The 144179-nt window shown below is 39.1% G+C and overlaps 8 protein-coding genes and 1 long non-coding RNA gene across 19 annotated transcripts in view; 7 read left to right on the top strand and 2 right to left on the bottom strand.

Annotated features, from left to right (window-relative positions):
• The window catches only part of hs3st1l2 (heparan sulfate (glucosamine) 3-O-sulfotransferase 1-like 2), a 17168-nt gene extending 16615 nt beyond the window's left edge, over nucleotides 1–553 (top strand). The window contains exon 2 of the mRNA XM_082168720.1: nucleotides 1–553. This exon is cut by the window's left edge and continues 1390 nt beyond it. The gene's annotated coding sequence lies outside the window, so the exon portion shown is untranslated.
• Nucleotides 554–5141: 4588 nt separating this feature from the next.
• cds2 (CDP-diacylglycerol synthase (phosphatidate cytidylyltransferase) 2) lies at nucleotides 5142–21236 on the top strand. Its single transcript, XM_082170351.1, has 13 exons — nucleotides 5142–5305; nucleotides 9608–9747; nucleotides 9988–10084; nucleotides 11572–11669; nucleotides 12905–13044; nucleotides 13971–14029; nucleotides 15113–15195; nucleotides 15365–15452; nucleotides 15801–15869; nucleotides 16827–16979; nucleotides 17322–17441; nucleotides 17650–17753; nucleotides 19924–21236. The coding sequence occupies exons 1-13, from the start codon at nucleotides 5240–5242 to the stop codon at nucleotides 20054–20056; spliced, it is 1350 nt and encodes a 449-aa protein (XP_082026477.1). The 5' UTR covers nucleotides 5142–5239; the 3' UTR covers nucleotides 20057–21236.
• A 2229-nt stretch (nucleotides 21237–23465) lies between these two features.
• Nucleotides 23466–37653, top strand: arhgap25 (Rho GTPase activating protein 25). Its single transcript, XM_082170303.1, has 11 exons — nucleotides 23466–23849; nucleotides 27910–28109; nucleotides 28592–28673; nucleotides 28826–28939; nucleotides 30971–31175; nucleotides 33283–33415; nucleotides 33493–33566; nucleotides 33665–33786; nucleotides 34355–34515; nucleotides 35345–35946; nucleotides 36695–37653. The coding sequence occupies exons 1-11, from the start codon at nucleotides 23786–23788 to the stop codon at nucleotides 36894–36896; spliced, it is 1959 nt and encodes a 652-aa protein (XP_082026429.1). The 5' UTR covers nucleotides 23466–23785; the 3' UTR covers nucleotides 36897–37653.
• Nucleotides 37654–38087: 434 nt separating this feature from the next.
• Nucleotides 38088–39379, bottom strand: LOC309499240. Its single transcript, XR_014206161.1, has 2 exons — nucleotides 38315–39379; nucleotides 38088–38187 (listed from the first exon to the last, which is right to left on the bottom strand). It is a non-coding gene; the product is annotated as an uncharacterized lncRNA (long non-coding RNA).
• Nucleotides 39380–42543: 3164 nt separating this feature from the next.
• bmp10 (bone morphogenetic protein 10) lies at nucleotides 42544–46063 on the top strand. The gene is made up of 2 exons (XM_082169242.1): nucleotides 42544–43324; nucleotides 43887–46063. The coding sequence occupies exons 1-2, from the start codon at nucleotides 42925–42927 to the stop codon at nucleotides 44966–44968; spliced, it is 1482 nt and encodes a 493-aa protein (XP_082025368.1). The 5' UTR covers nucleotides 42544–42924; the 3' UTR covers nucleotides 44969–46063.
• An 11610-nt stretch (nucleotides 46064–57673) lies between these two features.
• Nucleotides 57674–96627, top strand: LOC309499126 (NLR family CARD domain-containing protein 3). 6 transcript variants are annotated; one of them, XM_082170167.1, is made up of 13 exons: nucleotides 57677–58002; nucleotides 58150–58293; nucleotides 69636–69782; nucleotides 77648–79648; nucleotides 79799–79972; nucleotides 80324–80497; nucleotides 90968–91135; nucleotides 91334–91507; nucleotides 91983–92156; nucleotides 92423–92596; nucleotides 94999–95076; nucleotides 95515–95561; nucleotides 95705–96627. In XM_082170167.1, the coding sequence occupies exons 1-13, from the start codon at nucleotides 57773–57775 to the stop codon at nucleotides 96286–96288; spliced, it is 4269 nt and encodes a 1422-aa protein (XP_082026293.1). In that variant the 5' UTR covers nucleotides 57677–57772; the 3' UTR covers nucleotides 96289–96627. The 6 variants fall into 6 exon arrangements, with proteins under 6 accessions (XP_082026298.1, XP_082026297.1, XP_082026293.1 ...); XM_082170168.1 differs by lacking the exon at nucleotides 94999–95076 and having other exon boundaries at nucleotides 57678–58002; XM_082170169.1 differs by lacking the exons at nucleotides 57677–58002; nucleotides 58150–58293; nucleotides 69636–69782 and adding exons at nucleotides 70662–71149; nucleotides 71854–71950.
• Nucleotides 96628–97881: 1254 nt separating this feature from the next.
• Nucleotides 97882–117407, top strand: LOC309499164 (butyrophilin-like protein 2). 2 transcript variants are annotated; one of them, XM_082170305.1, is made up of 21 exons: nucleotides 97882–98029; nucleotides 103061–103399; nucleotides 103524–103555; nucleotides 105004–105028; nucleotides 108072–108103; nucleotides 108458–108485; nucleotides 108618–108667; nucleotides 109089–109113; nucleotides 109300–109358; nucleotides 109447–109474; nucleotides 109794–109846; nucleotides 109979–109997; nucleotides 110091–110420; nucleotides 110974–111050; nucleotides 112071–112098; nucleotides 112318–112370; nucleotides 112635–112662; nucleotides 112766–113092; nucleotides 113315–113394; nucleotides 115358–115418; nucleotides 116443–117407. In XM_082170305.1, the coding sequence occupies exons 1-21, from the start codon at nucleotides 98011–98013 to the stop codon at nucleotides 116622–116624; spliced, it is 1875 nt and encodes a 624-aa protein (XP_082026431.1). In that variant the 5' UTR covers nucleotides 97882–98010; the 3' UTR covers nucleotides 116625–117407. The 2 variants fall into 2 exon arrangements, with proteins under 2 accessions (XP_082026431.1, XP_082026430.1); XM_082170304.1 differs by lacking the exon at nucleotides 112635–112662 and having other exon boundaries at nucleotides 112738–113092.
• A 1571-nt stretch (nucleotides 117408–118978) lies between these two features.
• Nucleotides 118979–124007, top strand: sh2d1aa (SH2 domain containing 1A duplicate a). Its single transcript, XM_082170419.1, has 3 exons — nucleotides 118979–119233; nucleotides 122614–122677; nucleotides 123451–124007. The coding sequence occupies exons 1-3, from the start codon at nucleotides 119097–119099 to the stop codon at nucleotides 123571–123573; spliced, it is 324 nt and encodes a 107-aa protein (XP_082026545.1). The 5' UTR covers nucleotides 118979–119096; the 3' UTR covers nucleotides 123574–124007.
• A 121-nt stretch (nucleotides 124008–124128) lies between these two features.
• Nucleotides 124129–144179, bottom strand: part of tenm1 (teneurin transmembrane protein 1) — a 213050-nt gene continuing 192999 nt past the window's right edge. For all 5 annotated transcript variants that reach the window (XM_082170138.1, XM_082170137.1, XM_082170140.1 and 2 more), the window contains 5 exons: nucleotides 134296–134586; nucleotides 133308–133698; nucleotides 131009–132229; nucleotides 127841–127983; nucleotides 124129–127366 (listed from right to left, as the gene is read on the bottom strand). In XM_082170138.1, coding sequence (XP_082026264.1) covers nucleotides 126605–127366; nucleotides 127841–127983; nucleotides 131009–132229; nucleotides 133308–133698; nucleotides 134296–134586 — 2808 coding nt within the window. In that variant the 3' untranslated portion in view covers nucleotides 124129–126604. The remainder of the gene's footprint in view (nucleotides 127367–127840; nucleotides 127984–131008; nucleotides 132230–133307; nucleotides 133699–134295; nucleotides 134587–144179) is intronic.

The raw sequence follows: 144179 nt of genomic DNA, 5'->3' as shown, positions 1-144179 counted from the left end.
GACATCAAGACTTCATAAAAATAAAAAATAAAATGTTACTGCAGTGGTACTTGAAGCATTTATCGAAAATACTGCTTTGTCATCTGTATAATTGTAGTCTAATCATTTAATTCTCATGTTTAATATACTAATTTGTACTTGAATATTTTATTTACTTTTTTTTAAATAGAAATGTATATTTTTTAAAACAATTGGTTCTTTAAATTGAGATATTTCATAATGTCATAAGTTAATGCACTGCAAAATTCTGTTTTCTTTTCAATAAATACATGTACATAAAACATCTCACATCTATTCATCTAAAACGCTGACATTATTTTGCACACTTCAGTCAACAACATTGTCACATTGTCAAATGTCTGCATTAACTTATTCTGTTTTCTTTAAAAATGTCTAAACCTTAATTTCAGGGGGCCTTTTGACAATAAGACATCTTAAGTGGAATGAAATGAAGGTGCGCTCAGCTATTTTCGTTTATGTTTTGTTTATGTTAGTCTCATCACAATTGAGTGTATGTAAGGCCTGCTCAATCGGTCCAATGACAGTTTCCAATAAGCAGGTGAAGGTTTCTGTGCGTTACTGTCTTTTCAGCGTGGTAAAGTAATTTACCGGTAATTACCTCTTTGTTTCATCTGACTCCAAAAATGAAAAAGGTTTAATTGAAGGTTTGTTAAAGGTGCAATGCGCAACATTTCATGTTAAAAATACCCATTTTTCTAACCCATACATGCTTAAACAATTGCCTGAGTGAGCCCTTCTCTGATCACTGCGATTGCCTCTATAATCCTGTACAGTAAAATAAATAAGAGGGATTCGGGAAGGAATGAGCGTGCACACCTCTGGTTGCAGTTTCGCTTGTCGCCAGAGGGGGCATAGTTCTGCAAAAACTCAGAGACTTGCGCATTGCACCTTTAAAGGGGAACTCCGGGCAATTTTTACAGGGCCCTTACATGACAACAAGATGCGTTTAGCAACTTATCCATTGTTTAAATTCACCTAAATAGTGTTTTAGACGGCTAGCTGTAGTCTCACGCTGAAGTCCCGTGGGAACTCAGTTGTAGCCGGAAAAAGGTAAATAGCAGTTTGCAGGTGGGAGGAGCGTAGTGTGTGAAGAGTGAAAATCATAGTTGCTCACAAGTGAAGAAGAAATGGTTCGCGTTTGTGCCGTTCTGAATTGTGGCAACAGAATGCGAAAATACAAGAACTTCAATTTTCATCATCTTCCTTTTCATGACCTCAAGATTCTGCAGTTGTGGCTAGTTGTACTTCAACTTGATGTGCAAACTCCCATACAAGTACTACGCGCTAAAGATTGCATTTGCAGCGAACACTTTGACAAGGATGACTACACAGACACAACACAGCGGGGTCATGGAAAGGAAGATGATGACAATTTAAGTTCTTGTATTTTCGCATTCTGATGCCACAATTTGGAACAAACAACTGAGTTCCCACGGGACTTCAGCGCGAGACTACAGCTAGCCGTCTAAAACACTATTTAGGTGAATTTAAACAATGGCTAAGTAGCTAAACGCATCTTGTTGTCATGTAAGGGCCCTGTTCATGTTGGACAGACATTTTAATTGCATTTTGTGTCTGTTAAGAGGCACAAAGACACTCTTTATGTATATGCCCCCATAACTACCGTTTTAGCTGAGTGGGAGCTCTGGGCATTAGCTGTAGCAGCTCCATGTTGCAAGCACCAATCTGGTTTTTTTTTTTTTCTATAGACAGTACTCACAAAGGTATAACGATCAAGATTAACTTAAAAATTGCCCGGAATTCTCCTTTAATCATTAAATTTAGGTGAATGTTTGATTATTCTATTTAACTCTTTATTGAAATTACACTGGTTCATCTGGATTCCAAAAACACTTTGAGTCTCACACTGGCCAGGTATACGATCTCATAACCACAAGCTCGTCAGTCTCGGTCATTAGACAGAGGCGATTGACTAATATCCTAGATGGCCGTACTCCACTTTGCTCATTCTATAATATATGATTTAGTCCCCATAGATCCGAACACACTTAATTAAGGTAAGATTATATCTAACCAGAGGCCACAACCATTACCATAGAACCAAGCTGACCAACTTAACTTCTAAAGGTAACTTTGTATTAGCGTGCCGTAGTTTCCCACGTACACTAAGTTAGAATAATGCTATACAATAATTAGAGGTTGAGGCTCACCCCTATTTAGATTGGTCTAACAACACTCTGTTGTTCTAAACGGAAAAACCATTATTAGCCTCTACAGTTCTAAGTATACATTGACTATGCCGATGTGTTAGTCGGATCTCTGAAATTTCAGTCGGTGTGCTCTGCTCCACCTAAGCTGAATTTCAATCCGTTAACTAACCTGATCGTAGAATTGTGGCGTTATGGACTTACCGTAATAGAGTTAATCATTTCAGAGTAAATCAGAATAAATCCAAATGTAACAATTTATTATTAGTCAGGTAAATGTATCAAGCCAATTACATAATCAAATTCAAAGATAATCAATACAATAACATCAAAGATAAAGAGAACATATTAATAAGTTACCTGACACTAGAAAAATCACGGGCAGGTTTGGACTACAAATGGCCCCGAGCCTCTGGAGATATTTCTTTATATATTCAGACCAAGACAAAACATCCCCCAATGGGGAATGAACTTACAATAGGAATTTGCATTGCACTGTAAAAAAAGTTCTGTTAAATTTACGGAAAAAAACTGGCAGCTGTGGTTGCCAGAAATCTACCGTAAAAAATACGGTAGCAACATTTTAGGTTTTACGAACTTAAATTTACAGTAAAAAAACGTATGTCATTATCTGATATAATGTTAATTTACCGACCTATTGAAGTACTAATGTCTGTTTTGTACCATTGTAATTCAATGACAACCACCAATGACAGTGATGATGAGAGTCACATGATGAATCAAAGCTCATCACAAGTAGCCTACCTTTTCCACAAGAAAGTTATTAGTAATTTATAGAAGCTGCACAATGCAATAAACATTAATTTAACAACATTAAATGTAACATAAAACCCTAATGTACATAACTGATTAGAAAAAACTAAGAAAAACTATAAAGAAACATAGGCTAGTAATTTCAATAAAAATGTGTCACGCAGGGAATTGTGGGAATGTCAATTTACAGGTTTTTGCTGTAAATAATACAATGATACAATGGTATATTACTGTAAAATTACATTAAATGTATGGTTAAATCTATCACAGTTATTTACCGCATATAGTATGGAAACTTTCTGTTTAATTAACAGTTTTTCAGTGTAGCATTTTTACAGCCTTTTACCGTTAAAATCCCGATAGTTTTTAGTTATAGACACAGGGAGTTCACACCTTGTCGATAAACAGGAGGTAGTTTGGAGGAAGGACCCTGGGAAAAAGTGCACACCTAATAAACAAAGTATTTCTAGTCTAAACCCTTATTACCATTTGGTTTACTTCTGTGGAGATGAGACCATTGTACCAGTCGCACTGAGACATTTTAAATGATACCAAACATGACTGTTAATCCACTTATATTGACATAGAACATTATAATTTTTATATAATCTTTCTAAGTGAAGAGAAGAATGTGTAAAGAGAAGGAACAAATGTTATGGAAGGACAGGAGGGAAAGAAGCTTTCCCGCAACTTCACTCTGTGGGGTGTGGAGACAAATGTCGTATGTGTTTGTGGTGTCCATATCTCAGGAGATCAAAGTATCTGAGGTTCTGTTTGTCTTACAATATTACAATATTTTTTAAGCACTCACTTCTTCAGGGGTAAAACATTCCAGAGAAAAAACAATTGAGTGCATGCAGCTTTAAATGGATAGTTCACCCAAAAATGAAAATTCTGTCATTACTTACTCACTCACCCTCAAGTTGTTCCAAACCTGTAGGCTATGAGGTAATTTCTTCTGTTGAACACAAAAGAAGATATTTTAAAGAATGTTGGTATTGGTAACGGTAGCCAAAACAATACTAAGAATGTCAATGCGTGCCGCGTCAACTGTTTGATAACAACATTCTTTAAAATATCTTCTTTTGTGCTCAACAGAAGAAATAAACTTACTGAAACTTACTGACAGCTATCATATGTTAGAAATAGAAGATGCTCTTGGCATGATACTTACATTAGTACTAGTAGTACATCATGAAAGAAGTGTGACTTGAATCCCTCGCCACTTGAACAAGCAGGTAAGGATCCTGTAGATGTCGTTTACACACACGTCCGGTAGATGGCAGTGTCTCTGATAATCAGAACTGAGGAGGACAGTGAAAAAAGCAGAGAAATACTTGATTCTTGTGATGTGAGTCGAAACTTTAATGAAAACTAAAGGTAAATTAAGTCGTTTCCCTCTTAAAACAGCTTCATCTACAGCAATTAAACAGCAATTGTAACTTAAATTACAAGCTGTGCATTTAGCTGGTTGAGTATTAGATATATTTTACATGTACAATATTAGATAAATAAATGGAAACAATACCTAATGTTTTTGCAATAAATAAATAAACAAACAAACAAATAAATAATGAAAAGGAGACATCTTGCCCAACTACTTGGGTAAAAAATAGAAATACTGTATACACAATACCCCAGATCTCATATTTATAAATAAATTATTTCTTTAAAAAAGCTTCAATTAATGTAAAATACTACATCAAACAGTATATATAAATGAATGCATTTTGACAGTTTAGTTGAATAACTGAATAATGACAGACACATCAGTTAACGTAAGAAGAGATTAATCTGAAAGGCCAGCTTATTAGGCTATATAAAAATCGGTCTATATTTATAATTGAAGTAAGGTATAGTAGACTATTAATTCTGCTGAGTTAACCTGTAGGTTATGATGACTAATAAAGATGTCTGAAATGTATATTCGAATTAAATAATAACTCCTTGAATTATTATAATTATTACTTTGCATAATAACTTTTCACTTCGAAATAAAAATAAATATTTTACTCTACAAATCTAAATTAATTCATTACTATCCAAAAATCTGCAAAAAAGAATATCCATAAATGTGCATCGTCCATCCATCCTATTCATTTATCTGTATGTTTTCCCAACACTGGCCACTAGAGGGCGATCCTCCACACTCTCCCTTTGGCTCACGCATGCGCAGTCGCGCCTTCTCCAGTCCCAATAACAATCATTGAAAACGAACATCAACCCCGAAGATTGCTACTTCATCGGGCCTTTATTTTCAACAAACCGAGCCCACCATGACAGACTTACGACACCGAGGAGCGACGGAAAAAGAGCTACAGCATCAACACTCGGAGGATAAGGTACCAAATAAAGAGACTGATGTGGAGAGATGTGTGTTGTAATGGCTATCATATGAGCTACATGCTGTCATACATGGAAAAAGAGGAGAAAAAAACGATTTCTCGTTATGTTTCTGGATCCCCCGTGCAAGTGTCATGTCACAGCACGAAAACAACCTTTAATGTGCTGGTTTGATAAATAATTGTTTTGTTTTTTCTTCTAGCCTTGACGAGGCTGTGTGTAATATAGCAGGTTAGAGCTCGTGTAGATAATCTAAGCATCTTCAGGGGTCTCGAGGTTTCCTGCTTGTGTCCCAAAACAAAACACATCACCTATCAGGCCCCAGTGTGTGTCTTGCAGTGCAATGTTGCTGAAATGAAGTTAAGTGGCATGAACAATCCCTGCACTGTTCAGTTTAGGACAGAGAGGTTAAACTCTTCTGGATAAGCTTTTCTTTCAGCAGAGATAGAGGATATCTGGAGTGCATGGACTGATCTTCATACTGTGTGGACATTTTAAGGTAGAAAACATGGACAATGAGAGAGACATGGGCAGATGGGTGAGTCAACATTCATGTGTCAAAAGTCCTTGACCTGTAGGCATGGGCTCAACCCTTACAGCAAGATCACAGTTCATAAAGAAGACTCACTTGAGTGACTAATCCTAAGTTAATAGTAAATATTTGTGGATACTTTGCTAATTTGTGCTCCTGTGTATTTGTATTTATTTTTTGTATTGAGTATTGAAGGTCAGGTTTTGTCTGTAGGATGTGATAATGTTATTGAAAGAACTACAATCTAAGGAATTCTAGGGTAAACTTAACTGGCTTGTACTGGCTTTATCTGTATCATTGGTCAATAGTTTCTTTAGTCATTGGGTTTGTGTGGTTCACCACATAACTTCCTCCTGTTGTATTTCTGTAATACTTTTATTTCAAAAGATGAAATGAGCACAACAGCCCATTCTATCTTTAGGGCTGGCAACATGGTGGTTGTTGGAGTTGAAAGAAAAACCTAAGCGTGCGTAATTATAACTTTGCTTGCTAGGTTAGTGACCGGGTCTCTATCATGCTAAAATTAATAGATTAATTTTGGAGCGCTGAGAATACTGGATCATGCAAATTAAACCTTGTGCTGCCTGCATTTGTATATCAGCAGTCAGGCAAATCTATAACCATATATTTTTTTCTGTCTAGTAGCATCTGTGTATTTGTTTTTGAAGACAGCATGAAAGTTTGCAACCTATTTTGCTTCCATAATCTAACATTACATATTTTTGGGGGATAATTTTCCTGCTTCTCAGATTTGCATTTCATTTCAAAAGGATATCTTCCCTAGATATGAAAATGATTTAATCATTTACTCACCCACCTTGTTCCAAACCTCTATGACTTTCTTTCTTCTGTCGAACACAAAAGAAAGATATTTTAAAGAATGTTGGTGATGACCAAACAGTTGTATGGATAAAAAAACTATCCCTTTGTATAAAGTAGGCCTATTATGATTAATCAATCGTAATTGACCATATCATGATTTGATATTGGTCATATCAAAAATAATTATGATGTGGTCGGTCACACACACTTGTGCATCCAATCAAAAGGTTTTTTTTTTTTATGTTTTTTTTTTATTTTATTTTTTTACCCATTTCCCAGGATATTACACAGATATGTATTTGTGTTGCTGTGAGAGTTCAAGAATTTTAAGAATGCATTTGAGAGGTGAAAGAGGCCTGCTGAATTTATTACATTAGACTAAACTATGCCATTGTAATGAAATAGAGAAAGCCACTGTGTCCCTGTTGAGTTCAGGATGAAGTATACTACATGGTCAAACATGGGGACACTTCACCCATGTGTGCTTGTCTTGATTAATATTTCATTTCAAAACCATGCCTGTTAATAGTTAATTTGCTGCTGCAGCAGCTTCTCTTTTGTCAGTTGCCATTCCAATTCATCTGTTTGGTTCAGATTTGGTATTTGTGCACAGTAGTCAAATTCTTCCACAACAGACCGAATAATTTTACTAGTGGTGGTTTACTATGACAGTGTCATGTTAAAAATCACTGAGCTCTTTAGTACGGCCCATTCTAATGTAAATTGTTTGCTTAGGGAATGTTCTGTGGCTGTGCACCTGTTAAACAAGAATGTCGCTGGAATTAGAAGAAGGATGTCCTGGTGTTATATTGTACAAGGAAGTTAAGCTGCCTTTTTACTAGGGCTGCACTACATATCAAAATATCACAAATAAACATATCACGATTATATGCATATCTCAATGGCTTGCGATATCTGAATGATTTTAACAGGCTACTTCAAAACGTTGCTTGATGTTAAAAAGAGATATTAAGCGCAATAAGCTGCAGAAAACCGGGATTCGCGCTGTCTTATACTCACCCGTAGTGTGCGCACAGAAAGGCGCCTCTCAGATACTGTGCGATCCCAAATTCAGTTCTCTTCTGTGGCTTACTGCACTCGAACGGTCACAGTTATGTCAAAATGCATGACTTGTCGAGTATTCATGTTCATGTAATGTTAAGACAGTTGGTTATGTCGTAAGTGAACATACAGTTGGGAAAGAACTTTCGTGGCTAGACAAGCTCTAAAAACAATAAATATTGTTGGATTTATGACGTCACATGGGCAAATACATTTGCATATGTCTGTGAGCTGTGTACTGTATCTGACAACAGCTACAATCCCAAACTGTAAGTAAATGTGTGGTTTTTATAAATAATTACTTTATATTTGTTAATTATTTATGTTGATTATGCGGCATTTGTTTTGTCTGGATGTATTCATACATTAATTTTACCGCTGCGAATATGCAGGGGTTATCGGCTGCTTTGCGGCCGATTAAAAAAGTTCAGTGCAGCTGCCACTAGGGGCAAAATGCAACAATCATATCCAATGTCGGAGATAGTGAAAAGCCGGTTTGATACCGTCACACATTATGTTTTGAATGTGACTCGTTTAACACACGCTTACATCAGTCATCTCTTTTAAAGATTGTCATTTATGTTGTGTTTGTCAGGGAATTCCACATTTCCAGATGGCTAAGACTGCTGTCCGCCAATTTCTTAGAAGTGTTGCTCATACTCTGAGATGGGCCAGGGCCCGATCTGGCAGGAAGACTGAAAATGTCTCTCTTAGGAAGAGTGGGATGTCCTCAGTTCCTGATGAGTTATTTGCAGACGGTGGGAGAGTTTAAGAGGAGGAGGTGGGTGGAAAGAGGGAGGGTATTTTTAACTCTGGCATCCTGAATATCAGGATGTAGCCCATCTCCATGGAAACCCTGGATCCTTCTGTAGCTCTTGCTGTCAGTTGAGTGTCAGCCGTATATGTATGTGTCTGTTAGCTTTAGGGTGCTCTTTGCAACCAGATCCAAATTACTTATGTCAGGCAGAGAAAAAGAGGTTTCTGGAACAATCGTAACAGCTCGAGCAACTGGTGCGGCCCCATCTGATGATGACACCCTGTCTCTATGGTGATGAAGGGAGGTAATTTGTCATTGTGCACGCAGGCCTGTTAGATACAGATGCTGCCTTATATAGCCTAAACATTAAGTGTGGTCTGTGTTTATCTTTAATTCATGCTTTCAAACAACTTTTGTAATGGCCTCAGTTTTATTGGGTGAATGGCCCAATAAAACTGAGGACATTACAAAAGTTGTTTGCACATCATGATCCTGAAAAAAAAAAAAACACAGCAAGATCCATCAATGAGAGTATGAGCGCATCCTGTGTGCTTCATAAACTACAGTTCAAACGTTTGGGGTCGGTCAATACGTTTTTTTAAATGATTTTGAAATAAGTATTTTATGTTCACTGAGGCTGCGTTTATTTTAACAAAATATAGTAAAAACAGTAATATTGTGAAAATGTTTATATAACATATTTTAAATTTATTCTTGTGATGCAAAGCTGAATTTTCAGCATCATTACTCCAGTCTTCAGTGTCACATGATCCTTCAGAAATCATTCAAATGAGGATTTGCTGCTCAAGAAACATTTCTTAGTATTAAAATGTTCTTATTGTTGGAAACGGACGTGCTGCATAATATTTTTTGTGAAGACAGTGATAGATTTTGATTCTTTGATGAATACTAGAAAGTTCAGAAGAATATTTATTTGAAATGGAGATTTTAACAGTGTAACATTCTTTACTGTCACTTTTGACCAGTTGCATCCTTGCAAAATAAAAGTATTAAAAATCTTACTGACCACAAATTTTTTGAATGGTACTGCGAGATTCTTTGCTAATGAACAAATTATGAATTCATCTGTTCTTTATTTGTTTTTGTTTTCTCTCCAACCATTTCCAGGGTTCTGAGACTGAGGGCAAGGAGAGAGATGGAGCCTCAGATAATGAGACCAAATCAGATTCTGGGGTTCCTGAGGTTCCTGTTTCTGCCGATGACACACCAGAAGTTCTCAACAAAGCCCTCTCAGGCCTTTCCTCACGGTAAACGTCTCTAAATCAACAACTGAAATAAAATGAACATGACTCTTAAGTAAATTACAATGCATTTGCATGTCATGTAATATAAAAAGTGTCTTACTCCAGAGCGGATTATTGGTATGTTGTTGTGAACACCAGATGATTCATTCAACCAAAAGGCCACCAGAGCTTTTAGTCCTTGCATTAGGATGATTATATTTCCACCCAATATGCTTTGCGCTAATGTGTTTGTCTCGCTTGCAGATGGAGGAACTGGTGGGTGAGGGGCATCCTAACTCTGGCTATGATCTCCTTCTTCTTTTTCATCATTTATTTGGGTCCGATAGTGCTGATGATGATTGTGAGTATCTTCTCTACCTGTTGTTGTAGATACCAAGGGACATGGCCACTTAAGACTTAAGAAAAACAAGCTGCTCAAATGCCATATTTTTAGAGAAAAAACAGCTAGTTTTGAATCTTTCAAAAATGCAACATCAAAGTTTGGTGTTTATTTTCACATGGCTAATTTGTGTCTATTCTCAACTGCCTCCTGTCTACAGTCAAATCTCTTTTGTGTATTGGTTGCATTCACACTTTCATTAGTCTGATAACAAACCTGATAAGCATGACACAGACAAATTGCTAAGAATAAATTAAGTCTATGGTGCATATGCAAACAGAGAGACATTTATAATAGGGAATATCTTAAGAAAATTGTGCTGGTAATTTCTAAAATCACCAATCAGTTTTCTCGAGTCATGGTCTTCTAGAGTTGATGACACTTATGGGAAATAATGGAGACTGCTAGATTCCAGGTTATGGAAAAATCTAGTTACAACCGCTGATAATGTTTCATAGGAGAGTCATAAACCAATTAATGTTGAGATATTGTCTCTTTGGTGTTTTTTTTGCACATGACAGATGAGCATTGATGTTGATTATTTGGTTAACATTATTAAACATTATTACTCTTCTGAGCTGTTGAATCAGGCCTGCAGATGTGCTTATGAGGCCTCTCTGAATAATAAGTGTCCACTTTGATTCACGATCTGGCTGTTACAGATATTATAGCCGATATGATTTTTTTATGTTATAGCTGCTACCTATTAAAATCTATAGCCTACTATCATGTACAGACTCAAATCAGTAGTTCTTTTTCCAATGTCAAATCAATGTTGTGATGCATTTTGGCTTCACAACATTTTAATCAATAATATAAAATATGAATAATTATTCCTTTTTAGGTGAGTACTTTACAAAGCCAAATAGTTGGGACCTCTGTTTTAAGCAAGCAAGTACTCTTGAATAAATCTTTTCTTACCATTTAAATATATATTTATTGTTATTATCATTATTATTAAATACTATTTTTATATATATTTATAAAATATAATACATATTAGATGAAAAACTTTAAAACATAAGCAAGTGAAAATATAAAAATGTTAAATATTATAAACTAAATAAATAAATATTATAAATACCACTATACTAGCTCTAGTTAGTGCAACATAATCAAAAATCCCAAAATAGGTGGAAAAGATTATGCACATTAATTATCCAAATTTAATAGACAGTGCATATGCATGATGATGTTTAATTTTTAATAATGGCTAATAAATGATATGGGCCTGTATATCATATTTACAATAAGCTTTATTTACTGCCAATTAAAGCCTTATATACACACACACAGGATGCATTCTTGCTTTCAAAAACAGCTAGACAGTAGACACTACTGTCTTAAACAGTAGACACTACTGTCAGTAGACACTAATGTCTTAAAGGGATAGTTCTCTCTCTAGACACTCGAGTATTTTTTATTCTTGTCCTCTGTGTCTTCCACAGGTGATGTGCGTTCAGATTAAGTGCTTCCAGGAGATCATCACAATTGGTTACAGTGTGTATCACTCTTACCACCTGCCCTGGTTCAGAACACTAAGCTGGTGAGACCTGCGACACACACCTGCGACACACACCTGCCACCTTCATTTTCACACTTCATTGTCTCTCCCTCTCTCCCTGTTCTCATTATCTGTCACTATATAGATCTCTCTCTCTCTCTCTCTCTCTCTCTCTCTCTCTCTCTCTCTCTCTCTCTATCTCTCTCTCTCTCTGTCTCTCCCACTGCGCACGGCCTGTAATTAGAGGGCATCATCATCACTTTCTTCTTATCATATTATGGCTCTGTCTTGATGTCTTACAACTTCTTTCATTTTTTTGTGTTGAATTAGTAACCACTGCGCTTGTTTATTCATCCAGCTATACATGCTATCAGCAGCTGTATAGAGGTATGAGAAATTCACTCTGATGTAGGCCGCATTTAAACTGTAGACTAGCTTGTTTCAAATGTTGCAGGAAAGATTCACCATGTTTTATTAATGTGAAAATCCCACCGAATGCCTTTAAAAGTTGCAAAATGCAGCAACCCAACTACCATCGTGTTGGGTTGAAACATTTTTTTTTTATCTGGCAAAACTGTCATTCACTTGATGCAAAATGTCTTAAAGGGATAGTTCACCCAAAAATGAAAATTCTGTCATCATTTACTCATCCTCAAGTTGTTCCAAACCTGTATGAATTTCTTTATTCTGTTGTTCAGCAGAAGAAAGAAATTCATACAGGTTTGGAACAACTTGAGGTTTAAACCAAGGATTTACTTTTACAGTTTAAATAGCTTTATAATTAATTTTATTTAATTGGATTACTGAAATTGTAAGAAGGGATGCAATGCTATGCAAAAAACAAACAAACAAAAGAACACCTAAACCTAGTCTTTAATTCCTTTATGCAAAATATCTTTCTTATTTCTGTTTTGGGGTGAAGTATGACATTTGTGTGATTCTTCCTGTTTCAAAGACTGGTGAACTTTTCTTTGAACTTGAACTTTGAACTTCGTTGTAAATTAGTTATCTGGCATATCAGATATGAGTAGAACCATTTCTCTACATTAGTCCTGCTGTGTGTAGCCTAACACACCGTTCTTCAATGTGGTCACAATCCTAGTCAGCTGATGATCAGCTAAACTCTGACCATTTCCTTCATCTTCTATTGCTATCAAATGGGCACATTATAATTGCTTTCACAAGCATTAGAAACACTTTGATTTATGATTGCATGTGAAAGGCATTTGTCATAATGATAATGATGCCTAACTGCAGATTGTAACGGTTTTTGTCAGGTACTTCCTGTTGTGTGTGAACTACTTCTTCTATGGGGAAACGGTGACAGATTATTTCTTCAGTCTGGTGCAGAGGGAGGAGCCTCTACGCATCCTCAGCAAATACCATCGCTTCATTTCATTCGCCCTGTACCTCACAGGTTAGAACCTTCTCTGTTACACAAGCACGGTACTTCATTTCATCATTGGTGTTTCTGGAGGCTTAAAGGCCTTTGGAAACTTTTAGAACTAATAGTTATCACAGTTACTTCTCAACCTTTCCACACAGAGTGCTGAAGGCAAAGTCAGATGCAGACATGCTTTATATTACCAGTTCGAATTTTTTTTTTTTATAGTTAGGAAGTTCATGTCATCCAGGATGTGGTTAGGCTCTCTGCCTCTCTGTGTACCCCTCGCTCATTTTCTCTTACAAGACACCAGATTTCCTCCTGAGCTAAAAGCAACATAATGCTATTTTTGTATTTTAAATACAAAAACGTTTTGTTAAAAAGAACAATTTAAACAGACAATCAAACAATGCTTATTGCAGCAGGAAAAAAAGTACAAATTGTGAATGATTAAATTAAATTAAATTCAGGCTAGAAAGATATGGATGGAAAATCACCTTCTAAAACAGCTTATTCATAAATAGACCTGATCTCCTTGTGGAACATCACTTCAGTTACTTTTATGTATTGCTTGTTTTTTATTTGATTGCATAATGCCCAGTACAAATTAATTCATAATGTGCTGTATTCATTTGTAATAGCTGAACTGTGCTCACTCTTGCTTGAGACAAAACATGTCTTAGCTTGCCATAAATGGTCCAAAAGTAAGCCAAATAATCAAGTTCCTTTTATCAATTTGTACAGAGTGTTAAACAATTTATAAACCTTCCATGTACATCAGATTCTTAATTTATGTAGTTTCAGATTGCCTTTTTAGCGTGGTCGGTTTTATACTAGCTGCATCCTTTCAAACAGGGCATAATTAGTAACAGTGTGACTGGCTAAAAATAGTTGCTTAGACATGTGGTGATGGCATTGGTGGAACTGTCTGTTTTAACAGATGTCTGTTTCTTGTCCAGGGTTCTGCATGTTTGTTCTGAGCCTTGTGAAAAAACACTATCGGCTGCAGTTCTACATGGTGAGTGACTGTTTTGATGTGGCATTAAGTCTGTTCTACAGGTTCGACTCCTTAGACTTCCTTAGGGCGTTTTCACACCTAGATCGTTTGTTTTGTTCCAAAACGGACTTAATTTGTTGCAATGTTGCATTTTCTTCTTGGTTGTGTTCGCTTTCATAAGATAATCTTTCAAAGCAGACCGAAATGTGTTTGTGCAAGTCACATGCAAGTACAACTTTCCTCTTATTAGTCAGAGTTTCCTCTGCTTCATCTGTCAAGATGATTGGCAAGCTCGCTCCATGAGCTTAATGTGGTTTTATCTGTTACTGTCGAGACACACGCAAACACTATACGAATGTAGCCGCCATTCCCGCTGGTAAATTATATACTACATTCGTATTAATACCACAGCAAATTCAAACACGCTCTCTCTGGATCTCCCAGCGCTGTCTAGAGGTTAACAGTGTCAATATGCACGCAAACACTATATGAATGTTATAATGCAGATAGAGCAGGAATCAAGGCTTTATCGGGACAGCATTCTTGCACGGAGAAGCGCAATTACACAACATTTTAAGATGAAGAGGTGCGCTTTTAGTTTTCAACTGTGACAACTAATGTGCTCACTCATAGAATCAGACACTACTGCTATTTATATAGCACATTTCCCGTTATGAATTATAATACCATTTGGTTTGTTGGTCCATTGGGTCGGATTGCTTTCACACCTCAAGCAAACCGCCCCGGAGTTAATTTGCAATCGGTCCGATTGTTTTGGTGCGAATCTGAGCGTGATTGCCGTGTTCACATATGCCTAAACGAACCGAACCAAGGGAGAAAACATACCAGATTCCGAAACAAACGCTCAGGTGTGAAAGCACCCTTAGAGGAAATTCAGTGTACTTTTTTTGCATTCACTTGCTTACATATTTACATAGGCTAGATATGTATTCGTCATGCATGTCAGCCTGCATGATATGTTTGCTGATATTAATCGTGGCCACAGACCCTACACGTTTCCTATCTTTTCCTTGTTATAGAACTGCCTTTTGTCCCAGATTTGAAGTGAATAGAGCTATTCATCCTGTCTTTCTCTCTCCCCAGTTCGGTTGGACTCATGTGACCCTGCTGATTGTGGTGACTCAGTCCCACTTAATCATTCATAACCTGTTTGAGGGGATGATCTGGTAAGATGATGCCTCCTGTTTTACCACTACCACTATCAAACACCATTTTACAAATTTAAACATTTAAACTTTAAAATCCTATGACATCCTAGAATATTGGAAACAGTACAGTTGATTTTCTGGTGGAGGTGATCTGTTTGTATAAAGTAATCTGTTTCTGTGTGCGCAGGTTTATTGTTCCCATCTCCTGTGTTATCTGTAATGACATCATGGCTTATATGTTTGGCTTCTTTTTCGGTCGCACCCCTCTCATCAAGGTTTGTGTTTTTGACATCCCAAATGAATTATCCCATATTATTTAAAAATCAAATATTCATTACGTCTTAATAAAAATAAAATGGCTGTATAATACTTAACCAAATACTTAAGTTTCAACAGCATATGTGCAGTTTTATTATGTAAAAACCAACAAACTTATTTTTCTGGAATGTTTTGCTTAAAGTGTGCTTTTTAAAAAAATACCAGTTGCTTTTATTTATTTGTATTTTTGTCTAATGCAGTAACATTCATGCATTTATGAGTGTGGCTTAAATACTTTCTGTGGCTTCTGTGCAATGTACATTTATTGTTAGTACAGTTCTCTTAATGCTGATGTATCTTTGCAGTTGTCTCCTAAGAAGACGTGGGAGGGGTTTATCGGTGGCTTCTTCTCCACTATTGTTTTTGGAATCCTAGTGAGTAATAACCTTCTTCCTGTTCTTCTTCTGGTTTTTACTGAATGTTTTATGTAGATTTGGAAACTTTGGAGATGTAAGAATGAAAATTGCCTTTATTGATACCTTGGAATAGGCTGATGAAGTTCCTCCTTTACCTTTGTACTTAAAGGTGGGGTAAGCAATATTTGAAAAACACTGTTTGAAAGTTGGTCGGACCGACACAACAACAAACGTGTAGGCAATCAGCATTAGGGGGCGTATGACTGTGGAGGAGAGAGAACGGGCAAGAGGAAGATTTGAAGACTGTAGTAAGAGATGGCTGAGAGACATTACAAAAGAGAAAAGCTCATAAGAATATCACTGGAAAATGAAGGGTTATTATCAGGAAAGAGCTTTAGGACCCATGTTAACATTAGAAAAGCTTTTCAGCACTGAAGAGAGCTAAGCTGGAAGGCTTGAAAACAGACGGTTTCTTTGATTAGCGGAATACGTGAGTAACACTGGGTTTGAGTGTCATTGTTTGTCTGGAGCTGCTGTGCTGTTGGCAACAAACAACAAACCCTTGTTTATATTTACTCTTGTGTATGTATGTAAAAAAATTGTGCTTGTCGTTCGTTCATCATATTCACTTTATTTTTCTTGAAGCATTATTTTGTTGCGCTTCTGCTACGATATATAGACATCCACTCTTGCATTGCGTGTGTAACAGAGGCCTGCTAGTGAGAGTTGTGCAGGCTGATGACTGCTAGAGAATGCAGTGTTTACTGTTTTGCGTCCTTGTCAGTGCACTCGCCTCGAGACAGACTCAGAGCAGGGTGGTTGGGATTGCAGGAGCAGCAATGAAGAGAGTTTGTTTGGGTTGATTTCAAATATTAACAATTTTCAGAAACGACTTTGACAAATAACATACTGCACCTTAAAGATGTTAATGAGATACATCTGAAAAATAACGAATACCTTTCTCTCTTTCTCCAGCTGTCGTATGTGATGGCAGGTTACAGCTACTTTGTGTGCCCGGTTGAGTTTAACAACGACTCCAACAGATTCACAGTGGACTGTGAGCCATCTGAACTCTTCCAGCTTCAGAGCTACGGCCTGCCGACTGTACTTCAGTCCATCACGGGCTGGGTAAAACACACACACTCACAAGTACACAATCTGTTAGACACTTACCCCTCATGTCTCTTATTTGGTCTGTCCTTCCTTCTCTCTCTCTCTCTCTCTCTCTCTCTCTCTCTCTCTCTCTCTCTCTCTGTGCCTGTGTTTACCAGTTGCTCAGACACAGCCATCTACTGACTCTCCACTCACTGTGAATTTGTCACAGCTCTGCTTCACTATTCTTTTGACCACAAAAACACAATGTTTTAAACAAAAGCAACTCAAATCTTTCAAGTGTTACTTATTTTGAAAATGCATACAAGTAAAGTCAGTGTCTAACACATTTCCATCTCTCTCCCATTTTCTTCTTAGACCACAGTAAAGCTGTACCCTTTCCAAATCCACAGCATCGCCCTGTCTAGCTTTGCCTCCATCATGGGACCTTTTGGAGGCTTTTTTGCCAGCGGCTTCAAAAGGGCCTTCAAAATCAAGGTAGGTGTAATTTGTCCACCCACAGATCATACAGATCTGAAACTGGATCAGTCTTAAAATGATTAACTACAGCTTTCTTCACTACATGGCATCTTAAATGGAAAGGCCCATTTAGATGAGATACAGTGTAGATCAGACTACCTGAACCATTTCCTGTCATGTGTTCGACACTCTGGTCTTACCTTCCCTGTGTTGTCCATCTCTGCAGGACTTTGCAAACACCATTCCTGGTCATGGCGGAATCATGGACCGCTTCGACTGTCAGTACCTCATGGCCACATTTGTAAATGTTTACATCGCCAGCTTTATCAGGTAGGACCGTTATTATATATACACTAACGTTCAAAACTTTGGTTTTTTTCTTTTAAACAAGTCTCTTGTGCTCATCAATGCATAAAAACAGTAAAATTGTAAAATATTATTACAATTTCAATAATTACTTTTTATTTTTTATATATTTTAAAATGTAATTTATTCCTGTGATGGCAAAGCTGAATTTCCAGCATCATTATTCAATTACAGTCTTCAGAGTCTCATTCTAATTTGCTGATTTGCTGCTCAAGACACATTTATTATCAGTGTTGTAAGTAGTTGTGCTGCTTAATATTTTTGAGGGAAGTATTACATTTTTAAGATTGTTTCATAAATAGAAAGTTCAAAAGAACAGCATTTATTTAAAATATAAATCTTTTGTAACATTGTTAATCAATGGTATATGCTTTTTAACTTATTTTTTAAAATAATAGTGTTTAACAGCTGAATTCAAGGTGAAAAAACGATATTATCCATGATGCTATACAGAAAATTCCACCAATCAGTCTGAACGAACAAATCTCACCCAAAGAGCTTCCAGGAAACACCCACTCCCATAAAGCACCACTAATGATATAATCAGTCTTGCTATGCTGTCAAAATACGTTTTGTCTGATTTTTTTTAATACTTTTTTGCTTTAAATAAAAATGTTTGTAATGTTGTGATTCACCACATACCTGGCTGGCTTACATGGTTTATAATGCTTTAAAGGGGTCATATAATGGTACATGCACTTTTACAAGTTGATTGTACTGAAATGTGTGTTGGCAGTGCCTGTACACAACCATCATATAATGATAAAAATCCATCCAGTGTTTTTTTTTAAATCTCCTTATATGTTCTCCTGTCTCAAATCGAGCCGTCTGACCGTGTGACGTCACACGGTCGGACGCCCCTCCCACGATTGTTAACTGACAGCAGCGTTTCAACACAGACCCGCCCTGAGCGAGCTGTCATCATAGTCCGCCATTGTTGATACGCTGGAGCAGAATGGCGTCTAAGCGATTGTGGTGTTCTGTTCTTGGGTGCAATAAGGAACACAGCAGTCATTTTGATGTTCCTAAATCCGAACCGCTGAAGACGCAGTGGCTGAGTTTTGTTTTTGAAGGGAATATTCCCCACGATCAACGTCAATGCTTTCATATTTGCGCGAATCATTTCTCACCAGACTGCTTTATAAACGAGAACATTGAAAAAGGTATTAGCTCCTTTCTAAGTATCTGTTGTTTATGTGCCTAATGACTGTCATAGTCTTAGTTATTTTTTAAACAGATCAGTAAAATGTTAGTGCTTCAGCCCTGACAGTTGTACCTAACACTGCATAGATAACGTTACGCATCACTGACAAGCCTACATTTACCGAAAACAAGTTTTTCATGACCATTAGCTGTAACATCAATCTGTCAATGAACTAACGTATACATCAGTAAACACATAGCGTTCGTATCTCACTACTCTACCCTGCCAGTACAAAGATAGATCAAAGTGACATTACGTTAACCAACCATTCAGAAACGTCCTGTTCGAGCCTTAATTGTCGAACTTCTTCTGGGCCGTTATCTTGTTCCGGGTCCGACTCCGGTTCAAATTGATACGGTTGCACAAATGTGTCCTCAGAGACTCCCGCTGCCATTCTTTCTCCAAAATATACCCTAAACTGTTGTCAAGGCAACACTCCACGTGTTGTGTCAAAACGCCCCACAGAACAGAGGGGCGGGGTGAGCAAAGCTCATTATCATTTAAAGACACATGCACTTAAACGGCGTGCTGAAAACAGAGCTGTTTTTGACCAGGTAAAATTTGTGTTTTCTTACAATACTAATGAAAATGTTTAATTAAAGTATATTACAAACTTTTCATTTAGACCCTAAAGAATCATATTAACTTGTACAAAAATGGCATTATATGACCCCTTTAACAAAGTTTTTTTTTTAACCCCTATGGGAAAAAAGAATGGAAAAAATACTTCTGGAACCAAAACTGCTAAAAAAGTGGACAGACATTAATGCACTCTATCATTCTATCAAGCAAGTTACTTGTTAGGTTTAGTGTTTGTTTTTCATAGACTAATATAATCATGCACTGTTATTTATAATCAGAGTAATCTTTAATCATGTCAGTGTTTCCAGAGCATAAAAACAGTTTGCTTTGAAATTTCCTCTCTTTTAGAGGGCCAAACCCCTCTAAGGTCATCCAACAGCTTCTTGCTTTGAGACTAGACCAACAGCTCCACATCTTCAACTCGCTCAAGGCTCATCTGACAGAGAAAGGCTTGCTTCCTGCCCTAGAAGAAGCAGCCTAACTTTTTGGACCACCCTAGGGACATCCCACCGGAGTGAGCCATAGATAGAGGGAGGAGAGTGCAACGGAAACAGATCCAGGCGTGAATGCAAGTGGGAGATGAGACGAGTAACATAGGAAGGGAAACAACGGAAAACTGAACTACAACCTTGGGTCATTCCATTTTCAGTGTGTTTGCGAGAAAGAGTGAGTGAGTGCGTGTACAAATCAGTGTTTTTGCTTGTCATTTAATTTTTTTTGTGAACGTTTTATGTTTATCTTTTATGCCACAAAAGAATATTATATATATATTGAGAAGACGTTGACATTTATTGTTACAGTCGTACAATTCCACTTGTGTACAAATGTTCCGTACCTATAGATTGTCTGAATATTTTATAATGTTTGTTTTATTTGTTTTAATGCACTGCTCATCACACTGTCATTTCAACCTCAGGCTAGCCTTTGTTCATGTTTTTTGTTGTTGTGCTAACGGGTGTTACCATACGCCATCATAAGTTTGAATTTACACTGCAGAGTGCCGTAAATTCATGTTTCTTTCCCTGATCTTGGGTTTTGACATTGTTGTAACATTATATTTAAAAGCAATGTGGTCATTGAAATCAAAGATGTGCTTCAGCCCAATAGGTGGTGACTGTTACAGTTCAAATGTGTGGGAATATATGTATACTGTACTTCCTGAAGGTACAGTACGGAGAAGATTCAGATTTCATTATTCAGTGTTTGACAGAAAGATGTTGACAGACATTTCACACTGAATGTTCAATGTTCAAGAATTAGTTTAGTTTATTTTATTTATATCAGGACAATGTGCATTTACATTAAAAAGATGGCTGCACCAGATTTAGCACTATGCTAATTTCCATCTGTTAATTGTTGTTCATTTCTAGATTCTTTCCCCTAATGTTCAATTGTCGCTGAGCAGTTACTAGCTAATCTTTGTCAAGCCTAAACGAGTTTTCTGGGTGTGTTTGTGTTTGTTTGTTTGTGAACTGTTACATGCTAAAAGTTAAGGATCAGGTTGGGCCATCAAATCTCAATGACTGTTTTGGTTTTAAATTAATTTCATATGAACCATTTTGTACCATTTTCACTGCATGAGACAAAGTCTATTTCTGTTCCATCTGTTTAGATTTTACCTTCACCTACTGTGTAAACTCATGGATAAAGGGTCAGAACTATTCGGTGTCTTTCTTAAGGTATTTTATTCTCCGCTAATAGATGTTGATCATTAACATGTGCCATAAGCAATATTTATTTACTTTTAAAAGGAAACCATGGGTGTCACTGAGCAGCTTTAAAAAAGTAGAGCACAGTAGTGCTACAATAACATATGAGGTTGTAATGGGTTCAGGTTAGTCTGTATGTGCGGTCCATTGATATCATCACTAAAGATAAATGAGCACATACTTTCAGACCTGATAAGATGGATAAGCTATTTAAACTTGGGCAAGTCATACGTGAGGTATTTTAATCTTATTTTTCAGTTTAAAAAACTTTTCTATACCCACACAGGTCTTGAGAGATAAATAGGCAGCTTATTATCTAAGTTTCCAGTGATTGTTACTTTTTCCTCTTTCAATGGAAGACATTCAGAATCAATGTCTTGCCTTTGTTTGATGGACAGCCCAATCCATATACGAGTCTTAAGTAAGAGTCTTTTATAGCAGGTTTGAATTTTATGTTGCTTTTCACTGCTCAACAAGCTTAACAAGCACAGCAGTCAATGTATAAATCAGTGTATACTATTTGCCCCTCCATATCACCATCCACCATAAATGCATGCTTTTTTTTTCAATTCAGTACACAAAAACACTCTAAAGTTGTGATATTCATCTGTTATGTAGTGCAGATTTTTTAAAAAGATTTTTTTCTTTCACGTTGTACTTTATTAGTTCAGCTCGATGTCTTGATTTTATCAAATTATTAGATACTGATTTTGTTAGAATTGCATACATTGTTATTATATAAGATTATATAGTATATATACTGTATATGTTTGACGTAGAGATTATTCTATTCTTATCTTTTACTGTGTTTAAATGGTCCTCTAAGCCAGTCTGTGCTTTGTGTATGTATAGGCCCCTGTGCTGAAACATTAGCGTACAAAGTCCAGACATTAGCAGAGCAATTTCAATGTTTTCTAGTCAACACAACAGAGAGAGTTTACAGACCCGTGATGTTACTGTGCAACCACTGATGTCAGGAGTGCGTTTGTGTGCGATGACCATAAACATTTATAAAGAGACAAAATTATGAAAGTGTTAAATGCATGTTTAAAAAAATCTGGCTCGTTTCGTTTCTGTGATTAGTATTTGACGCGTGTCATTCATAGCCAATAGAGGGCGCTAACCCGTCGTTTTTCATGTGTGGTTAACACTAGGGAAACGAGGCTTGCTTTTTTATTTAATACATTGATTCCGTTTCCGTAAACGCTGCCGTGACATTTTATACTTCTTAGAAATGATGCGAATGTAGCGGTCTCTTGTAGTGTCAAAGAGAAACTGACTGCAGTGCAGTTGTTTTATCTGTATTTCTGGCGATTTATTCATTAGCCTACCATTAAAATTACAATAAGGTTACATTAGTTAACTGGGCCTACACAAGTTAATCTTAGTTCATGTTAATTTCAACATTTACTTATACATTATGAAATCAAAGCTTATATTTGTTAATATTATTTCATGGACCTGAGTGAAGAGTGAACAATTAGATATTTATTAACTAACGTTAACAAACAGTAATCAATACTCTAACAAATGTATTGCTCATTAATGTTCATGTTAGTTAATGCACTAATGAGACCTTATTGTAAAGTGTTAGCCATTAAACTGAAAACAAATGCTAAAACCCATTCTTTCTTTTAGTTTGCCTATATGATAAGCAAAACAAAACTCCTCTCTGTTGAACAAATGAACAACAACAACAGGTCAATATGTTGTTGTTATTATTTGTCATTGAGTATAATGGTCTGTAATTCTGATGTATTTTGTTTTGTAATTTTTGATAAAGCAGATAAATGTGCTTTCCCTGCCGCTTTGTGTACAGTGATTTGCTCATTGTAAATGGTTAATAAAGAGGAAAGCTCAGCATATATATAAATATAAATCTTCTTCCTGCTGTTTGAACTTCCTTTTTTTATGCCAGATGAAGTTTTTTTTTAATGATGACAGTTTTGTGTGTCCGTTTTAGATGTTAACATACTGTCAGAATATCTGCATGTTGCATCTCTTCAAGAGAATAATGAAAAAATTCTGAGATGAAGTTGGCCTCATTGATTGAGGTACATCCTCCTGCACAATTGTAGCCTGCATGTTCGCCTGTGTGAAAATTCATTATTTTTCTGTGGTTTTCTTGCATTTGCCACTCACTTCCTCAGCACAAGAAGATTGTGGGTATGATGACAGTGCTTCTCTTTCATTTCTGTACTGTCTGCAGACATGCTGGATGTAATAACTTAAAAATAACTTGGTTTGGTCACACAAAATCTACAGGCAAGCAGAGGGGCAAGATTCAACGTGTTTGGAAGTAAAAAAAGAAAAAAGAAGAAGCATCAGATCAGCAGAGGAAGGAGGAAGTAAAGAGGAGAAGAGTGGCTGACTGGAAAGAATGTACTCTTAGAATTCACTGTGTGTTTTTTGTTTGTTTGTTTGTGTGTGTGCGTGTGTGAACGAGAGAATGTGTGCGCGTGTGTCTCTGTGTGTGTAACCCTTTGTCTAAAATTGAAGAAATGTCTCTGAGACTACCTCGCAACTGGGACTTCAGCACATTCAGAGCTGAAACCGCCAAGATAGGTGAGTGACACTGCGTTTAGGTGTGTGGTCAAAGGTCAAAGTCTTTTCCGTGTTTAAGGAATTTCACTTGGCCAAGTGGGTAGATTTCTGTGTGATCCTTTGTATTCATTTGACACAGCAGGCCTCCTGTCACTAGGAACTAGAGGTTTGATCTACACTGGCTCATGTGATGTGTGACTTATTTTATGATAAATGTAATTAACTGGGCTGTGATGGCCAGATGTGTTTAGTGTAACTTGGATTTTACAGTATCTGTAAATCACAGAAATAAGTGGCATAGTGATTGTTGAGTGTTCACCCTGAGGCTATATAATTCTCTTGAGCTCTTCTAATCTGCTACACGCATGTGTTTCCTTGTAATTCGGTTGAATCCCATAACCTATTTTTGATTTGTTGGATATTTTGATGTGTTGTTACAAGATTGCTTCTAGTACTTGACTAGCCCACTTTACTAATACTTTACTACAAGTAGGCTACTTTACTGATTTGACCACATGTTCTCATTCATCTCCAGGCTGTTTAAAATCTCGGTTATACTTTATTTTAAGGTGACGTAGTTACATTATACTTACTATAGAGTTAGGGTTAGTGTTTGTTTTAGGGTTAGTTACCTGTAATTTACTGTTATTACTATAGTAAGTACATGTAGTAACATGTAACTACGTCACCTTAAAATGGAGTGTAGCTTAAATGTATTGCTAAGAGTTAAAGCATGTCTTTCACCAGCTTTATGTAGCAATCGAGTATAAAACGAGGCAGTTTTATGGTTGTATGTGATGGTGACTCGTGGTGTTTCTGGTCTCATTCTGCTCTGTCTGGTGGAGATGCAAAGCATTTGTGATTTCCTCTGTGTTTAATCTTCATGCAGGCAGGAAGACACTGCGACACTCACTTTTGTCTGAGAAACATGCTCATTCTCAGCTCAAAATGTCAGCATGTTATTATGCTAGGTAATTATCTATTATGCAGCCCATTACAAGGTATTTGGTTAATGTTCTCTGCAGTATCCTATCTGCAATGGACGACATAGGCGTTGTATGATAATCTAGGCCAGTTTATGAGAGCGAGTGTTACTTGCTGTGTGATAGTTTTCTTTACATTGGTGGCTTCACATTTTTGTTATTACTGTATTATAACTTGATATTTAGCAGACATGTTTTAAGATATCAATTTTAGGCAGGTATTCATTATTATTTTATCATTTTATTTTTGTATCAGTCACTGTTTTATATCAGTTGTAGTTGGATATTTAAATGTGCATTATCGTTTCCCATATAATGTTAAAATATTAACAATATTAATTACACTTATAATTATATTAATACAATTTAACTATAAATAATTTTCTCAGAATGAATATATATCTTTCATAGTAAACATTCTAATGCTGTGATATTCACTTGTTGCATTTGAAATTATTGATTTAAGTTACAAATTTAAATTCTGATTTATTTCAGAATTCTTTTTACTTTTATTTATGTAAACTATTTTGATTTTTTAAATATTTTTTAGAAATTTAATCAGTTATTTACAATTTATCAGTTACCAGCGGTAACATATATATTTTTATCTTTATCTAAACTATTTAGATTTTTAAAACTATTTAGAAATTTTAAATCAGCCTTTTATCAGTTACCAGCCATAACAGAAATATTTTTTACTGTATTAATATATATTTAATTTAGATTTTTTTTAACTATTTAGAAATGTATTATCAACCATTTACCATGTTTACTGTATTAATATTTATTTAAACTGTTTAGATTTTTTGAAAACTATTTAGAAATTTTATATCAGCCATTTATCAGTTACCAGCCATAAAATAAATACCTTCCAACCTTTAATATTTTGTTATTGTGCATCTGAAATTTGCAACCCATTTTACTTCAGTAATATGATGTATAGTGAAACGGTATTTAATGAAAAAAAAAGACAGGTCTTGACTTTATCCATCAGGAATTGGTATAGGGAAATAAAAAAGTGGAGAATAGTGATGTCAAATGATTAGCTGAAAGTTGTTTCAGGAGTTAAGTAAGATCTGAAAGATTAAACTTTTTTTTGTTCTTTTTTTGGGGGGAATAACACGCACTGATGAATTATTATTTTAAAATGTGTATTTTAGTTGAATGTTGATTTTAGCTGCTAGACTATTAAATTGTGCATCTCAGCCAGAGACAATAGAACAGCATCTGAGCTGCTGAATGTGAATGATCAACATTCCCTTTTCACTAATGTCACACACTTAAGCCTGACGCAGAACAGCTCGGCCTGACGCAAACAGCTTCTTGCATCTTTGCTATGATCTCGTTGGTAATTCATAGGGAGTTTCAACCTACTCTCTTCCCTTCCCCACCATAAAAGCTCCCCTGATCCCAGCGTGTGTCATAGACATGGGTGAGGTCAATGTGTGTGGGCCTGTGGTCCAGGAGAGAGAACAGTGGTCCGTGCTCTCCATCAGGCAAGATCTTCTCTAAATAGACCAAAGAAGCTGGCGTTAGGTGGGGATCTTTCAAAAACTATACTTCCTGTTGCTGATGAGCTAGTAACTTCCTGTTTATCTTAGTTCTCTCTCTTCTGCCCTTTCCTCTGTTCTCAATGGGTTATAGTGAATTTGACGACAAAAGCTCCAAGCAGCTTAAATCAACGTGACACCATCTCTTGTCAATTAGATAATGGCTGATTGGTTTCTGTTTAGAGATGAATTTATTGTAGATGCTTTCTTATCAAAGAGACTCACATGAAGTCAAGTGTTTGTGGCTTCACTAAGCAGCTTTCACAATGATGAATGCTGATTGCAATGCTTGTATGATTTTCTTCTTTTCTACCACCCTGAACATCTCAGTTTTTTCTTATCTCTCAATCACAAGGGTCTCTACCTACCCCACCCTCTCTTTACAATGGGCTATCCAGTCAGAAAGCACAATCACAAATTAGATGTCTTTAGTCTCTTAGTTGTCTCTTCCAGACACCAATGAAACACAAATGGAGGTTTTTCTGAGAATTAAAAATATATATATTTTCACACTATTCTCAAGTGTACAAAGATACTTGCAATTAAGTCGGCAATCAAACTCCAGTAACTATTTCAATGAAAAAAACTAAAATATTCTCCTGCTGGAAAAGAAAAAAACATACATTTTTTGCGGGTATTTACTGATTTAAGCTGGTTTTAGCTTTGGCCTGGCAGCCATCTGATCTCTGAGCCTGACCAGTGGAAAAGTGTTCAAAACCACTCTAAAAGCCAACAGACCAGTGGAAAAGTGTTCAAAACCACTCTAAAAGCCAACAGACCAGTTTGACCTGTCTTGGAAACCTATACTAAAACCAGCAAACCATATATTTATTTCAGTAGGGGTATTCTTTTTTTTTTTTTTTTACCAAACTTTCTGAGCTCTGTACTCTTATTGTAGGTCAACCTGTTTGTGTGTGTGTATATGTATGTATATATGTGTGTGTATATATGCATGTATATATGTATGTATATATATATATATATATATGTGTGTGTGTATATATATATATATATATATATATATATATATATATATATATATATATATATATATATATAATTATTTCTCCTAAAAATGTTAGCAGAATGTTTATTCTTGAGTGAAACAACTGACAACTCCATTAGGTTTCTCAAGGTATAAAAGGGCAATCTTTGAACTATGAAATGTTCCACTTTGATGTTTCAGTTCTTAAAACCCCTGTGTGAAAGAGTCAAGATCCAATAATACCCTTTTGACCTGAAATAATCTATTGCACAGTAACATCGAAAGTGCATGGTATTGTATTGTTCCGGGCAGAGCTGTCCTTTTCATTTGTGATGGTCCTAAAGTTACAGCAGGACATTTTCTTCAGTACTTGTTTGTTATGCAGGAAGCTGCTGGGTTCGGAGAGTTACCACTGACATTCACCACACTACATGGTGTTTTCATGATATAAATATAGACTCACTAAATTATTTCAGTCAAAGGTGATTTCACTTTCTGCAAGTCGGACTCCTCTGCGTATTCGTTTCTTATTCTCTGCCTACTTGTTGTCGGTTTCCACTCAGCACGCTCCAAGAGTGTTATACCTGGGGAAGGGAGCCCTGGATCCACTCACACTGGTTTTAAGAAATCAATGGAGAAACCTCTGAAAACAGGCTGGCTGAAGAAGCAGAGATCCATCGTGAAGAACTGGCAGCTGCGCTTCTTTGTGCTGAGAGGAAACGTTCTCACATACCATAAGGACGACAGAGAGAGTGCTCTCCAGGTAGGAGGCATGCAAGCATTAGTGATTGGAACAGTGAGATTTTTTTATTTATTATTATTATTATTTTGTAATGCATATTTTTATTTCTTCATTCCTGAGGTTTTAACTGTAGCCTATGCAATGTTTTTTTTCATGCAATGCCATTCCTGTCCGTCAAATAACTAAACTAAAACTAATTATTTAATCTGCGTTTACATTTTTTTTAAATAAAAAGTTCAATTTAAATATTATGTTCAAATTATATCTTGATTTCCTCGATTTTCAGTGTGGTCTTAAACTTTTGATTCTCGCTATGTCATCAAAATGTTGCCAAACTAATAATGATATTCGAAAACAAATAACAATGAAACTAAAGCTTCCTAGCAAAATATATTTTTTTATTTAAAATTATGTATTTGTATTTATGATATTTATTTACCACTTAAGATTTAATCAGACGTAACTGTCTGTAACTATTCCCTTTTGTCTCATTTTGATCTCAGGGAACCATACCTTTGTTCTCATGCCAAGTTAATGAGCTGCCATCAAATGCAGATGATAAATTCCTGTTTGAGATTATACCAGGTGAGTTTTTTTTATATACTTCTGTAGCACTGTGTGTCACAGGCCTGTTATATATGCTAGTTGTTTACAGTGTATAAGATTATCTCATGGGCTACTATATGTGTTGGAAGGCAATATCATAAAGATTTTTTCTTGTGTCCCTGATGCCACAGGTTGCAGTACAGATCGGGAGCGAGATGCCTATGTTCTCATGGCGACCAGTCAGAGCGAGATGGAAGAGTGGGTGCGCTCCATCCGGAAGGCCATTGGATCACGGTCCAATGGAGGTATCTATTGTTCTTCATAAAAAAATATACCATACATATTTGTCTATAAGGTTAATGATAGATTGAGGAGGTTCTAATATACACTAATTTTCTTCCACACTAAGGAAAGATCTGTGGAAGAACGGAAAAGCTACCTTTTCATTTGCCGCCAGAAGATTATTTGTTACATTTTACAGACATTTCCTTTATCCCTAAAACATAACAATGTGGTTTTGTTTACCGCACGCTTAGGTTGTTTCAGAGGGACTGTCCCTATAGGGTCCCAGTAAAAAATACACATTAGTCACTTTGGATGAAGGAATTAACTAAATAACTGACTAAATCTTGCAAACAGAGACCGTGCAAGGCAGAGACAGTCCACTCTTATTTACAATTTATATGAATGGTATGAATGGCACAACAGCTGGACCAACCTAAACATTTTTAAGGTTTAGTTCACCCAAACATGTAAATTCTGTCATCATTTACTCACCCTCATGTCGTTCCAAACCCGTAAGACTTTCGTTCATCTTCGGAACACAATTGAAGATCTTTTTGATGAAATCTGAGAGCTTTCTTTCTTCAAAATCCATCAAAATCCACGCAAGTACTACTTTGATGCGAACAATTCATAAAGAGATCATAAAACTAATCCATGTGAATTGAGCGGTTTAGTCCAAATTTTCTGAAGAGACTCGATCGCTTTATATGATAGACAGATTGAATTTAGTCTTTTATTCACATATTGATCAGCAAACATAAACAGAAGCTCAACCGAACCTGCTTAACACGAGAATGAAGCGCAAACGTGCTGTGTAACACACTAGAATGAACCTTCACAACAAGTCAAGTCACATTTATTTATATAGCGCTTTGTTCAATACAGATTGTTTCAAAGCAGCTTTACAGAGATAACAGGAAAATAATGCAAAAAAGTTTGTTTCCAGAAGAAAATAGCGTCACAGTCCAGCTTAAGTAAGTTCAGTGATGTTTAATTTTTGTTTTTAAAAAGTTATTAATTTATTTCATTTATATAGCCGCTCTGGAGTAAACCATGATGTCATCGTCCAACTCAGTTCAGTTCTTGTATAATAGTGTCAATGCAGGCAGATCAATATTATTGTTGAATATTAAATTAAATGTAAAATGTTATGTCCCCAACTAAGCAAGGTGGAAAAAGGCGACAGTGGCAAGGAACCAAAACTCCATCAGGTGGCAGAATGGAGAAAAAAACCTTGAGAGAACCCAGGCTCAGTCGGCGGCCAGTTCTGCTCTGGCCAATGAACGAACAGTGTATGATTATGATTCAGGCAGCATTATAGGTCAGAAGTCAGATTGGTTTGGAACAATCAGAATGTTATCCAGTTCCATCTGGTTGAAGATCTGAGTCATCACGCCGGTATGGAGACAAGTTTGTTGAGGATCAGTGCTGATGGCTGTCCTGTCCATGAGGCCTTCACAGGGGAGTCTCTAGTTGACACAATCTAGTTGGGTACATCGGGTGTCGTAGGACAACCGAACATGCTTGGGCTTCTGTTTACCACAACTAATATGCGAGTTGATGAATGTTTATATGTGAATAAAAGCCTAAATTCAATCTGTTCATCATATAAAGCAATCGTGTCTCTTCAAAAAAATTGGACTAAACCGCTCAATTCATATGGATTCGTTTTATGATCTCTTTATGAACTTTTTGAAGCGTCAAAGTGGTAGTTGAATAGCTGTCAATGGAGGGACAGAAAGCTCTTCAGAGATGAATTTGTGTTCCAAAGATGAATCGAAAGTCTTATAGGTTTGGAACGACATGAGGGTTAATGACAGAATTGTTTGGGGTGAACTATCCCTTAAGGAAGCACAATGTCCTATACATTGTGCTTCCTTAAGGGATAGTTCACCCCAAACAATCATTTGCCCTAATCATTTGCCTCTTGTTTACCATAACTTGGCTGTGTGTCTAATGTATAATGTCCAAAGGGTGTTTTATTCATAACAATATGAATCCATGGACTCCCACTGCTATGCAATAAAAGAGTTATGTTTCTTTCTTCAAAGTCTTTGGAAAGAGCCTTTCAGACATCATGGTGTATGAGAAGAAATTTGGGCATCGACTGGTGCCGATCCTGGTGGAGAAGTGTGCTGAATTCATCAGAGAGCATGGTTTGAATGAGGAGGGCATCTTTCGCCTGCCAGGACAGGACAACCAGGTCAAGCAGTTCAGAGAGGCCTTTGATGCTGGAGAAAGACCCTCTTTCCCCAGGTGAGTAAAGCATACGTTTACAAAAAAGTATTATGGTGGTACCATAGGCCAGTAATGGTATGCAATGGTAACACTAATATGTGGGGCACCTTAAGATAACCAGAGACCCCTGGACTACAAAAACGAATGTCACTTAGTCAACACATAGACTTTAAAATTTGTATGCTAATATGAATGAATTCAAATGACATAACTTTAGAAATGTTGTCGTGTCGTATGGTTTGAGTATTTGAGTGTCGAAATATCCTGTTCACACAGCAGCTTACAACACTGTATGTATGAACGTGCAATTGTATCTATCAACTGTAATCATGGTGACAGTGACTAAAGGAATTGCAAAGATGGCGACATAAATAAAAGCGTAAAGTCTTATCACATTTGAAATGCAAAAAGTCGATGCGCACGTTCATCTGTCAAGTTAACTGACAGCGGCTTTAATACCCAGTAGCACCTCACTGCAGTACGCGAGATCCAGGGGGCGGAGTTGGATCCAGATCTAAGGGGTGGAGATTGGTAGGTTTAGGGGTGGTTTTAGGGATCAGGGGGTGGAGATGGGTAAGTTTAGGTATATGTAAGGTGGGAGGAGTTGGATCGGATTTCGTGTTCTGCAGTGAGGACCATCTCTAAATACCTGAGTGAAAGAGGAGCATTTGCGTCATGCTCAGACCACAAAACTGACAAGGATGACTGGATCTAAAACCTTCAGATGACACACAGATTATATCCACAGAAGGGCTCTCTTGCACTGTATAACCTTACAGAAAACTAGTTGTCCAGTCCGGTTTTGTTTACACAGCAGGGCTTCGCCAAGATGAGGTTGTGAGTCCGGAAAATTTACTGGAGCGAGTTCGGTTATAGAATGTCATTGTCACTGCTGTAAACTCCCATATATATAAAAATAATTATTTTAAAAATATTATATTTGTGGGGTTGGGTTAATATTTTTATTGTTTTTGAAAGAAGTCTGTTATGCTCACCAAGGCTGCATTTATTTGATAAAACATGCAGAAATATTATTACAATTTAAAATAACTGTTTTCTATTTTAATATATTTTAAAATGTAATTTATTCTTGTGATGGCAAAACTGAATTTTCAGTATCATTACTCCAGTCTTCAGTGTCACATGATCTTTCAGAAATCATTCTGATATGCTGATTTGCTGCTCAAGAAATATTTCTTATTATTATACATGTTAAAAACAGTTAACAGTTAATTATTTATTTTTTTATTATGAGTTGATGAATAGGAAGTTCAAAAGAGCACCATTTATTTGAAATATGAATCTGTTGTAATGTCTTTACCTAATTTAATGCATCCTTATTGCAACCTCAAAAAAATGTATATTATATATACATTTTGTAACATTATAAATGTCTTTACTGTCGCTTTCGATCAATTATATGGGTCATTGCTGAATAAATGAATTCATTTCTTTGTGAATGATAGTGTTAAAAACTTAATGTAATGTATTTTTATTATTATTTGTTTGTAATAACATCAGGTTACTTTGAAGAGATAATTAAATAAATCAAATGATTAAATAAATGTCCAACAATAAATAACCATCCTCTACTAAAATATTTCATTTTCATATGATTTTTGTACCTGTGTCAGATGACCATTGGTTTCCAGACTTCTATTTTTGCAGTGTTTTTTAGAGTATGCATGCGAATGGGGCTTTTATGTGGATAACCACACTCTGCATGACCATTTATGGTGAAACACAGCACTATAGTCTTCACAGACTTTTTGAGGAAGTAGCATAGGTAAAGGGTTTGACCCAGAAAGTTTAAACTAGATCTGAACGAGAGAGAGAGAGAGAGAGAGAGAGAGAGAGAGAGAGAGATGTGCAAAAGCATGAGAGTTAGAGTGACAGTAGCACAGTATTTCAGAGGAACCTGGCACACATCGATGATCTGCGGCTGAGCCACATCCTGTCCTGACTAACAGAGATCTTGCCATTCAACACACGCACATATACATTCGACAAGTAACTTTTTTCAGTTTCTAAAGCGCACACAAAAAAAAAAATCTGTCTGAAACCAATAATAGTAGACTGTAATAATAACTAAATGTCTAACTTTGTTTATACCTTCTCCCTGCAGTGACACTGATGTCCACACGGTGGGGTCCTTACTCAAGTTGTACCTCAGAGAGCTTCCTGAACCTGTTGTGCCATGGACTCAGTATCAGGACTTCCTTGACAGCACTCTGATGCTGGATGCCACCACTGCAACTGTGAGAATCACATTCACAAAGACAGTTTAGCAGATGAGTAAGGATTCTTTGACTAATTGCAATCTGATCAATTCCAGGGCAAAGAAAAGCTAGAGAAACAAATCAGCCTTTTACCAAAAGTGAACTACAACCTCCTTAGTTACATCTGCAGGTACTGTATGAGTTACTATAAGAGTGTAAAAACAGATCAGACATTGATAACAGCAAAATGTGTGAAATGCTGACATATATCCATATTTGTTAATGCAGATTCCTTTTTGAGGTCCAACAAAACTCAAAGGTGAATAAGATGAGTGTTGAGAATCTGGCCACAGTGATGGGGGTAAACCTGTTCAAACCGCAAGTGGAGGACGCCATCAGTATGATGAAGGGTCAGTTATCATCCTAAGACTCATAAAACATTGTTCTACATTGTTTTTAAAATAACCGATGAGGAAATCAAATATACAATATATATTTACCAGTTACCAATTACAAAATACTAAACAATATATACAGTTTTAATATTGTAAACCTGCTAAAAATATATTTGATTTATTAAAAAAGGTATTTGTTTTTTGGGAAAAATCAACCCAATATTTTGATCATTTCTTGCTCCAATTTGTATGATTGTTGTCCAATAAAAAGCTCTTTTGAATGAAAATGTCCCGGTTCCTAAAACCAAGAAGCACATCATAGGCTGAATTCAGAATGGTATGATAGCACTACTTTTTATGCTATATTTAGTTGTAGTTCAGTAGTTCGGTGATATGTTTTAAACTAAAGGCTATTGCCTAAAAAAAGTCCTTTGTTTCAGCTAGAGATGCATTAACACTGGAAATTCATGGGGTGTTTAACCTGAACTGCAATGAGTAAGAATAAGATAACACGTACGGTGTTATTGGTTAACACATTGCAGTGGTAATGATCCGTGCTCTCACCTCTTGCTCACATACACAGGAACTCCCATGATACAGAAGGTAATGACGGTTATGATCAGACACCATGAGCATCTTTTCCCACCCTCCAAAGATAAGCTGCCGTCTCCTCTTCCCAGCAAGAAAAACAAAAGCAAGAAGACCAGTAACCCTCGCAGTTTTGTGGGCTGGGAGTCTGCAGAGGTACCGATCACATTATCTAACAACTTCCATATACATGGAAAACTAAAAAATATCAGGCAATTTCCGAATTGTGATTTGTAGGCCTGTAAAATTAATAAATCATGGAAAATTTTAAATATACACTACCTTTCAATTTTTTTTGAAAAATAGTAAATAAAAAAATAATTAAAAAAATATTTTCAAATGTAATTTATTCCTGTGATGGCAAAGCTGAATTTTCAGCGTCATTACTCCAGTCTTCCAATCCTTCAGAAATCATTCTAATACGCTGATTTGGTGCTCAAGTTTATTATTATTTTTATTTTTTCTCTCCAGAAGTTCTTGATGAATAGTAAGTTCAAAAGAACAGCATTTATTTGAAATAGAAATCTTTTGTAACATTATACATTTCTTTTAAAGTTCAATTTAATGTCCTTGCTGAGTAAAAATATAAAAAATGTACTCGCTGAACTAGTTTATAAAAGTTCTAAATATAGAATTGGTCTTTATGCTAGGAAATAACAGGCAATTTAAAAATTGTAAAATATTTAATCAGTTCTAAAATATTCAGCAAGAAATTGCTCTTTGTAACAATTATTTTCACATTTTCTTCATAAATTTTAAGCAGTTAGATGTTACATTATTTATAATGTAATTTATTTTAAAAAATAAAACAAAAGCTGGAAAAATGGCTGGAAATGTTTTTTGTTTGTAGGCATGAAATTGACAATTTAGTCATATTTAAGAAAACATCTACTGTTCTTTAAAGGTTAAAAATTTTTTTTGAGCTTTCACAGCATTACTTTCTCACCTGCACCTCTTAACTGATTGTATCACTCTTTTCTCAAAGTGTGAAGTGTCCTCCCTGTCTGAATCTCCGGAGGAAGAGGAAGTAGACACACCTGAGGATGAGAAGAGGGACGAGTGGTCATCTGAAGCAGGGTCAGAAGACACACCTCTTTCTCCTTCCTCAGAATTTTCGCCCACAATGGACCCGTGGCCCGACAGCCCCAGAAAGAGGACGCAAACTCTACCCAGCTTGGGCTGTCCGGCAGCGGGAAGAACAGGCCGTGAGCCCACTTGGGATCGTTGGAGCAGGTTCCAGGAGAGCTTTAACGAGAATGACGAGAAAACATTCTCAGAGGACATCTTTAAGTTACTCGACCTGCAGAAAGTGACACTATTTTCTGGAGAGCAGAAAAGTGAAAAGGAAAAAGTGGAAGGACAAACGGACACAGGCTATAAGACAGGTAGCGATGTTGTTGTCAAGCAGATAGACGCTCCAAAAACACAGGCACAGAGCACAGCCCCCCTGCCAAAACCTCAGCCGAGAAACATGGAGAGTGTGGTGGCTTTGAGCAGAGAGAAACCAGCAGCACCAGTAGACCCTGCTCTACAGAAAAGCAATGCAGCACAGCAAGAAAACACAGACTCAACAAACATCATCAGCAGGTATAGCACAGTACATACCTGTTCATTATTTGCCTCACAGTAATTAGCAGTGTTTGCTAAGGGTCAGGGATTTGAACAAACATCCTTCAGACATAGATTTTTGCACGCCAGACAATAAAACAGACAAAAAAATCCATTATAATGACATTTAAGGGCTAGAATGTCAGAGACTTGGGAATGAGCTCTTTCTATGTGGCCCAGTAAATAACCACTACCTAGCAACCACATAATACACCCTAGAAATATACACCATCTAGCGACCACCCAGAACACCCTTGTTGTGGCAGGGATGAGGTGATTTGGTTGAATTTTTTAATAAATAAAATATTATATATTAAATCAGGGATGTTCAACTTTGGTCCTGGAGGGCCACTGTCCTGCAGAGTTTAGCTCCAACCCTGACAAAAACTCTTTTCTAGTAATCCTGAAAACATTGATTAGCTTGTTCAGGTGTGTTTAATTAGGGTTGGAGCTAAACTCTGCAGGACAGTGGCCCTCCAGGACCGAATTTTTATATTCCCTGTATTAAATACATATAATTATAATATATAAAAGATAAAATAAATAAACTTATTGGAGCGCTAATTTATTCTTGTGAGAGAAAAGCTGAATTTTCAGCAGCCATTACTCCAGTCTTCAGTCACATGATCCTTCAGGAATGATTCTAATATGCTGATTTGGAATTATTATTATTATTAATGTTGATAATATATAAATGTATATTGCGTGTGTGTGTTTGTACCTTTAGTCTCCAGCAGAAGAACAAAGAGCTGAGCGCTACAGTGGTAGAGTTGCAGGCAGAACTAGAGGCAGAGAGACGCCGCAAAGCTGCATTAGAGATCTTACTGCGCAACACGGAGCGCAGCAGGGACGAAGCTCTCACGCGCAATGAGCAGCTCAACAGAGAGATTCAGGAGTTCCTCAACAGACCCACTGGTGGACCATCTTAGTGACACTATCAAACAAACAAAGTTCAAGCTTAGTCCTGTCTAGTTTCTCACAGGAGTACAAGACGAGCTATCTGGACAACTCCATTGTGTTTTACATCTTGAACTGCTATGAATAATGTCTTTGAAATAAGACTAGTGGTAATGTCCATCTCTCAGTTTCTGTCCATGATTTGGCAGATGTAAAACCTCTACAATGTCTGACACCTTATGTACAGAAATTATAGATATGATCTAGTTATTTGGTTTCACATTGGGATTTGTAATTTGCAACATGACAAGATGTGAACTCTGAAATTATGCAGTATTGGACTGAACAGTTTAGAGATTTATAAAGACTATTTAATTATTTCTGTTGAAATGTTCATAGTATTTTCTAATGGATACTTAGTACATAGTATTCATAGTACATATGTACATTTTAGGGTTAGTGATGTCACTAACCCGGGAGAAATGTCGTGTAGTCCTTACCAGCCGTTTGTTGTAGTCCTTAAAAAGATCTCCCTTTGCTTTGAACTTTGAGCATTGTAACTTTGCAGATGTTGTTTATGCTCAAACAGCAGCATTACACACTAACTAAAGTTAGAAAAGGGAAATCATATTCAACCACCCCTTTAATTTGAACATTAGTAAAAAGTTATTAGAACATATTTTAGCTGGGTAAGGCCAGAAAAGCATCTTAGGTTTAAGCCATTTTTTTCAACAGAGAGAAAATTGTTTCCACCTTTAATTATAAATAATAAATGACAGAACTATTGTGTGCAGAGTTTTAAAATAGTTACTATTTATGTGATCGCTAGACTGCATTAGACTCCATTAGAGTCTGTGAACAAGAGCCGGTGAAAAGGACAAAAAATGTGGATTACTGTCAGTAAGTAAACAGTTTTATCTGGCTTTTCTTTCCTACACCTTCACTTCTGTTGTCTGGTTGCAGTCAGAAAGAGATATGAGATAAAATGTGACAGAGTGTGATAGAGCAATGAGAAGAATGCTTTTTTAGAACCGAATTCACACAAACCACATGTGTGTTTTCAAGGAAGGGGTAAAAAGACACTAGGCATTACGTAAGGAAGAGACCAGATAGCATTGTGTCTGTCAGCTGTCATAATTAAATGATAGGGAAGGAATTTCCTATTTCCAACTGGATTATACTGACAATGTGCTGTTCAAAATCAACAAAATGCTGATTATATGAATATATGTTGTTCAGAGTCATTCATGTGGTAGATTCCAGTTTGTTCTGTGAGGGTTTTCAATGGACATTTCTTCAGTTGTTTTTCTTGTACAATTAGGCCTACTGTAAATAATACGTTTATAATAATAATAATAATAATAATAATAAGTTTAATTTATATAGCGCCTTTCCCAAGCTCAAGACCGCTTCACAATGACAGTAAATAACAAGCAGTTTACAAATAAACGGACAATAAATGTATCTCATCATGGCAGAACAATAGTTTCAAAGATAAACAACACTGTGATCAAGTGTGTCTCCTACACAAGAAAGATTATCTTAAGAGGAAGAGAGTAAGGGTGAGCATTACAGCATGTGACAGCAGGTTACTGGGTCAACATTTCATGCACATAAACCTAATTTAGGTACGCTAACTTTTTTTTTTTTCAAAATTAGCGAGTACATCATGAATCCATCCATCACTACGGTTACGGTACGCCTATAATAAGTGTTTATATTCAGACTATTTTAGATGGAGTGAGACACAAACCTCTGCGGAGTAGCCCAGTACCTGCGTGACTCAAGAAAAGTTGCTCCGGCTTCAATGTTCTTCCGCAAGACGCATGCAGTTTTTGTTTATTCACCACAAGAGCACAAAAAGTTACATAGGGCTGCATCCGAAATCGCATGTTCCATAATATATAGTAGGTGAAAAACAGTGACGACAGGATTTTATTTAAAGAGAAATTGCCAAATTACAATTTTAAACTTAAGTATTGGGTTTCAACTTACTCAAATGTCTAATGATAGAAATGTAAAAATAAATAAAAAACGTTAAAGCAGTTCAAATTGTGACTTAGGCTACATCTTACTAAGATGCGATTATATAGTCTACTCTTTTTTTATATGAAGAAATGTACCATGGTGAACATATTAAGACAGTTTGTGAACCCTGTTTTGTTTTCAGACAGTATCAAAAAAGTATAGTAGCTACAAACGTTACTGTCATCAACAGCAGCTGTCAGCTAAACGTTTGCTCACTCTAGCCTGGGTATTTCTGTTGTGCATGAGTTTACACACAAGGAAGCTTAATTTCAACCTTGAATTAAATTGACAAAAAAAGACAAGTAAACAAGAACAAATAAACAAATTACAGGCAGAAGCAAAAATAAATACAATAAAATAAAAAATACAAATGCAGTGCTTTAAGGTTTTCAAGTAGGTCTAACAGTATTCAGGTACAGGGATACTACAGAAATTGAATAAATTGAATGTTTCACTGAATAAATCAAATAAAGATTCAGTCTTCTCGCTCTTTTATCCATCCATCCATCTTCTTCCGCTTATCCGGGGCCGGGTCGCTGGGGCAGCAGTCTAAGCAGAGATGCCCAGACTTCCCTCTCCCTAGACACTTCCTCCAGTTCTTCCGGGGGGACACCGAGGCGTTCCCAGGCCAGCCGGGAGACATAGTCTCCTCCCAGTGGGACGCGCCCGGAACACCTTCCCGGGAAGGCGTCCAGGAGGCATCCGGAACAGATGCCCAAGCCACCTCAGCTGATCCCTCTCAATGTGGAGGAGCAGCGGCTCTACTCTGAGCTCCTCCCGAGTGACCGAGCTTCTCACCCTATCTCTAAGGGATCGCCCAGCCACCCTGCGGAGAAAGCTCATTTCGGCCGCCTGTATCCGGGATCTTGTCCTTTCGGTCATGACCCAAAGCTCATGACCATAGGTGAGAGTAGGAACGTAGATTGACCGGTAAATCGAGAGCTTCGCCTTGCGGCTCAGCTCTTTCTTCACCACAACAGACTGGTACATCGACCGCATTACTGCAGAAGCTGCACCGATCCATCTGTCAATCTCCCGTTCCATCCTTCCCTCACTCGTGAACAAAACCCCAAGATACTTAAACTCCTCCACTTGAGGCAGGAACTCTCCACCAACCTGAAGTGGGCAAGCCACCCTTTTCCGACTGAGGACCATGGCCTCGGATTTGGAGGTGCTGATTCTCATCCCAGCCGCTTCACACTCGGCTGCAAACCGTCCCAGTGCATGCTGAAGGTCCTGGTCTGATGAGGCCAACACGACAACATCATCCGCAAAGAGCAGAGATGAAATCGTGTCGTCACCAAACCTGACACCCTCCGGCCCCTGGCTGCGCCTAGAAATTCTGTCCATAAAAATTATGAACAGAACCGGCGACAAAGGGCAGCCCTGCCGGAGTCCAACATGCACCGGGAACAAGTCTGACTTACTGCCGGCAATGCGAACCAAGCTCCTGCTTCGGTCGTACAGGGACCGGACAGCCCTTAGCAAAGGACCCCGGACCCCATACTCCCGGAGCACCCTCCACAGGTCGCCGCGAGGGACACAGTCGAATGCCTTCTCCAAATCCACAAAGCACATGTGGATTGGTTGGGCAAACTCCCATGAACCCTCCAGCAACCTGTAGAGGGTATAGAGCTGGTCCAGTGTTCTACGGCCCGGACGAAAACCACACTGTTCCTCCTGAATCCGAGGTTCTACAATCGGTCGTATTCTCCTCTCCAGTACCCTGGCATAGACTTTCCCAGGGAGGCTGAGAAGTGTGATCCCCCTGTAGTTGGAACACACCCTCCGGTCCCCCTTCTTAAAAAGAGGGACCACCACCCCGGTCTGCCATCCCAGAGGCACTGTCCCCGACCACCACGCGATGCTGCAGAGGCGTGTCAGCCAAGACAGCCCCACAGCATCCAGAGACTTGAGGTACTCAGGGCGGATCTCATCCACCCCCGGTGCCTTGCCACCGAGGAGTTTCTTGACTACCTCGGTGACACCCGAGTGCGATTGCCACATTCACACCTGCCCAAATATAAATAAAAAAAAATGTTGATAAACATAGCCATAATGTTAAGACAGTGTCTTAAGTTCTAGTATGACCTACTAGCAGTTAGTCAGGGGCAGTCAGCCTTAGTTTTCGGTATCAAAGTAGGCTTATCTACGTTTTTATGTAACTGATTTAAAAAAGCTATGAACCGTCTTAAAGAAAATAAATTGATGTCTAACTTGTAAGACTAGTCTTAGAGGTTATGCAACCGGCCCCTGATGTACGGATTAATATATTGATACACTCAACTGTTTACGCTGATACGTTCACGTCAAGACCTCTGCGACTGTGTTTATGTACTCGCCAAGATGGGCATTTTGACAATTTTGTGCGTTTCTGACCATTTAAGTGCAATAATCCGTGAAAAAGGACTCAGTTTTGGTAAATCATCCTCTCATCTCTTTCCTTCTGAAAAAGCATTGTTCCTAGAATCTAATTTTAATAAGCTAAAACAACAAATTATCAAGATATTTTTTATTTTAATTCAACCTCAATAACTCTTTGGGGGCCTTGGAGTAAAAAAGGGCCAGTTTAGAGGGATTAAAGCTTGGATCAGATAGGCTGAAACTAATCTTTGGGAAGTATTGGAAGTAGTTATTCTGACTGAAGCATTCCTCTGATAATTACCTCGTCAATACAGTTTTGTCGGTAAGGGAAATGCCCCTGTATCAAGTCCCTCTATTGGGTACTTGACATCCTGAGCCTCTGGAGACGTGTTCCAATGGCTACAGAGCTGTGTCAGCCCCAGAGTGATAAGGGCTTCCCTCCACTTCCGAATGAGTGGTTTGTTTTTGCCCGTGAGCGCAGAAGCTCCTCACCAGGCACCCTGCTGCACACCCTACAGATGATAAGATGCTCCAGAAGTCAGTGGAAATACAAACAAAACATATTCACATGCACAGAATCCTAAGTAGTTGTTTTTAGTGTTAGAAAAAGAGTTATAGTCGTCTGTCCACAGTTTGAACACTTTTTTTTTTATTTCCCATAAGGAAATATTTAATTTTCAAGTACTGCAAACTCATTTCATCGTAATTGATGCTTGTCAAGTGCTTAAAAACCTCTCTGAGAGACACCGATTCTCTGATAACAGCACTGTAATGGCAAAAAGTGGTTGCTTTCAGTCTATCCTGCAACCTCTTACACCTCATTTCATTTCAATTTCCGTCACCACAGATATTTATCCTCTCTTGTTCAAAGATACGGAGGCAGTCTTCAGACGTTTGTCAAAAAGAAATGGTCAATGAACATGGGTCCCAACACTCATAGGAAATCATAGGAAAAACAAATAAACACTAGGCCCAAAATCTGGCCTGGCTCACCCACCCAAACAAAGGAAGGGCCTTCTGCACGTATCAGAGGAATGTTTACAAAATCCTCATTAAGGAAACGAAAGCAGATAACGGTTCACACACACACACACACACACACACACACACACACACACACACACACACACACACACACACACACACACACACACACACACACACACACACACACACACACACACACACACACACACACACACACACACTGGGACACTATGAACACTAGAAATGCAGAGCTTCCTAGTTTGTAGATAAGGGACAGAGAGAGAAAGTAGGCAGAGCAAGAGTCAGAGAGAGAGAGAGAGAGGGAGGAAAAAACATTTGAAAAGAGATGCCACAGGGGGACATCCATTTCACGTAGTGAAACCACCCTCAAGCCCAAACTTTTCAGACATCAAAAGGTGAGAAGAAGAATAAATGCTCAGAGTTCAGGAATAGAGGCACTTTAATGCAGTGAACGGTGTGCAGCTACGTATAAAAACCAAAACTGCACAGGACGGCTCTACTTTCCTACATTCTGCAGTGCAGCGACAATTGACCTTCTATCCAGAAGCAAGAGTTGAGCACTTTAAATTAAGGGTATTTGTCTCTGGATCTGTAGATCCAGATTTCACTCCTGTGAAACTCTGCACCTATTTCTGATACACACACCATTTGCCTCACATCATGGCTGGCAGCAGGAATTACTTCTGGATTATGTGTTCATCCACCAAATCTGTTTCATTGGCCCTTTTCCTGCTTTTCTGGGGGCCTTTCAGTGCACAAAGTAACCCTATTGGTTCTCCGGAGAGGCTTCGGATCGCTCCAGGGTTGGATGACGGACATGGAGGGGTTCTGGATCCTTCACTCCTGGAGCAGGACAGTGAGGTGGACATGCAGAGCTTGATGGAAACCCTGAAGGGACAGTTTCTACGTACCTTTAACCTGACACGTCCCGGTTCCCAGGCGCAGCCAGGGGCCACTCGCGTACAGCCTCCTGAGTACATGCTGGAGCTCTACAACCGCTTTGCCAATGACCGAACAGCAATGCCTTCTGCAAACATAGTACGCAGCTTTAAAAATGAAGGTAAATATTTACTTTTCCATTGAAGGCTGTTAAACTGTTTTTATTTTGTATTTTTTTGTTTGTTTTTTTGTAAAAGTTGGTGATAGCAGTAAAAAAAAAATTCTACTGTGGGTACAACTATACAATAATGACACCTAAATATTTTCATAATAGTCTATTATAACAAAAGTATTTGGATAAAGCCATACAATTCTGGGAAAGGGAAATTTTTCTGTAAGTTTTTTTTTTTTTTTTTTTTTGTGTGCACTTTTTAAAATAAATGCACATTGATTCAAATTGAACACTTACAATGCTAATTATGAAGAAATATTAGAGAAATATTGTGTTTTTGATGTGCGCCATTTTATTTGAAAGTTTATTAATCTACATGTTGTTTATAAATGCATGCAAAAAGTGTAAGTTTGACATCAATTTCACCTAGTTACTTTCATATTAGCTAGACGGCCTTTCCCAAATACACACATACTATATATATATATAAGTAGCAATATGTATATATATATTAACTCATTATTGAAAACATGAGAATTTGAATCCCTAATTCTAGTGTGGTTTATTTCAGACTCCTCCCCTTGCAGCATGGGACCTGGTGGAGTGAGACTACACCCACTTCTCTTCAACGTGTCAATTCCACATCACGAGAGAGTCACTACAGCTGAGCTCCGACTGTACACTCTGGTCCAAACGGACCGCAACAAATACGCTGGTGTTGACAGAAAAGTAACCATATATGAGGTCAAACAGCATGAAACGAACAGCAGTCAGCAAATAAGAGGCGACAATATTGAGGAAGGAAATCAAACCAGGCAAGAGGGAGAAACGGAACTAGTGGAGTTGGCGTCTCGGCAGGTTTATGGTACAGATAACGGGTGGGAATCCTTTGACATGACCGCTGCGGTGCACCTTTGGCGGAAATCAGACTATGGCACCACCCACAGGCTGGAGGTTCACATAGCCAGTTTGAACTCTCAGAGTGTGGTGGCATCTGAAGGTGGGAATGAAGGCAATGCCATAGGAGGGGAAATGGACATTGACACAAGCCCTGAGGACAAACACAAACCCTTAATGATCGTGTTCTCTGATGACCAGAGCGTAGACCACCGTGGAGACAAACGAGAGCTGAATGAGCTGATCCAGCATGAGATGGCTGGGCCAGGCATTCAGGACAACTTTGAGCTGGAGTTGACAGGCCTTTGGGATGACCTAGGAATTATGGGACAAAAAAATGGGAATGAGGAAGAGGAGCAGAGCGAGGAAGCTCTACTACAGATGCGCTCCAACCTCATCTATGACACAGCGTCTAGAATTCGGCGCAATGCCAAAGGCAACCAGTGTAAAAAGAGCTCCCTCTATGTAGACTTCAAAGACATTGGCTGGGACAGCTGGATCCTGGCACCCACCGGGTATGAAGCCTTCGAGTGTACAGGGATATGCACGTACCCTTTGACCAAACATGTGACACCTACAAAACATGCCATTGTACAAACTTTGGTCAGTCTGAAAAGTCCACAAAAAGTGTCCAGGGCTTGTTGCGTACCCACTGAACTAGAACCTATCTCCTTACTCTACCTAGATGATGCAGGAGTGGTGACATATCAGTATAAATTTGAAGGTATGGTGGTAGCAAAGTGTGGATGCAGATAGTATTTAATACACGGGGAAGTGGGGTGAAGCTGGGCCAAAAGCTTAGAGATTGGATTGAAAGGAGACTAAAAGACATTCACTGTCTACGGCCTTAATGTCAAGTTTCTTCCAAACAGCAGTGGTTGAGCTCTTACTACCAACCTTAACAATGTTAGCAGGAGTCATGATATCAGTTGTGGAATCAGACAGTTCTGAAGCCATGTGACAAAGGGGCCACAATGCAAGACTTAGTGGGAACGGTGACCATTTCATCCCCACTGAATAAGGATTGGGTGGAACATAAGACAATAATTGAAGCACTGACACGCCTCAAGATGCTCTTATCAGTAAAGACTGAAGTTTAAGTCAGAGATTATATCAACTCCAACTCGTTACATACTTGCCCATATCATTTGCGTCAGCAGAGTCCTCGCTAAGTGGGTGTTTTGTAGAGATGGCAGTGAACTCAAGCACCACAGGGTCAGTCCAGTGACCCTACCAGAGACAAGAAGCCTGTGAAACGGTCTGTTTCCAGTTTCCACAAAGCTTAGTATCGTATCTGTCATGACAACGCCGAGTCAATACACAGTTTCCTGCCTAACAGAATGCATTTGATATGAACTGTCCAAGTTAAAGTGAAATTGTTATCAGAAGAGTCGTAGAGAAGGGGAAGGGGTAAAAAAGACCAGAGCGGACCAGTCTGGACTTCCGAATGTGTCTGAGAACAACTCCTAATCTGGATATTCACAGTTAGCAGTCAGTATTGCAAAAACACAATCAGGACAATGGCTCTTATTCACTAAGCGTGCATGGACTGCGTACCCGCAAATTAATGAGTGAAATCTGCATACAATCTGCATAAACGCACAAATCATGATTTTCCAATAAATTTTGTACTAAAATACATTTTACATTTACAACTGAAACCACACATATGCAAAAATCACATTCCGGGTGGAAGATGAAATTTTATACATTGATATTTCATATTAAATATATTTCATCATATACAGTGAAAGAGTAAGACAAGGTAGTTTCAAGGTAGCAATTTACGTCTATTTGTATAGCGCTTTTCACAATAGACTTTACAGAAAATGCTTGTTTTTTATGTTACAATTTATGATATTATGATGCTATCAGTTAGAGATGAGCGTTTCAAAGTAACGTCCATTAGAATACTTCAATTTCATTAATATTAGAATGGGGTTGAGAGCAAATTAAGAACAAATGTGCATACATGTGGTGAATTAGGCTGAAAATTTTTTGTAAGAAGTTCTCCTGTGAGTATAAATTTGAAATAATCCACACAGTTATAAGTGAATGAGGCCCAATATTTTAGTTCAATTAAGCTGTTATGAAATTACATTTCCTTGGGCCACTTAATCCTGACTTTTTCCTTTCTTCGGTACCATTTTTTTCTACTGAAATCTTGTCTGCATTTGATCATGGAATTACCTCACAAATCAGCATGTCACTGCTGAGATATGAGAATGGGATGGTTGACAAAGGATGCACAGGTTGACAAAGGATGCAAAGGTTGTACAGCTTGGTCCGCCCTCTTTTTCGATTAGCGGCAGACAGCATCATCACCTCCTCCTGCTCCAAATGCCGTGCAAGCTGTGCTCCCACCTCTAAGCATGGCTGTGATAAGAAGGTGTCAGGACTGAATTACTTGTGTGAGGACCAAAGACAATTCCAAGCTTCACGGAGGGTGGGAGACAGCTGTTAGGATTCCTGGGAATGAGAGGACAGTTGGCAGTTTTTATATCATATCAACTTTTTGACCCCAATCTACCCTAAAGTGAAGACACATCATTTACTCCCCATCACTCTTCTTAGTGTCATCCTTCTCCTCCTTTTGGACCCTTATCACCGTTAGGACAGGAGGATGAATGGAAACTGTCTTGTCGCAAGGTCATGCCACCCACAGATATCCTTCACAAGACATTTTAGTCTGATAATATTGGCCAGGATTATTCCCATGACTGACGCATACTTTGCATTTCTGACTTTATATTATTAACTTCATGTTCTTGAAATACAAGTAATGTTCTGCTGCTTCAATTTATTATAAAGCTTATTTATTGATTAATTTATTTGTTTTTATTATTATTTTGGTGACTTTGTATAGCAATACTGTACATGACTGCATACACTATACAGAGTATATGATATGATGTTGTGCAAAGAATATGGGTATACAAGCATATAAATTAATTTAAAATAAAATTATTAGTTGTAATAATTTATCCTTTTCTCATGTATGTGTTAAAATACTCAACGATGTTGTACATGCTTTAATCAATCACTTTTCAAGCACTGACGTCTTGTTAGGATTTGTATATATCTTTAAATAGTTTGTTGATCCTCTTGCCCCTTGCACCCAGATACTCCATAACTTCTTAACAAGATATATTTAGCCACAATCAGTCCAGAGCTCGCTGTTTAGACATTGGGTGTGGGAGCGATTCATAAATCTAACTTTCCATTGAAGACCAGCAGCTCAAAGGCCCATAGTTTACATGTGTCAAACAAATCCACGTCCATGGGAAGCTGACTGGAAACCAATGACCACACAGGCTCATCTGCTCTGCGGCTTGAGACTGTGCAGATATAATTGTTTATTTTCTTTTTTGGGGGGTGGTTAGGGGTGGTTAGGGGTGGGGGGCTTAAGAAGTGTTTAACTTTGTTCACTATGTATTTAAGATGGTATTTAAATTTGGTAATTGCCAGTTGCCATTGTAAAACAATGTATTTTGCCATGTACAAACGCACAGAACGTGTAAATAAAATGATATTTTGAAGAAACTGCCTGTGTGACCCAAATATTTAGTATGTAAACATTTTCAGTGTTTTTTTGTTTTTAAATTTGTGGTAATTGGTAAAAAAGTATTTATTAACAAATTTTACTTTGACCAAACTTAATGTAATCCTTGACCTTTGATGCTCAACAAGCTGTTAATCTCCAATTGAAAACTTGATGGTCATTGTCTCTCATATATCTTGCCACAAAAGCCATGACAGGAAAGTTAGACCAGGATGGGAAACAATGTAGACCCTCCAGTGTGTTTATTGAGCTTGAATGATGACCGTTCAGGACCTTCTGACCAATTACTGAAGCATTTGTGTCTGGATATTGTCATCTAATTCCGGGTATTCATTTGTTGTGTTGACAGAGGAAGTTATTAGCATGTGCTTATGATAACAGGCATGCCAATGTTAATAAAAACAACAAAAAATAAATTCTTCAGACATTCTAAGGGTATGAAAATCTTTTAAGGAATTGTATTGTTTCATGTGATTATAATGTCAGAATTCCGATAGACAAAAATGTATAAAACAATATAAAGATGGCATGAAAACACATTACTAAACAGATTACTACCTATAAGATTTCTAGCTATGTTCTATCTAGATCTACTGGCTGCATCAAAAGCAATGATTTAACTTCGATTGTAAATTGTAAGCAGGCAATTTCACTCTCCACCTGGGTTAGAATCAGACCAAAACATTTGTACAGGTATCAAAATATAATCACATCATCTTTGATATAAAAAAAAAAAAAAGGACATTTGCAAATGTTTATCATTTCATTAGAACAATAATAAAATCATATGTGAGGAAACATGTATATTTTACTACAGCCTTCACCCAAAAACGGAAGCGTATTGCATTCACTTGAGAAAAAAAAATCTACTCTGTTTTTCTGAATTAACGAGTTAATTATCTCAGAATTACTAGTTAATTTTTCATATTTTTTTTTATTCTGTTTTTCTGAATTAACGAGTTAATTATCTCAGATTTACGAGATATTTTTTCATGAATAAAAAGTTTTTGCTCTGTTTTTCTGAATTAATTACTTAATTATCTCAGAATTATGAGATAATTTTTCATAAAAATTTTTTTTGTTTGTTTTTCTGAATTAACGAGTTAATTATCTCAGAATTACGAGATAATTTTTCATGAATAAAAGTTTTTACTCTGTTTTTCTGAATTATTGAGTTAATTATCTCAGAATTATGAGATAATTAAGTCATTAATTCAGAAAAACAGAGCAATTTTTTTAAATGAAAAATTATCTCATAATTCTGAGATAACCAACTCGTTAATTCAGAAAAACAGAACAAAATATTTTTTTATGAAAAATCATCTCATAATTCTGAGATAATTAAGTCATTAATTCAGAAAAACAGAGCAAATATTTTTATTTCAAGAAAAAAATATCTCATAATTTTGAGATAATTAAGTCATTAATTCAGAAAAACAGAGCAAAAACTTTTTATTCATGAAAAATTATCTCGTAATTCTGAGATAATTAACTCGTTAATTCAGATAAACAGAGCAAAAACTTTTTTTTCATGAAAAATGATCTCGTAATTCTGAGATAATTAACTCATTAATTCAGAAAAACAGAGTAGATTTTTTTTCCTCAAGTGAATGCAATATGCTTCCGTACCCAAAGGTATAGTTCATCCAAAAAAATTATTCTGTTATAATTTACTCACCATCATGTCATTCCAAATCTGTATGACTTAATTTCTTCTGCGGAACACAAAATAAATTATTTTGAAGAACACTGTTAACCAAACCCCGCGACCATACAGAAGATAAGATGTTTGAAAATGGATGGTAACTAAACAAATTTGGCTATCATAGTCTTCCATTGTATGGACACACACACACACACACACACACACACACACAAAAAAACATTTCTAACATTTCTCAAAATATCTATTCCAAGTTTTGGAATGACAGAGAAATTTCATGGATGACAGAATAAAAATGTTTGGGTGAAAATCTCGATTAGTGTTGTAACTTTCGTTCCCTGATGGAGACAACGAGACGTGGAGTCGAACACTTGACACTAGGGGTTGCACCAATTGGTGAGTTGAATTTGCATGCGCCACTCCCCCAGCAAGAGTGTGTCCCAGCCATCCAGCGTGTAGTCCAGTGTTGTGGTAGGAGGGACACCAGGGAACAGCAGTAACCAAGACATTCTTTATCGGTCAGTCACTTTGACGTTGTGTCGAGGACTGACACTAGGAGTCCCTATGGAAAGCACAACACACCGCTGAACTGAATTACGAGGTTTTGGCGATGCAGATGTAGGCAAGACACTGTTTGCCGGGTAACAAGTGCACTCACATCATAACCTACAGTACCCAGCGCCCCACCTAAGCCATGTAGTCCTTCGTACTACTCAGGGACCGAAAGGACAGTACATACAATTGCAATAAGTCGCTTCAGCTGGACTTCCTGTTCTTTTTCTTCTTCTTTTTTTGGGAGAAAACAATCCACAACTGTGCAGACCGGAGCAGTGAAGAAGTGTTCTTTCTCCCTCTATTCTCGAGGCAGCACTTGCAAGTTCATCATTTAGGCCTTAAACAGGATAGTGGGAACATTAGGCACATAGCCCAGCCAGGGTCTCAGGATTACGTGAGAGTTTGCCGGACCGAACTCAAGGCATGTTTCGCTGAGAGAGAATGCCTGCAGGTCCTCAACCCTCTTGATGGAAGTGAGCATGGACGGGAATGCCGTCTTCAATGAGAGGGCCCTAAGCTCGACTGACTCCAGGGCATATTTGTGCAGGCTCCGGGGCCAGCTGTGTGCCAGTGTGTCCTTAAAGAGAGGGGCCTTAGTCAGGGAATATCACAGCGGGCATTGTGAGGATTCTTGGGAAATGAACAGGTCTATCTGTCCCTGTGCAGCTGTCCGGACCAACACGTGCTTGCTCTGGATCAACGGCCGGAACCTCCACAGGGCCAACAACACTGCCAGCAACTCTAGGCAATTGGTATGCCAGCACAGTCGATGTCCTGTCCAGGAGCCTAAGACTGCATGCCCTTTGCATACGGCCAGCCTGAAGTGGACGCATATGTTGTGACAACATCGTGCTTGGACACTTGTTCTCGGGACTCAAGTCTGAAGCTGTCTCATATGCATCAACCTGAGCAGTGTTCCAGCTGCTGAAGATGCCCCAAGAGCCTCTGAAATTGTTTTAGTGTGACCACTGTTTTTCCCCTGAATGACTTCAGGTAATTCAGTATCGACTGGGCACGCTTGTTCGTGAGTGAGTCTAACTCCATCCCAAGAAAAGAGATGCTCTGCACTGGTGAGAGCTTGCTCTTTTCTCAGTTGATATGAAGCCCCAATCGGCTGAGGTGTCTGAGCACCAAGTCCCTGTGCACACACAATAGATCTTGAGAGTTAGCTAGAATCAGCCAGTCATTGAGATAATTGAAAATGTAGATGTCCACTTCCCTTAGAGGGGCAAGGGCAGCCTCTGCGACTTTTGTGAAGACGCGAGGAGATAGGGGCAGTCCAAAAGATAGGACCTTGTACTGATATGCCTGACACTCGAAGGCAAACTGAAGAAATGGTCTGTGTCAAGGCAAGATCGAGTCATGAAACTACAGATGTCAGAATGCGTTTTTGTGTCAACATCTTGAACGGGATCCCCAGCAGGGCCCGATTCGGAACTCTCAGATCTAGGATTGGTCGTAACCGACCGCCTTTCTTAGGTACGATGAAGCAAGAGCTGTAGAAACTCTGTAGGTGCCTCTGTCCAGACCACAATTTCTGCACGCAGGACAGGGGCGAACTGAATTGTGTAGCCGAGTCTGACTGTCCTGATACGCCAGTGCGACGAGTTGGGAAGCACTAGCCAGGTTTCCAAACTCCACACGAGTGGCACCAGAGGAGCAATCATATTTAGCAAGACGTATATGACACAGCAGAGAGTTGGCCGATATGCTGGGAAGCTGTGCGTCCCGACCCCATTGCTGTGGTAGGTGAAGAAGCTTTGCATCCTCTGAACACACCACACTGACCTGTGTGGGGGTTTGTGTGTGCTGTGGCCGGACATGAAGAGGCGAGGGGCTTACGTCAATCATGTCCAGGCTGCAGACTGTGTGACCCAGGGAATGGAGACGCAGGAGGACACCCTGGGCAACAAGCAGACAACCTGCGTGACCTTGGCGGCCTGGTGGCATTGCGCTAAGGCAAGATGTTTAATTTCCTTGGTCTGCTTCTTTACTGCTGAGAACTGCTGGACACAGTCCTCGACAGTGTTGCAGAAGAGGCCACCTTGTGTAGCACACTTCCCTTATCTCAGCAAGGATTAAACAGTGATTATTCCTGGACCACTAACATGGACATCGCCTGTCTGAGAGCCTGCGCCGTGACTTTGGTCTCTCTGAGAGCCAAGTCAGTCGCAGAGCACAGTTCCTGCATCAATGGCTGCTCAGATCTACCCTCGTGCAGATCTCGGAGTGCCTGGATAGACCTGCAGGATAGCTATGGCAGGCAGGGCAGAGGAGGCCTGTACAGTGGCACTGTGAGCCTTCATCATCAGAGACAAAGTGAATTTACAGGCCCTGGAGAGGAGTAATCCTCCAAAGGAGCAATCACATGCTCCACCTAGGGAATGTCCTTGTACCACCCGGCCGCCCCTTCGTCGAGGGTAGTGAGGGCTGAAGAGCTTGTGAAGCGGTACTGGGCAGTAAAAGGTGCCATCCACGACTTTGTGAGGTTGTAAGCCCGACTAAAGATCCAATGGCGGTTTTCCAATAATATGGGTGAAGGTTTCTGCGTGTTACTGTTTTTCCTTTTACGCAACAAAACAAGATTAAATGAAATCCATTTTCTCAAATGTATTATCTCGTTATTATATTGTCGCTCAGAGGTCCTCACGTTTTCTGTTTTTAATGCGGGTCTCACGATCACAACCTCGTCAGTTTTGATCATCAAACAGAGGTAATTGCTATATAGCCTACCTGAGATTGGTCACATTCACGTTTACACAATCAAAGATACTTTGGTATAGCCCCCATGGAATTGCATACACTTGAATTTAATTTAAACGTTTATTTCAGTAGAGGTATGGCCACTATTACATATATAAGTTGACTAACATTACTTCTCTCATAATAGCTTTGGATTGACCATGCAGTGGTTTCCCACGTACGTCTAAATTTAGATTGGTCAAGTAGCATTTGCTGTTCTAAACGGAAATTCACTTCTTGTCTTTGCAAACCAAGTACACTTGAATTGATGCCAAATATTAGTCATCACTAATCTGACGCAAAACTTGCGGGAACATACGAATCCGTTTAATCTACTTGGGAAAAAAATTGCGGAGTCAGTCAGAATAAAATCAAATGTAATAATTTATTATGTCAGGTAAATGTATCATGCCAATTTCATAATCAGTTCAAAGATAATAAATACAAAACATCAAATGCTCTGGAATAAAGAGAAAAGATGTGAACCTGACATTAGAAAATACATGATGCTGAGAGTCTCGGCCACTCTCAGCATCACGGGCCAATTTGAGCTACAAATCGCCACGAGCCTTTTTCAGCATCTCCCTAAATACTTAGACCAAGGCAGAAACCTCTTTTCAAATGTAAACATGAGTTCACAGTGGGAATTTGCATTAATCACCGTCCCAGACGAACTGGGGACAGAAGTTGATTAACATGGGGACACACCCACAGCAGTCAACAAGATACCTCTAAACTCTCCACACCTTATTACCTTTCTGGTTTACTTCTGTGGGAATGAGACCTTTGTACCAGTCGCACTGAGAAATTTCAAATGATACCAAACATGTATAATACTGAATGATAATTGTTCATATTAAACCATATAGATTTTTGGGTGAATTCAGGTAGGGATGGGTGAAGAGAATGATGTGTAAATTGGGAGGTGATCAACTCAAGCGTGATCGTGTCTCGAATGGGGATGGTAATATAGCGGTAATATAGCAAGAGAGTTCAAATATTAATTTCCTTTGTTTTCTCAGAGAGTAGCCCTCTCTTCCAGTTCTTCCAGTTCCTCCAGTCTTACAAGGTATACTTAGACTGGTGGGAGTCTTCTGCATCAGAAGGCACTAGAGGCACACCTCCAATGTTACTATCGACAGCTTAGCCTCATTCGAGCCCCTAACGAGCCGCCTTACTTGTCCAAAAACTCCACCAGGTGCAACGTGCGTGATGAGGACTCGGCGGAAACACTCCCGTTGTTGCCCTCATATCACCCTCAGTGCAAGCCGTCGAGGCCTTGTGCATTGTTTGGCTGTGCATGGCTGAGGTGACTCCTTCTTTAACCAGAAAAAAAGAGAGTCGTGACCTCAATGTTACCATGCTCATGCTCTCGCAGTGTGGACATAAGCAATCCACGAAAGCTTTTTCAGTGCGGGTACCACCCAAACACGCAAGGCAGAGATTGTGGCCATCCGAGGATGATAGATTTCGACCACATTCAGAAACAAACAGGCAGAAAGGTTTCTCTGTCTGTCCTTTGCTTTTTTAGAGGGGAAACTGCTATTTTACACTGAAGCGCCCAGTGGAACTTTGCACTTATCAGTCTGCTGTGGGAGAGACTGCTGTGATGCACTGTATATCCAGCAACTAGCTTCTTCTCTTTCTTTTTGAGGTGAATGGCTGAAAAATTAACATACACTACTTGGCTCAGAGAACAAATCCGAATGAGTGGATGCATTCCATTTCCTTTTATACTTGTATGTCCGGGGGTATGCCGCATGCAAATTCCACTCACTCACCAATTTTTATTGACCTTTTCTGAACTATCAGAGGTGTTAGGGGCTCCCAAGTGTGACTCCAAGTGTCAGTTCTCAACACCACGTTAAAGTAACTGACAGATAGGCAACTATCCCTTTAACTGCTGCTAATATCACATTGATCAAATGAGCCAGTGTCACCAAGCAACAAAGATTTGGAGCCACCTTGTGGTCATCAACCCACAATCTTAAAACCATTAAATTGTAGCCACTCCAAAACTGTATTACTGTTTTCTGTGCAACACAAAAGGTGAATTTATGAAGAATATCCTGACCAGTCCTTTCTGTTATGCAAGTGAATAAGGACTGTCAAGCTCTAAAAATACCATAAAAGAATCATAAAAGTAGTCAATATGACTTGTGTGCTATATTCCAAGTATTATGGTGACACGTGATAGCTTTATGTGTGAAACAGACTGAAATTGTAGTTATTTGTTACTAGCTTAAAAGCTAGTGTGCAAAGATTTCTTAAAGGTAAGCACTGTAGCCATCATACTGTATTTTTGTCCGTTGTTCAGTCCTTGCCTAAAAACAAGTGATGCACTATCTGTATCAAGACTCCACTGATGTTCTCTCTCTCTCTCTCTCTCTCTCTCTCTCTCTCTCTCTCTCTCTCTCTCTCTCTCTCTATCTGAAGAAGAAATCTGTCCTTTTTATGGCTACTTTATGTTTTTGTAGTAATGGATTATTAATGAGAACTTAGAACTGAACTTTTATGACAATAATACAGCTATGTGACAGTAAAACCTTTTAACAGGTTTGTACTTGCCATATCCTCCTCAATCCAAAGTCCAATAAACTGGACAACTTTGTTTTAGGTTTTCTTCCCAAATGGTTTTGATAGATTTTTTTCTTTTTGGAAACGCACAGAGAAAAATTATTTTTTTGTAATGTCTCACACACCTGTTTAGTTTTTTCCTTTGATTTGTCTGCTATTTAGTGTCATTCGTTTCTTATCGCCCGGCTTTTGACTACGCTCCCCTGTCTGCCATGTACAGAACCCGGTTTTGTTCATTAAATGGTCTTTGCTTTTTATCTTTTATTTATTATACTTAAAAAATAAATTCAGTTTTTTTCTTTTTTCACAAATTACTTTTGGAAGTGCAATTTGATTAGGCTACCATATGCAGTTTTAATAAAGTTGAATTAACTAACCTTCTATGTCATTTTTACTCTTCAAAATGAAGACTTACAGGCAGGGGCGTCAGTTTGTTTTGAAAAGTGGTGGGGACAAAAGATCAGATGAAAAAACATTACAGCAGGACGGGAAAAATATTGAATAACGGTGCATCAAAAATGGGCATAGCGTAGGCCAGTCAACAACAGGAAAATACTCAGCATAAAACCCTCAACAATGTCGACTGCACATGTAACAGTCCCTGCAACACCAGCTCAACCGAACAGTGCCAAAGCGCCATACTGTAGAAAACAGCAGCGCGTTAAGTCAATGATTATAATGAAATTCATTACATAAAGAAAACACACCATAAGCATACAACGCAACATATCTGCATCAAATAACACCAGATAAAATAAAAAAAATGTGGGATTTGCAACCAACATAGAATGCAGTGCAGTTAGAGAACCAAATCCACAAAATGTGAAATCCTCCTCTGCCATCGCACATCGTAGCATAACCAATATAAAGTGCCGTGATAAATACTGTCATTATGTATGCCACAAAAAAACCCACACTAAAATCCAAACTATTTTAAAACTATAAGATGGCACTCAGGCCCTCTCTCTCTCTCACGCACGCACGCGCGCACGCACGCACGCACGCACACACACACACACACACACACACACACACACACACGCAACACTGCACAGGATAATCAATTGTAGAAAAAAGCAGTAACATAGCTAGCTAAACATTTAACCCTTTCGCACGTACGATCACACCGGTGTGATCAGTCTAGGCTGGTCCCTGGAGCGTACGATCACACCTGTGTGATTAGAATGGTCAGTGCATGACGAAGACCTGAAGACCTGGCTGCGCTCTTCAATGTCACAAACCCGACTCAACAGTGTGGCTGTTTGTCATGTTCACAGAGAGAGAATGTATAACTTGGACAAGAAGAAACTGTGTCAAGAATTTGTTCAAGTTACTGATCGGCGCATGCATGTTTTTGGGTCATTTTAGAATCAGTAATAGTTTATTTTGCTTAAGTTACTTTTTTTGGACAATGTACATTGTTTCTTTCTGTATCTAAACTGCATTGCATGTTTTATTTTGTGCAAATAAACCTTTAACATTTCTTGGTTCGCTTGATTTTTCAGAACATTTTAACCAAATGCTTTCAAAAAGTGGTGGGGACAAAATCAGCCATTTCAAAAAGTGGTGGGGACATGTCCCCAGCATCCCCAGTGTAAATGACACCTATGCTTACAGGTGTTGATTATAATTAATTTACTGTTAGGCCCATACATAATAATAAGGATAAACATTATTTAAAAAGTATATAATTATCTGACTATTTAAAAATGAACAACAAAACATAACATGCTAAATGGGGGGATATCTATATCTATCATAAAAAATGTATTGTCAGAACATCATCTCGCAGTTGCTGAATGTCGCGCAACAACGTTGCTACCGCCCTGTCACGGCTTATTACAATTCTACGTTGTTACACGTAGACAGCGAAGCTGCCATAGTAGAAATGCAACGTGCCACGGACATTGCCACAACGTAAATGTGTTTGCTGGCTAAAGACACGATATCTACAAAATGTCTTCACACACACACACACACACACACACACACACACACACACACACCGATAGGTTCTGTTTCTATAACTGTACGATTCTTGCATTCGAGTTCGTTTTGTGAAGTGTCGGATTACAAACACGTTGTTCGAAAGGTTAAAGGTAATTATTAACAGAGTTTGTCAATACTTTCACTTTGAGGTGAGAAGACTTTGAACCAAAACAAAACCATTTCAAATCAATGGGATATTGCCATATTAAATCCACTATTTTCTGAAGGCTGATTTCGTAGGCCGTCTAATCTGCTGAAGCAGCGTGATTAAAAACTGTATAAAGATATTTAAATATTCCTTCAGTAGTAGGCTACAGTACCGTTAGTCAATATGATTAGCCTACCATTAACCTTTATAAGGAAAATGCGCAGTCAGGACTTTTATTTTGAACGGCTCTGAAGATATTTAGTGGTGTTCAACTGTGCTTTATTTACGTACTTTGTGTTTACACGGAGTTTGACATAGCTTATTATGGAGGAAGAAGAATCCATTCCGCCAAAGCCAAGAGTTTATCTGGAGAGAGAGGAAGGGAGTGCTACCTTTAAAATGGGTTTTTATGATGAGAGAAAAGAAGAGAGTGAAGTTCATCATCCGTTGCAAAGAGCAGCATCTCCAGTTCTAAGCTATGTGTCTTTGAAGAGTAACAGATCCATGGCTGAGCCTCCTAAATTCAGTGATGAAGCAGAACACTTTCAACCCAGGTAAGTCAGCTGAATACACTTGTAAAAATAAAATTGTAATCGTGTGACCAAAAAGTTTTGAAAGATCATGGCCTGGTTTCACAGGGCTTAACATGGTTCACCTTGAGCATGAAATACAGTCTTTTTAATTAATTTCAGCATTTTCAGTCTTTCAGGGAAAAAGGAGGATTGTGCTGTTCACCACCAGTTTCAGGGAGCAGCATCTCTATCAAACTATATGTCTTTGAAGAGTGACAGATCCATGGCTGAACCTCCTAAATTTAGTGATAATGTTGGACACTTGCAGGCCAGGTGAGTTTATACATGAATATAGTCATATTATTCTTGATTCTTCATGGTGATGCACTGATCATGATTTTTCATGGCTGGTTTTTTTTTTACAAGCAAATTGGCCGATTCTGATATCTTTTGACTTTTTTTTTTTCTTTGAGCAAATTTATTTGTTGTGTATTTTAAGCACGATATAAACAAAAATGCTACACACATGTAGCATGAGCAGTTGTTTTTTATTTGAATTAGAAAATTTGTGAAATTATGCTACATAAGTCACCTGCATAAAACAAAAACAGCAGACAGACTTAAAGGGCACCTTTTATGACCCTTTTCACAAGATGTAAAATAAGTCTCTGATGTCCCCAGAGTATGTATGTGAAGTTTTAGCTCAAAATACCCAACAGATATTTTTTTTACAGCATGTTTAAATTGTCATTTTTTGGGGCTCAGAAAAACGCACCGTTCTCTTTCATAGGTTCACTCAACGCTGCGGATAGCGCAGTGGGATATTCTCCGAATGTGCCGATTGTCTGAAGCCCTATAGAATCACGCCAATTCATTGGCTGATGGCGCCCGCGCAGTCTGGCTCCGCCCCGACGCTCTTACGCAGAGGTGGGTAGTAACGAAGTACATTTACTTCGTTACATTTACTTGAGTATTTTTTTGGAAAAATTGTACTTTTAAGAGTAGATTTGAATGTGGGTACTTATTACTTTTACTCGAGTACATTTCTAATGAAAAAACTGTACTTTTACTTCGTTACGTTGGGCGACGTCCTTCTCGTTACTTTATTTTAATGCAATATGTGTTGTTAAATGCGTAGTTTATTCCAAGCGCGCTGTATCTTTTTTTCTGGGCTTGAGCGATGCTCAATTCACAAATGAATCACTCTTTTGAGTCGATTCTGTTCAAAGACTTCATCAAACAAGTTGGCAGATCTGTCTAAATCGGTTCGCGAATCAGTTTGAATGATTCAGTTCCTGATTCTGTTCAGTTCCTGCACGCACTGAATCGTCTGAAGCGATTTCAATTCACACTCGACTCGGAGTCGTAACAGGAAGATTTAAGGACATCAAGAGCGTTGGATGAAGTGGCCGTGGACCTACAGTACAGTCAAGTGAGAGCAAATCTTCAAATGCATCATATATTTGCCAGCGATGAAGATCTTTATTAGTTGAACATCTTCGTAAGCTGTCTGTGAATGAATGATTCCACAGGACGATACATTCGATTTCATTTCACTCAGGTAATACATTTTACAACCAAACAGATTATTATGCCATGATAGCACTACTAGAAAGGATGACATTACCCGTTTTTTGGACATAATACATTCATTTCTACATTAAATAAGCTACCATTGTCCACAGTTTATGAACACCCGCCATCCTGCGGTAGTTTGTGTGTATTGTTGCGCAGCGGCTTACGAACTCGACTTGAAAACGAATGGCTTTGCCTGCCGTACACACAGTTAACCAGTTTAAAGATGCTTGCAGAAATATACATTTGATTATATTTTGGAGAACAGACAGAAAAAGATCCGTCGATGTACTTGTGTTTGTTTTTTTTGTGTTCAGATGTTCAGTAGCAGTCATGAGCGCGAGCACATGTGAAGAGTTTTAACTCTTTCTTCTCTGTGTCAATTACATGCCTTTGAATGTAACACTCTGCAGATTCACTTCATTTCGACATTGTCTAATAATCCAAATGTAGTTGTATAAGTTACTATTATACAAACCAAAGGACAGGCAATGATTTTCGGGCTACAGATGGCAGAAATAATGTTTTTTGTTGCAAAGAGAGCCAATCTACTTATGAAAATAATAGTCATTTAAAAAAATAAATAAATCGAAATAATATAATTTTATATATATATATGACGACTTCAGATGCAAAAGCCTCTAAGTACCATCTGAAATTTTCTTCTAAAAGAGCATTTTTATCAAGTTTGTATGTTTATGTTCAGTTATTTCACTTAAATGGCAATGAAAAGTACCTATTAATTGTCATTAAAAGTGAAATTACTGAACTTAAATATACAAGCTTGATAAAAATGCTTGTTTTAGAAGAAAGTTTCAGATGGCACTCAAGAGGCTTTTGCATCTGAAGTCTTCATATATATATATATATATATATATATATATATATATATATATATATATATATATATATATATATATATATATATTGTATAAATATAAATGAATATATATATATATATATATATATATATATATATATAAAATAGAGGCCTATATGATCCGAAGTAACTAGTTACTCGCTACTTGAGTAGTTTTTTCATTGGATACTTTTTTACTCTTACTCAAGTAACTATTAAGATTATTACTTTTACTTTTACTTTGAGTAAATATTTCTATAAGTACTTGTACTTTTACTTGAGTACAGTTTTTGGGTACTCTACCCACCTCTGCTCTTACGTCGCATCATTACATATTCGCGTGCGCCATCTGCTCCTCAGATTTCTCTGCCTTCAGAACGAAGCGGTCACGTTTGCCCTTCGCTCGTGATTTTTCTGAGCTCAAAATACGACTTCTGGATTATTCTCGGCGCTTCTGCGACTGTTCAAGCGGAACTCTGTTTCTCCTTACGGTGAAGTTGCCATGGAATACCGACGCTGTACTCCGCCATGTGCTCGTTACATCGCTGACGACGACCCACACAGTAAGTGTGTTAAATGTTTGGGTTTTTCACATGCGCGCGAGGCAGTCATAGGATCGTCTAAATGCAAATTCTGTGAAAATGTGTTGCTCAGAACCCTCAAATCGCGGCTCGCGGTTTTTGAGAGGGAATCATTCGTCTCCCCCTGTCGCGCTCCCGAGGCCGCTCGAGGATCCGCGACTTGGGGTTCGGATGTAGAGCTTGAGGATGTGGAGTTCGAGCAGACGAGCCCCGCTCTTTCTCTCCCTCCCTCCCCTCGGCACGCCAGTCGAATTTTCGCACGATTATTTGCGCCCCAGCCCGGAAGCACGCGACTCGGTTTCTTTCGGGCTGGAGGATGTACTTTTTACCGAGGCTTCCGACTCCGAGGATTTCGGGCCTCCTCTCACCGACGAGGTTATCCCGCCGAGCGGCCAGGAAGCGCGGCCTACTGCGGCCTACGCGGAGCTCGTTGACGTACTTTCGCGCGCTACGGAGAAGCTCGCTATTGATTGGCCCGACGAGCCCCGCGAATCTCAGTCGTCGAAACTCGACGAGAGACTTCTCAGTGGCCCTAATTCTAGGCCTCAACGGAGAAAGCTGCCATTTTTCAGTGATCTGCATCACGAGATTTCCAGATCCTGGAAGCAGCCTTTCTCTGCGCGCCTCACTAATGCGGCAGCTGCTGATTTCACCAACCTAGTAGGTTCTGTGGAACAGGGCTATTCCGCCATTCCGGCGATTGAGGAGACTTTAGCCGACCATCTTGCTCCGTCGTCTGCGCCGTCCTGGAAGTCGCGCCCCCTCCTCCCCTCTAAAGCATGTAGGACTACTTCCTCTCTCATTGGGAAATCCTACATGGCGGCTGGGCAGGCAGGCATGACCCTGCACACTATGGCCATTCTTCAGGCCTACCAAGCGGACGTCCTGAAGGAAATGGACGAGGGCGACGGCGTGACCCCCGAAGCGGTCAAGGAGCTTCGTAAGGCTACGGATTTAGCCTTAAGAGCCACCAAACATACTGCACGCGCCATAGGTCGCTCTATGGCTGGTTCCGTTGCGGTGGAACGCCACTTGTGGCTTAATCTCACGGAGATCCGTGACAAGGAGAAGGTTTTCCTCTTGGACGCCCCCATTTCTCAAACGGGGTTGTTTGGTGAGGCGGTCAACACAGTGGTTGAGAAATTCCGCTCCTCCAAATCCCAATCGGCCGCGTTCAGACAGTTCATGCCCAGGAGGGTTAGGGAACCTTCTGCTCCCTCCCCTGTTCGACCCAGAGAACGTCCCTCTTATAGACCGGAGTTCTCTTCCAGGAGGAGCGAACCGGTGCATCCCCCACCTACACAGGTTTGGGGAGCCCGCGGTCGCCCATTTCCCCGTCAACGGCCTCACAAGCGCCTCCAGTTGAAGCGGTCCGACAAACCGACCGCTCCGGCGGCCCAGAGCCGTTCCTGACCCTCCGGTCGGAAAAAGGAGAGCTCCTCTGCTTCCTCAAGGTTGGGACAGACCGCGCAAGCGTTTCTGCCCACCTCCCAGCTCTCCTTTCCTTGCCCTGTCACCTTCGCCACTCAGAGTGTGTCGAAGTGCAGGCCATTTTTCACCATCTCTACTCAGCCCGGCGCGGGAGGAAGGAGACGCTTTTTGCTTTCTCCCCTCACCCCCGACACTCTCTATAACTGCCGGTCGCATCCTCGGAGGCACTTTTTGTTCTCCTCCGGAGCAGGCAGACCTGGTCACCATGACCCCAGCATCGATGCCTCCCATCACGTGCCAGGACGCCAAGGGCTCTCCTGCACAGTCAACTTCTCTACCCCACGAACGTCAACACGGCACCCTCACTCAGGTATGTCGTCTGCATTACAACATCCCTCTTCCTCTTTCACATTTCTTTCAAGAATGGGAGCGCTTACCAGGGGTATCGTCTTGGGTTCTCCGCACAGTTCGGTTCGGCTACACTCTTCAGTTTTGCCGCAATCCCCCCTGTTTCAACGGGGTCTTTCCTACTGTAGTGGACAGCGCCACTCAGGCTTCTGTACTTCAGCAGGAAATTTCATCCCTCCTTCTCAAAGGAGCAATAGAGGAGGTTCCTTCAGGAGAAACCGAACGGGGCTTTTACAGCCGTTATTTCCTGGTCCCGAAGAAGGGCGGCGGTTTGCGTCCCATCCTGGACCTCCGCCGACTGAACTTCGCCCTTTACAAAGGGAAATTCAAGATGTTGACGCTGAAAGCTATCATATCTCAGATTCGGCCAGGGGATTGGTTCGTGACAGTAGACCTAAAGGATGCTTACTTTCACATCCAGGTTGTACGGCGACACAGGCAGTTCCTCAGGTTCGCCTTTGGAGAAAGAGCGTTCCAGTACAGGGTCCTTCCCTTCGGCCTCGCTCTGGCCCCGAGGACATTCACGAAGTGTATGGATGCAGCTCTGGCCCCATTGCGGCTCCAGGGCATCCGTATTCTAAATTACCTGGACGATTGGCTCATTTTAGCCCAGTCCAGGGAACTAGTGACCCACCACAGCGACATCGTCCTGAGTCATATCCAGTCTCTCGGTTTGAGGTTGAACTCGGAGAAGAGTGTTCTTGCTCCGGCTCAAAGCACCATTTTCTTGGGGGTGAACATGGATTCCGTTCTCATGCAGGCCCGCTTGGCTCCTGCACGGATTTCCAGTCTGACGACATGCTTGGCCCGTTTTTCGCTAGGCCATCATGTGTCTGTGGGCACTTGCCGCAGGATGCTGGGCCTAATGGCTGCGGCCTCCTCTGTGCTACCGCTGGGCCTGCTCCACATGAGACCCTTCATGTGGTGGATGAAGCTCTCAGGGGTTCGGCCCTCCGGGCCAACCCTTCGTCTACTGAAGGTATCGCGCAGTTGCTTTCGAGCCCTGTCAGTTTGGCGGGACCCTCTTTTTCTTCGGAAAGGGGTCAGCATGGGTACGGTATTTCGTCGTCAAATGATTACGACGGATGCCTCTCTCACCGGCTGGGGAGCGGTTTTCGAGGGCAGACCAGCGTGTGGGGTCTGGACTGGCGAGACTCTCTCTTGGCACATAAACTGCCTGGAGTTAAGAGCCGTTTTTCTGGCTCTGCATCATTTTCTCCCTCTTCTGGAAGGACACCATGTAATTGTCAGAACAGACAACATGGCAGTGGTGTCTCATGTGAACCGGCAGGGGGGTTCTCGGTCGCGCACCCTAGACAGGCATGCGCGTCACCTTCTCCTGTGGTCTCAGAGCAGATTCCTGTCTCTGAGAGCAGTTCATGTCCCAGGGGTTCTGAACCTCGCAGCAGATTTTCTATCGAGGCAGAAACTCAGATCGGGAGAATGGATGTTGAACCGCCAGACGGTGGCCCTGATATGGGAGGTTTTCGGAGAAGCGGAAGTGGACCTCTTTGCATGTCAAGAGTCGTCCCAATGCCCGCTTTGGTTCTCCCTGAGTCCCCCGGCTCCATTAGGGATAGATGCGTTTGCTCACCCTTGGCCAACGCAGAAACTCTATGCCTTCCCGCCCATCAAACTGATCCAGGCGGTCTTGGCCAGAGTGAGAGAGAGCGGAGTCCGCCTCCTCCTGGTAGCTCCGTTCTGGCCGTCTCAGCCATGGTTTTCAGAGCTAATTCCTCTGCTGGAATCTTCCCCCTGGAAGATCCCGGTCAGGGAAGACCTGCTGTCCCAACTGCAGGGCAGGATATGGCATCCTCGCCCAGACATATGGAAGCTGTATGTTTGGCCGATCAGAGGCCGTTAGCATTAAGTTCTGATCTCCCAACTGACGTTCAGGAGACCATTGCGAGTGCTAGAGCCCCTTCTACAAGGAGGCTATATTCTTCCAAATGGAAGGTTTTTGAGACATGGTGCTTAGCACATGATAGGAGCCCGGTTAACTGCCCTGTTGGTTCAGTACTGGAATTCCTGCAGGAGAAGTTTGCTTCTGGAGCAGCTGCTACCACTCTCAGAGTTTATGTCGCAGCTATTGCAGCACATAGGGAATCGGACGAGATTCCCCTGGGGAAACTAAGGTTAGTTTCGGCCTTCATGCGTGGGGTTAAGCGCCTGAAACCGGCTCGCTCCCCTAGAGTTCCCTCATGGGACCTTTCTATTGTCCTAGAGGGTTTGACGAAGGCCCCCTTTGAGCCCTTGGAGTCAGCTCCGGAGCGGATTCTGACTCTCAAGGTTTCTCTTTTGTTGGCCTTGTCCTCATTAAAGCGGGTAGGAGACTTACAAGCTCTTTCTGTTAGCGAGTCTTGCTTGGACTTTGCTCCTGGCTTGGTCAAGGTTTCCTTGAGGCCGAGACCAGGGTATGTCCCCAAAGTTCTTTCCACAACTTTCCGCTCGCAGGTGGTTAACCTTAACGCTTTCCACCCTCCTCCATTTTCTTCTGAGGAAGATAGGAAGCTTAACTTGCTCTGCCCAGTTCGTTCTCTTAAGATATATGTAGACCGCTCAGGCGGTTGGAGGAAATCTAACCAGCTTCTGGTTTGCTTCGGTGCTGGCCGCCGTGGGCTTGCTGCATCAAAGCAGAGGATTTCTCACTGGGTCACAGAAGCTATCTCGTTGGCTTACGAGGTGCGTGGCTTGCCTTGACCTCTTAGCATTAGAGCACATTCCACCAGAAGTGTGGCATCTTCTCAAGCTCTTTTTAGAGGAGCACTTTTGGAGGACATTTGTGTTGCGGCAGGCTGGTCCTCTCCGCACACTTTTGTAAGGTTCTATAATTTGGATCTTGACATGACCCCGGGTTCCCAGGTTCTTTCTGTTTGAACTCATCTTGGTCGTTGTCTCATTTATGTACCAGTCATGGAAAGCGCTCTAGCTTGGCGAGTTTGGTAGTCCGTTCCCACTGCGCTATCCGCAGCGTTGAGTGAACCTATGAAAGAGAACGTCTCTGGTTACTTACGTAACCTATGTTCTCTGAATAGGGAACGAGACGCTGCGTTAGCTGCCAAGCTCCTCGCGCTGCTGACAGTTTTCTTTTCGGCAGAGAAATCTGAGGAGCAGATGGCGCACGCGAATATGTAATGATGCGACGTAAGAGCGTCGGGGCGGAGCCAGACTGCGCGGGCGCCATCAGCCAATGAATTGGCGTGATTCTATAGGGCTTCAGACAATCGGCACATTCGGAGAATATCCCACTGCGCTATCCGCAGCGTCTCGTTCCCTATTCAGAGAACATAGGTTACGTAAGTAACCAGAGACGTTTTAGTGTGTATGCCTTTAAATGCAAATGAAAAGGCGGAGCCTCACGAGCTCGCGCTCAGAGCCAGGACAATCTCATCTGATAATATCAAAACAGAAACTCTCAGTAGCGGTGTTCATTTCGACTCGGAGTCGGACAATAATGCCTACAGAGCCAGAGAATATATACTGTATGGAGATTGAACAGGTATAGTTTAGCTTAATTATGGTTATAACTTATTTGTCATCTGCTTTTATCCACTATAGAGATCGCTAAGACATGTGACCAAATGGGCGGCAACCGCTTCAGAACGCAAAGAATTATGGGTATGTTTGGCCAGGCTGGCATAGCCATATGTCTATGGGCATAGCAGGCTAGTGTTCTGCCATGAAAATAATGAAAAATTAGCATGAAAAACAGAATATAATCCTACAAAATGCAGCGGGCTAAAGAAAACATTGTCAGAGCATACCGCCTAAAACTAAATCCTAATGCAAAAACGAGATATGACGAGAAAATAAAGGGAATCAAAGGACTGGATCCTTACGAGCAGAGCGAGCGCGATCGCGATCGAACAGTGGCAACATAAAAACATACTTTGTCATTTTGTTCAATTGTGCAAAGTGTTTACTTATATTTGTGTACACTCGCAATAAAACACTACATTGTGCTTTTGTGAAACTGTAATCTGTAAACTCTTGTCAAACTGTAAGGGTGACCAGATGAGATTGGTTGTTGTTGTTGTTGTTTGGGGAGGTTTTGGGGTAGTCCTACTATGATATTAGACTACATAGCCTATAATAAAATTATTTTTCAAACCTGAACCAAACATATTTTTATTCAAAGATCAACAGTCTGTCATTAATCTTTAGTCTGCCACAAAAAACAATAACATTAAAATCATGAACTCAAATTTCATTGTAAAAAAAAAAAAGAAAAGAAAAAAAGACTGTTGTAACAGTGCGTAAATCAGACATTTCAGGCTATATAGCCTTAAGGGGGTCGCACACCGGACGCGCAGCTCGGCGGCGCGCCGCGCAGCGCCACGTCTTTTAAATTCGAACACACTATTCTCTATGAGAGTACACACACCGGCGGCGCCTTTCGGCGTCTGTCCGCGGCGGCTCAGGACCGTGTTCAAAATCCTGCCGCGCCACAGAGCGCCATTTACTTAGTTTTATATAAAATTTACATGTGTGTGTCTCAAATCGTAGTTAATGTATATACGGACTTCACCCTGTGCTGCAATATACATTTAGTTTTATATTTATTTACAGAAATCAGAAAATTGCTGATGTTATCGGATTTTCAGGTGACAGTTGTCCAGACGTGGCGCGGCGCGGCGCTGAGCTGCGCGTCCGGTGTGCGGCCGCCTTTACACTAATAAGCCTTATGCCAAAATTATTATTATGACGAAATTGTCGGTCATTAAATAAGAAAACTAAATAATTGTGTAGATGATTTGCTTTGTGTAACCCAACATCAGACATTAGGCCGAAGAATTTTTTTGCACACAGTGCCGCGACCAATCAATCACTCCTTTATGAGTGGCTGCCTGCACATTCACTGAACTCGCGGCTGCGGCAACTCTCGCTCGCTTATCAATGCATTTAAATTCGCGCCTACAGTCTCTTTGTAGAACTTCAAAAAAAAAGAAAAAAAGAAAAGATGCTTCAGCCAATGAGCAGCCGACGGGGGCTGCCTGCAGGACGACTCAACCTCCATGGACAGTTTTTAAAGTTTTATCAGACAATAACTAGGCTACTCAAGAATTTGCTTTAGTATAATTTTCGGGACAATTAGGGCCGGATTCGGGTTTCGGGACAACAGCTTCGATTTCGGGACTGTCCCGAATTTTTCTGGACGTCTGGTCACCCTAACTGTCACCTACAACTGTCACCCAACCAAAATCTCTCTCTCTCTCTCTCTCTCTCTCTCTCTCTCTCTCTCTCTCTCTCTCTCTCTCTCTCTCTCTCTCTCAAACACACACACACACACTGTTTAAAAGCAAAAAAATATTTATCCAACTTCATTTAAAAACAGTCTGTCAATGCCATCTTTTGGACATTCATCATTGCGTTGGTTTTAATTTCTTGTCCTTAAACAGAGCTCTAATCTTTTTTTTTTTTTTTTTTTTTTGTTACACTTAGATTAAAAAAGAAAATCAAATGTACACTGCGTTCTTCCCTCCATGCAATGAAGTTTGGCGCCTTATGTTTGTGCCGCGGATTCCCAAAATGCTTTGCGTTCACCACTGGGAATACGTCATGATGACGTCATATTAGCAAGCCTTATTAATACAAGCCTGCTGTAGCAGACCTCGTCTGAATGATGACCAAAATATACTGATGAGTTCAAGTTTATTGTACATGACACAAAAGATGAAGCGTTAGTTTTACTCCAGAAAGTCACTGTAAGAGCAGCTAAATAAACACAGTATAAGATGTGAGCATTTAAGTCTTATCCAAAACACTCTCCCTTTCATTAGCATGGAACATACACAGCGAAGTACACAAAACACTCGTTACAACTAACAGTAAACAAATATATACACACCTTTTCAGTGTGTGCTTAATAAACTGGTACACTGTATATCCGTAAAACTACTCGATGAGCTGTCATAAAGTGCGCGCTCTCACTTTCATTTCTGCCGTGATCAGTAACGTTAGGCCTATCGCTCCGGAGACTGTAAGCTGGATCACGAACAGTTGGTACAGATCCATCCTCGAGTAACAATGAGAGTAAATGAAGACTGCTATGTTCATTCTTACATCCAACAACAAAACACCTCAATCGCTTAGGAGACATTCTTGTCTACAGCTGCTCAAGCGTCGAAACAATGGCGGACTGTGTCCCGCTCCCTCACGGCGGGTCTATGCTCAAACTGCAGTGTCAATCAACAGTCGTGGGAGGGGCCTGTGCAAAGTGACGTCACATTGCCCCGAATCTGAGAACAGCTCATTCTTAGACAGTGCTTATGATTTATGGGGATTATAAAAAAAGCACTGGGTGGATTTTTATCATTATAGGGTGGTTGTGTACACACACTGCCAACACACATTTATGTTCAAACACCATGTAAAAGTGAATTTTGCATAATAGGTGCCCTTTAATATAAATATGTAAATTCAGTAGGTGGGGGGCGTGTTATGAAGTCTTATTACAGACTTCGAAATATTTCCCCACAAATTACATTTTTGGAAATGATTGCAATGCTGTTTGTGTGCAAGTCCGGAAAAGTGATCAGCCAAAAAAAAAAAGAAAAAAAAACTGTTGCTGATCATGTGTTTGGAGAAAAAAACATCCGGTTCTGATTTATGGCCTCAGTCATGTAGACGATACAAATTACATGAGTGATCTTTAATGTCTAATGCTACATTTTATGTTAAAAAAACTCAGTTGATACTGTCCTCCAGTGTGACATACATCTAAAAGTTACTACTTTAAACAGCATTTTGTAAGGTATATATTAAGCTTAAATCTCAAGGTGATGCCTTGTATGTATTTTAATTAATTTAAGTATTTGCAGTCTTTCAGAGAAAATGGAGGCCTGTTCTGTTCACCACCAGTTCCAGAAAGAAGCATCTCCACTACCAAGTTGTGTGTCTTTGAAGAGTGACAGATCCATGGCTGAGCCTCCTAAATTCAGTGATAAAGTAGAACACTTCAAACACAGGTGTGTTTACACGTCCATATCTTCAGGAATGGAATCATGTAACAAAGTGGAAATATTATTAAATATACATATTACTGGATATTTTATAGGAAATGAGCTAAGTCCCATTTGTTTTATTAATTTACATCCTTTATTTTATTTAAATACAAGTTTCTGAAACTAATTTTAATTTTAACATTTTGTCTAATTCCAAATGTTTCTAGGTAAATGTGAATGTAAGCACTACAGTGGCTGCATTATGTATCTGTAGATGAGAGCATGCAGTTTATTTATAAGTTTATAAGTCCCTTTCAAGGAAAGTTTGTTCATAGGGAAATTGATTTTTAACAATAAATTATAAACCTATTATGCCTGCATTATATTCAACTTGGTTTTAAAATAATTGTTTAACATCAGAATTCATGGTAAAAAAAATACATTACCCATAATGCTGTACAGAAAATTCCACCAATCAGAAAGTTGAAACAAGCAAAATGCACCAAAAGAGGCTTGTTTGAGATGAGCAAAATTTTGCAGTCAGGCGCAGTTGCTCTCCTCCAACTGCGCTGATCAAAAGCATGATGGGAAACCACATGCTGATGACACAGCTTAAAGGGGTGGTTGATTATGATTTCACTTGTCTAACTTTAGTTAATGTGTAATGTTGCTGTTTGAGCATAAACAACATCTGCAAAGTTACAATGCTCAAAGTTCAAAGCAAAGGAAGATATGGGACATTCTAAAACGCTTAACGTGAAAAACGCTTAACGTGGCTTACTGTACTAAGACAGTGATATTAAATGACCAAACTCAGTACACATCATATTAATATACCATACTATGTATAAAAAATCAGATGAGCCCAGAAATCAAACGCAACGCGTTTAATTACACGTTAAAGGGATAGTTCACTTTGAAATTAAATTTTGGTATGTTTTAGCTTACCTCAAGGGCATCCAAGATGTAGGTGTCTTTTTTTCCGCAGTAGTTTCAATTTTTATATTTTTAGGTCAAACCGTTCTTGTCTGTCAGTCATATAATGCAGGTCTATGGTCACTGTCTCAAAGAGCATGCACAGAGTCCAAATTAAAACAATTCCCCATCGTCCAAATTAAACAATTCCCCATCGTAAGTACACATTGATGGCCCAAGACACGAAACGAGCGGTTTGTGTGAGAAAACGAACAGTATTTATATCGTTTTTACCTCTTGTACACAGCCACGTCCAAGTGATCTGAGAGCGCGGGCGGGTATAGATACAATAGAAGTCTCCTTGGCTACTGCAGCAATGCGACATCTAGTGTATATATCTATAGACGCGCTGTGAGCTTACATTGGATTTACATCAGAAGAAGAAGAACGCGATTTGAAGACAAGAAAGATGTAAGGTAAGAAATTCGTACTTATTAGTTTATGGTATTGTTGCATAAACTTCACATTGCAGTTGAACTGTTGCTAGATATATGGTGAATATTATACTATTTAGACCCGTGTTTACTGTTAAATACTGTTTGTGGATATCTGCTCAAACATAGATATGTATAACCATAATGTTTAATATTTTGGAGCGCGATGGCGTTTGAATGTATCATATTTTGGAGCGCGCTGTGGGTTTGAATGTATCATATTTTGGAGCGCGCTGTGCGTTTGAATGTATCATATTTTGGAGCGCGATTGCGTTTGAAAGGAAAAATGCACCAAACATTAGGCTTTATGTTTTTACTATTATCTCATTTCATATCATCATAACGAATGGAAACATTTGAAGTAACATAAGATAATCAATATATTTTTCTCTAGCATTGTTACTGAAATCTTTTGGAAGATTTATAGGCTGCTTTGTAAAATAAAATTATTTTATGCAGTACTGCACATAGCTTATGCCTACAAGGCACAACATATGGTGTTCATTATATTATATATTGTTGGAAACAGTGTGTGTGTGTGTGTGTGTGTGTGTGTGTGTGTGTGTGTGTATTCTGTGAATTTTAAAAAGCAATTTTAACCAGAAAAATCTCAAATGTATTCCCAAAATCGTGCAGGCCTAGTTTCTCTTGATACCAGTATGTTCACTGTTTTTCTTTTCTTTCAGGGACCAGATGCAACTGAGTCCTGCTGACTTCAACATTCACATGAGTCTCTGTACATGAACATGGTAAAGTGAAAATCAAACACCATGGAAATGAAAGGTATGTACAATGTTTTTAGGAATGGCACAAAGGTCTCTGTCTTTGGATCATTGTTTTCAATGTGCTCTTTTGTCATTTGTTGTGTATTTTTGGATTATGTTGTGTTGTAAATAAATCCAAACAATCTAAAAGCCATTCTTTTTTAAATCTCCTCATTCTTTGTGCAAGGTTGCTCTGAATGACAGGGCCTGATAGCTCCTAATAGGGCCGTTAGGGGAGTGTCTTTGTCTTTCTCAGGTGTGAAAAGCCTTACATATTAATGAGCTCCCGCATAAAGCTTTCTCACACAAAACACGTCGTAAAAATTTTAAATCAATATATTGTCTTATCTGAATGAGCAGTCAGGGTGATTTTCACATAGTTTTGGAGCAAATATTCTAGGCTACGTCATACAATTTTCAAAAGTCTTGTGAAGAAATAATCAGTATGGGTTTCATGGCCTTATTTCAGTGAGATTTTTTTTTTTTTTACAAACCACGCATAAATGTCATTATCTCAAAACTACAAACTTTTACACACATGCTGCTGATATATTATTGTAGCAGAGTTTGTGCTGAATACAGTGTAATTAGACTTTAGCCATGAAAATGTCACTAGTAACAGAAAAAAACACAAATGTCAGAGCATGTCAGAACACCTCCAGGGCCCAGAAAACAGCTCAGACCTCAGAGGGTTAAATGACCAAACTCAGTACACATCATATTAATATACCATACTATGTATAAAAAATCAGATGAGCCCAGAAATCGAACGCAACACGTTTAATTACACGTTAAGCATTTTTCTCCCATAGAAAACCGTTATTTTGTTTTTTAAGGACTACAACAAATGGCTGGTAGGGACTACACAACAATCCTCTCGGGTTAGTGACATCACTAACCCTAAAATTTACATGAACCCTGCTCCCGGGAACACGCAGTCCACGTTGAGAAGAGTAAGAGTTGTTGTAGTCGCGCACACTTGTAAGTCTGCTCAAGCTGTCACTTCCTCTTTTCACATGCAATACAGAATGTAACACAAATGCAGTAGCATGTCACTCCGTAGTAGGGTTAGGTATTGGTTGGGTTTTATCCGATACCAGTACCTACTCTGTATTTTTCAAACAGTTCCGGTGCTTAAACGGTTCTTAAACCGGTACTTAAGAAAACGAAACCGCACACACTTTATCAAAAAAATAATACCTGTGTGTGTTTTCTGAAAAAGATTTTATGATTTCTGATTAAATTAAAACTTGTGCCGATTAAAAGGCTACTGATGTTACTTAAGTTAAGATCAAAATTTTGTCTTCTCATATTATATATATTATATTACATATTATATATTATAGACTTTTACAAAACAGAGAAATATCTGACACTGAGCAGAAATATTTAACACACATAGTATAGCCCATAGACTGTAAAAAAAGATGGACGACGCCCCTTCGCTCTCTTCCATTGATAAGAACTGAAGCCGCCAGAGTCCCGATATGGCGCTGACATATTGGAACTTGAGTCTGCGCAGTAGCGATTTCGGGACCAGACCTGCGCAGAAGTGAGCAGGAAGTAAAGCCGCGAAATCAATGCTCCGCCCTCACTCTCGCAGAATGCACTCAGGGAGAGTGGATTCTGCACACTTTTTAAAAAATTTATTGCAGTACGACAAGAGGCTTGTTAAAATAAAGTAAACACAATCTCCTCAGTCCTCCGAAGATCCCGAAAAAATGTCCGTTGGTGCTTCAGTGACTACTTCGCTCAGAGAACCTGTCAATCACAGCTGTCAATCATGACGTTACACCACCTCATCACGTAACTAACTAAAAACCAACTTATTTTTGAAACAGACACTTGAACTTACATCAGCGTGATAAAAACGACAGAAAATGAAAGAAACCACCTTTGAAAAAAAGATATGTGAAGTGTAATTTAATTGTTTAGTTGGTCTCACGTCCTGTTGAATAACACGGGGAGGCGGGGCTTATGACCTATACTAGGACCAGTCACCGGGGGGCGATCGAGACGTTTTGGCTTCACTTTTCAGGGCTTGTGCGGCACGCTTGGTATAGCCTCATATAAATATACTTGATATACTTCATACTTGATATGCAAGATTTGCTGTAATACTAGACTTACCCGAAGAGGAACACTGTAGCTGAACTTGAACTTTAGTCAAGAGTGTCAGAGGTTTTGGGTTCTAATCCGCATTCGTATTTTTTTTTATTTTTTTTTATTTTTTTTAACCGATTATGCTCATCCATTCTCATCCTAGGGTGTCATATACTGACGCTTTTGACATTTCGTCTACATCCAACCATAGACTGTAAAAAATATGCATCCAACGCACATGGCACCCTTTAGCGTCAATATGACAAGCACAGAGATTTGTTCGGTTATGGGTAGGTTTAGGTCTGGGGTAGGGTTAGGGTTAGACCGCTTGGAGGCGCCTTCTGGCCCATATCTATCTTATATTGACGCTAAAGGGTGCCATGTGCGTTGGATGTAGACGAAATGTCAAAAGCGTCAGTATATGACGCCTTGGGATGAGATCGGAGATCGGGCTGGCTCATCAGTGGTTGTATATCAAGCAGGGACACTTTGTGTGCATTATATTTTGTATAATTTGGTCTAAAGTTATATTTTGGGCCTAAATCGAACTTCATTCACGCACACATAAAACGCGTGCATACACCTATACTAAGTAGTCACACATACATGTATACTGCTGAATGCTCAAACTATATGAAATGCACAACGTCACATCTAAAGTCGCTCACGCACACACGCAAACTCTACACACACGAGACGTGCGGAACTCTCCGCGCACATACTCATCTGAGACGCGAGCACACACACACACAAACTCTCCGCGCACATACTCATCTGAGACGCGAGCGCACATACTCATCTGAGACGCGAGCACACACACACACACACACAAACTCGCGCACATACTCATCTAAGACGCGAGCACACTAGTGTTGTCACGATACCAAAATTATTGTTTCGATACCGATACCAAGTCAAGTATTGCGATTTCGATACTTTTTCGATACTTTTCCTGAAAAGGGAGAAACACTCTCAAATATCACTGCTGTGCTTTATTTTAAAACCGGGACAACATTCTAATCATATTACACACTAATAAATTAACATATGAACAGCAGATATATTAAACATTTGAACAAAATATGAAATATAAAAATATAAAAAATAAATTAGAGCAATGACATTCAAGGTAAAAAAATATATAAATTTAGCAGCATTATCTCATTTATCATAAGAAACATAAGAGCTTTATCTTGATTCTGAACTTTGAATAAAAATATGAACAGCGATTATATTAAACAATGTTTAATATTGGTAACATATGATAAGCCTCATTGGTGATATATTTGACATGTGGGGAGAGAGAGATGTGTGGAAGGCCTATACTTCATGTTAAACATAAATATATAGCAGCAAAGACAACGTCGGCAGTGTTGACGGCAAAATAGGCTACAGAATAATTCGTTCTGTATTGAGAGGTGCAATATTTGAAAATCGATAATATTTTTTTTAAATGACATTTATTGTATTTATGTCAAAACGTTCAAACATCAAAATGTCATTTATTAATATGTATTCGTGTCAAAATGACATAGAAACATCTTTTCCTATTCTATTTTGCCTGGAAACGCTTCCAACACGCTTGCGTGTCGCGTGAAAAATAGGCGTCGGTTCTATTTGTAGCATGCGCGCGTTTTCCGCGCGTCTCGAGCTGCGCCCAGACGCGTGTGTCACTCAGGCAGTTAACATGGGAGCCGAAATAAAAACGGACACGACACGCAGCCAGTGTGTCGCCGGCCTTACAAATCTGGAACGCAGTCATTCTTAGAAGTATCGATACTAATAAATTAAGGAATCGTGACGTTTTTAATTTCAGATTTACTTTTGAAGTATCGGTGCACCGTGCAACAGAGCAAGGTAGGCAACGTACTTCCACATGTCACTCCTCGCGTCATCTTTTTCTATGAGTCGTGGACCACTTGTTCTCGCACATGCAGCCATCTCGCTGTAGTGTTTTGGTTTTGTCACATGACACTGACAGCGGCAGGTTCTTTGCTGCGTGCGTCAGGAAAAAAACACAGACGTCCATAGGGAGGCGTTTTTTTTTTTTTAAGTATCGATACTGAAAAATGTAGGTATCGTGACGTTTTTAATTTCCGAGTATCGCGATACTTTTGAAGTATCGGTACACCGTGCAACACTAGAGCACACACACACACACACAAACTCGCGCACATACTCATCTGAGACGCGAGCACGCACACACAAACTCTCCGCGCACTTACTCATATAGACGGCGCCTCATAAATAGATCGATCTCTGCAACGTATTGAAGCGCGCGTCCGAGTGAAGAAAGTGCGGTGTGCGCGAGCCACAAGAGAAAACACTGTATCCGCGCCACTGATCGCAGCGGCAACGAGCACTTTGATCACTTGATTTAAAAAACACATTTCAGCGCTAGACCGTCTCTTATTTAACAAACGAACTAAATGAATGCTCTGCTATTTAACTGGAGATGTTTTGTTATTGGATCATTCGTGCCGCGAGATGTTTTATAGGGGGCTGTAAAAAAAAGTCAGGCTCCGAAATCAGGCACCGAAAGTTTCGTTCTTATTCGGTCTGGTTACTACCGTTTACGTCGGAACCGGTTCCCTATTGGAACCGGGTTTCGGTACCCAACCCTACTCCGTAGGCATCTTACAACAGTTCCCACACGAGCGATTTTACAGATTATCATGACAGAATATGCTAATCAAAGACTTGAAGATGGTTAACTCCACATCAGCAACATAAATTCATCAACTAACCATTCAGAAACATCTATTTACATTTACATCTATAACATTTATTTTCATATAAAAGTAACAGAACTCAAAATACATCACATTTATTAGCAACACACAACTTGAGTGTGAATCACGCAACATCCACCATTGATTTCGGAGGTGTCTGATCCACTACGAGATGGGAAAACTATCCATCTTGGCTGCGCTTATTTCTCTTCTCCCCTCACTGCAGCCACCTACTCTCATCTAAATTTCAGGCAAGGTGAGGTGCATCTCAAATGAACCCTAATATCTCATTAGCTCCTCCCATGAATAACCCCAAATGACATAATCAAGTCAGTCTCCCTCCACTCTCAAAATATTTAAATATTTGAATATACAGTACATGCATATTTTTGCAATAAACTTAAAATATATTGTTTTTATGTATAATCAACATTTTTTTAAATGAGGAATTTTAAATTTCGCTATTGTTTTTTATTTGATAAAACTTAATGGGATTGTAGTTCTTTCTATCATTAAAGCAGTTAAGTACACAGACTTGTCCGATTTGTCTTTTTTGCTTCAAATCAAAGTTTGTAATGTTGTGCTTCACCTCATAGCTTATAACAGGGACTTATTCTGCCATATTGTGCATTGCACTTTCTTCCTTTCATAGGTAATATTAGTGCACCGTCTTTGTTTCTCTAAAGTCTCTGTTTATAATCCCTTTACATTTAATAGCTAAATTGGGAGTTATATCGAAGATAATGCTGTCTCAGAGTGTTCAATATATCCTATATTATTTACTCAATAGGAAGTCCTACAAATGACACCATGTCTTAATATTTTAATTGATTTCAGTCTACAAAAATGTTTTTGTATTTCTATTGTCTTTGTTTCTGCAGTGGGAAAAAGAAACAGATGGATCAAGATCAGTCTACGTACCTGTCTGGAGATGATGTCTGCTTTCAGTGCAGAAAAGGATCTGAAATTTTTCCTGGTATACACCCACACATGAGAAGGTCCGGTCCTGCTGAAGAGCAGCTGAACTCTTACCAACCAGTAGATGGCATCCTACAGCGTATCAAAAATAGTCACAAAACCAGCATGAAGAACAAGTATGAGAGTTTGTGTGAAGGAATCAATATACAAGAGAATAAAACCCTCCTGAACAATATTTATACACAGCTTTATATAATAGAGGGAGAAAGTGAAGGAGTAAATGAAGAACATGAGGTTGTACAAATAGAGAAAGCCAAGACTGAACGCTTACAAGGTACTCCAATCAACTGCAATGACATTTTCCAGCCCATACCTGATCCAAGTTATCAGAGAAAAGACGAAAAAGAAAACATAAAGATCGTTCTTACCAAAGGCATTGCTGGAATTGGAAAAACAGTCTCTGTCCAAAAGTTCATTCTAGATTGGGCTGAGGGCAAAGCTAATCAGGATATTGATTTTCTCTTTGTTCTTCCATTTCGGGAACTCAACTTGGTTAAAGATGATCAGTACAGCCTTCACAGACTTCTGCTCGACTTCCACCCAGAACTTTCTGGGTTTGATACAAAGATATATGATTTGTGTAAAGTCTTATTCATCTTTGATGGTCTGGATGAAAGTAGAATTATGTTGACATTTTTACACTGTGAGAAAGTTTCTGATGCCTTTACAACATCATCAGTGGGCATGTTGATGTCAAATCTCATTAAAGGAGAGCTGCTGCCCTCTGCTCTCATCTGGATCACATCCAGACCTGCAGCAGGCAGTCAGATCCCCTCTCATTACATCAGCCGTGTGACAGAAGTACAGGGATTCAATGACCTTCAGAAGGAGGAGTATTTCAGGAAGAGGATCAGAGATGAACATCAAGCCAGCAGAATCATCTCACACGTAAAAACAGCAGGAAGCCTTCACATCATGTGTCACATACCGGTCTTCTGCTGGATCTCGGCCACTGTGCTTCAGAACATCCTGAAACAAGATCACAGTGCAGAAATCCCCAAAACACTAACTGAAATGTACATACATTTTCTGATCATTCAGACCGATATGAAGAGGCAGAAGTATGGTGAGAGAAATGGGAAAGATCCAGAGTTGCTACTGCAGTCAGAAAGAGATGTGATTTTGAAACTTGCTGAGCTGGCTTTCAAAGCTCTGATGAATGGTGATGTCCTGTTTTATGATGAGGACCTCAAAGAGTGTGGCATAGATGTCAACGAGGCCTTGGTGTATTCTGGGATTTGCACTGAGATCTTTAAGGAGGAATCTGTGATCTATTCAAGGAAGGTGTACTGCTTTATTCATCTGAGCTTTCAAGAGTTTTTTGCAGCGTTGTTTTTGTTTTCCAACTATTTAAACAAGAACAGTGATGTTCTGAAAATGTTCCAGAAGAAAAAAGGGAGAGGAAAGTTCAAACCGCAGTCCAATGAAGTTTCACTTGATGTGTTTCTGAAGGGTGCAATTGATGAAGCACTGAAAAGTGATAACGGACATCTGGATCTTTTCCTTCGATTTCTTCATGGCATCTCATTGGAGTCAAATCAGAGACTTCTCCAAGGTCTGCTCACACACATTGAGGACAACCCTGAAACCATGAAGAAAGTGACAAAAAACCTCAAACAAAGTCAAAAGCAGAATGTTAGACCAGAAAGATGGATTAATCTCTCACATTGCTTGATTGAAATGAAAGATACTTCTATTCTTGAATACATTCAGGCTTTCCTTAAAGCTGAAGGAAAAGGAAAAAGAAAAATATATCTGTCTTCTATCCACTGTTCAGCTTTGGCTAACATGCTTCTGATGGCAGAGGATGTGCTGGAAGAGCTAAACCTCAAGCAATATAACACAAAATCCATAGAGGCTCAAAGGAGACTGGTACCAGTTGTGAGGAACTGTCGAAAAGCACTGTGAGTTTTGATGAAGTTAATAAGATAAAGAACCCATAAACCAACATTGATTTGAAGAAAGCCTATATCAATAATTGTTGATCTCCAAAGAACTATACAGCCACCTGTTGTTACCTGTAATAGTTCTTGCATTATATTCTTTCATTTCAGATTGGCAGGCTGTAATCTCACTGATCAATCGTGTGAAATTGTGGCATCAGCTCTACAGCCAGCAAACTCCCCTGTGAGAGAGCTGGACATGAGTAACAATGACCTGCAGGACTCAGGTGTGAAGCTCATTTCTGTTGGACTCAAGAGTTCACACTGTAAACTGGAGATACTGAGGTCAGTTACAGGTTGTTATCACTCAAATATTTTGAAGTAATATCATCATCATTTGTAAAGATTGTGAAGCAAAAGGGCAGTTGGAAAGTATACAGATCATGTTGGGAATGAAATCGAGTCAATTGATTGTCCAATATAAATATGACTGGTTTTATGCATTACTTAATTAAGCGCTGTTCCCCACTAAATAATTTTTTGTCTTACTGTGTGTTAAAAATTATTCTTAATTTTATTTTATGTGGTGGTATGTTTATATAAAATGTAAAAATATTAGAGATCATTTCATTTCAATCGATCATTTTATTGTAATATTCAGCACAATAATATATTTGTAATATTTTTTCTTTATAGATTGAAATGCTGTAAACTCACCATACAGTCCTGTGAATCTTTGGCTTCAGCTCTGTTATCAGCAAATTCATGCCTGAGAGAGCTGAACCTCAGTAACAATGACCTGCATGATTCAGGAGTGGAGCGGCTCGCTGCTGGATTGAAAAGTCCATACTGTAAACTGGAGTTATTGAGGTCAGCTACATATTATTTTATACATTAGATTAGATACTGGGAAAGAATAGCACTGTTGTCTGTAAAGATAGAAAAGAATATAGTCAAAACACTTAAAAAAAAAAATAGATCAGAATCAGAATCAGAAAGGGATGGGATGGTATGAAAATTTAATATCACGATTATAGTGACCAAAATTATCGCGATTATCAATATTATCACGGTTTTGTTAAAACGAGATGAAAGTGTTCAAAAAGAGATGATGATCACACTGAAGGCATTTCAACAAGTTTTATATTTTAAAATCAACAAACAACAAATAAAACAAGCAGCTATATGCTCTTTTTAAAGCAAGATTCTATTCTGTGCCATTTCCTTCCTTATAATGACGGTCGTCAATAGCAACGCATTATAACACCGCGCACATCCATTTTAACGGCCACCTAGTGTTAAGTAGTGTTCATGACATGAATGTTGATGTGCCTTTAAGATAACTTCTTCTATGGCATACGTTATTGTATGCATGCTGTTTTTATGTGAGCGCGCACGCACAGTGAGAGTGAGATTGCTCGCGCTAAGAGGAAGAAGATGACCGCTCTACTGCTGACCGTTGTTTTATTATAATGTGTTTACTTCCACTTTGATTTGTAGCGTGTTTTAGAGTGTTTTCTTTTCCCTTTTAACATTCGCTCTTCGACATGTATGTGAAGAGTGTGCTTATAACTGAGAGAAAACATCTATAAAAGTCTCGTGGAACTACCAGTTCATTTGCACTGTCTTCAAACTCTCTGACAGACGTTAATGTTACACCATGTATCACAATGGACGCGCTCTCTCGTTTCATTCAAATAACTTGCCGTCTTGCGTCTCCAGTTTTAATTGTATTGAAAATTAAATCAGAGTTGATTTATTGTTTACAGAGTTTGATAATATTGTTGTGATCATCTTGTCTGAACGATTGTTTTCCATCCTCGATTAAGTTTGCCTCAGGACTTTTGTTAAAGCCAAAATATGACCACACCTCAGAATTGGTTCTCTTAAAAGGCTGAAAAATCTCCCGAGCGCTGTCACTGCCTTCCGCTATTCCTTCTTGAATAAAAAAACAACAACATTGCGCGCTGAGCCTGCGTCAGACTGTTGCTGGCTGGACAGGATCTAAAAATCGCGATAATCAAACACGGTTTTAATGATAATTAAATTTTAAACGATATTACTAACCGTCAGTAAATTTTATCGTGGTTTATAGTGAAACCGGTAATCGTCCCATCCCTAAGAAAGAGCTTTATTGCCAAGTATGCTTGCGCATACGAGGAATTTGTCTTGGTGACAGTAGCTTCCAGTACACATACAATACAAAGTGACAAGACAAGTGACAAGTAACAGGTATAGAAAAAAAAAAAAAAGATTATAAATTATAAATATATATAAAGTTATAAGGTGCTATAATGAAATGTCTGAGGGAAGTATTGCACATGTTTGTTCCACAGTAGGGGAACATTTAAGTGTTCATGAGGTAGATGGCCTGGGGAAAGAAACTTTTCCTGTGTCTGGTTGTTTTTGTGCTCGGTGCTCTGTAGCGTCGACCAGACGGTAACAGTTCAAACAGAAAGTGTGCTGGGTGTGACGGGTCCAGAGTGATTTTGCGAGCCCTTTTACTCACTCTGGATGAGTGCAGTACTTTGAGTGTGGGAAGGGTAGTGCCAGTGATTCGCTCAGCAGTCCGAACTATCCGCTGTAGTCTACGGAGGTCGGTTTTGGTAGCAGAGCCGAACCAGACGGTGATGGAAGTGCAGAGGATGGACTGGATGACAGCTGAGTAGAACTGTACGAGCAGCTCCTGTGGCAGGTTGAATTTCCTCAGCTGACGCAGAAAGTACAGTCTCTGTTGGGCTTTCTTCACAATAGAGTCTATGTGAGTGTCCCACTTCAGATCCTGAGAGATGGTGGTGCCCAGGAACCTGAATGACTCTACTGCAGTCACAGTGCTGTCCATGATGGTGAGTGAAGGGAGTGCAGGGGGGTTTCTCCTGAAGTCCACGATCATCTCCACTGTTTTGAGCGTGTTCAGCTCCAGGTTGTTATAACTGCACCAAAGAGCCAGCTGCTCCACCTCTTGTCTGTACGCAGACTCGTCACCGTTCCGGATGAGTCCGATAACAGTAGTGTCGTCCGCAAACTTCAGGAGCTTGACAGAGGTGTCTTTAGAGGTGCAGTCATTTGTGTACAGGGAGAAGAGCAGTGGTGAGAGAACACATCCCTGTGGAGCACCGGTGCTGATGGTGCGGCTGTCGGACGTGATTTTGCCCATTCTGACTAGCTGTTGTCTGTCTGTCAGAAAGCTGGTGATCCATTGACAGACGGAGCTAGGGACAGAGAGCTGGGTCAGTTTGGTCTGGAGCAGTGATGGGACGATGGTGTTGAAGGCAGAACTAAAGTCCACGAACAGAATCCTTGCATAGGTCCCTGGTTTGTCCAGATGTTGTAGGGTGTAATGCAGTCCCATATTGACCACATCATCCACAGACCGGTTTGCTCTGTAGGCAAACTGCAGGGGGTCCAGCAAGGGTCCAGTGATGTCCTTCAGATATGCTAACACCAGTCTTTCGAATGACTTCATGGCCACAGATGTTAAGGCAACAGGTCAGTAGTCATTGAGTCCTGTGATCTTTGGTTTCTTCGGGATTGGGATGATGGTGGAGCGTTTAAAGCAGAAAGGGACTTTGCATTGCTCCAGTGATCTGTTGAAGATCAGTGAGAAGATAGAGGCCAGCTGGTCAGCGCAGGTTTTCAGACAGGCTGGTGAAACACCGTCTGGGCCTGGTGCTTTCCTTCTCTTCTGTTTCCTGAAGATCTGACGCACATTATCCTCACTGATCTGAAGTGCAGGGGGGGGAGGGGAGGGGAATGGCTGGAGGTGTTGATGGCTGTGTAGAGAGATGGTCAGGGCGGGTATGGGGTGTCTGATCGGGGGTCTCAAATCTACAGTAAAAGACATTCAGCTCGTTCGCAAGATGCTTGTTGCTGTCGATGCTGGGGGATGGTGTCTTGTAGTTGGTAATGTCTTTCAGGCCTTTCCACACTGATGCAGGGTCGTTGGAGGAAAACTGGTTTTCCAGCTTTTTGGCATAGCTCTTCTTAGCCACTTCAATCTCCTTTGTCAATGTGTTCCTGGCCTGATTATACAAGATCCTATCCCCACTCCTGTAGGCATCTTCTTTGACCTGACGAAGCTGTCTGAGTTTTGGTGTGAACCATGGTTTATCATTGTTGAATGATAAGTAAGTCCTGGTTGGGATGCATAAATCCTCACAGAAACTGATGTATGATGTTACAGTCTCTGTGAGCTCGTCCAGATCGCTGGCAGCAGCTTCAAAAACACTCCAGTCAGTGCATTCAAAACAGGCTTGTAAGACCTGCTCTGTGTCGTTGGTCCATCTCTTTACAGTCCTTATTACTGACTTAGCAGTTTTAAGTTTTTGCCTGTAAGTTGGTAGAAGATGAACCAGGCAGTAATCGGAAAGTCCTAGAGCTGCTCTGGCGACGGAGCGATATGCATCCTTTGTTGTGGTGTAGCAATGGTCCAAAATATTATTGTCTCTGGTGGGGCATGTAATGTGCTGTTTGAATTTAGGCAGCTCATGTGTGAGTTTTGCCTGATTAAAGTCTCAGAGAATGATAAGAACAGAGTCCGGGTGTTGTTGTTCTGTTTCTGTGATCAGATCAGCCAGCTGTTGCAGCGCCGTACTCACGTGTGCTTGCGGTGGAATGTAAACACTGATGAGAACGAGCGAGGAAAACTCCCGCGGCGAGTAGAACGGCTTACAGTTAATGAAAAGCACTTCCACATCAGGACAGCACATCTTCCTTAACACAGTTACATCAGTACACCACCTTCTGTTGATGTAAAAGCATGTCCCACCACCGCGCGTTTTCCCCGTTGACTCCATATCGCGATCCGCTCTGAACAGCTGAAAGTCCGGTAGATGTAACGCGCTGTCCGGAATGGCTTCGTCCAGCCAGGTTTCCGTGAAACACAGAGCAGCAGAGTTGGTAAAGTCCTTGTTTTTGCGTGAGAGCAGAAGTAGTTCGTCCATTTTGTTAGGGAGAGAGCGGACATTCGCCAGATGGATGCTAGGCAGCGCCGTTCTGAATCCGCGCTGCCTGAGCTTAACGAGTGTGCCGGCTCGCTTCCCACGCCTGTGCGTCTTATACTGTTTCCACAGTGCAGCGGCGCAACCGACGACAATGTTCCGCAAAACGCCAGAAGAATCAAAAACTGGTTGATGATCAGTTGGTGTGCACTGCCGAATGTTCAGCAGTTCGTCCCTGGTATAACTGATAGCGTATGACAAACATAAAACAGGACAAACTAACAAAAACAGTGTAACAACTGGAGAGCTCAACACCGAGGCAGCCATCCGCGGCGCCATCTTGGATGTCATAAAATTGCAGATTTTATGTCTAATCATCTAAAAAAAATTAGGTAATATTAAATGATAAACACCCAAAAAGACATTAGTAGTATTGAATAAAAGTTACACAAAGTATTTCAAAGTATTCTTGTTTCTATATTATTTTTTTTATTTTTTTTTCATTTCTTTTTATTTGGGATCATAGAGCATATTACATTCAAGTAGAATACGTTTTAACCCACCTTTTTTTTTTTTTTACATTAACAAAGAACAAATAAAAAAAAATAATAAAAAAAAAATAATAAAAAAAAAGTAATCAACAGCAATGCAAAAAAAAAAAAATATATATATATATATATAAAAAAAAAAAAAAAATTAAAAAAAATAAAAATAAAAAAAAAATAATAAAAAAATAAATCATGTCTCACATACAAGTGTCATCACCACTAGATCCATTGAAGTGTTGAAGTTCCATTTTCAGATCCACACAATCACAGATACATTGTTAGCAATTATGTGGTCATGCAAGGTTAGTTATATGAAGAACCGGTCGCCAGATGTCCAGAAATCCGTCGTTGTTATCATGTAGAAAATATGTAAGTCTCTCCAGAGGGAGTATCCTCAAGACCTCTGTGTACCAGTCCTCAATTGTAGGACAGTCACTGGAAATCCAAAATTTCAAAATAGTCTTTCTTGCCACATGAAGAAGAATTTCCGTCAGTTTCGCGTTATGCTTGTCCCTTGCATTATCCACTTTAGCAGCAAGAACACAATGAAACGGTGAAAGTTCTAAATTATATCCCAATAGCGTGCTCACTTCATTTTTAACATCGGTCCAATATTTTTGGATTTTAACACACTTCCAAAACATATGTGCATATGTCCCCATTTCAATATTGCATTTACAGCAGTATGGTGAACTAAGACCCAGCTTGCCTCTTAACAAAGGTGTAAAGTGGAGTCTGTGTAATATTTTAAATTGTGTTTCTCGGTCAGAGTTACACCTCAAAATCTTGAGTGTGTTTTTTATCAGCAAAGACCATTTCTCTTCATTTATTTCTATCCCTAAATCAGTTTGCCATTGCCTTTTAAGATGATCTGTTGTATATGTAATATTTGATGAAAATATTTTATATACATGGGAAATAAATCTTTTTGGTTTATTATCTGTAAGAATGCGCTCCAAGAATGTCAGATTTGGAGGTTGTATTGATTTTGGGATATAATGTCTAATTTGTAGGTAACGGAAAAAATGAGACGAGTGTAAAGAGTACCTGTTCTTTAAAGCCTCAAATGACTCCAATGACTCTCCTTCATACAGTTTGACAAGCTGATCCAAACCTCCCTCATACCAAAGTTTAAACACCAAGTCTTGACATGATGGAATAAAGTCTGGATTTTGATATGTTGGGGCCAATAGCGAAAAGTGATCTTTCAGTTTAAAAAACAACAACATTTTGTGCCATGTTTTAATAGTGTTTGACACAATGAAGTTGTTCTGCAATTCTAATTTAGTCTTTTTATAGGATATGAAAGGGCAGTATTTTAATGATACAAGACCACAACAACTGGATTCTATATCAATCCATGTATTTGAAGCATCAGGATTCACCCATTCATATATATACCGCAATTGTACGGCCCAATAGTAGAGACGAATATTTGGAACAGCTAAACCTGCCTGATCTCTATTTCTCTGTAATTTACTCATTTTCATTCTTACTTTTTTCCCCTGCCAGATATATTGAGTAAATATTTTTTCCAGCCTTGAAAACCAAGAATTTGGAACCGAGTTTGGTAACATTTGTAAGGGATACATGAGTCTAGGGAGTATATTCATGTTGAGTATGCTTATACGTCCCAACCAGGATACAGGTAACGTTTTCCACCTATCTAAGTCCTCTCCTATACGCGCCAGCACTGGGTCTAAATTCAATTTAAACAATTTTTTTAGACAAGGGCTCACTTTTATACCAAGATAAGTTATTTCTTTGGGTGCCCACCGAAAAGGAAATCCCATGGGTGGATCTGAGCCTGTCAGGGCGCCTATTGGCATTGCTTCTGTTTTTAATAAGTTTACTTTAAAGCCAGATATGTGTCCAAATTGTTTTATATATTCAAGTAATTTGGGAATGCTGCCATCTATTTCAGTCAGATACAGCAACACATCATCTGCGTATAATGAAATCCTGTGCTCTGCATCCTCCATAGAAAACCCCTTTATCTCTGAGGAAATTCTAATAAGCTCTGCGAAGGGTTCAATGGCTAACGCGAACAAGAGAGGACTCAGAGGGCATCCCTGTCGCGTACCACGCTCCAGAGGAAAAATATTTGAGCAATGAGAGTTGGTAATCACAGCTGCTTTAGGGGATGAATACAACAGTTTTACCCAATCTTTAAATTTATTGCCCAGTTGGAATCTATCCATCGCATAAAATAAATACGTCCATTCGACTCTGTCAAATGCTTTTAATGAGTCCAAGGACACTATCAAGCCCTTGATGTTTTTATTGCTAGCACATTGTATGATGTTTAGGAGTCTGCGTATGTTATGAAACGAGTTCCTCCCTTTTATAAACCCTGATTGATCGCGTTTGATTAATAATCTTATCAAAGATTCTAGTCTTAGGCTTAACATTTTTGCCAGTATTTTGGCATCAACATTAATTAATGAGATTGGTCTATAGGACGCTGGGTCCTCTGGATCCTTATCCTTTTTTAAGATAAGACAGATATTTGCATGTGTCATTGTTTCTGGTAAATGTTGAGTTGTGGTAAAACTATAGTTAAATGTTCTTAATAAATAGGAAACAATCTTTTCTTTAAATGCTTTAAACCATTCTACAGGGAGCCCATCAGGGCCGGGGGCTTTTCCATTGTTCATCAAGGACAGTGCTTTCAAAATTTCCTTTTCGTCTATGGGCCTGCCTAGGATCTCCTGTTGTTCTTCTGTTAATGTGGGTAATTTAATCTGTGAAAAGTACTTTTCAAGATCTTCCTTGGTACTAATATTTTCAGACTTATATAGAGACTCATAAAAGGAGACAAAAACAGAACTAATACGGTTTCTATCAAAATGTCTTATCCCTTTAGAATCTCTAATTGACCCTATGGTATTGTTAGTTTCCCTGTGGCTAAGCAAACGAGCCAAATACTTACTGGGTTTGTTGCCATATTCATATAACCGTTGTTTTTGATAAAACAATGACCTGGAGGCTTTTTCATTAAGAACTGAATTGAGAGCTGCTCTTACTGATTGCACCTTAATAAAATTAGCTCTTGTAGCATTAGATTTGTGGACTGTCTCTGCTGCCTTTAAATCCTTTTCCAGTTGGGTCTGTTTCCTCATTAGCTCTTTTTTCTTGTGTGACATATATGAAATCGTGAATCCCCGAATATATGCCTTGGCAGCTTCCCACAAAAACTCAGGATTTGTGTCCTCATTGTCATTTTGATCAAAATACAAATCAAGCTCCTCCTCCATCTTTTTCTTAAATTCCTTATCATTTAGAATATAGGATGGAAACCGCCATTTTGTTGCTTTGGTTGTTGTATCGCATATGTTAAAATCTAAATAGACCGGAGCATGGTCACTTAAATAGATAGATCCTATATTACACGTGTTTACTTGTCCTAATGACTCTGGTGGTAAAAAAAAAATAGTCGATTCGGGAATAAGAGTTATGCGGATTAGAATAAAATGTGAAGTCTTTCACTGAGGGGTGCAGGGTTCGCCAAACATCCATCATATTAATTTCTTCCAACATTTTGACAAGAGGAGCCCCAGAATTATGCTGAATGTTGCTGGATGTTGGTGATCTATCCAATAACTTGTCCAATGCACAATTAAAATCCCCCCCCAACAGTGTAAGACCGCATTTAAACTCTGCAAGTTCAGATCCAATTCTAGTCCAGAATGACGATAGCGGTGGAGTGGGTGCATAAATATTCATCATGGTTAGTGGGGTACCATGAATGGTACCGTGTAGCAAAATATATCTACCTTCAGAATCTTTTTTGCAAGTGCCCAGTACGAATGGAATAGATTTGTGTATAAGGATAGCTACCCCTCTACTGTTGGACGAAAATGATGAGTAGTGAGCTTGACCCACCCAATCCCTTTTTAGCTTGGCGTGCTCTTTATCCACCAGATGCGTTTCCTGTAAGAATGCAATGTGTACTCTTTCTTTTTTTAAAGTGCTTAATATTTTCTTGCGTTTTATAGGGTGGTGGATGCCCTTTACATTAAACGTACAAAATTTAACAGCATTCATAGCCAACATATAATTATTTTGTCATATATTCGGACCAGTGTGTGGCATATGTGAAATGACACTTCCCTTGGTGGTGGTGATGCAATATAAAAACGAGAAAAAAAAAAAAAAAAAAAAAACGAACTTGAAAACCCTGAACTATTAACACAAAAAAGAAAACATCTCTGCTGTAACCAAGCCTCCCTGATAAGGCGCATGTGACACATTGGCTCTACAACACTTTCCAACTAAGGATGTCTTTAAACCAAACTAGGATGAGACAGGGCTTCCCCAAACAGTCCTGCTTTCTTTGTTTTTTTTTTTGTTTGTTTTTTTGTTTTGTTTTTTATAAGTTGTTGAATGCAATAATAACTACTGACTAATATCACAACTTTGAATGCGCTTTGTAAACCTTTATAACAATGGCGTAGAGCTGCATTTGTCAAACCAAAAACAGAGTTATTAACCATATGCATTTGCCCATAATATGGAAGAACAAAACTTTACCTTAACTTCATTGAAAAATGTACATTACATACTGTCCATTAAGTAACTCTGCTCACGCCGTCTGCATACCTCTGCGCCTCTGCTGGAGTTTTGAAAAGATGGACCTCGTCCTCGCCATTGACTCGTAGCACCGCTGGGTAAATCATCCTGTAAGGAATCCCAAGTGCGCGGAAAGCCTTCTTCACCTCCGTAAAGTCACGGCGCTTCTTCTCCAGCGCTGGTGAGAAATCTTCAAAGAAGTGTATACGGCTCCCGGCGACAACTATTTCTCCCATGTTCCGAGCACTCTGCATGATCAGCTGTTTGTCCGCGAAGTTATGGAGGCGTAGATAAACCACTCTCGGTCTAGTGGAACCGGTGCGAGGCTGAGCTGGGGTGCGGTGGCATCTGTCCACTTTGATCCTATCGTTCTTCACCTTCATGTTCAGGACTTCAGGTAGCCATGTCTCAAAGAAATCTTTAGGGTTGGTCCCTTCAGTTTTCTCTTTTAAATTAATAATTTTGACATTATTACGGCGCGATCGGTTCTCCTGATCCTCCAGCCGACTCATGGCGTCTTCCAGGCGGGTCTCAACGTTCTCCAATCTTGCTAATAACTCGGCGTTGTTATCTTCCGTGTCGGAGATTCTTTGTTCAGCATTGTCCATTCTTTTCTCCAAATTTGTTATTTGTTCGCATGCCGTGTTGACAGATTGGACAATCTTGTCAAGTTTCGTATCCATACTGGCGCTGAGCTTATCGTACAGACTATCACTTATCTTAGCAACTAAACTTTCCAGCTTGTCGTCGCTGTCGTCAGCCATCTTTTCCCTACCCGAGGCCTCGGTCCCCACAGCCGGCTGAGATTTTTTTGATTTCTGGCGCAAAACTCGAGATTTTTCCGGCTTCTCCTTCGCCCAGATGTCCGGCAGAGACATTACCCTCTTTGGTTTATATGTTTAGTCGCAGTTAGCTGTCTTTATATTTCACAAAATGTCATCAACTTGGGCAGCCCTGTTCAGGCGCTCCTACCTGCTTCGCATCACGTGACCTCCCCGTTTCTATATTATTTTTGAAGTAGTGTAAAAAAATAAAATGTGTGAACACACACAAACTTGGTGAGACTTTAAATAAATAAAAAATGTATGCCTGTATGCCTTTAATCTGGAAATTGTATAAACATTAAATGGAAACATGAATAGACATCAGACTAAAACAATGACTATGTAAAAAAAATTACTCAAACACTCTTTGAAGAACTGAATGTTCAAAAAGAAAAGAAAAACATAAGCACGTTTCCCAAGGCTGGTATTTGTGTAAAAAATCATTTTATTTTGTAGTTTGTCTAGCTCTAAACTCACCGACCAGTCCTGTGAAACTCTGGCCTCAGTGCTACAGTCAACTGACTCCTGCTTGAGAGAGTTGAACCTCAGTAATAACAACCTGCAGGATTCAGGGCTGGAGTTGCTCTCTGCTGGACTAAATAGCTGTAAACTGGAAAAACTAAGGTTTGTGAAGCAGTGTCTGAATGTGTACCTTCTAATCCTTACAGTATTAGACATGTATTAAAGCTTGATTTTGATCTTTGACCAGATTTTTTTATATTTGGAATGGATTGTGTTGTTGTTAATATCAACAGGATGTTACATATTATTACCTCATATGAAACATAATAGAATGTAATTAATTTGCTCTGTTTATTTTAGATTGGACAGCTGTAGCCTCACTGGTCAGTCCTGTGAAGTGATTTCTGCAACTCTACAATCAGTAAACTGTCTTCTGAAGGAGCTGGACCTGAGTAACAATGACCTGCAGGATTTAGGAGTGGAGATTTTCTTAGCTGGGCTGAAAAGTTCACACTGTAAACTGGAGATACTGAGGTTTGTGTTTCAGATCAGTTTCATTGATATACTAGTACTATGACTGTCTATTAATATATTTTGAAATGTATGTTTATGCACAAGAGTATGCTCGCTTTGTACTTTCATGCTCAAAAATCAAAATAGTTTGATTAGCTGTCTGTGTTATATTTAAGAAAATTGCTGCAATATTGCTGCACAGCTTTCCTGTAGCTCAGTGGTAAGAGCATTGCGTTAACAACGCAAGGTTGTGGGTTCGATCCCAGGGGATTGCACATACCTATGTATAAATGTATAGGATAACGCAATGTAAGTCGCTTTGGATAAAAGCGTCTGCCAAATGCATAAATGTAAATGTAAATATTGGGGTATACACATGAGTCAGTTCACCTGCTATGCATTTTAATATTTTTTTCACCTGCAATGCATTTTAGTGTTTTATTATTATCATTATTATTATTATTATTATTATTATTATTATTATTGTTTTGAACAGAATGTCCATTTGTAATCTCACTGATCGGTCCTGTGCAAATGTGGCCTCAGTTTTACAATCAGCGAACTGCCCCCTGAGAGAGCTGAACCTGAGCAAAAATTACATGCAGGACTCAGGAGTGGAGATGATCTCGGATGGACTGAAGAGTTCACACTGTAAACTGGAGATACTGAGGTGTTTCACAAGCTCACATTTCACTATCAATGGAAGTTTACACTATGATTTTAATCACACTATATAACATATATTTTGGAAGTGAATCCAGACACTGCACTATATGACAACAGAAGGTACCAGAAGACCATATTTTGTACCATTTCCTTTCAAATACTAGTTCTGACCAAACTCTCTCTCTCTCTCTCTCTATGAGAGAGAGAGAGAGAGAGAGAGAGAGAGAGAGATCTTATGTCTTCAACATCTTTAAATGTCTGCCTTTGTAGACTGTCTGGCTGCTTTATCACAGAGAAAGGCTGTTCTGTCCTGGCATCAGCTCTGACTTCAAACCCCTCACACCTGAGAGAGCTGGACCTCAGCTGCAATTATCCAGGAGAATTAGGTGGTCAGGTTCTCTTGGCTAGAGTGAATGATCCGACCTGCAAATTGGAGATACTCAAGTATGTTGTACAATAAGACTTTTTTTGTCATGCGTATTTAATTATATGCGTGTATTTAGTTATATGTGTATACTAAGTTTTTGGCCCGATGGTGAAAAATGTTGATGTGTTTGGCCTTGGCGGAATAGATCTGCTACTACTACTGCTGCTGTTGCTGTTGGTTATTGCTGCTGCCAATACATACACAACTAGGGTGACCACCATCAAACAAACCAAATGTGGGACGATTACAAGTTTGTGTGGGACAAATATAATGTTATTATATAATGTTTATCTACAGTGCCCTCCACAATTATTGAACCCCCTGGTAAATATGATCAAAATTGGCTGTAAAAAATAAATCTGCATCGATTATCCTTGTGATTTTTCATTCAAAAAATGTGCAAAATTCTAACCTTTCATTGAAGTAAAAGAATTGAAAGTGGGGGGAAATCACATTATGAAATAAATGTTTTTCTCCAAAACATGTTGGCCACAATTATTGAAACCCCTAGAATTTTTTACGAGTAAAATATCTCTGAAGTATATTCCCATTAATATTTACCTTTTTTAGTACACCAGGGGGACTAGGAACATGAAACTGTCCAGCTATGACTTCGTGTTTCACAGGAGTTTAAATATGAGGAAACACAAAGGCCAAATCCCCTTAATCATCCATCACAATGAGTAAAACCAAAGAATATAGTTCTGATGCGTAGCAAAAGATTGTTGAGCATCACAAACTAGAAAGTGGCTGTAAGACAATAGCTAAAGAATTGAAAATCCCCATTTTGACCATCAGGGCAATAATTAAGAAGTTATAACCAACTAAAGATGTTATGAATCTGCCAGGAAAAGGACGTGTGTCTATACTGTCTTAATGCACGGCGAGTATGAAAGTTTGAGTGGCCAAAGACTCTCCAAGGATCACAGATGGAGAATTGCAGAGATTAGTTGAGTCTTAGGGTCAGAAAGCCTAAAAAAAAAATTATCAAACAACCCCTACATCCCCACATGTTGTTTGGGAGGGTTTTAAAAAAAACCTCCTCGCTCATCCAAAAACAAATTCCAGCAAATTTAATTGTCAGACACGACTGGATCTTCAAACAACACAGGGTTCTGTGGTCAGATGAGACTAAAACAGAGCTTTTTGGCAGCAAACACACTAGATGGGTTTGGTGAACACAAGGATAAAAAGTACCCCATGTGTACAATTTAATATACCAGTGGATCTTTAATGTTGTGGGCATATTTTTCTGCTGGAGGTCCTGGACTTCTTGTTCAGATACATGGCATTGTGGATTCTATCAAATATCAACAGATAAAAAATCTAAACCTGACGCCTTCTGCTAGAAATCGTATAATGGGCCGTGGTGGGATCTTCCATCAGGACAACGATCCAAAACAAACATCAAAATCAAAACAAAAATTTGTTGTGGAGCACAAAATGAAGCTTCTGCCATGACCGTCTCAGTTCCCTGACCTGATGAGTGGGCTGAACTGAAGAGGAGAAGCACCAACATGGATCTGGGAATCTGAAGGATCTGGAGAGATTCTGTGTGGAGGAATGGTCTCTGATCTCTTGTCAGTTATTCTCCAAACTCATCAGGCATTATAGGAGAAGACTCAGAGCTGTTATCTTGGCAAAAGGAGATTGCAAAAAGTATTTAATAAAAGGGTTTCAATAATTGTGGCCAACATGTTTTGGAGAAAAACATTTATTTCATAATGTGATTTCCCCCCACTTTCAATTCTTTTACTTCAATGAAAGGTTAGAATTTTGCACATTTTTTGAATGAAAAATCACAAGGATAATCGATGCAGATTTATTTTTTACAGCCAATTTTGATCATATTTACCAGGGGGTTCAATAATTGTGGAGGGCACTGTAACTTAATAAAAACATTTGTATTTGCCTTTCATCTGATAAAAATACTTTGTTCTTTAGTCCCTTCCAGAAAACACCACTACATCACAATGTCTTTATTTTACATGTCATTTCAATTCAACATCACTGAGCCCAAAGGCAACAGGCATCATGCAGATAACTATTTTTGAAACAGTTCTGACCAAGTCCAACTAAAATCCAACAAAATAAATAACGAACAAATAAAATATAAAACAACATGAAATTAGATAATTGACAGTCATATATATTAAGAATAGATTCAACCAAAAACTTTCATATTTTTTTTAAGAAAGGATGTGAATTAAAACAACCACAGCAGGCAGCAAACAGCTGTTGTATTTGTACTTCTGACGAAGCGCTGTTAAATATATTTAAAAAGAACTGAAACTGAAAAACTATGCCGCGAAAATAATAAATAAAATACCTTCTTAAAAAGGCAAAAGAACGCACGCACGTTTTCTTAATATGATTACTGATGAAAATGTGGTACATTTTCTCAATATGCGACATGCGGAGCAAGGGGGGAAAATGCTGTGTGGTACAACGCAAATCGGGACGGCTGGTCACCCTATACACCCGCTGCTGTGAGCAAGTAAGACATGCTGCTGCTGTACAATACAGCGTACATGAATTAGTAGATCTATACAGATAGAGCTGGGGAAGGTAGAGGTTTTCTGAAAGTGTGCTGCAAATGCTGACCAAGTATTTTGAATGTTGAGCAGTGAGCTCATTGGCTACTGATTCAACAGGAACCAATCAGCTGTGCCCTATAGAGAATTATGTGATTGCAAGCAGATTGAAATAAGGACCTATTAGCCTGTGCCGTCTAGAGTTTCATAACAGAACTTTGTATATATACATATATCTTCTGCTGACATAAAACATATGTACATCTGTAGTTAAGTAAATTTACTTCTTCCTGCAACAGATACATTTAAAACTTTAGGAAAAACACTAACAGATTTTAGATAAAAACTTTACTTTGTTTGTGTTATAAATTGGCAGAAATTAACTTCTTTTTTTTCCGCAGTCTGAACCATGAGGGCAAGTTTAGGATTACAGCTGGATTACGAAGATGTAGGTGTTTACACACACACACACACACACACACACACACACACACACACACACACACACACACACACACACGTGAGACTTTTTTCTACATTTATTGTGTTGTCTATGATCTTTCTATGATCTCTATTCCTGTCTGAGTACAGATGCCTGTGAGCTCACACTGGACCCAAACACTACATACACACATCTGTGTCTGTCTGAGGGGAGCAGAACTGTGACACATGTAGAAGAGGCACAGTCATATCCAGATCACCCTGAGAGATTCAAGTGCTATCCTCAGGTTCTGTGCAGAGAGAGTCTGTCTGGACGCTGTTACTGGGAGGTTGAGTGGAATGGGAAGAATGGAGTCTATGTTTCAGCGTCATATAAAGGTATCAGGAGGAAAGGAGAGAGTAATGACTGTGAGTTTGGATCCAATGAGAAGTCCTGGAGGCTCATCTGCTCTGATAACAGTTTCTCAGCCTGGCACAATAATGAGAGGACTAAAATGCATCTACCGTCATCCTCATCTCGTTCTAAAAGGGTAGGGGTGTATTTGGACTGGCCAGCTGGCACTCTCTCCTTCTACAGCATCTCTGACACAAACAGAGTCATACACTTACACACATTCCACTCCACATTCACAGAGCCTCTCTACGCAGGGTTTGGCCTTTATTCTGGCTCCTCAGTGTCTCTGTGTCAGATTGAGACGTCTCTTGTTGGACAGAACGCAAACAACTGGGAATGACAGAAATACAGTTTTAATATAACAAACACTTAAAACAGAACTGTTATGTTTGTTCTACAAACACTTAAAAACAATTTTTATTTTTTAGAAATATAACTGATAATAAAATATATAAATATTTTTTAAAGAAATCCTCTAAAGGAACATTTTGTATACATTTTGGTACTTTTACAGAGATTTGTCTTTATATTAAATGTTTATATTTATGTCCAAATAAAAGAAAAAGTCACAGATTTTCATTTAAAATCACAGATGCAAAACAACCCAATTTCCAGGGATAATCATCACAAAAGTTGATCAGAAGTGATCACGTCATAATACATTTATTCAAGATCTCGATTTAACAGTTGTTTTCTCTCTTTTTTCTGCTGGAAACAAAAAGGTAACAAAATCCATAATATATCTACTGTTAAATCATGTATAAGTGAGTTTTTATTTATTTATTTATTGCCAGGGACTCGCTCATGTTGTCACTGTGATTTTAAGACATGCATTTGTACTAATTTCAGATGTACATGAGCAATGAAACTTGTAGTGTTTGATTGTGGAGCTGGAGCTGGTTATTTGAGATCAGATGTTTGTATTTTCACCATGCAGAGTTTTCAAAACCATTTTATATGTGTTATTGTGGGGGGAATTGATAATTATAATGGTCCTTCACACATGAACAGTAGGAATATCACAAATCAAAATAGTGCACACTAATATCTGATAATGTTTTTTAAATTAACTTTTGACATTTTGTAATATTGCTTAGACAGATAGATACGTTTCATGAAAAATTTAGAGGAGATTTTTTTTAGGCTCTGATTATAATACTTTGTTTAAAATGTCTTTGCTTCATACATTGCTAGTGGAAGATGCTTATTTTGTTTTCAAGATTAGGTTTTTAGTAACTTTACATCTATAGCTGTGAACCCATGTAAATTGATCACAAATTATGCATTCATGTCATTCAGTCATTCTGCTGTTTCTGCTCACTGAACACTTCATCACTTCACACTTTCAGGAGTGAGAAATGGCCAAACCTTCTATAATTTTGTTACATCAATCATGACTTGAACTAGCTAGCTCTAAACATAAATGTTCTCATTTACCGTTAACATTTTTTTAGGGAAAAATATGAGCTGCTCAGCAAATAAGGCTGACAAACACAACACTATATTTGATAAACATATCCCAAAACTATGGTCATGAGCTGTGGGTCATGACCGAAAGGACAAGATCCCTAGTTTTACCTGCTTCATAGAGTGTTCTCACCCAGATCTCACAATGAAGAGAGCGAGAGAAAGATATTCAAAGTGTTTAGTGTTTTTGTGAACAAGGGGATTTTTCTTAACCAAAAATTATTTGAGAATCATTTATAATATATAGGGTAAATACAATAGCTACATACGTTTTTGAAGGTAATACACTGTAGTGTAATGCACTATATTGTAGTGGAGATCTTTAGCTGTTGTGAAGGTCTTTGCATCTTATGTATTCACCTCACCCTATTATCCTAACCTTCTCAGCTTGTCTAGGATTTACACATATTTAAGCTCTCTACAGCTATGTGAGAAAAGGGAAAGGTACAGTAGGTGAAATTCCGATCTTAATCATCCATAGAATGAAAGTAAAACAGACTTGTGTTGGCTTGCATTAGATAGCCAGTGTGGTGGGAGACTGAAATCATTTTTCTCTCTTACTGGATGTGTTTTCTTCCTGTTTTAGAAAGGAAACATGGCAGCTAGAGGTGGCAGTAAGTTGTCTTCAAATTATTCTAAACTACTCTTGTTAACTGGTTTAACTATTAATCAACACGGGGTGCTGGGGAGTGGGGCTTTACAGTCATGGATTGTGATTGTTTTAAAAACGTTGTTGTTTTTAAATGTTGTTATTGCAATGCATTAATTTAGGTCATTCCTACAGTTCAAACACACACATTTATATTATATTTATATCATATGATTTAGCCTTTATTGTGTAAGACTGTTAAGTTAGGAATTAGTAGAGTGGAAAAAGAATTCAGTGAGTATAATAGCTCTTTATGCGCATGTACGTTGCGAGTTTCTTACGGGTCTGACTACATGAATTTGACTTTATTTGAAATATTTGTTACTTGAGCGCTAACATTGTTATACATTTGATACGGGCACTACCTTAGATGGAGAAACGAACAGTCTAAAAACAAACAAAAGTAGTTCCCTATCAGTCAGTCACTATCGACGTACGCCGGACCGACTAATAGGAATCTCGCTAGACAGGCCAATCTACTTAGAGTGAAACTAAACGAGCCAATGCACATTGGTGTGCAATCATTTGCATCAGCTGCTCAGCCACGCAGCGCGGTATATAATGATAAGGAGGTGCGACTGCACTTCAGTCTTTTGCTTCGGAGCCAAGCACTTCAATGCTCTCTTCAAACTACAAAGAGATTGTGAAATCTACGAGCAAGTTTCTTTTTTGGACCTCTCCACTCTGGTGCGGGCATGACAACACAGCAGCACTAGCAGTCTTTTCTCTCTCTTTCTCTCTCTTTCTCTCTCTTCCCTCCTCTGATGTTTTTACAGCTGGTAAGGTGCGCAGGTGAGAGCGCTCAAAAGCCGTTTTGACGGCTAGTAAGACCAGCTAGAGAGAGACAGCGCATTGAGAGGTGAGAGAGAGAGGTGCACATTCCTGTCTGTGTTCACGTGACTGTTCCCCTGCATGTTTCAGCACCAGTGAGAGCAGTCCCTAAAAGAGCTTACACAGATAGAACGCATCTTTACAAAGATGACATTCTATCTGTGTGTTTCTGGATGCGGTCATTACCTGGGATCGCGGGATGCGATGAAGGTCACTGCGCGGTCAGTGGGTCGTGTGATGTCCACTCTGGTGGTCCAGGAACGCCATCTCTGGCTGTGTCTGGCCGACATGAGGGAGACCGTCAAGTTCCGGTTCCTTAACTCCCCCGTGTCCCAGACCGTCCTCTTCAGCGACGCGGTCGAGAACTTCACCCAGCAGTTCTCGGCTGTACAAAAGCAGACTGAGGCCATTAAACACATCCTGCCCCTCAGTCTGCTCGTCGCCGAGGGCGGCCTTCTGCGTCTGCCCTTGCTCCCGCGCTGCAGCAGCCTCCATCTAAACGGCGCCGTGGAGCCAGTCGCAGGCAGGCCCGTCCAGACCCCCGCCAAGAAGGGCGGCAAAGCCAAGAGCAAGCGGCCCTAGGACGGGCGACCCAGAGATGGACGGGACTGCTCTTCGGGAGATGGTGACTGCACCACTCCCTCCCCCGGAAGAGGGCCGGGTGGAAACTCCTTTGTTTCCTTTTGTTTTTGTTCTGCCGCTGGCCTCAAAACTTGCGGTACCCACATTTTCAATAAAATAATAGTTTCTTCCATCTCTGGGTCCGAAGAGGGCCCAGAGAGCAGTGGGGGGAGAGAATTCTAACCACTCTCATCCGCCTCTTCTATCGCTAGCGGGCAGCAGTGTGCGGTTCGAGAACGCAAGCAAGCCACCTCCTGCCCCGTGGAACCAGGCAAGTGTTGCACAGCACACTCAGACTCCTCTATGGGCCGCCTCCCAGAGAGAGCCTCCCGAGCCGCGTCCCTGTGTTCCACCTCGCTGCCCCACTCCGGATACGCCTGATCCGGTTAGCGCTCCCCAGTCCGTATCGCGGGCTCATTCGGACCATCAGGCTCGGCTATACGATTCAGTTCGCCTGGCGTCCCCCCAAGTTTCGGGCCATCCACTCCACTACAGTGAGAGCAGCCGATGCCCATGTCTTGCGGCTGGAGACCGCAGTCCTACTGGCGAAGGACGCGATAGAGCCGGTCCCTCAAGCCGATATGAGGTCAGGGCACTACAGTCCCTACTTCATTGTCCCCACGAAAGGGAGGTGGGTTACGACCGATCTTGGACCTGCGAGTTTTGAATCAGAGCCTCCACAAGCTACCGTTCAAAATGCTCACGCAGAAACGCATTTTTGAATGCATCTGTCCACAAGATTGGTTTGCAGCGATCGACCTGAAGGATGCATACTTTCATGTCTCGATTCTTCCTCGACACAGGCCGTTTCTGCGCTTTGCGTTTGAGGGTCGAGCATATCAGTACAAGGTCCATATCAGTACTGTCCCTGTCTCCCTGTGTCTTCACGAAAGTCACGGAGGGGGCCCTTGTTCCCATGAGAGAACAGGGCGCTCGCATCCTCAACTATCTTCGACGACTGGCTCATATTAGCACACTCTCGAGATCAGTTATGCGAACACAGGGACCTCGTGCTCAGGCACCTCAGCCAGTTGGGTCTTAAAGTCAACTGGGAAAAGAGCAAACTCGCCCCCGTGCAGAGGATTTCTTTTCTCGGTATGGAGTTGGGCTTGGTCGCACAGACAGCGTGCCTCACAGGGCAACACACTCAGTAGGTGCTGAACTGCTTGAACACGTTCAAAGGCAGGACGGCAGTCCCACTGAAATTCTTTCAGAGGTTCCTTTGGGCATATGGCAGCAGCGGTAACTCCGCCCGGGCTGCTCCATATGAGACTGCTTCAGCACTGGCTTCACGGCCAAGTGCCGAGATGGGCGTGGCATCATGGCACTCACCGGGTGACAATCACACCGGCGTGCCACCAGACCTTCAGCCCGTGGTCAGACCTCTTGTTCCTGCGGGCAGGAGTCCCCTTGGAACAGGTGGCCAGGCATGCTGTGGTGTTCACAGATGCCTCTGCCTCTGGCTGGTGTGCCACGTACAATGGGCATGCAGTGTCAGGGGTGTGGACAAACCCCCAACTGCATTGGCACATCAACTGCCTCGAGTTGCTAGCAGTATGTGTCGCTCTGAGCCGCTTAAAGAGGCCGCTACAGGGCAGAGACGTGCTGGTCCGTACGGACAACACTGCAACCGTTGCGTATATCAACCGATAAGGTGGTCTACGCTCCCTTCGCAAGTCCCGCCCGCCATCTCCTCCTCTGGAGTCAGAAGCATCTGAGGTCGCTTCGAGCTATGTATGTCCCCGGTGTGCTCAATCGTGTGGCCGGCAAGCTATCACAAGCTGTGCTCCCGGGAGATGGTGGCGGTTCAGCTGATCTGGAGAGAGTTCGGGGAGGTTCAGGTAGACTGCCAGCTGTACTCCCTGACTGAGGGAACACTCGGCAGGGATGCACTGGCACACAGCTGGCCCCAGGGCCTCCGCAAATGTGCGTTTCCCTCAGTGAGCCTACTTGCGCAGACACTGTGCAAAGTCAGAGAGGATGAGGAGCAGGTCCTTTTGGTGGCTCCCTATTGGCCCACCGGGACTTGGCTCCTCATGACAGTCACTCCCTGGCCCATTCCTCTTAGGAAGGACCTTCTGACTCAGAGACGGGGCACACTATGGCACCCGCGTCCGGACCTCTGGAAACTCCATGTCTGGTCCCTGGACGGGACACGGAATTTCTAGGTGACTTACCCCCAGAGGTACTTAACACCATCACTTCTGCGCGAGCACTGTCTACGAGACGTGTGTACACCTTGAAGTGGAACCTGTTCGTCGAGTGGTGTTCTCGCTGAGAGGACCCACAAAGATGTTCGATAGGGTCCATGCTTTCCTTCTTGCAGCAAGGGTTGGAATGAAGGCTGTCTCCCTCCACCCTCAAAGTACATGCAGCCGCTATTTCAGCATATCACGAACACATATATGGCAAATCAGTAGGAAAGCACGACCTGGTCGTCAGGTTCCTTAGGGGGGCGAGACGGTTAAACCCTCCTCGACCCCCCTCCATACCATTCCAGCCTGGCTATGTGCCCAAGGTTCCTACCACTCCCTTCAGAGACCAGGTAGTGAGCCTGCAAGCGCTGCCCCTGGAGGAGGCAGACCCAGCCCTGGCTTTGCTCTGTCCCGTTCGCACCCTGCATCTGTACGTGGACAGAACTCAAGAGGAGAGGAGACAGAGTGATGAAGCCAATCAGTATATATGGGGATGATTAGGAGGCCATGATGGACAGAGGCCAATGGGCAAATTTGGCCAGGATGTCGGGGTTACACCCCTACTCTTTTTCAAAGGACATCATGGGATTTTTAATGACCACAGAGAGTAAGGACCTCGGTTTAACATCTCATCCGAAGGACTGTGCTCTTTGACAGTATAGTGTCCCAGTCATTAAACTGGGGCGTTACGACCTAAACAGACCACAGGGTTTTCCAATAATCTCACTGTATGGGTTATCACGGAACAACAGTGACAGATACACTCTGTGTAAGACCTCTCCTATCGTCCTTCGAGGCAAGAAGGGGTAGAGGCTTACACAGGGTGCTGGTTGGGGTGCAGCAGCTGTGGCGCTTTGATAGGGATTCCTATTAGTTGGTCCGACGTACGCCGAGAGTGACCGACTGATAGGGAACGTCTTGGTTACATGTGGTAACCCTGAAGGAGGGGGAACAGAGATGTACGTCCCGTCGCCATATCTGCTGCTGCCCGCCGGGGCGGCCAGCTTATCAGGCTTGGCTCTTCAGCAAAAAACTGAAGTACAATAACATCTGTTGCTCATTATATACCCGCGCTGTGTGGCTGAGCAGCTGATGCAAATGATTCCACGCCAATGTGCATTGGCTCGTTTAGTTTCACTCGAAGTAGATTGGCCTTTCTAGCGAGATTCCTATTAGTCCGTCCGACGTACGTCTCCGTTCCCTCCTTCAGGGGACAAGGGTAACCATATGTAACCTAGATGTTATATCTTAAAAGTACTAAAACACACTGAATTGTAGGAATGACCTGTTTGAACAAAATCACAGTACATGTGATATTTGAATCTCTCTCCATGTCTCTTCTCACACAGATGACTTTCAACTTGTTATCCCTGAAAGAGGTGAAAGAGTTAAGATTTGTTTGGGATCTACTCTCATTGTCTCATGTCACTTGTCTCCTGCAATCAGTGCTGTTGACATGGAGGTTACTTGGTATGGTGGGACGGCATGTGTTTGCACCTATAAGACCAGAAAGATGACACAGGGTGTTGACTATGAGGACAGAGCCAGTCTGTTCATTCATGGCCTGATGAAAGGGAATGTGTCCTTAAGAGTGAAAGATTTTAGAGAGTCTGATCTGGGAGTTTACATGTGCCAGGTCACCAGTGGAAATAAAACCCATCAGATAAAAGTAAATGTGGCAGAAGAAGGTAAGCACTTCATAACTCAGTATCAGGTATACTAGTAGTGTGCAATCACAAACATGGCTAGTAATTAATACATTTCAATGAACAGCAATGCCTGTCCAATTAACACTTTTGTTGACATATGCAGTCTCTGCCAATTTGAAGGACATCTTTACAGTGGTAAGACAGCACCGTTCTTTTTGTAAATAACATATAGACACAATATCCAAGACAATAGTCAAGTCAGGTCACCTTTATTTAAATCGGCCTAGCACTTTTTACAATACAGATTGTTTCAAAGCAGCTTTACAGTGATAACAGGAAAATAATGCAACAAAGTTGGTTTTGGCTGAACAGCAGATCTAGAAGAAAATAGTGTCATAGTCCAGCTTAAAGGGATAGTTCACCCCAAAATGAAAATTCTGTCATCATTTACTCACCCTCAAGTTGTTTCAAACCTGTATGAATTTCTTTTTTCTGCTGAACATAAAAAAAGATATTTTGAAAAATGTCGGTAACCAAACAGTTGATGGACCCCATTGACTTCCATAGTATATATTTTTTCCTACTATGGAAGTCATTGGGGTCCATCAACTGTTTGGTTACCGACATTTTTCAAAATATCTTCTTTTGTGTTCAGCAGAAAAAAGAAATTCATACAGGTTTGAAACAACTTGAGGGTGAGTAAATGATGACAGAATTTTCATTTTTGGGTGAACTATCCCTTTAAGTAAGTTCAGTGATGGTTCATTTCTGTTGTAAAAAGTTATTTAGTTATTTATCTATATAGCTGCCCTGCAGAAAACAGATATGTCATCATCCAGCTCAGTTCAGTTCTCATATAATGGTGTCAATGCAGGCAGATCAGTAATATTGTTGAATATTAAGTGTCCCCAACTAAGCAAGCCAAAAGCCAAAGGCAACAGTGGCAAGGAACCAAAACTCAATCAGGTGACTGAAACCAGGCTCAGTCGGTGGGCCAGTTCTCCTCTGGCCAACAACATAGAGGCGATAAACAGTGATACCAAAAACAAGAATAATTAACATTTTCCAGTTCATATATTCAAGGGGGAAAATCTGCCTGGCCCATTCATTGTGTTAAATTGTTCAATAGTCATAAAATTGGATTGCATGTACATTGCATTTTATAAGAAATTTAGATACTAAAGAACAAAAAGCTAGATAAATAGCACATAGAACTAGAACCACTGGAAAAAGGAAATAAGGCTCAAACAAACTACAACTGCAATATTTGCCAAAGGATACATACACTTGTGTCGAAGCACACTAATTGGTAAACAAGACTCAGGTGGAGACAGTACAGCAAGTAGCCACAACAGGATACTAACAAAGTTAATTCAAATTTAGGGGCTGTTTACACGACACCGTTTTCAACTAAAAACGCAAAACCTTTTATGCGTTTTGACCGTTCGTTTACACAACAACAGCGTTTGGGGTGCCTGAAAACGCAAAGTTTTGAAAACGAGTTTCAAAGTGCACGTTTTTGAAAACGGTCTCCGTGTAAACAACGGATCATTGTAAGGAATCACCATGAATAAAACCTTATTGTATAATGATATTATGTTTGTCCAGACAAGCTGAAATTATATAACCTTTTTCTCAATTAGGATTACAAAAGAGAATCAACCAACGGTAAGTTCTTAAAACCTCAGAATCTTTGCCATCTTTAATGCATGGTGTTTCAGAAAGACAAAGAGTAGAACAACGTCTATGTTGTGTTTTTAGTTCTGTCATATTTGCCTGTTCATTTGACCCTGTTTCCCAGTGTGTCTGATTGTTGTATTCCTATCACCCGTTGTTCTAATAATTAAGTCGTTAGTCCTGGTGTTTTCCTCTGTTTCTTGCCTTGTCTCATCTATGATTTCATATGGTTGTGTTTTCCTCGTTTGGATTTATTATTAAAAACTGTTTCCTGATTTCTTCGTGCGCTACTTATTAAACACCCATTACACAAAGCAGAAGTGATGGGCACTTTTGAAAACTGTTTTGTGAAGCTTCGAAACCTTTTCAGTTCGGAGCATGTATCAAACTGTCAAAGTCACATGATTTTAGTAAATGATTCTTAGTTACATACATCATAACCGTCTCGAAATGTTTTGAAATTTCAATGCGATGATCTCTGTTAACCCATTAACCAGTGTCTGAATGGGTTTTACCTGATCTCGGATCAGTTTTATACATTTGTAAACATTAAAAATGTAATGACATGTATATAAAAAAGGAAGAGTTGTAGTTAAAAGTCCCTTGGTCTGTTTAACCAAGCTCTCCATAAAACCAACAAATCAAGCTGTAGTATCAGATGATTTGTTAACTGCATTTGATAGATACAATTGATTAAAAGTTTCGAAAAGAATATTTCTGCCATCACTGCAAGGCAGGCACAACAGAACTGAAAACAACACACGCATCCTTCCCTGAAGTAGGGTATGGAGACGTTATGTCGAAAGACTGTCGTTGTGGGGGAATCACCAAGCCCAATCACCAAGTGGTAACAAAACAAGCCAATGGACATTGACGAGTGAGATTTGCATGGCAACTAGCTAATTCAGACGAGCGGTTGCTTATCAGCATTCTGCCTATCTGCCTTTGACGTAACGTTGAACGTGACTGGCTGGTGGGGAATTCTGGGGTATAAATTCACAGAATAAAAAGGAACAGGTGACCGTAATCAATCAATATGGTGACTAATAAACGTAACTATGGTAACAAAGTAAAACAGGAACTATACACAGGAAGTGAACACTGGGAACAATATTTAAGCAAAATAGCAAAACAAATAAATATAAACTACTGTTCATAAGTTTGGGGTCAGTAAAATTTTTACTTTTATTCGGCAAGGACACATTCAATTGATTAAGAGTGACAGTAAAGACATTTATAATGTTGCAAAATATTTCTGTTTCAATTTTAAGATTTCTGTTCATTTAACATTTATATTCATCAAAGAATCTTAAAAAACTACTTCCACAAAAATATTAAGCAGTACAACTGTTTTCAACATTGAAAATAATAAGAAATGTTCCTTGAGCACCAAATGTTTCTTGAGCATATTAAAATGATTTGGTTACACTTTAAATACGGGTGCACTAATATGCATTAATTCATGCTTAACTAATGCACAGATAATCATGTGTTAATGTATGACTAATGAAGAACTAAACCATTAATTAATGATTACTGCATCAGTAACTAATAAAGATTCTAAATGATGAATAGATTAAGTAATATATGAATTGTCATTAAAGGACAATTCCGGCGCAAAATGAACCTAGGGGTTAATAACACATGGGCACCAAGTCGACCGTTCTCTGGGATGTGTTTTCATGCTAATCGAATGTACCCAGTTTTAGCTCGAACCACTGATTAGCTTATAACGCTAGTATATAGGGCATAGAGTAAGTAAAAAGAAATCGCTAGTTAATACCACTAACAAGGCTCAAAAAGAGATTCCAAGTCACAGTTCAACTCACGTAGCACCGCGTTCATGGTTCGACTGGTATGCATATGCCATTTTGGTGTTGACATCCACACAAAGCCATGGATTTCAATTTCCAACCATCTACAACCAAGATTTCACTGAGTCCGATGAACTGCCGCATCCAGTACCTTGTTCATGGCACAGTAATATGTCAGGTTAAGCTTGAGGTCGTGGAACACTGAGAACATGCGGCCGAGCACTGCTATTTCATAACACTTTGTCTAGACTGGACAAAGACAAACGTCCATTAAATTCAGTGATACTACACTGGATGTGGTGCGACGCTACACGACAAAACCCCAACAGTAAACTGATCCCACATTCTGTTTCTGACGTACTCCGAGCTCTTTTGCTAGTTCTGTTACGAAGGACAAATGGACTTGCAATGGTCTGTCATGTCCAGTGTAGACAGCTGGTCTCGTCCAGTTTAAACACTGTAACAGCGGTCAGGATTTCAGATTCTGGAGTGCTAATATTTGTGTGCAGCCCAACTTACCCATCCTTCAAACACATTATTTGACATTACATTCACTGCATATGCAAACTGTCAAAACCCATTAATGGCATATTACTTAACAATTAGTCATGTGCCTCAACAAGTAAAGTCATAACATAATGATACATTTGCAAATCATTAGTTAATGATTAATTAAAGAAGACAACTGGAAGTTGAAGTACATTGCTTTGACCAATTGTGGTAATTAATTTACACTTTTAGTGAATAAAATGTTATTTAGAAATTAATACATTGACACATTTAATTAATACCAATTCATATATTACTTAATATATTAACCATATAGAATCTTTATTAGTTACTGATGCAGTAATCATTAATTAATGGTTTAGTTCTTCATGAGTCATACATTAATACATGATTATCTGTGCATTAGTTAAACATGAATTAATACATATTAGTGCACCCGTATTGTAAAGTGTTACCAATGATGGCTGAGACTTGAGTAATGGCTTCTGAATATTCAGCTTTGCTATCGCAGGAATAAATTACATTTCAAAATAGATTAAATAGAAAACATTTATTTTAAATTGTAATAATATTTCACAATGTTATTGTTTTTACTCTATTTTTAATCAAATAAATACAGCTTTGGTGAGTAGCCTATATAATAGACTTCTGTTTTTCATAGCTCTTATTTGACAAGATGGTATACATTTTTCTTTTCTTTTTTTGTGTAGAGTATCATGGTGATTCAGATAATCAACTTGAGGTTTGTGTGCACATTTATAACTAACACACACTGGTTTTAAATATCTTTATTTTACATAATTCATCAAATTCATTGCTAGATCGACACTCTTAATGTCAATCAGCTTGCATCAACTTGCGGTATATTGTTCTCTATTCTTGAATTTTAGATTACTTTGCCAAACAAAAATAACGTAACACAATTTAAAGTATTACAACATTTCCCAGCTTTTTCTATAAAATGGTCTTTCACAACAGTTGACTTTAGTTTATCTTTTACCACTTTAGGATCACTATAAAGTGTTATAGTGATCACACTATAAAGTGTGTGGTGATGTTATGGCATAACAACCATTTCCCCCCCCATCTCAATTAGGATTACAGTATGAGAGACGCAAGCTACGGTAAGTTGTTTTAGAATTGAATTACTATTGAGAAATATTTTATTTATTAACACCAGAATTTTTTTTTTCCTTGTTTAAAGAGCAAAGTTATTTACAACAAACCATTTCACTGCTGTTTTGAACTTTTTGTAGAGTTATCAAACCAATCTGCAAATCACGGTGATTCAGACAATCAGCTTGAGGTATGTGTGTACATTAAAATATGAACTAACACACACTGTGGTTTTAAATATCTTTAATTTATCAATCCACTCTGGATTATCAATCGGCATTAAATTATCAATCCACTCTGCATATCGCAGAGCTTCAGGGAAGGATCAACATAAGGTGTGAACCCTGTGCGAACAACCTTGTTTGCAAAGACTATTTTCACTAAATCCGCCCACCATTGCTCAGATAATGTTTCACCTTTTGTACAAATAGCATGTTACTTCTGTTTAGATGCATAGCATCTACAGTATCACTAGATACAATATACTTGCACTTATTGTAAAGAAGTCTGTGAGGATGTTATGTTTAGCCAAACAGGCAAAAAAAAAAAAAAAAAAAAACTTATTTATAAACATACTTGTAAAAATAGTTCTTTATTTTGATTTCATGTAGGATTACAAGGGAGAAACAGACAATGGTAAGTTCTGGAAATCATTGACTCTTTGCAATAATTAGTATTTGCATTGCATTTTTATTACTATATGTTGAAAAGCACTAATGTAACAGTTTTATATCTCACTGGAACAATGAAAATAGAATTTTTGGATCTTGCCTTTTAAGAGGGATTATTTGTTTATTATTTGTATTTCTCTCTTTATTATAGATTTTTCATCACGGGACATCACATCTTATCTAAGCCATCCAGACATCAAGCAGTCTGGGGTATGTGCTCATTATTTTAATAACCTATTATTGTTTTTTCATTCAACATGAGATAATACATTAAACTACATTGTTCTAATCTCAATAGGATAACAGAATGGGAACCAAAAGCAAAAGTAAGCTGCCTTAAAATTATATACTTTTATTAGCATTTAAATGTGCATTGTTTATTAATAATTGTCAAATGAGTTTTGTGATTTGATGTTTCAAGTTTACTTTGAATGATACCAAATGATTCTTTATACAGTAGATATTAAATATGTGAAATCACATTAAAAGCTACTGTTAATCTCTATTACTTCATACATTACATTGCTCTATATATGCATTTGAAAATAGGGAGTTTTGAATATATTTTCTCATTTTACATGTATCTCTCATAATCTGTGTGATGTGTGAATCTTATTTGAGAAGAGCACTTTTCCTGTTTTATAGTACAATCAACCCAAGCTTCATATCACTATGAATCAAACAGGAGCCAACAGGGGGTATGTGTACACATCAATGCATTATGTGGTTATTAAATTAAGCATAAATAATTTAAAGATTTCCCACTTTTAATATTTATTCCATTTAATATTAAACTTTGCTCTGTATTTGTTTTCAATTGGGATTCCAAGATGGAAGTCTTGTGCAACAGTAAGTTTAGGAATCATTCTTATTCCACCACAGAACATTACATTTTGAGTGTATAAGTAAAAGTGAGTCCATCTTTCTCTCTTTTCTTCACAGAAAACTTTCAGCTTGTTGCTCCCAGTACAGCACACGATCCAGAGGTTTCTTTGGGGTCTGATTTCATTATTCCCTGTCACTTGTCTCCTGGAATCAGTGCTCTTGATATGGAGATTAGGTGGTCTAAGGATACAGCCAGTGTTTGCCTGTATAAGGACAGGCGTGTAACAGAAGGGGTTTTCTTCAAGGGCAGAGTGAGTCTGTTCATGACGCACAAGCTAAGAAAAGGAAATGTGTCATTACTTCTGAAAAACTTCATGATGTCAGATATTGGAAATTACCATTGTCAGGTCATCAGTAAAGACAGAAGCGAGAAGATAACAGTAAGAGGTGAGCAGTCCTCAATGTGTCATTAATAATGTTATGTCAGAATCTGAACTTAAACAGAAATCTAGAAATCTTAGACTAGTGTGAACCAAATGTACTGTACTGCATATAGTCATGTTTCAGTCTTATCTGATCTATCTAATTCATCAGAGGGAATGTATAAAAAACACTGACACTGATATGTCAGGACAACAATCCCTGTTTGAATATGAATAGTAAGAGACGTACTGTAGGCACATGAAAACACAGCCACATGTAATCATAGCTATGAATTGTTTAAGGTTAACAACTTTTTTTTTTTAACTCTTTGGAAGTTGAAATTTCAATAGTAGAACATTTTAGATGATTAAATATGAATGTACAGTATAGACCCTTTTAAATACATTATGAAAATCTAACTGATAGAAACAGCATAATGTTTTCCAGCTTGCTATAGGAAACTGAATGGGAAATGCAATCATGTAGTGTTGTGTTTGTGCCAGTTAGATGTCTATTTTTTCAGATATCTAAGAACACAATTTTCATAAACATATTCACACACAAGTTTATTTTTTAGTAAGGATTAATCCTGCTGTCCAACCTGTGAGTCGGTCCCCAATTCAAGATGGAAATGCTCAGTTATTACTACATAAGGTCAGTAACTTTGTTTTAAAAAATGGGTGGGACAGGTGTGTGTGTGTGTGTGTGTGTGTGTGTGTGTGTGTGTGTGTGTGTATGTGTGTGTGTGTGTGTTTGTTGCTAATAGCCTACAATGCTAAATCAGATATGTAGTCCTACAATAATTTTATTTATTTTTTTAAATAACACTACGATGTCCAGAAATCAATTTCAATAGTAGCCTACATTGTGTTTAATTTGTTGTTTAATGAGATCTACTAATATTGTTTGTACCAAGAATTTTCACCTGAATAAATGCATGGATCCGAAAATGATTCATGTGTAGTTAAATGGTCTAGTGGTAGAAGTTTTGCCAAGCGTGTCAGAGGGTTCTAATCTGCATGCATATATATATATTTTTTTTTTTTTTATCAAAACCTAATGTTCATCAGTGGTAGTATATCAAGCAGGGACACGTTTGTGTGCAGTTTGTTTTGTAATTTCACCGAAACGAATAGACAGTCTCCGCAACAACAGAGGCGAGCCACAAAAGATAGCAGCGGCAACGAGCACTCAACTTCATTAAAAAAAAAACAATAAAACAAAAAAAAAAAACATAAACACACATCTCAGCACTATATCTGAAAATTAGCCCATGATTTACTCACCCTGAAGCCATATGTATTTGGCGTAAGTCGACTTGTGTATGGCCGTCTGCCGGAAGCTAGTTATTTTAGTCTATAAAGTATTAAATATGGAAATTTTTCTTACACAAACGCATCGCTTTGCTTCAGAAGCCCCAGAGCCATGTGCACTTTTATGATGGATGGATAGGGTTTGATGGGAATATCCATTGACTCGCATTATAGAGCTTGGAAGAGCCAGGACATTTTTTAATTGTCGATTGTATTCGTCTGAAAGAAGAATGTCATATACACCTAGGATGGCTTCAGGGTGAGTAAATCATGGGCTAATTTTCATTTTTGGGTGAACTATCCTTTTAATTGTAAATACAGCTGTAACATTGTAAAACCATTGTAACTGCATCTCATTTAGGATAAAACGACAAGAGAACCATCCAACAGTAAGTTGTCTTAAAATATCCTATCTATCTATCTATCTATCTATCTATCTATCTATCTATCTATCTATCTATCTATCTATCTATCTATCTATCTATCTATCTATCTATCTATCTATCTATCTATCTATCTATCTATCTATCTATCTGTCTGTCTGTCTGTCTATCTTAGTTGTGAAGAGCCTGTGTTGTTTTTTTAAATGTATTTTTAATTCATTATAGAATTATCAAGGCACACTTCACATCACAGTCGATCAGATAAGAAACAACATGGGGTATGTGTGCAGATTAATACTGTCCATAAATATATTCACACTATTGTTTTACAGTCTACATCACACCATTCACTGATCAATAAATGAAGCATAAATTAATTATGCATCAGAATTAATCCCACTTTGTTCTCATACTGCATTTTAATCTAGCCTCATGTTGTGACTCTCGTAAAGAATTACTGTACTATTAATGTTTGAATGTTATGTTGCATTAAAAACTTTAATAATTTTATATTTATATTTTTTAAATCTCATCCAAATTAGAATTACAGCATGGGTGTCTCAAGCAATGGTAAGTTTTCTTGAAGTCATTAACACATCATAATTTTTACTCATTCGAAGAATATTTATGGTTTGTTTGTGTAAGTCCATCTTTTTCACTCTTTTCCTCACAGATAATTTTCAACTTGTCATTCCACAAACAACTCAAGAATCAGCAGTTTCTCTGGGGTCTGAATTCGTTGTTCCTTGTTTCTTGTCTCCTGAAATCTGTGCCACTGGCATGCAGATCAAATGGTTTAAGGAGACAGACTGTGTTTGCGTCTACAAGAACAGACACGTGACTGAGGGGAGGGCTTACAAAGACAGAGTGAGTCTCATCACTCACGAGCTGGAGAGAGGAAATGTGTCCTTACATCTAAGTGACTGCAGTGTGTCAGATGTTGGAGATTATCATTGTCAGGTCGTCAGTAGAGACAGAGCAAAGGAGATTACAGTAGGAGGTGAGCATTTTGCAAGTCCATACTATATCAACCCAGTGCTCTAATTAACAATCTTTTGTCAGAATAAAGTAAAATGTAACCAGCATCAACGTAAGCTGTATTAATGCCACTTATGGAAGCCCAATCCTAAATTAATTAGTTTGTAAGGAAATGTATTAGTTAGGTATCAAATAACACAAATCTCTTACAAACCTATTCACACTTGAGTTATCGTGTTCTTAGTGAGGATGAAACCTGAAGTCCAACCTGTGAGCCAGTCACCAACTTCTCAAGATCGAAGTATTCAGCTAATGCTGTTTGAGGTAAGAAAACCTACTGGTTCATTGATTTGAAACGACTGCATATTACCCCATGTCATTTGAGTTTAACCCTATAGGATCTGGGGTGTTTTTTGGGCTAATTTTTGACATTTCCATGTCTACACTATATTCAACACAAAATTGGCTATTATAATACTTGTGAGTTTAAGAAAGTTTCTCACTGGCATATTCCAAAAACAGTTGAATTGAATTTTATTACAAATAAATGTATTCAGTTTATTATTTATGTTAATACTATAATGTCCACTCAAGTCAACTTTATCCTCCTGTGACCCATGAATAAACTTTTGTCCTTCGTAGTGGACATTATATTTTAGGGAACTTCTCTGACACCATACATGTCACAGTTTTACGTCTGGTAAAGTGTTGTAAAAAGCACATTCAGGACTTTTCAGATACCAAATGTTTGGAGGTTTCACCATGAAAACAACTTCTCCTTGGTCTTTAAAAATGACTGACATTAATTTAGTGATCAAATGTAGCACTTATGGAAATATGATCATATATTGTAATTATCATTTAAATCGGACTACTTTTCAATTTGTATTTCATAAATCAACATCTCAGGAAAACCTTATGAGGTTTCAAATAAAAATATGACTTTCTGTTACAGAACAGGGCATTGATTTTGTACATGCCCACTGTAGAGGACATCAGGACTTAAATCATGTTTATCAAGTATTTGGGGAGACAGAAGTGAATAGGGAAATAAATTCTACAACAATATTCCTATGAAATATTAGATATTATTATGAAAATGTTGCCAGTTATTACTCCCATTATTACACTTCTTTTTTCATTACATGTTGCCCCAAGAACACAATATGCAAATTAGATACAGTATATAGATACATTGTATTGAATGGGAATATTAATTTATTGCCATTTTACCCACATATTGCATAAAGTAAAATGGTGTATCATACATTCCATTAATAGTTGAGAATTATTTGTATTTATTTTTACCATTTGCTTCTTATGTTCTAAACCATGTGATTACATGAGTAAAATAATTAATTCAAAGAACTTTTTTTTCTGGGTCTCAGGATGTTATTGTCATTCTGCTGTATGTGGAGACATAGAAAGGAACAAAATGTTGTGCCTCACAGCACCACTGTGCTACATATAGATATACATTTACATATACCTAATCTACAGAAGTATCTAACTATACATGTTTTAAGTACTTTACATATACTATGGTTTACACATGTAACAACATGGTACAGAAAAAAAAAAAAAAAAAAAAAGAAAACAGTACAAGGTGACATTAAGGGCACAAGGCTGTAACAGACACCTTTATGTACACATAAACGTGTGTTTCCCAGGTGAACATGGGTAGCAGTGGGGATGTTAAAGAGTCCAGTGCACATATACTGAGAGAGAGAGAGGAACATACACACAGTATTGCACATAAGAACCATAAAAAGTACTTTCAACAAAACAGTCCTTAGAGAAGAACAGGAGCAAGAGGTTAAGTGTACAATAGGGTGAGAATTGGGGTGTGTTGAAATGTTTCTGGTTCAGGAGTAGAGGGCACACATAGCCTGGGGGAGAAGCTGTTGAGCAGTCTGGCAGAGCGGGCTCAGATGCTGCGATACGGCCTTCTGGATGGCAGGAGCTGGAAGAGACTGTGGAAAGGATGGGTGGGTCCTTCACGATGCTGCTGGCTTTGCTGGAGTATCATGCAAAGAAAATATCCAAGATGGAGGGGAGAGGGAAACATGATTATTGCAGCTGTATTCACTTTTTGCTGCAGGGTCTTGCGTTCCCATACCAGACAGTCATGCAGCTGGTCAGCTCACTCTCAGTGGGGTCGAGTGGAAGGAGACTTGATATTTTCAAAGGGCGCAGGACGTGAAGTTAGTCGTTGATAGGCCCTCTTTGGAGAGTGATGTAGTGTTGTTGGTCCGTGTTTGTATAACTAATGTCAGACATTTTACAGATACACAAAATATGGACCGAAGAGGAGATGAACAAAATGGATGAATCTGCTCTAATGTCAGGTGAGAGTACATAGTAAGAGGTCAGACTCAACAAACAGACCACTCTATCTAATACAGGGACACTATTATAGTCTCCCATGTAGTCTATCATTTTATCCCTTAAAGGTGCTCTAAGCGATGTCACGCGTTTTTTAGGCTGAAAATGTTTTTGTCACATACAGCAAACATCTCCTCACTATCCACTAGCTGCCTGTCCCCTGAACACACTGTAAAAAAAAAACGCAGTCTCTGTAGACAGCCCAGGCTCCACAAACGGCAACAAAACAAACTGGCCCAGCCTGGACCATGAAACATAACAAACAGTGTTCCAGCCAATAACCGACAAGAATGATTTGGGTGCGCGTGCACATGAAGGGGGGTGTGGGGAGTGGAGGAGAGAGAAGCATGAAGAGGGAAGTTAGCCAGAGGAGAGATGTCCTAGACAACGACAAACGGTAGAATTATATTCTCTTGAATTTTGATATGGCCGACACACGACCAAAGAGACGACGTTCCGATGAACCAATACTTCGAACGTCAACAAGAAGTGACATCACCCAACATCGCTTAGAGCACCTTTAAAACTCTCCTTTGATCGCCAAAATTAAATATTTAAAGTTTTTCCTTGAAAAAAAATCTTCATGTCTTAAAATAGCTTGAATGTAACTCTACACCCTTGCTTAATTTAGTATGTATACGCGGTTCTATGAATATGCAAATTAGCCCCGCCTCCACTCACTCACACCAGCTCAGAGATCCACTCGTTGATGATCACACGTTGACGTGATTGGTTACAAGGTAGTTTGTGACGTCACAAAACACCAGCGATTTCAAACTGTGTTTTTGAGATTGTCTTTGGTTCACTGCAGTTTTAAGAAGAAAAAACTCAGCAATGGTGTTGACTTATGAATATACACATGATTTGTCTTAAAACATATTAAAAACACCACATAGACATATAAACAACATTAAAAGCTTGATTTTCACCACAGGGGGACTTTAATACAATACTATTAACATGACATGTTGTTATTTCCATTTTCAGAGATGAAAGCGAACAATGTGCAGGAGCTTCACCAAATGTTGATTAGGGCTTACACAGAAAGAGACAGACAACTGGAAACAACTGAACAGGCCTTGAGAGAGACCAGAAGAAAGTTGGACAGAGTCTTAAGACTAAACCCTCATCAGGTTTTGGATAGAGACAACCCAAATCCTTTTCAATAGCCTAAGAAATGACAGGTTGATGTTTATCGATTTTTCTTAATTATATTAAACATATTACAATATTTCAGATGGTTTTTTTTTTCTCTTCAGAAATGTGAAATTAAAATGAATAGCTGACTTAGCCTAATGCTTATGTATTCCATATAATAAAATGGTAACACTTTGCAATAAGGTTCATTAGTTAATATGAATGTATTAACTAACATGAACTAACAATGAATAAAACATTTGTTACAGTATTTATTAATCTTTGTTAATGTTAGTTAATAAAAATACAGCTGGTCATTGTTTGTTCATGTTAGTTCACAGTGCATGAACTAATGTTAACAAATACATTTGATTTTAATAATATATTAGTAAATGTTGAAATTAATATTAACTAAGATTAATAAATGCTGTAGAAGTATTGTTCATTCTTAGTTCATGTTAAACTAAGGTAGTTAACTAATGTTAAATAATGAACCTTATTGTAAAGTGTTACCAATAAAATAAAGCAGCACTTAATAAATGTTAATTCCTATTCATTAATGAACAATGTATAGTAGGATTTCCTTATATTAGCATTTCTTTATTTGCCAGCTGATTAGGTACATTCTTTTTAGCAAAATTAGCAATAGTTATACTTGTTTAATGTCATGTAACAATTAGCCTAATGTTAATGAGCAAAGTGTAATCAATTAATTGTATCTATATATAAATAATGCCAAAAGCAACCCTTCTCTTGCTTTTTTAAATGACATTTTTTTGTATTTTGTTAAATGATTAAATTATCCATTACACCAACCTCTTTATTGTTGCAGCTGCTGCTTATAGTCCCTGTGTATTATGTATAGCCTACTATGTGTTATTAGATAGTTATTGTGTTCTTCACTTTAAAGACCTGAAAATGGGAGATTCAAGCTTTTTAACTCAAGAAAAAAAAAAGAAAAAGAAAAAAAAGTTTTCAAAGTGTCGTTACAACATTGCTACGGAACGGCAGTGCCCCCGCGTGGACACAGTAGTGTAGTGCAGTATCCCACACTTCATTGTTTAGAGTAGACAGTTAACTTTTTTTCGGCCACATTTTATCAAAAGATTACTCACGTGAAGAGTTTGAAATGCTCAGTTTCATGGGGTGATATTTTGGAACATAATTTTAAAATGTGAGAAAACCAAGTTATTAAAGTTGATGCGAATGGTTGTGTTTTCTTGCATCAGTAATATGTATTTACATAACAGTAACGTAGTTAGGTTATAAAGCTCTTAATCCATGGAAAACAGGTAAACTGATTCGTCTATAGTATATGTAGGCCTATTCGATATGACAGACTTGCATTTTACTGTATTTTCCTTTTTTGAAGTGATTTCAAATCATATTTCAAGCAATTCAAGACCATCTCAGCTGAAGGAAATAGTCAATTATTTATCGGCTTTAATATAGGCCTATCTGCCAAATTTTCTTATTGGGCCGATAACGATAAATGATCAGAAGTTAGAATAATAAAATTGCTCTTTAAAGGGATAGTTCACTTTGAAATTAATTTTTGGTATGTTTTAGCTTACCTCAAGGGCATCCAAGATGTAGGTGTCTTTTTTTCCGCAGTAGTTTAAATGTTTATATTTTTAGGTCAAACCGTTCTTGTCTGTCAGTCATATAATGCAGGTCGATGGTCACTGTCTCAAAGAGCATGCACAGAGTCCAAATTAAAACAATTCCCCATCGTCCAAATTAAACAATTCCCCATCGTAAGTACACATTGATGGCCTAAGACACGAAACGAGCGGTTTGTGTGAGAAAACGAACAGTATTTATATCGTTTTTACCACTTATACGCAGCCATGTCGAAGTGATCTGATCTGACGTGTACGCAGACTGGTGCATAGATACACTAGATGTCGCCTTAAAGACATTCGTTCAATGAACTGCCATAGACAAGGCGAAATCTAGTGTGTATATATCTATGCACCAGTCTGCGCACACGTCAGATCAGATCACTTCGACATGGCTGCGTATAAGTGGTAAAAACAATATAAATACTGTTCGTTTTCTCACACAAACCGCTCGTTTCGTGTCTTAGGCCATCAATGTGTACTTACGATGGGGAATTGTTTAATTTGGACGACGGGGAATTGTTTTAATTTGGACTCTGTGCTTGTGTTTTGAGATAATGACCATAGACCTGCATTATATGACTGACAGACAAGAACGGTTTGACCTAAAAATATCAAAATTGAAACTACTGCGGAAAAAAAGACACCTACATCTTGGATGCCCTTGAGGTAAGCTAAAACATACCAAAAATTAATTTCAAAGTGAACTATCCCTTTAAGGAAATCTATTTCAAACCGATAGCAATTGCTGCATAAAGTGTCACATTGACTGCTGTAGCTGATCCTGGATCAGTTGCATTAACTCAGAGCTTCTCTTGACTTCCTTTAGCGAGGTCAGCTCTTGTGTTGTCAGTGTGTAATTGCTAAAGACAGAGAGATAGAATGGAGGATTTGGCAGAGTATCATGGAGCCATCAGTAAGAGACAAGCAGAAGAGATCCTGAATGAAGCGGGCAGAGATGGCAGCTATCTGATCAGAGACAGCATGAGCTCCGCGGGGTCTTACTGCGTGTGTGTGCTGTGAGTAACCTTACTGCGTGTGTGTGCTGTGAGTAACATTACTGCGTGTGTGTGCTGTGAGTAATATTACTGCATCTATGTCTTCTGAGTAACATTACTGCATCTATGTCTTGTGAGTAGCGTTATGCAGAAAGTCGTAACTGCCGTGGTTATAAAGTGGTTTGGGACCAAAAATGTGTCACGGGTCTGTTCTTTTGGTTTGGGGAAAATACACCTGCAACAAAAATGAACATGGCTTGTCATTCAAAATTATCATTAACCATTTTTGTACCAATAAATAGCTGTGTTACTGTGTTGGTACGCCACTTCTGAAGTAATGTTACGTCTAAAACCACTTGAGAACTGTTGTGCCATTATCATATTTGTTGGCAACTTGCGAGTAACTTAACAAGACATGTGGTTCACATGGTGTGATTAACATTCGCATCATTAACTAAGGGATAATGTAGTCAGTCGTTATTATCGCAAAATAAATCCCTTTAGGATGAAGTTCTCGCTCCACGTCAAGGTAACTTAGGCCTTGCTATAGATTGTAGGTTATTTGTCACTAGCCTACAATCGATTAGACTACTGAGACTCGAGCTGGCGTAATTTGCGTTAATATGAGAGAAACAAGAGACTGATTCGAGTTGTTATAAGTAAGAGAGACCGGTATCATTACCGTGATGAGCAGACGGGCGATGCAGGGCTAGTTGTATAAGCATCCGATATCGTATTTCGCATACTTCCGTACTATATAGTAGGCGAAAAACAATGTGACAAATAAGTATGTCCGAATTCACAGTACTCACTCACAAAAGAGTAGGCAAAAAGTACCCGGATTACCTACTTCTTCCGGCGCGATTTTGAAGTGTGTAATAATGGACACTTTCCCATACGGCCATGGGAGAGGATTTCTGAATAGCAGTGAAGACATAACTGACGCAGATAGGTCACATGACAACATGGCGAATGTACGTCCAGGGCTGTGTCCAAAATCACATAATCTCCTGAGTAGGTAACGTTACTCATTATGAATAAGTAATTACTTCACAACCACTATAAAAAAGTAGGATCTTATAGTATGAGTGTGTATGAATGTAATTTGGACATACTACCCTAGTGAAAAATATACTAAATTGTAGGCTATTGAAAATACATTTATTTTATGCTAAGTATACTACAAATAGGCTACATTTACATATTTATGTAATTTAATATAAATACCCTGCAATTGTACTTTTAGTATATTAAATTGGTATACTTTAAGTCTGCTAAATTGGAAAAACTAATTTTGTACTTAATGCACTTTAGTTATCCAGAAATAGTGCTGAGCCGGGTCCAACTAAAGATATACTTAAGTATATTAAATTGTGCTAAAGTGGAACTTCTGCAAGTATACTTTAGGTACACTTTCTATGTCTTGCATTTAAAGACTGATATTATACAGAGATCATACTATCCTTACTAATAGTGATATTAAAACACATTCTAGGCTTAATATTAAGAAATGTGCATTGTGCAAAAAAGAAGTAGCCTACTATAAATAAAGTTTAATTATAATATTCATATCAGTAAGTCCCAAGTGATACGTCAATAAACATGTTAATAGATTTGTAGTATACATAGTATGAAATAAATGTATTTTTAATTACATTTTGGTATAGATTTTTTTTCACTAGGGACATTCGCCATGTTGTCATTATCATGTACCAGGTATGTCATTCACCATGACATACCAGCATCAGTTGGGTCCCTTCACTGCCATTCATAAATCCTCTCCTGTGGCCTCGTGGGATAGTAAAGAGTCCATCAAATGCACACTTCAGAATCTTGCCGGAAGTAGTAGGTCATCTGGGTACTTCCCCAATCTTTCATGACCACTGTGAATTCGGTCATACTTCTTTTGTCACATACTGTTTTTCACCTTAGTAGGGAAGTATGTGATTTCAGATGCAGCCCAGAGAACATACTTTTTTTATTTATTCAAAATAAGTAACTATTTAAAGGGATAGTTCACTTTGAAATAAGATTTTATGTTTTAGCTTACCTCAAGGGCATCCAAGATGTAGGTGTCTTTTTTTCCGCAGTAGTTTCAATTTTAATATTTTTAGGTCAAACCGTTCTTGTCTGTCAGTCATATAATGCAGGTCTATGGTCACTGTCTCAAAGAGCATGCACAGAGTCCAAATTAAAACAATTCCCCATCGTCCAAATTAAACAATTCCCCATCGTAAGTACGCATTGATGGCCCAAGACACGAAACGAGCAGTTTGTGTGAGAAAACGAACAGTATTTATATTGTTTTTACCTCTTGTACACAGCCACGTCCAAGTGATCTGAGAGCGCGGGCGGGTATAGATATATACACTAGATGTCGCCTTGGCTACGGTTTCGTTCCAATGAACTGCCATAGCCAAGGCGACTTGGACGTGGCTGTGTACAAGAGGTAAAAACGATATAAATACTGTTCGTTTTCTCACACAAACCACTCGTTTCGTGTCTTAGGCCATCAATGTGTACTTACGATGGGGAATTGTTTAATTTGGACGATGGGGAATTGTTTTAATTTGGACTCTGTGCATGCTCTTTGAGACCGTGACCATAGACCTGCATTATATGACTGACAGACAAGAACGGTTTGACCTAAAAATATAAAAATTGAAACTACTGCGGAAAAAAAAGACACCTACATCTTGGATGCCCTTGAGGTAAGCTAAAACATACCAACATTTTATTTCAAAGTGAACTATCCCTTTAAGAGAGGATGCGATTTTGGACGCAGCCATTGCCTCTTAGACTAGTCTGATGAACTTTGCAAATAGGAAGGCTAATCAGTCTTACTTTTTGGATTCTAATGAGACCAATCCATCTTTAATATTTTTACTTAAAAAAATTATGATCAGTCTTGAAGGAAAAAATTATGTGCACTTGTAAGACTAGTCTTAGGGCAGTGGCTCAGTGGGTAGCACTGTCGCCTCATGGCAAGAGTCCACACCCTGGCTGAGCCAGGAGTCCTTTCTGTGTGGACTGTGGAGTTTGCATGTTTTCCCTGTGTCAGCGTGGGTTATCTCCGGGTGCTCCGGTTTCCCCCACAGTTCAAACTCAAACACATGCATGTTAGGTGGATTGGATGCATGTAGGGGTGTGTGTGAGTGTGAATGTTTCAGGAAGGGCATCGGGTGTAAAAACCTGTGCCAAGTCAAATGTGTGTGAAGTGGACCCTGCAAATGAGTTGAATAAGGGAAGATGGATGGACTTGCAAGACTAGTCTTAGTAGTTTATGCAACCAGCTACAGACTCAAGCATTCTAGACAGGCGTGTAATAGCTACAATACTATTCTATACTATCTATTATGCTGTGAATAATATCATAATAATAACTGTGTGTAAATCTCCAGGTGTGATGGATGGATTTACACCTACAGAGTTTTCAAACAAAAGGATGGCCTCTGGACAATAGAGGTACGAAGAGATTTAATAGAGCTTTGTATCTTTCCTCAAGTGAAACCTGGATATAGGCTTAGATCTAATTTTGTAAAAACATATACTTCTGTCTTAACTTATGTTGTGTGTGATGATGTGACCATTTCTGTAGCAAAATGTAATGCCACTGTTACAGTATTTTATAAACAAGAGAACTACACTATATACTGTTGACTGCAGAGTAGTGGATTTTTTTTTTTTCTATTTGTGGTCAGTGTGTTGAATGTATTCATAGCTCAAGCTCACCACACAAATTAACAGCCAGAGAATTGCCAATGTGTATCTGTTGTTTCAGTATCACCCACACAGCCCATTTCATATGCATTAAGGAAAGGCAGGTTGTGCAAAAACCTCAAACACACTTTGAGAGGCTGATAAACATTTGCATTTTGCTTCACTATGAAACCAAAAACAGTTCCTTATAACATTAAAACAGGCAACATAAGCAACATAAGTTGCTCATGTTGCTAAAATGAGCAACATAAGGTCATGTTTTATCTCATATCTTTGTGCTTACTGTAACTGATCAGCATTAACCACCAGGCACATGAGCAAAATCCCACAAAGCTTTTAGTTTATTTATATTTTACACTTACTCAGAGAAATCTTTCTCCATGCATGGGTCATATGGTAGTACCACAAGTTTATACTATTTCTTAGAATTACCATTTCTATTAAATTGTGCAATAAAAAATGATGTATAAGGTATAGTACTTTAAAATTTCTTTATTTTTATTTAATTATTTTTTCAGATGGCTCCTGGGATGAAGGAACGACTCTTTCGAAACGCCAGTAACCTCATTGCTGCGTTTAAGATCCCAGGCCAAGGCATCTCTGTTCCTCTTCTGTATCCTGTGAACAAACCTAAAAAATAACACACAAGTTGAAACAAACACCTCACTGTTTCTACTTGCTGTAAATGCATGCATGGGTATTTCTATGTCTGAGAAAATATCCTTGCATATAGAGGTGGGGGCTCTTAAGCCAAGGGTGAATTGTAGAAAATTTGTAAAAATGCTGTAAATTGTAAAAAAAACATATATATATTTAAGTGTATTAGATATATCAGGAAGGAGGAACCATTGAAATGCTACCTTTCAAGTCGATATCAATATCAAATATAAAAGTAATTGCATATACAATAATTATAACAACAAATGCTCAGCTATAATATATATGAAATAACTGTCTATTCCCTACTGTATGTTATATTGTACATCTCTGTACAATACTGTGTATTGTCAGTCTGCCAACTGTTTTCTTCAATGTTTTCAGAGGATTTTTAAAATAAAGAACCACCTTAAATTAACGTTTCAACAATACTCACTTCAGACAACATCAGCAAATACAGATAGCCATCTATAGATCACTACAGAGAAACGCATGAGATAAATAGGCCTTAAACAAAGCCAAATCTTATTTTCAGTCTAGTAATGAGAGTTTGTCATGTTTGATAACAAGTGTTTCTGTCTAACACTTCTTGCAACAATGCTATCACTAACGTTAAAAACTAAATTGTTTTGACTTCAAAGAATTTATTGTAATGAAATTCAGAGCCTTTTTGATGTTATAAAAAAATATATAATATGCATAATGTACTTTTTTTCAAGTCACAAAAAATATTTGCAGAAGAGATAATGTTCTATTTGAATCTTTATCATTCTTTGAACTGATATAAAACATTGATGCCTTGTGTTTGATCATTCCTCTTGAGAAACAAATGCAAGATATAAAGGTTACAAATGAATCATAAATCACTCTGGAGTGAACAAGTGCTTCATCTGTTCTGTGCAAATACTCACACATACTCGCAACACAGAAGAAAGGGTTAAATTTGCATTTTTATTTATAAAAAGGCCACTGCCCAAAGTACTTTGTTTTTAAATAGGCATGTTTAACAAACTGCATTAATCTGTGTACATAAAGGCCTATTTCAGCCCAATATACACCACAGAAACTTGTTTGGCCAAGGAGAGGACACTGAAGTTTTTTTTAGTACTTGACTTCTGAGAGAGGAAGATGATTTGTTCATGAAAAAAATTACATATTCCTTTTTCACTTCAGCAATGATTGTGATAATGACAAAGATGCAAACTAAGATAAAAAGAAAAATATTTCTGCCACAATTTTTTTCCTCGTGCAAAGTAATCGTACTTCAATTGAAATGAACATCTGCAAAATATCGAAAACATAACGTGCCTTTAGAGCACCTCTCGCACAAATCTGTTAAATATTTGCACACTCTAAAAATTCAGTCTAATGCATTTATCTCCACCTTATATTCAGTGCAAATATATATCTCAGATTAAGATTACAAAGCTTGATGGTACAGCATATCCACAGAATTCACAAGAAAATACATTTACTCCTAATTCTTTTGAGTGTCATGTATAAATAGTCCAGTATCTATAAACAGTCTACAATAGTCCATTAATGATATACAAGTCCATATCAAGAGTCCTACACACAGAACGTCTACCCACAGTGCTGCAGACTTTAATAGTTTGGAAAAGACAAAAATACCATTCTTTAGCAGGTGATTCTTTCATTTCCTTACACATCTTCCTTCTCAAGCCTCCTTCTAGTTTCGAGAGGGATCAGAAAAAAGGAAAATGACCAGTCAAAGTAATGGAAATATCCAAAACGTTGGACACTCATTTAGAAACCAAAATGACAGACACGTGAAGTGAGTTTCACATTTAGAGTGCAACAAAAGCAACAGAAGAACAGTGAAATCACATGACAATAAATAAAAAAGAGCAGCATATTAACTGTAAACTGGGACCACTGTGTGGCATAAATCCATAAATCCTGGGGTCCTTTACAAGAATTCACCTCACAGGCATTAGCATTCATGTTTTTGGCTCCTGCAAGCCAAATCCCAAACGTAAATAAATAAAAAACAAAAATAAAATAATAAAAAAATAAATAATTGCATATAACTAAGGCATGTGACAAATACTGAAGTTGATTATGTACAATATGTCTAAGCCCGTTTCATGTGATCGTTTCTAGCAGACCAGGAAGGCACAATTTCCACATACATATATTTTTTTTAAATGTATTTCTACTTTGGGAAAAAAAGAAAAGTAAACTGTACAGTTTTGGCAAAAAAAACAAAACAAAAACAAATTTGTCTTCCACAGCAGCGGTGTAATTCTCTCAGCTTCGTCAACACTGATTAAGCAGAAACAACACAAGATGGTGGTGAGCTCTTGCCAAGACTCCAAACACTGTGAATCTCTTGCTGCTAAGGGGTTAAGTTTTGTGACACTTTTGAGTCAGATAATTCTCCAAGAATCCAGAATGCTGTTGTGAATTTGACAGTTCCAGATCTCTGTTTAAACGTCGGGTTTCTGGAAGGTCATTTTGAACTGCGAGGGCCCTGAAAGCCTTCTACGCAAATCCTGGAATGCAAATCGACTGAAAATTCTGAAACATTTAACAAAGCTCAATGAAATCACAAGGAAACCCCTCAGGTTTGCACGATTTAATGCCATAACCAGTTTGACTCGTCAAGTCGAATGATTACTGTACACGCTCGAATGAGAGAATCAGCATGTGTAGAGATGAAGACTCCTTAATGTATGTCTAGAACAGTCACAGGTGAATCATTCTCTGTGCCTTCAGATTGGCAAGCAAGGCTTGTTCTTTAGTAAGAACGGTTAAGCCACTGTAAAACAGAAGGACAAGAAACAAACAAAACCGAAAAACAGGAATCTGAACTTGCCAAGAGTGCATCAACAAATGGAAAATCAATACCATCATTTGTCACATTTTAAAGGCAATAGAGTCTTTCTCACTTTGTTTGGTTGGGGGTTCTAAAAAAAAGTTGAAGAGATATGTGGTAGCTTGGAGTGTATAAAGGGGTGTGTAGGCGTGTAGAGGTGTGCTGAAGTGCCGCTGTTACCTGCGACCAGTTTCCACATGTCTGATCAGGTGAATGTTGAAGGGGCTGTCTGCGAGCTCAGGGTGTTGTTCAACAGGCAGAGCGTAGAACCCATCATACCCTGAGACATGGCCCTCTGCAATAAGCTCATCCTTTTCTTTATCAGTCCATGACAAACTTCCGCCCTCCCCCTCCAGGACCCTTTTCTGCTCCCGTAGCCATGCCCCTTGCACAGCTCGTATTCGTGCCGCCTCCAGCACACGTGTGCGTTCTTCCTCCGGCGATGCTCCGTAGCGAATGTTAAAGCTAAGCGCCCCCTGCTGGAGCACAATGTCAGCGAATCGCCGCATTTCCCCTCCAACCATAGCACTTATCTGGGAAACAGAGACGTTTACGCCGTTCTCCAACACTCTAACTCCGCCTCCGGCACCGCCCCCAGCCACTCCCAGATCTGCCTCAAGTGGGCCGGCCTTGGTGAAATAGTGTGTGTCACGCCCTTCCACTGTGAAATGGAGGCCACGCAGGTATAAAGCACCGTTCAGCACAGCCGCCACACGACGGCTGTCCTCGCTTGCCACGCCGATTATCTCAGTTGCCACCACTCCATCACGGACGGCAAATTTCACACCTTTGCCGAAAATTGAAGAAATGGCAGAGAAAATTGGCATGCGACCCTGCCGACCTCCAATTTTCCCATTGGCTGGCGTCATGGGGAGGCGATCCAATGAAATAAAGTTTTTCAAGTGCTTCTGAAGGTCACACTGGATGCCGAGTACAATCTGAGGTGAGATGTTACAAAATAGTTATCATAAGTCTTGTTTGATTGGTGCACAAAATTAACTCTTAAAGGAATGGTTTACCAAAAAATTTACCCACATGACCGGATTGAGTCGGTGAGTTGGATTGGACATTGCTGCCACTTTCATGAATGTGTCAAGGAGATATATCTATCATATGTCTTGCATAATACTTTTAAGATTCTTTTATGGTGCTTTTTGGTCATATTGAAATTTAGCCCCAATCCTGATTCATTTTCATTTTCACTTTTGTGTTCAAAAGAGAAAAAAAGGTCAGAGTTTGGACCAACATTATTATCATTATTGTTCCAAAACTTGACAAATGATGATGACAAGAAAAAGTTAATAAAAAGAAAAGAAAATTAGTTTTTTTAGGTAAACTACTCATTTAAGACTAGACTAAATAGACTAATTATGTTGGCGATGAATGCTGTGCTATGGGAAACCTCAACTTACCTTGCTGGTGTCCCAGGTTTGTGTGCGGATCTGTGTGGCCATCATCTCATATGTTTGCTCTGTGTTCTCCACCTTTGGTTTGGGGAACCCTGGAACCACATTATGAAGCTGGAACCCAAAGAGCTGCAGCCAGCTACTGATATCTGTACAGAAACAGATGCAAAACACTGTAAAGCCGTTTAAGATTTTTGTCTAGCTTTTATAAAGAATGCATTACAGTTTTACAACTTGCAACAGAAATTCTCATGTTTCTCAGAAATTCTCAGAAATGTTTGTGTAGACTACATAAGGAACTGTTCTGCTCATGTGAATGCAATATTAAAGAAAATACTGAGCTACGTAAAAGACAAGTCAGCTACAAAAAATGTTATGCAGTGTGAATGCGTCCCTAGCCGTACCCACCATTGAGGCCCCCAAGGTCTGAACCTCAGTTTTTTTCACCTGAGGTATTATAATAAAAGTCGCGAAATAATTGCCTAATAATAACTGTTCTTTGGTGCAGCAAATATACTGTACAACGCCAAGATAACCGACTTTCTCATCTGAGCTGATCAGTGCTCTAACAGTAAAACTGAGACGTACAATCCAATAAAAAAGCGGGCATTACCATTACTTTTTTAAAAGGGCGAGCGTGAATTCCAGCAGAACGCTTCGCTTTTAATGGTCAAAAGTGATATGTAAGATGTAAGTAGGTAGCTAAACTGTGAAGCGATAGAAATGTTAAACGACCGGCAGCACTATCAAGGACTGTAAACAACTCAACCGGAGCAATTTTCAGCATATTAGGCATAAGATTAAGAATGAATGTGTGCAAATTGTGAATTCTTTTTTCTAGCATTTTAACTTTTCTTAAACTTTCAGTTTAGCCTTTCAGTAAATCCACTTATCCTCAAAACTACATAAAAATGCAGACAAGGTAAAATGTGTGGCTTTGACAAATGCGTAGGTTGTGGATAGGACAGTCATTTAGCCTATTGTAATGAAAAAATAATTAGCAATTTTATCTTTATTCATCACCTTCTTCCTTTAATTTTCTCTTTTTGGCAAGAAACCTGCAAGCATTTGCATCCTTTGTATTACTGTGCATTCACAACGCCACCGGCGATAGCGTCAAAGTGGCCGGAAGTCATTCATTTTGTCAACCATGAACACAAAAGCCACACCACACAAATGGCTTTTGATTGGTTTATTTCGTTTATTGGATCAATTTCTTACTTTGACATTTAAAATATTCCATGAGGTTAACTTACACCCTACTTGTGGTCAGTCTGCACATATAACGATCATCATGCTTGTTTGCTTTGCGGACCCTTTAAATAAAGTTTAAAAAAAGACCAAGCATTCCATCTACGTCAGAGCGTCCACGAATCTTTCTACGGCGTTAGTGACAGGGCAGCCAGAGCAAATTTTGACGCTCTCACCGGCGGCGGTGTGAATGCACAGTATATATGCCCATGGCTGGTCAGTGCTCAAAATTTAAAGTGAGAGTTCTATTTCTAAAACCCTATTTACGGTCATGAGCGTGACAAAAACATTTAGCATGAGCCAGAATTCCCCTGGATTCAGTGAGACATATGGGATTGATGTATTGAACACATTTACATACTGAACAAACCTTTTTGTTTTGCACATCCCTTTTGCAATCACTGAAACAGTAGAGCCTCTCTAAAATGGTGTTGACCCTGGGTTTATGAAGACCTTGTTCTAATGCCAAACTAGCCTCGAGCAAGACACTTGACCCTAGTTAGCTTGAGGGAGACTGTCCTAGTAATTAGTCTACAGCACGTTGCTTTAGCTATAACTAATGAATCTCAGCTCTGCCATGTGCTATTTCTCAGCTGTTCATCTCCCCTTAGGGAAATGTCACTGGCATAAAAGCACAATCACAGCTCACAAAGCCAAACCAAAAGCATGATATTTATTTAACTTGACTGGCTATCGCCCCCTGCTTCTAATTTCTACATAAAGTACAAGTGAATCTGATCATATTGGACTTTCCAAGTTGAAGTGCCTAGCCAGTTAGGGAAAAGATTCTCTGATAATTATATTTCTGTTTTATCTAACTTTAGCAAGTACATTAAAGGGACAATGTGTAGCTTTTTAGGTATTTTATGATCTAAAATCTATATTTTTATTCATAAATATGCCCTCAATGGTGTACAAATACCTATGCCAATGTTCAGACTAATCCTCGTAAACGAAGAATTTATTATCTTTATATACATGGGACGGGTAAGTCCACGGAGGCTTCCATGTAGTTCCGCCATCTTGAAAAACTATAATAGCAGAGAGGGACAAAAAGTACTAGGCCAACGCGTTTCCACAACGCGTTTCGTTCAGAGCCAGCGTCACGTGACTGAAGCCAGCAGAAGCGGAGGAGCAGAGCAGTGAGAGGCGCTTGTCACTGCCGCGGCAAGTTTAAAAGGCTGCACTGCACGGTTATTTATACACCGTTCATTCATACATACATATGAGTCACAGGATAAGGAGTCCTCGTCGTCGAAAAAGTCCAAAATAGATCGTAAAAGGAAACGTGACCGGAGATTACAAAAACAAGGGTTACTGTCAGGATAGCTAATGCAGGAGAAAGCTTTCAAAAGAGACCCTGAAGTTGCCTGCTTTCTTCTCGACAGGTAAGTCAATGTTAGTCTTAATTACAAGCTTTTTTTTCATTGCTTGGTTGTGTACTTTATTATATAGACAGTCGAACATTTATAGTTAAAAGTTAAACAGGCTCTTTGATGAATAGCAGCTATTGAGTAAAGTAATGTTAGAGAAGGCTCTGATGATGATGATATCTAACAATGCACATACTTCAAAAAATATAACGAGTAAAGAAGGCATTACTACTAATTACCATAGTTAATGTTTTTGACAGTCAGTAGTTCATACTGTAACATTCTTTTTTTCGTTGTTTCAAGTTTCAGTTTGTTTTAAATAACAAACATGTTCACCCGAAGAAAAACTCGAAGTGCTATTATAAGACATCCTGTCATAGCTTTTAGGTACATAACGGCAACCGTAGATGCAACGCGCATTTGAAAAAGTGAGGCGCTGGAGAGCATTATTCGTTTGAATGCAAAATACAATTTCACCACTAGATGGGAGAAATTCCTACACAATGTCCCTTTAAAAAAAACATAATTAGTCACAGAACTTTTTTCTTACCTGTTGTGAACTTGGTTACATCCTGTAAGTTTCCCAGAGGATAATTGTTCCTAAATGAATACAAATTAAATGGCTTGGGATTCACACTCAGCTCTGCCCACAATTCATGATTGGGCGTTGTCCATCTTCCAGCTACCACGTCATAGTCGCGTCGACCGAGATGCACCAACCGTGTGAAAGAATCATAGAGACCACCCTGAAAGCCAAAGACGAGAGGAAAGGTGGGGTTGGAATCTCGGTAAACGTCTCCATACGGTGTGTACCGAATTTCCTTCACCACGTGGCCGCGGCTACTGAAAACTGCAAGAGGAGTTCCGGCATTGTCACATGCTATATAGAATTCCTCGCCGCTGCTCATCTCCATGGCGATGAGGTGTCCTTGAAGGTCATAATAGAGGGAAGTGATCTCCGCACTACTGTGGTTGTACAGGTGCGTCACCCGTGTCGGTTCCATCAGATCAGCGTAGAAGAACTGCAGCTGTGCTCCATCACTACTACGGCTGGCCACTCTCCTCCCAAGCCCATCGTAACGGTACCACATCCTCTGTCCGCTGTCCCGGTCGTAGGCGCCCAAAAGCAGTCCATTCGAACCGTAATCAAAGAGAAGATTGCCACGGAGACGCAAGAACCCGTCCTCATCGGTGCGGTACTGGATCTCTCCAAGGCGTGTGATACGGTCACGGAGATCATAGCGTAGCGGTGTCAAACGTGCACTGTTACCGTGACTCAGTAAGTTGATGTTTCCGTTTAGGTCGTAGCTGTAACGCCACTGTGGGCGGTCATTTATGGCGACTGTCTGCAACTGCCCATCTGCGTCATACTCGTATGCATAACGCGTGATGTTGCTGTCCACACCGATGCGAATATCACAATTTATGACACGTCCCATGCTGTCGTACTGCAGTGTCATCCAGTAGGCGATGGATTTCAGAATCTCATACTGAACCTCGATTACTTGCCCAGTTGGGTTGAAGATTTTAGTGTGCTTCATGGCATGTGTGGTGATGACCTGGTTCAGGTCGTAGTTGATAACGCTGAACTTCCCGAACTGCTCGATTCGTCCCGACACGTCCACGTAGCGGTAGAGGTCAATCGGAAGTGGCGTTTCGTTGATCATAGCTTGCATGCTGGTGACTCTGAAGTTGTTGTAGCTGTAGTCGAAGCGAGCATTAACCAATCCTTCTTCGCTGAAACGATATATTTGTCTACTCACCAGAGGACCTGAATCCAAGAAATAGAGAGAAAAAGAGAAAAGAAAAAAAATAAGATGAGAAGTTAGCAGAGAGCCACACAGAGGTTAGGTAAAACAAGAGTCAGCTTCGCCACAGTGTGAGATTGGATGAACTCCCCCACTGTCAGATGACTGATTGTGATTCAAAGCGCTTTTAGATCAGCCAAGCAGTAGGGGATTGAAAGTGAAGTGACAAAAGGAAGATTAAATGTCAGCCTGTATGTTTATTGGTGCAAGAGTACAACCTGTTTACCTGTCCAACTGCTCACACATCTTACTTGTCTCTCTGTCTCATGGGATTATCACCTCACCTGTTTATTTGTGCAAAGATGCCATGGTGATACCTGTCTCTTTGCTAATTTAAGTAAGCATTTCACCTGGTTACTGGCTACAGCAAAACTTGATAAATGTATGGAAAATCGTATTACCTGGCTTTCTTTAAATTACAGCTGATTGGTATGGTACGACAGTACATAAAATGTGATGGCAGAAATGCCGCTTTTACTATGATAGATATATTTGCATAGCTAACAGAGTACAGTATGTGTCATTTTTAAGATAATTAATTAGGAGTAATCAAAAAGGGCACCACATGGTTATTAAAAAAGAAACCACTTTATGGTGAATTTACAGCAAACATAATTAAAGCATGAATAGGAATTGGAATCGTAAAGAATTTAACACTTTAATGTTTAGTTTAAGAAAGAAATATTTTGAAATGTAATTGTAATTACATTAACCATATGATCAGATCATTTTAATCACAACTAAACAACCAGACAATTTGATTCACTAAAATAGAATCAACTCATAAGAATCATTTGTTCGGGAATCAAACTACACTGAAAGCACTGTGTTGTTGAGTCACTAAAAATAATTGACTCAAAGGAGTCATTTGTTTGGGAATTGGGCTACTCTCGTGTTTGTTTTTGATACACACACACACAAAAATATATATATATACCATAATGTAAAATTACTCATACTGTGATATACAATTTTGGTCACACCAATCAGCCCTACTGTCAATGTGTCTGTCAGAAAACATTGTTTTTGTGCTGCTCTTACCTGTCTGTCTGTAGCGGATGGTGCAAACGAATCCTTCATGCATCAAGTGGATGGTTTTAACAGCACCTGTTGCCTCGTCGTAGGTGAAGGTAATAAGTGTTGAATCATAGAGGATCTCAGCCAGCCGGGCCACTCGGCTGTATTTATAGATTACATGCCTGCCTGTGCCCAGGTACAGGCTCTGGAGCAGGCGCCCATCGTGAGCGTAGTCTTGCGTGAAGCAGGAGGTGGGTGAGTCGGGTGGGGTGTAGGTGTTTCGGTAATAGCCCACAGATAGAGAGGTCTGCAGGCTGTGTCTCACCATGCTGGGGAGGGTGACTGACAGCAGACAGTCTGTCTGATCGTACTCAAATGTATAGCGCCGCTGACTGTGTAACAACAGCTGAACAGACTGAGAAGGAGAAGAACCAGAAAGAAATAGAGGACAGAGAGAGACTTAAACATGTACAGTACCAGAATCTCATGAACATGTTGCATTTCACCCCCCAATAAAAAAAAGAAAATAAACAAAATCAAATTTTTGATTCCCAAATTCTTACATCCAGAAAGGATATAAGTTTTTTTCATTCCCATTATTCTCAATAGTTAGTATTTTTCTGTGCATTAAACATTTTATAAATTGAAAAACAAATCTGAAAAATAAATACTTGTTAAATACTTTTTACAAATACATTTTACACATTTAAATAAATGTATTTATTTTGTATTATTATAGTAAAGACTATGAGATATTTTGCATTATGGTAATACTAATTGGGCTCTTGTCATAAAAATAATGTTAGAATGCAAAAAAATAAAAAAGGCTTTGTTTTTAAATAAAGTTATCAATACATTAAAACAAGTAGTAATTCAATTGAAAAACAAAATAAAACAAGTTATTTCTTCTCATTTTGGGGTCAAATACAACCTGGGCAGGTTTTTTTTTTTTTTTTTTTTTTTTTGATTCACACAGGCATAGCCCCATCTCTGATACACATACAGTACATACCTTTTCCAGAAAAGTGTAGCTCCAGATCTTCCCATTGGCCCAGGTCCGTGTGATGATGCGTCCGTTATCGTAGTCCCTACGCTCGGTCCAGTTGCCTCTCTGTATGCTGGTGACCAGACCTTCGCTCGAGTACGATACTCGCACTTGATTGTATTTACTGGGGGTCCAGAGCACAGGCCTGCCCTTGTCATCGTACTGAACGCGCAGAGTGAACTTGCGATGGTCATCATAGATCTTCCCAACCCGACTCTCTTGACTATAGTCTATAGATAACACATTCCTGTTGTGAGCCTGAGCGACAGAAGGGGGTGAGAAAGAAGGTAAAACTTATGATCTTATTACATCAGAGTACACAGAAAAGTGTGCAATAAAATTGGCAATAAAAGAAGAACATTTCTTTCTCAGGGGCACAGAGGGAGACAGGGTTGCAGTTATGGCCAACATTATTCAGCATATACATCAATGAATTGACAATTGAATTGAATTGAAGCTCCTGATTTCACTCTGTGATTCCTAGATCAATTTCCAGCTCTTTGCAGATGATATGGTTTGGCCGTCTACCACTGTAAGGGGCTACCGCAGAGTCTGGACCTTCAAGAAGATTTTGCTCCCATAAAAAGATAATGTCCTGTAGAGATGCCTGTTAGAATTTGGCGAAATATATTAGAATCAGTAATTGAGCCGGCTGCCCTTTACAGCAGCGAGGTGTGGCGTCCACTAACAAATTAGAAATTAGGCAAATGGGGAAAACATCCAACTGAGACCTTGCATGCAATATTCAGTAAAAAATATCTTAAAAGTAAATGGGAACACCACAAATAACACATGCAGGGTGGAATTAGGCCAATAACATTAATTCAGTGATCCCTGTATCATTATAAAACCTTGCAATGAGAAGTGTTGAGTAAAGAAAACAGACCGCTCGCTGAGCTGGTCCTGAGTTTTACAATTAATTGTACTAACATACATGCCCCTTGTGACCAGAGTAATTCTGTGAGCATAATTAGAATAAACCAAATTACAAACACAAGCAAAATATGGTTATATCATATTTGGAAATCCAAAGTAAAATGCAATTCTGTTTGGACCTAATAATACTGCACAGTGGCAGACTACTTATGCTGCCTTCCATTCATCAAGTACTGCATAGTCAGATTTTCCAACTTGGAATCATCCACATATGACTTTGAATGGAATGAAGCACTGTCCACTGTGTCAGATTGAAAAAATCTCAGGTCAGGTTCAAGATGCGCTCTGCACTGGCAGCTCTTTGTCTCTTTGTCTGTCACCGAATGAGTGACAGTGAGAAAGTGGCATTGTCTTCTTGTGCCTTTCTCAAAAATAAACCTCCTTTTCAAATTGATTATTAATAGGGCCAGGCATGTGCACAGGTAGGGCTCAACCTCAACATGCCCTTTTTGCCTTACACTCCGAAGTTCCTTTATTTTTGGGTGGTTGTGTTTTTTTTCTTCTTCAATAAATCAATGCTATTGGTCACCCTTTACGTCTGTCTGTCTTACAAATATTTAGCAAATGAAAGTTCTTAAAAAGATCTTGTGTAAATCTTGTTCGATCCTCAAACTGTCAGTAACTCCTCCCCTCTAACTTGACTGAATGAACTGAAGTTCCGCAGCAGCCACACAGCAGACAGCTACTGAACGAAGTTTTGCAAGGGTAAGTACTAAACACTATTGGCCCTATCTTGCACCCAGCGCAATTGACTTTGTACACCGACGCATGTATCATTCCTATTTTGCACCCGCGCGCAGTGGACTTTTCCCTCCACAGACGCACGTCGGTAAATTAGGGAATGAACAGCGTGCAGTTCAGCGAAAAGAGGCGGCGTGTTCCGGCGCAAACGTTCCCAGATGCTATTTTGCAGGTTTAGAAAACAATTCCGCCAAGTGTTGGAATGTTATTCATATGTTATTCATATGCTATTTTAAGGGCGCATGCTTGGCCATAATGTAGCGTGTGCACAACGTGCATAAACTTTGATTCTCTCATCTACACAGAAGCAGCAGTTTTCATTTTTGCAAATCATACATTATTACAAGGAAAAATATTAACACACGAGGAAAATCATTGTTGTGTCCATGAAGATGTGAACAAATAGGCATAAATCTAGCTTACACATTTACCCAAATTATTATACGCCTGTTTAACCGAAGCTTATTTGGGTGGGTTTCTCCATCCCCAATGTCACTTCTCTGTGTTTTACGGCCCTGACGAGAACGTCGGTCTCCTCGGCTGTGAACCGCTCCTGGAGTGTGCCTGGCAAATTCGCCGTTATAATATCAATCCGCCATGGTACAAGCGCGCCTGATCTTAAAGGGAATGTGAGATGACGCTCTGATTGGTTTATTTCACGTTACGCCCAAACCACACCTATGAATAATGAAGCTACTTCAGACCAACCCATTTTTGATTTGCGTCGGGCGCAAGAGTCATTTATCCCGCCAGTATAATAGCAACAGCGCCAAAGATCCGCCCACAAAGTTACTTGCGTTTTGCATTTGATACTTGCGTTTCAGATCGTTAAAATAGGGCCCTATGTTGTCCGTGTAACGCTTCACAATTCAGTTTTCAGACCATACAATGCAAATGCAAAAATGCAAAATTGAAAGCAGACATTTTTTTTTGTTTGTTTTTACAGTACATTATCAATGGATATTTGCCTTTTTCTCCCCTTTTTTCAATTTTACTTTTGCTAAATTGTGACTTCAGAAACAAACATTTGAATAAATGAAATCTAACTGATTTTAAATTTTTCCATTTTTCGTCTTGTAATTTGCGCCGTGGACGGTACCATTAGCACAGGGGTGTGGCCATGGACTAACTTTACTATCATTTCATTGATGTAACTGCTTTATTTACACTGCATGCACGTTTGAGGAGAAGTTTAAAAGACGAAACACAGGACAACATTTTTCACCCGAAGTGCCATAACTTTTATTATTAGGCTAATAGTCTACGTGTACTAAATTATAAGGCAGTCTCGGACCGGCCATCGGGAGCAGCCGGGAAAAGTGAAATCCCGGTGGCCTGGGTATGATTTGGCACATTGCCCTACCTGTTGTATTGACCTTATAAATAAAAATACTACCAAGCGAAAATATAGAAAAAAGCTTCTTTTTATTTTTTTGTTAGGGTTTTAGCTCTCGTTTGTAATAGCCTACAATCAGAGCCGCCTTAACCTAATGTAAGGCCCCGGGGCTGAGAGGTTTTGTAGGCCCCCCATCCCCTCGATTTATAGAGTCTCATTTAAAAAAAGTGTAATATTTAGGTAATCTACATCACAGATTGCATTAATTTCTTTCGAGACCTACAACAGTGAGTTTTTTAATATTGTTTTCAATTTTAACATTGTTATTAACATATCACTGAGCTCATAAACACAAGACACTTTATTTAACAACCACACACAGCAACTAAATTTCAACTTTATGCAAATGAGAAGCGATTTTCGCGAGCGACAACCAATAGGAGAGAAGCCTTTCAGTGAAGCTCAGCTCCCGTCACCGTCTGGAGTGCAGTGCAGGCAAGACAGAAGAGTTCGAGGGCGAATTCACTGTTTTATATGATTTACTGTAACTAACCACAAACATGGATATAATAAAATGATGCATGGAAAAGAAACTGTCGACAGTCTCAGTGAGTTTATGCTGGATTTAGTGCGTAAATCATTTTGTTTACAAATTAGACACTTTGCAGTTGTTATATACATGTTAAAGATTTTATTTTGGATGTGTTTAATTGTGATTATATTGGCTGGGTTTATAAAAGTTTATAAAATTGAAAGGATCATTGCTTGGTACATTTGGAAACAAAGCTTGTCTATTTCTAAATGTAATCGCGTGCATCGCTGATGATACTGTCCGTGTGTTGAAAAAAAACTTAGATTAAACACACTTGCAACAGACACACCCCAAAGCGGAGACCTTACAGTGTTGCCAGCGGCACTGAGCGGACTTTTGCCGCTGTAGTGGACACGCCTCATTCGCGCCGCGGGACCTCTAGACGTGCGTAAACGCGTCTTTGCATTGACTTAACATTGAAATCACTCGCGCCTGACGCGCTATTCGCGTTTGGTGTGAACGCACCATAACAATAACATTAGAGCGACAGCACTACCAACTTCCACAAGCGACTAGCGACATACAGCGACAAAATCTGACAAGTTAAAACAATATGACCTTTTCAGCTCATCATGAACCTGAACATGGGAGGCCCCTGAACTTGGGAGGCCCCTGGGCTTCAGCCCAGGTAAGCCCGTGCATTAATGCGGCCTTGCCTACAATACAATAAAGATGCAGATGTTTTCACTATAGCGGGCATTGTTCGTTATCACGGCATCCGCTTGAGCTTCTGCGTGCTTTAGCTCTACACCGCTTCTCGTTCCCGTAAAATGCCCTTAAATCTAGCACAGTTGTAGAACTTTAGTCTGTTCATTACAATAGAAGCAGTTCGCCGGGATATGAGCATGAGGCGATACTAGGCGAGAGGCGGTATTAACATTAAGTGACATGGCATCTGACGCACAGAAGCCAATGGCACATGTCACTATGTGTATTGGCACATCCGGTGGCACATCCGGTCTTCATTGGCATGTGCCAGTGGTGGATAGTGGCATGTGTCACTGACATCGCGACACACTGACACTGACATGTCACCTGACTGACACCGAGTCGCGGAACATGTCACCGCATGTTGCGACACCTCCAGTAGTGACTGACAGATTAATTGAACACCTATAGCCTACTGACGTAATTGTGGCACAAAATCCTAAATAAATAGCCTAATTTTGTGATATTTATAATATCAATTAAACAAATTAAAGTGCATTCATATTTTTTCAAACGTGTTATTTGTGTCACGTCTGTATTTGATTGGTATGTGTCACTGAATGTTTTGTAATACCAATGCTACTTTATGTTGTTTATCTCGCAAAGTCACAAACTGCCCATTCTAGGAAAGACACGAAATAAATCTATCATGGGTCACTATGTATTAACAGTCGCGTCCGTTACTGTAAACCTTTATTTTTGCGTGCTGCACGGACGCACGCCAGTAGGTGTCAGAATAAGTGAGTGTAACCAGTGTAACACTGGACAGCGCAAGATTCTCATCTGTGGCTTTAATATTTCAAAAATAATTGTATCCAAGTATGTATGTTGTAGGCTACACATTAACTTAGCGATGTAATAAATCATATTTTTTGACAGCATAAAGCAAATTGTTATGCAAGTGGCATATATGACACAATTCATTGGCACATCTCACGTTTGACACATGCCAATATCCACTGGTACATGCCAGTTGGCCTGTATCACTAAAACTGACATGTCTTTTATGTTGTGGCACCTCCAGTAGTGACACCTGCAGCTGTCTGCCGGAGTATAGATTATGTAACATATGCACATAGTTCATTTGTACAACACAAATTTATTTTATTTATTGAATTATTCCATACAATTATTTTTGAAAGATTAAAGGTACTGAGGAAGGTCCTGCGCGACCGAACGTTTGTTGAATTTTTAAAATGCACTGAGCACTTTTTTGCACTTGTATAAATAAAGAATATTGCTAGTAGCTCGGTATACTCTTTTTCAGATAGGCCTACATAGCCTAACAAACAAATGTTTTTTACACTTTTTGGAAGGACTTGAAATATTAAAGCCACAGATGAGAATCTGTCCAGTGTTACATTGGTTACACTCACTTATACTGACACCTACTGGCGTGCGTCTGTGCAGCATCACGCAAAAATAAAGGTTTACAGTAACGGACGCGACTGTTAATACGTTATTCGTAGTGACCCATGATTTATTTCGTGTCTTTCCTAGAATGGGCAGTTTGTGACTTTGCGAGATAAACAACATAAAGTAGCACTGGTATTACAAAACATTCAGTGGTATTCAAGCTATAGGTGTTCTACTAATCTGTCAGTCACTATTGGAGGTGTCGCAACACGCGGTGACATGTTCCGCGACTCGGTGTCAGTCAGGTGACATGTCAGTGTCAGTGTGTCGCGATGTCAGTGACACATGCCACTATCCACCACTGGCACATGCCAATAATGTCAGTGACCAATGCCACTATCCACTGGCACATGCCAATGAAGACTGGATGCGCCACCGGATGTGCCAATACGCATAGTGACATGTGCCATTGGCTTCTGTGCGTCAGATGCCATATATGTCACTTAATGTTAAAAACTAGGCTATAGCTAACTATAGTGCTGCAAATCAAGAGCAATAATATTTATTTATTTTCAATAAATAAACAGAAATACTGGGCACATTGCCCAGCTTGTTTTTTATTTTTTTATTCGCGCACATTAAATTCGCCATTCGATAATGAATCAGCACTATAGACATTAAATATTGAAATATGCTTTTTTTTTTCTATAGGCCTATTTTTGCTTAGTAGGCTATAATTTATATCGGTAGCCTATTCTAGATTCCCGTGAAGGATCTTGAAAAGCGCTGCTGCTCGCGAGCCTTCTGCTGCACTGAAAATGAACTGTCTGGGATCTCGTGGTTGTGGCTGCCTAGGCTACTGTACCATGTAAAATGAACAACAACAAGGATATAGCTACTGTATATATTAATAAAATAAAGTAAGAATGAATAGGTAAATACAAACAAGGGCAATGTGCCAAATCATACCCAGGCCACCGGGATTTCACTTTTCCCGGCTGCTCGCGATGGCCGGTTAGAAAATCGGTTAGATTTCATTTATTCAAATGTTTGTTTCTGAAGTCACAATTTTGTCTATTTAAATGGAGAAAAATCGATCATAACTCCAGTAAACTATGGAGTGCCGCAGGGATCTGTATTAGGCCCTCTGTTATTTTCCATATATATGATGCCACTTGGAAATATTATAAGGAAACATGGAATTAGTTTCCATTGTTATGCTGATGACACTCAAATATATATTTCATCACGGCCGGATGAAAACGCTAAATTTTCCAAATTGACAGAGTGTGTTAAAGATATAAAAGATTGGATGACGCGTAATTTTCTTTTATTAAATCCAGACAAGACAGAGGTAATACTTATCGGTTCAAAAAACCGCCCACAAAACCTCGCACAATACAACTTTAACATCATAGGATGTCCTGTTACTTTATCCTCTACAGTAAAAGACCTGGGTGTTATACTCGACTGCAACCTGTCTTTTGAAAATCATATTTCATATGTTACAAAAACAGCCTTTTTCCACCTTAGAAACATTGCTAAGCTACGTAATATGCTATCAGTTTCTGATGCAGAAAAGTTAGTTAATGCATTCATGACCTCGAGACTGGATTACTGTAATGCTTTATTAGCTGGTTGTCCTGCATCCTCAATAAACAAGCTACAGTTAGTCCAAAATGCCGCCGCTAGAGTTCTTACGAGATCAAGAAAATATGATCATATAACACCGATTTTATCATCACTGCATTGGTTACCTATAAAGTTCCGTATTAATTACAAGGTATTGCTACTGACTTATAAAGCCCTAAACGGCTTAGCTCCAGTCTATTTAACGGATCTTCTATCGCCCTATAATCCATTGCGCTCTTTAAGATCACTAAATTCAAGGCTTTTGGTCATACCTAGGATATCCAGAACCACCAAAGGAGGGAGAGCATTTTCACATTTGGCTCCAAAACTCTGGAATAGTCTTCCTGATACTGTTCGTTGCTCAGACTCGCTCTCCCAGTTTAAAACTAGATTAAAGTCGCATCTCTTCAGCCAGGCATTCATATAATCCTACAGTTCAAACTACAATCCGGCCTCTAGCTCATAAATGCCAGAGGAGAACTGGCCCCCGACTGAGCCTGGGTTCTCCCAAGGTTTTTTTTTCTCCATTAGGTCACCTGATGGAGTTTTAGGACACCATTAGGTCACTTGATGGAGTTTTTCGGTTCCTTGCCACTGTTGCCTTTGGCTTGCTCAGTTGGGGATATTTTGGGTATATTTAATTTAATTTTATCAATCATTAAAGGTAGGGTAGGTAATCCTGTTCAGAAACACTTTTTTTTATACTGGGTGAAATGGTCCTTCCATCCTGATAGTAGTCAATACATTATGTGTTTAGAAAAAGGAATGAAAAAAATCAGACCTCTGTAGCAGCTGCAGGACAGTAAAAACTCTGACCAATCACTGCCATTCGGTGCGAATGTAAAGAACCAATCAGATGCCTTCATGTCTCGTGCCCGCCCCGAGCCCCACTGCGCGCGCTGCCCGGCGTGCACTCATCACATGTCACCGTTCCCGGAAATATTCAGCTCAAAGCACCTGCATATGCAGTCAGCGAAGGCAAACAACGACCTCCTCTGCTTCGCCCTCAACCCCGGACCTGTCCTCGAACCGACGATGCGGTACTTGTCTCCGGACTCGGAGTGTACGTTAGTCTTCATTAGAGTCAACAATGTTTTCATCATGGAAACTCTTACATGCAAAACACCGTATATGTTATGAATCTTACACGAAATTCATCTTCATCACAGTGTAACTGATGGTAATGGAAAAACGTGTATCAATGCAACCTGTTTTTAGTTTTGCCTTATAAATATAGCTCGTTACCGAATGAAACTTTACCATTATCGATATGCTAGCTTGATAGTGAGTACTAAAAGAAATCTTATTTGTTTATATTCATAGTGATAAAGTTAGGTATTTTATTACATGTGATTCTGACATGATGTCACTGTATGTACTGCGCTCCTTCCTCTCCACTCGTCTCAGGTAATAAATGCGTCTTGTTCCAGCCTGAGCGTTTGGCGTCGCGCGTTCATGTGTTTTGGGGGCGTGGCTTTGGAAGGAGCTCAGAAGGGAGGGGGTGGAGTGAATGGAAATAATGAGCTGTGTTTATTGCAGATTAAAAGGTCTACAGTCACTCGATTTTTATATTTTCTTTTTCAGAGTACTTACATTTTAATTATGTATTGGTATATAAAGACAGTTTAAACAAATTTGGAATGTTTTTTTTTAGAAAAATGATTACCTACCCTACCTTTAAATTCCTCTTGAAACAAACTTTGTTGTATTATTTTAATTTAATACTGTGAAGCTGCTTTGATACAATCTGTATTGTGAAAAGCGCTATACAAATAAACTTGACTTGACTTGACAATTTAGCAAAAGTAAAATTGAAAAAAGGGGAGAAAAAGGCAAATATCCATTGATAATGTACTGTAAAAACAAACAAAAAAGAATGTCTGGTTTCAATTTTGCATTTTTGCATTTGCATTGTATGGTCTGAAAACTGAATTGTGAAGCGTTACACGGACATATTTATTTGATGTCTGACTGAGACATGTGGGACCTGAGAGAGAGGTCTAGCATTTCCCATCTAGTCATAGCCAACACAGCCTACAAATAAATAGCCTGTGCATAGTAGCATTTCATCTTTTATAAAATGAGATTTTGGCCAAATGTATTTTACAACAGGAAAAACTGAGCGCCCATATAGCGCCCATATAGCTACAACAAACTAGTTTGTAACCTGTTGATGAAAATGTAATGTGATGCCGCCGGCGCCGTTTTAATGACGGACAAATGCACACATTCGGTGGTCAAAAACCCTGTAACTGCATTTGAGTTAGAATTTTGTAAAATGTTAACATTATATTGATAAGTAATACAACAACATATAATTTGTTTTACCATCGGAAAATCATTAGCAAAGGTGCGCCCACTGCGCTGTTTCGTTCTGGAACTTACACAAAGCAACTGAGTGATCCTCGTCACCTAGGTAACATATATTTCTAAGAAATTTCTTCTTTGATTTATGATTGCTGATACACTTAATTTATTAAGATTTAATCATGTTAAGGTAATAATATTAAATAATGGTAAATTCAAGGCTGTTAAAATGCATGTATTCGC

The sequence above is a fragment of the Leuciscus leuciscus genome (assembly GCF_965113295.1).
Source record: "Leuciscus leuciscus genome assembly, chromosome: 5".
Lineage (NCBI taxonomy): Eukaryota > Metazoa > Chordata > Actinopteri > Cypriniformes > Leuciscidae > Leuciscus > Leuciscus leuciscus.
This window is presented reverse-complemented; position numbering and strand designations above follow the sequence as displayed.

Excerpts from the sequence above, each read along its gene's own strand:
- LOC309499164 (XM_082170304.1), top strand. Across the intron at positions 108,104-108,457 it reads ATTCAGATAATCAACTTGAG|GATTACAGTATGAGAGACGC; the intron begins GTTTGTGTGCAC and ends CATCTCAATTAG. Across the intron at positions 109,114-109,299 it reads CAAGGGAGAAACAGACAATG|ATTTTTCATCACGGGACATC; the intron begins GTAAGTTCTGGA and ends TCTTTATTATAG.
- sh2d1aa (XM_082170419.1), top strand. The coding sequence starts at position 119,097 with ATGGAGGATTTGGCAGAGTATCATGGAGCCATCAGTAAGAGACAAGCA. Across the intron at positions 119,234-122,613 it reads TCTTACTGCGTGTGTGTGCT|GTGTGATGGATGGATTTACA; the intron begins GTGAGTAACCTT and ends GTAAATCTCCAG. Across the intron at positions 122,678-123,450 it reads ATGGCCTCTGGACAATAGAG|ATGGCTCCTGGGATGAAGGA; the intron begins GTACGAAGAGAT and ends TTATTTTTTCAG.
- cds2 (XM_082170351.1), top strand. The coding sequence starts at position 5,240 with ATGACAGACTTACGACACCGAGGAGCGACGGAAAAAGAGCTACAGCAT. Across the intron at positions 13,045-13,970 it reads ATTCGCCCTGTACCTCACAG|GGTTCTGCATGTTTGTTCTG; the intron begins GTTAGAACCTTC and ends TTTCTTGTCCAG. Across the intron at positions 15,453-15,800 it reads GTCGCACCCCTCTCATCAAG|TTGTCTCCTAAGAAGACGTG; the intron begins GTTTGTGTTTTT and ends GTATCTTTGCAG.
- LOC309499126 (XM_082170167.1), top strand. The coding sequence starts at position 57,773 with ATGGAGGAAGAAGAATCCATTCCGCCAAAGCCAAGAGTTTATCTGGAG. Across the intron at positions 58,003-58,149 it reads GCAGAACACTTTCAACCCAG|TCTTTCAGGGAAAAAGGAGG; the intron begins GTAAGTCAGCTG and ends CAGCATTTTCAG. Across the intron at positions 92,597-94,998 it reads TGCAAATTGGAGATACTCAA|AGCAAGGGGGGAAAATGCTG; the intron begins GTATGTTGTACA and ends TGCGACATGCGG.
- arhgap25 (XM_082170303.1), top strand. The coding sequence starts at position 23,786 with ATGTCTCTGAGACTACCTCGCAACTGGGACTTCAGCACATTCAGAGCT. Across the intron at positions 33,567-33,664 it reads CTCCTTAGTTACATCTGCAG|ATTCCTTTTTGAGGTCCAAC; the intron begins GTACTGTATGAG and ends TTGTTAATGCAG. Across the intron at positions 33,787-34,354 it reads CGCCATCAGTATGATGAAGG|GAACTCCCATGATACAGAAG; the intron begins GTCAGTTATCAT and ends TCACATACACAG.
- bmp10 (XM_082169242.1), top strand. The coding sequence starts at position 42,925 with ATGGCTGGCAGCAGGAATTACTTCTGGATTATGTGTTCATCCACCAAA. Across the intron at positions 43,325-43,886 it reads ACGCAGCTTTAAAAATGAAG|ACTCCTCCCCTTGCAGCATG; the intron begins GTAAATATTTAC and ends GGTTTATTTCAG.